Genomic DNA, 144179 nt, shown 5'->3' with positions numbered 1-144179 from the left:
GGGGCCTGGTTTTTAAAACTGCCATCCTGCAGTGCCACTCCTAGATGGTCCAGGTGTTTGTGCCACCCAATTGTGTCGCTTAGATTAGTCATCCAGCGACCTCGGTGCAAACTTTTGGCCTAAAAATAATATTGTGAGGTGTGAGGTGTTCACAATAGACTGTAAATGAGTGGAAATGAATGTTATTGAGGTTAATAATACCGTAGGATTTAAATTACCCCAAAATTCTATGATTTTAGCTGTTTTTATGGGTTTTTTTTTTAAATCATCCAGATCCCAAATCAAAACCAAAACCCAAAGGGGTGGTTTTGGCAAAACCAATCCAGATCCAAAACATGAGTAGAGATCCAGATCCAAAACTAAAACACAAAACACAAAAAGTATCTGCTGCACATCTCTCGTAATTACACATGTTATCAGATAGATCTGTAGCACCGGGTACAGTATAGGGCTGATGAAAGTGCACACTGATGAAAATGACGGCTATGAAACGAACTCTCTATCTGGGCAGACCAGCCACATGGATGTGTACAACCCAGCATACAGGAGAATATACACATTTAGGTTCTTGTATGCAATGCTGGAGATACAGTAGTACAGCCAACTATATTCATGTCAGCATCAGCCCCTCTTGGTCATGTCAGCATCAGCTCCTCTGTTGCAAAAGGGTGAATACAGGAATTACTATGATTACTAAAAAGATGCAGACGGGAGTTAAGCAAATAAATGAATCGACTATTTGACACTATTGTGTTTTTGTTTTTCATCTATTTGTTTTGAAATATATATATATATATATATATATATATCTCTGTATTGATTTGTTTCACAGTGAACCATGGCCCTCATTCCGAGTCGTTCGCTCGGTATTTTTCATCGCATCGCAGTGAAATTCCGCTTAGTGCGCATGCGCAATATTCGCACTGCGACTGCGCCAAGTATCTTTGCTATGAAGATAGTATTTTTACTCACGGCTTTTTCATCGCTCCGGCGAACGTAATGTGATTGACAGGAAATGGGTGTTACTGGGCGGAAACAGGCCGTTTTATGGGCGTGTGGCTGAAAACGCTACCGTTTCCGGAAAAAACGCAGGAGTGGCCGGAGAAACGGGGGAGTGGTTGGGCGAACGCTGGGTGTGTTTGTGACGTCAAACCAGGAACGACAAGCACTGAACTGATCGCACAGGCAGAGTAAGTCTGGAGCTACTCTAAAACTGCTAAGTAGTTTGTGATCGCAATATTGCGAATACATCGGTCGCAATTTTAAGATGCTAAGATACACTCCCAGTAGGCGGCGGCTTAGCGTGTGTAACTCTGCTAAATTCGCCTTGCGACCGATCAACTCGGAATGAGGGCCCATGCTCTGTAGATGATAGCTGAGAGCTTTACCTTTGTAGAGGTGGGATGAAGAAGATATTGGTCTGTTTAGAATAGAACATAAGTTGTTAGGTGAAATTTGGCAGGTGATGGGATGAAAATTTGGTCAATTTAAAAATCAAATGTTCACTTTGTTATAGATAAAGGACAGTAGTCTTATGTAAATAAAGGTAATTTGTTGAGTTGCAAAAAAGAGAGCGTACATTGCATTTCACAGTGTAGTTATACATATACCGTATGCGCTCATTCCGCTGTTGGTGAGTGCCTTTGCAGTTTCATGGGTTAAAATGGAAATCTAAATGACAGCAAAAGTAAAAACAATACAGGTTGAGTATCCCTTATCCAAAATTCAAAATCACACATTTTTTGTTCCCCTACTGAGATAATGACATATATATATATATATATATGTATATTATGTTATATATCTATATAATATATCTATATATACACATAATATATAATATATATGTCATTATCTCAGTAGGGGACCCAAAAATGTGGGATATTGAATTTTGGATAAGGGATACTCAACCTGTACTTCAAAGTCCTTTCTGTAATCACTTCAGAACAATGGTTCTCAAACTTAGCCCTCAGGACCAGTGGCGAAATTCCCATTAGGCACGTGAGGCACCCGCCTAGCGGTGGCACATCTTAAGGGGAGGCACTTGGGCTCATGTTTCATTACTGTCAGTCTGAAATTACCAGTAACTATGAAATATTTCCACTCTAATGTACTGTACACTATCTTGAGTTAAGATTGAATGGGAAGAACATGGGACTGTCCCGTAAGTTGTCCCATTTAGTAAATATGTATATGTATATATATTTTCTAAGTAAATATGTACATAATAAAAAATAAAGGAAATGTCATAGCCCATGGCTTGTTTTATTATTAGGTTATATAATACTTAATTACGAGTCGTCAAAATGTGGGTTTATATTCAAACAATGACAAAAATAAAATTGAATGGCAGGGGTAGCCAATACTGTTGCGCCAAGGGGCGCACTAACCCCTAAGTCTGCCCATGCTCAAGACCCCAAACAGCTCATGTCTTGCAGGTCATCCAGCAGGTTCACAGGTGTACTCATTACTCGCTGACATCATTTTTAAAAGCTCCACAGGTACAGCTACTTATTTCACTTGTGATTCTGTGAGGAGACCTGGACAAGTCTTTGTGGTCCTGAGGACCTAATTTGAGAATCTGTGCTTTAGAATATCAGCTTGGCGACTTTTTATTGGTCTTGTTAACCACTGCTTAGTCATAAATGTAGTGAGAGAGTGTGACTATTGCTATTTTATGTAAGGCTTGTGAGTATAAAACCTTGTTTGCTGTGTTGAGTATAACTGTATGTGAAAAAGCGCCCCAATTGAAAGTGTAGGCTCTTGCATGTTCTGTGCCACCTAAGACAACATATGAAATTCTGGGGGGGGGGGGGGGTTCGCAGGAAATCGTATGAAATGTGCTTTCTTTTATATGTAAGTGCTCAGTGAAGTATTTTCTTATACCTACCATGCATTCCATAAAAAATACGTAGTAACATACATACAGTAGTAACATAGTTTCTGAGGTTGAGAAAAGACAATTGTTCCATCAAGTTCAACCTGTTAGTCATCTCCTACACTGTAATATTTTTAATACTAATTTTAACTGTTGTGAATGTTTAGCCATTATGTCTATTCCTTTTTTATTTATTTATTTATTTTATTTCATTTATGTTTTTTTACTATTGTGCATGATTTTTTTTCATACTATTGTGCATGATTTACCCACCATAACCCTGTACTGTATATACTTATCCAGTAGGAATTTATCTAGCCCATTCTTAACCGCCATTACTACTCTCTCAGGCAGGGAATTCCATATACGTATTGTCCTTACTGTGAAGAAACTTTTCCGTCTCTGTGTGTGAATTCTCCTTTCCGCTAACCTAGGCGGGTGTCCACGTGTCCTTTGTATTGATCTTACCACAAACAAATCCCTCTCAAGCTCTGTGTATTGTCCCCTATATATTTGTAAATGTTAATCATGTCCCCTCTTAATCTCCTTTTTTCCCGTATAAACATGCCTAGCCTAGCAAATAATGCCATGATCCACCCAGCTCCTCTCATTAGAAGAGATACAACTTTGCACTCCCATAATTAACACTATCCTGGTAAGTTCTGCCATGCCCATTATCCATATAAATGTAAAAAGATGTTTATATCCCAAAACATTGTATATTTTATTCTATATACTGTATTTACAATCCCCAGCTTTGCACATTACTGTTTGATGAACTGGATGTAATAGTGATTTTTGTGATAGGACATCTTACCACTAACTCTAGACTGTGGGATGTGTTTTAACTGTATCTGGTGTATAGATCTACACTAAAAAGGTCTACAGTCAATAGTAGACCACTAATAGTAGACATGCGTTAGGTCAACAGTGTCACCAAGGTCAACATGTAAAAGGTAGACAGTTCAAAAGTTCGACAAGGTCAAAAGGTCAACGTGACAATGGTCGACACACATATGATCAACACCCGTTTTTGTGTATTTTTACTTTTTCATACTTTACCACGTGGTCTACGATTGGGAGTGCAGCAGTAGCAGAGCGAGGTACTTTGCCCAAAGCATAGCAAGTGTAGCGAGCCATTTGAGGGGATGTGGTACACTAATGGGGCTTGTTTGTGGCAGAAAAGTAACAACCCCCCCCAAAAAAAAATTTGAATCTACCTTTTTCATGTCGACCATTTTCATGTCGACCTTTTGACCTTTTCTACTTTTTACCTATTCTATGTCGACTGTTTGACTCTGTTGACCTTTTGACCCTGTCGACCTTATGCATGTCTACCATTAGTGGTAGACCTATTGACTGTAGACCTTTTTAGTGTAGATCTAATAATCCACACCCGTTTTAAGTGTTCATAGTGGAATATGAGTTTATTACTTATCACCTTAACTTAGGTATTATCCCTAACTGTAAAGGTTTATATTTTAAAGTGTGTTTTAGTGTGGCTGCGTAATGTGATCACAGGTACAGTATAAGTAACAGCTACGTTATTTGATAATGTTGTCCTTCATAGAATAGATTTTAAATGCCATAATTCTGTTGCCAAAAGTAATCACAAATTGCACAATGACTGAGAATAGCTGAGACGTTAAGGTTTTGAGTAGATGGATAGGCCTTGCAGGCTGCAGCAGGATAATCTGCTGTGATTGATGAGCTCAGCTAGTCACATGACAGAAACATTCGTCAGGCAATGGGTCATTTGACCAGAAAAGCACAAACTTGTGACATCATTGCTCATCACAAAGTCTGGCAATACATTATAAGAGAAAAAAAAAACATGGGGGTTTCCCGCACCTTGGGTACACTGTCACCAAGGTCACTTAGGTTACAGCTTTCCTTCAAAATGTAATGTATTACAACAGCATAAACACAGAGGGGAAAAATAGCATGTCCCCTATCATATGAAAGACCGATATGTTATCAGATGTTCTTTCCTTTTGCAATTTGTTTTAACGGTCAAACATGGCACCAACATATGAAATATAATTCTGTGATATATTTTCTTTATAAAACCCTTACTATTTCTTGGGTGATCTATCACACTGCTATATGACACTTCATAAACTGCAGTGATTGATAGCTCTAATTATAACAGTAAAACTATTTGCTTAACCCACATGTCACTGTAATTTCCAGTAAGGAAAAGGTTCTGGTGTATTGATTATAGCTCTGTGTAAAAGTGTGATTATCTACTTATAAGCCATTGGGGATTTATCAATCATTCGATAACATAAAATTATCTATGCAACAATTTATTTTATTTTCCTACAAAAACTGACAATTTCCCAATCCAATCAGAGTATTTTAGTACTTGTATCGTTATGTGTTCTATGATCAGTGATTATCAAAGTGTATCTAGAGGTGTGCGGCGGGCACTTTTCGTGTTTTGGTTCTGGTTGCATGCTCGTGTTTTGGATCTGGATTGGTTTTGCCAAAACCACCCTTTTCGTGCTTTGGTTTTGGATCTGGATGATTTAAAAAAAAAAAAAAACATGAAAACAGCTAAAATCACATAATTTGGGGGTGATTTTGATCCTACGGTAATATTAACCACAATAACATTAATTTCCACTCATTTCCAGTCTATTCTGAACACCTCACACCTCACAATATTGTTTTTAGGCCAAAAGGTTGCACCAAGGTGGCTGGATTACTAATGGCAGACAGGATGGCAGATTTTTTAAAAAAAAAGGCTCAAACAGCACATGATGCAAAGAAGAAAAAGAGGTGCAATTAGGTAGCTGGATGGCTAAGCTAAGTGACACAAGAGTGCGGCACAAACAACTGGCCCATCTCTGAGTAGCACTGCAATGGCAGACAGAATGGCACTTAAAAATATAGGCCCCAAACAGCACATCATGCAAAGAAGAAAAAGAGGTGCAATGAGGTAGCTGTATGACTAAGCTAAGCGACACAAGTGAGCGGCACAAACAACATGGGACGTGCTGGAATTTGCCCAGATGTAATACACGCACAATATTGGTGGCACAGGAGAGCGTACCCCTAAACCAAACACCATAGGCGTGCGCAGGGGGGTGCCTGGTGCGCACAGGTACCCCCTAATGTCCGGCAATCTGATCTCACATGCCTGATGCAGCGATCGCCAAGTAGGCTGATTACTGTCCCCTCTGCATTGCACCCTGTCAGGACTGCATTACTGACTGGACGCCTGGGTTAATCAAGGGTGCCACTGCCACCAGCTTTCAAACTCCCGGCTCCACCTCAATGGACAAAAACAGCGTTATGTGACGTGATGACATCATGCTGCTCGCACGCCCACCCGTTACACGCCCACCTCTCTCCTTCTATTCTATGCCAATGCCAGCCACCGATGAGGAGCAGAATGCAGCCAGCATTCCTCTCAGGAAGACAAATTCAATACTGGCAGGCTGTCGGCAGCAGCATTAACACGTAACGCGTTTTTCCATCAGCAGCAGTAACTAGTCTGCGACTGTCAGTGTCAGTGAGTGACTGCAGCTTGCAGGGAAAAGAGAGGGGAAGCCAGACCAGTCTGAGGAGGAGCAGTGTAATTGCAGTGAGTGCCATCAGGGGTGTTTGTTTGGTGCACACCACAACATCTGACAATACATCTGCATTATTAGGATTGGTACAAGGGTGGATATTTTATATTACGTTGACCGTCAATAGATGGTGCTAGACACACCCAAAAGGCGGTGCTATACACACCCCTCCAACAGTGCCCCCCCTAATAAAATGTGCTGTGCACGCCTATGCCAAACACACACACGGCAAAGCCTGTAAAATTAATTTGGATAATAATAACCCTTTCATTTGGAGCTATTATAATAATATGCAGCACAGAAGAGCGTACCCCTACACCACACAGGGCAAACCCTGTCAAAATTATTTGGATAATAATATAGGTAATGTATATAATCCTTTTATTTGGAGTTAATAATATACTGCACGGGACACCACCACTGGACTTATGGCAGCACAAGACACCACCACTGGACTGATGCAACTGGACTTATACGGCAGTACCCCATGACTTATACGGCAGTACCCCTGGACTTATACGGCAGTATCCCTGGAGTTGTACGGCAGTGTCAGATAGGATGGCAATTTAAAAAAATAGTCCCCAAACAGCACATGATGCAAAGAAGAAAAAGAGGTGCAAGATGCAATTGTCCTTGGGCTCTCACACCCACCCTTATATAACAGGACATGCACACTTTAACAAACCAATCATTTCAGCGACAGGGTCTGCCACACGACTGTGACTGAAATGACTGGTTTGTTTGGGCCCCCACTAAAAAAGAAGCAATGAATCTCTTCTTGCATAAACTGGATCTACAGAAGCAAGATGTCAACGTCATCCTCATCCTCCGATTCCTCACCCCTTTCAGTGTGTACATCCTCCTCCTCACAGAGTATGAATTTGTCCCCACTGGAATCCACCATCACAGGTCCTTGTGTACTTTCTGAAGGCAATTGCTGGTTAAGGTCTTCCCGGAATAATTTATAATTAATTTTGATGAACATCATCTTCTCCACATTTTGTGGAAGTAACATCTTACGCCGAGCGCTGACAAGGTCACCGACTGCACTAAACACTCTTTCAGAGTACACACTGGAGGGAGGGGGGAGGGGGGGGAACTTAGGTAAAATAAAGCAGTTTGTACAAGGGCATCCAAATTGCCTCTTTTTCCTGCCTGTATACATATGGACTGTCTTACATGCCTACTTGGATGCTGTCACTCATATAATCCTCCACCATTCTTTCAATGGTGACAGAATCATATGCAGTGACAGTAGACATGTCCGTAATCGTTGGTAGATCCTTCAGTCCGGACCAGATGTCAGCACTTGTTCCTGACTGCCTTGCATCACCACCAGCGGGTGGGCTAGGAAATCTTATCCTTTTCCTCGCAGCCCCAGTTGCGGGAGAAAATAAAGGAGGATCTGTTGACGAGTCACGTTCCACTTGAGTTGACAATTTTCTCACCAGCAGGTCTTTGAACCTTTGCAGACTCGTGTCTGCTGGAAAGAGAGATACAACGAAGGCTTTAAACCTAGGATCGAACACGGTGGCCAAAATGTAGTGCTCTGATTTCAACAGATTGACCACTCTTGAATCCTGGCAAAGCGAATGAACGGCTCCATCCACAAGTCCCACATGCCTAGCGGAATCGCTCTGTCTTAGCTCCTCCTTCAATTTCTCCAGCTGCTTCTGCAAAAGCCTGATGAGGGGAATGACCTGACTCAAGCTGGCAGTGTCTGAACTGACTTCACGTGTGGCAAGTTCGAAGGGTTGGAGAGCCTTGCACAACATGGAAATCATTCTCCACTGCGCTCGAGTCAGGTGCATTCCCCCTCCTTTGCCTATATCGTAGGTAGATGTATAGGCTTTAATGGCCTTTTGCTGCTCCTCCATCCTCTGAAGCATATAGAGTGTTGAATTGCACCTCGTTACCAACCCTTGCTTCAGTTGATGGCAGGACCAGTTCAGGAGTGTTTGATGGTGCTCCAGTCTTCGGCACGCGGTGGCTGAATGTCGAAAGTGGCCCATAATTTTTCGGGCCACCGACAGCATCTCCTGCACGTCCCTGTCATTTTTAACAAAATTCTGCATCACCAAATTAATTGTATGTGCAAAACATGGGATGTGCTGGAATTTGCCCAGATGTAATGCATGCACAGTATTGGTGGCGTTTTCCGATATCACAAATCCCCAGGAGAGTCTAATTGGGGTAAGCCATTGTGCGATGATGTCCCTCAGTTTCCATAAGAGGTTGTCAGTGGTGTGCCTCTTATGGAAAGCGGTGATACATAGCATTGCCTGCCTAGGAATGAGTTGGCGTTTGCGAGATACTGCTACTGGTGCCGCTGCTGTTGTTGCTGTGGGAGGCAATACTTCTACCCAGTAGGCTGTCACAGTCATATAGACCTTAGTCTGCCCTGTTCCACTTGTCCACATATCTGTGGTTAAGTGAACAGTGGGTACAACTGCATTTTTTAGGACACTGAGGACACTTTTTCTGATGTCTCTGTACATTCTCGGTATCTCCTGCCTAGTGAAGTGTAACGTAGATGGGATGGGTGTGGATATTTAGATCGACAGTGTCTAGGTTGACAATGTTTAGGTCGACCACTATAGGTTGACAGTCACTAGGTCGACAGGGTTGGAAGGTCGACGGGGTTTCTAGGTCGACGTGTGCTAGGTAGACAGGTCAAAAGGTCAAAATGAGGGGTGTTTTGTGTCGTTTTCTTCGTATTGTGACCGGGAACCCCAATTAGTGCACCGTGTCCCCTCGCATTGCTCTTTACGCTCACCATGCTTCGGGCAAGGTGCCTTGCTTCGCTCGGCAGAGATTACCGGTCCAATCATAGTCCACGTGAATCGTTAAGTATAAAAAAGTTCAAAAAAAGAAAAAACCTAGAAACCCTGTCGACCTTCCAACTCTGTCGACCTAGTGACTGTCGACCTATAGTGGTCGACCTAAACATTGTCAATCTAGACAGTGTCGATCTTCAGACCGGATCCTGATGGGATTTGGTACCGGGGGACACTACCTCCATCAATTCTCTAAGTCCCACTGAACTAATGGCGGATACCGGATGTACGTCTAACACCAACATAGCTGTCAAGGCCTCAGATATCTGCTTTCCAACAGGATGACTGCTGTCATATTTCATCTTCCTCACACTGTTGGACAGTCAATTGCTTACTGGAAGTAGTACAAGTGGTCTTCCAACTTCTCCTCTGGGATGATGATCGGCTCCCAGCGGCAGCAATAGCAGCAGTAGGCGTACCATTCAAGGATCATCCGGAGGAATCCCGGTTAGGAGAGGACTCCTCAGTCTTGCCAGTGACATGGCTTGCAGGACTACTGACGTTCCTGACTGAGGAGGACGTTGACGCTGAGGGAGTTGGTGCTGTGGCTTGCAGGAGCGTGGGTACAAGAGGAAGAAGGGATTTAGGTGTCAGTGGACTGCTTACACTCTTACCCAAAATTTTACAACTTGACAGTGACTTCTGATGCAGCAGGTGACATATAAGGGAGGATGTTCCTAGGTGGTTAACGTCCTTACCCCTACTTATTACAGATTGACAGAGGCAACAGATGGCTTGACACCTGTTGTACAGATTTGTGGAGAAATAATTCCACACCGAAGAGGTGGCTTTTTTGGTATTTTGCCCAGGCATCGCAATGGGCTTATTCATCCCACGGACAACAGGTGTCTCCCCCGGTGCCTGACTTAAACAAACCACACCACCATCAGAATCCTCATCGTCAACTTCCTCCTCAGTGACAGCAACACCCATATCCTCATCCAGGTGTACTTCAACAGTGACATCTTCAATTTGAATATCAGACACTGGACTGTGGGTGCTACTTCCAGCACTTTCAAAGCGTGCAAATGGTGGAAGGAGCCACCTCTTCCCATCCTGTGTTGGGAACAGAGGCAGAACTACCGCCAGTGCAAGCAGTGCCTTGCACTGGGGCCCGCCTCTGTCCAGGGGCCCAAGCATGTAATGAGTCAAATTGACTCATTACATGCCGCTGTGCGCTGCGGGCAACCGCTGCCCGCAGCGCACAGCCGCCCACAGAGGAGAGGAGCAGCGGCACGGACGGGGGAAGGAGGAGGAGGGAGGTGGAGGAGGGAGCCGCAGCAGTGCTTTGTTACTGGTGGAGGCGCTGCTGCTGCTGCCCCTCTGCTTCACTATAGGCTGTCTTCCGAGAACAGCCTATAGTGAAGCAGAGGGGCAGCAGCAGCAGCGCCTCCACCAATGACACAGCGCTGCTGCGGCTCCCTCCTCCACCTCCCTCCTCCTCCTCCTTCTCTACTGCCCGGGAATCGTCTGACGCTGCACCGAGGAGCCTGAGCCAGCGGAGAGGGTAAGCATAATTCTTCTTTCTGTCTTTCCTCTTTCTCTTTTTCTTTCTTTCCTACAAAAAAGGGGGACTGTGTGCCGCAATGTGTAAAAACGGGGAATCTGCCTGCCGCAATGTGTAAAAACGGGGAATCTGCCTGCCGCAATGTGTAAAAACGGGGAATCTGCCTGCCGCAATGTGTAAAAATGGTGAATCTGCCTGCCGCTATGTGTAAAAATGGGGAATCTGCTTGCCGCAATGTGTAAAAATGGGGAATCTGCCTGCCGCAATGTGTAAAAATGTGGAATCTGCCTGCCGCTATGTGTAAAAATGGGGAATCTGCCTGCCACAATGTGTAAAAAGGGGGAATCTGCCTGCCGCAATGTGTAAAAATGGGGAATCTGCCTGTCGCTATGTGTAAAAATGGGGAATCTGCCTGCCGCAATGTGTAAAAATGGGGAATCTGCCTGCCGCAATGTGTAAAAATGGGGAATCTGCCTGCCGCTATGTGTAAAAATGGGGAATCTGCCTGCCGAAATGTGTAAAAGCGGGGAATCTGCCTGCCGCTATGTGTAAAAAGGGGGAATCTGCCTGCCGTAATGTGTAAAAAGGGGGACGCTGTCTGCCGTAATGTGTAACAAGGGCACGCTGTCTGCCGTAATGTGTAAAAAGGGCACGCTGTCTGCCGTTATGTGTAAAAAGTGCACGCTGTCTGCCGCTATGTTTAACAAGGGCACGCTATCTGCCATTATGTGTAAAAAGTGTATGCTGTCTGCCACTATGTGTAACAAGGGCACGCTGTCTGCCGCTATGTGTAACAAGGGCACGCTGTCTGCCGTTATGTGTAACAAGGGCACGCTATCTGCCGTTATGTGTAAAAAGGGGACGCTGTCTGCCGTTATGTGTAAAAAGTGCACGCTGTCTGCCGTAATGTGTAAAAAGGGGTACGTTGTCTGCCGTAATGTGTAAAAAGGGGACGCTGTCTGCCGTAATGTGTAAAAAGAGGAATCTGTCCGCCGTAAGGTGTAAAAGGGTCTCTACCTGGTGTAGTGGTGCTACTGTGCGGCGTAATTTGAATAATGGAGACTACTGTGCACCGTTTTATGAATTGGTATTATTTTGTGGCCACACCCCTTCCCCACGAAGCCGCGCCACTATGTATTTTTGCGCGCGCCTACGGTGCGCACTGCCCCTGTTTTGCATGCAGGGGTGGGGCTCCAATGCCGTTTCTTGCACACAGTGCTAAAATGTCTAGTTACGGCACTGTTGCTAGGTATCCACTTCCCTGAGCAGGTTCCCCTCACCAGATCCTCTCCAGGGGTGAGGGGGTGGACTTGGATGGGATGGGGGGGGGGGGGGCAAGCCATTTTGTCGCACATGGGCCCACCGCTCGCTGGTTCCGCCACTGGTTGGGAAGGTCAGGCATCGCATCCGCCGACACACTTGGACTCTCCTTGGGGATTTGTGGCACGATCTTAGAACACACAGTTCTTTGCTGTGCTCTTGCCAACTTAACTCTTATCATTTTTCTAGTTGGAGGATGAGGGCTTCCATCGTCATGTGAAGCTGAACCACTAGTCCTAAACATAGGCAAGGGCCCTAGCCATTCCTTGCCACTCCGTGTCGTAAATGGCATATTGGCAAATTTACTCCTCAGACCATTTCAGTTTATTTCTTTGGGTCTTTTTACTGAACTTTTATCTTTTTGGATTTTACATGCCCTCTACTGTCACATAAAGCATCGACCTTGGCAGACGACGTTGATGGCATTTCATCGTCTATGTCATGACTAGTGGCAGCAGCTTCAGCAAAAAGGAGGAAGTGGGGCTTTGCCTCAGACTGCCAGCACTCCCTAACTCAGCGCTATTTTCTCCTGCGGATGCAAGGCTGAAGTAACGCTGGTCCTCCTCTCAACAACTGAACAAGTATCAGGGTGTTATAGAAGGGGGGGGGAGTATAGTTTTAGGTCTGTAGACCCATTATTGACAATATATAGCGCTGAAAGGTTTTTTGTGTACATTTCATATTTATACAGAAATCTTTAATAAGGCGCTGAGCTGTGAGCTGGCGACTCCTTCTGTGTTCCTTTGACAGATTTCACTGTGTGACTGTCTCCAGTAGCCCCCTGAGTGTCTGTGGTGTGATATTACACGTGTGGGACATGTCTGAGAACGGTGAGAGCTCTTCCCCTGAGGAAGCCATTTTAGGTGCACAAGAATGTAGTGTGGTGGCGCTGCTGTCGCAGCAAGAGCCTGACTGGGTGAGAGAGTTACGCCAAAGCGTATCTAAAATTAATAAAAGATTAGATAAATCTGACCAGCATTAAGAGAACTGGAGAAAGTCAGTGGAAGATGTGATTTTTGCTAGTCCTCCCTCCTCATCCCTCCGGGTCACTAAAACGGTCATTTGCACAAGTAGTCCAGAATGATACTGACACGGACTCAGATTCCAGTGTCGACATTAGTGATTCCAGGTGGATTGAACCAAAACTGGCAAAAAGCATTCAATGTATGATTGTTGCAGTTAGGGAAGTGTTAGAGGTTACAGAGACGCCTCCTTTGCCTCAGGAAAAGGCTTATTTTAATAAAAATATAAAGCCTGATGTAACGTTTCCTCCATCTAATGAACTAAATAAACTCTTTGAAGAGGTCTGGTCTAACCCAGAAAAGAAATTTCAGATTCCCAAAAGAATTCAGGCGGCTTACCCCTTTCCTGAAGAGGACAGAAAAAAGTGGGAATCACCCCCCCATTTTAGACAGTGCTCTGTCAAGGTTAACAAAAAAGGTGATTCTGCCTGCGCCTGGGACGGCTTCATTAAAGGAGCCGGCAGACCGCAAGTTAGAGACAACGTTAAAATCTCTTTATGTGACAAATGGTACATTACTCAGACCTACCATTGCCTGTGCATGGGTGAGTAATGCTATAGGAAGGTGGTCAGAAAACTTGTCAGCAAGTATTGGCACTATAGATAAAGATGATATGCTCCTAACATTAGATCATATTAAGGATGCTGCAGGTTACATGGTGGAAGCTATGAAAGACATTGGTCTCTTGGCATCAAGAGCCGCTACCATGGCGATTTCAGCATGTAGAGCGCTGTGGATTCGGCAATGGAATGCAGTCGCGGAGTCCAAAAGGAATATGGAGACCCTTCCATACAAAGGGGTGGCATTATTTGGGGATCATCTGGATGCCTTAGCTTCTGCGGCTACCGCAGGTAAGCAAATTTTCTGCCTTACGCACCGGCTCCAACAAAGAAGACACATCACTCAAATCAGATGCAGTCCTTTTGGCCCAACAAATACAAAAAGGGAAAAAGTACCCCTTTCTTCGCAGGAAGAGGAAAGGGAAAAGGTAAGAAGTCCTCAACGACTTCAGTATCACAGGAGCAGAAATCATCCTCTGCTTCTGCAAAAACCACAGCATGATGCTGGGGCTCCTCTGCGGGAGTCCACGCAGGTGGGGGCAAGTCTGAAACTCTTCAGTCAGATCTGGGTACAATCAGATCTGGACCCTTGGATTTTACAAATAGTGTCCCAAGGGTACAAGCTGGAGTTTCAAGACCTTCCCCCATGCCGATTTTTCAAATTAGCCTTACCAGCTTCTGCTCAAGACAAAACAAATGTGACAGAAGCAATACAGAAATTACGATGAAGGATGAAGTAATTGTCCTAGTTCCCTTGTCACAACAAGGAAGAGGTTTTTATTCAAGCCTCTTTGTAGTCCCGAAGCCGGATGGCTCGGTCAGACCGATTCTAAATCTGAAACACTGAATCTTTACCTCAAGAGGTTCAAATTCGAAATGGAGTCTGACAATGCTAAATTCTTTTGCCGTATAAACAACCCTTAATGAAGTCTAAGAACACTGTACGCTGTTTACTTAAGAAGTACCGTAAGGGTACGCTAGGTGCGTAACGATCGCTCAGCCGAAGGCGAGGCGCTCAAGCGTCACGTTTGCTCACGGCCCAGTGATCACAGGACAACACGTTATTGGTGATGACTAGAGTAACGATTCGCTATGGCGTAGCGGACGCTCGAGACCACGAGGAGATCACCAGCGGCGCAGACGCTCACAACGCTATACCTTTATGTCTAAACCTATTATCAATGAAATACACAGAATACCTTAATGTGAATACAGGGTGTAAGTGCAACCTTGTGTAACCTGACTAACTACAAAGCTGCTTGAGCGTCACCGACGCTCAAGTGAACACTTAAAACTATAGGAAATACACGGATACTGGTTTAGGGTCCAAAGCCTATTATCTGTATTATAACTATTATACTCGCAAAAAGGATCACAGTACAAATGATACACTACAATATAACAGAGACTTCCTAACCAAATAACTATACAAGAAATACAATACAATACTATGCTGATCTAATACAATACAATACTAGTCAATGGGAGATACGAGAGAAAGAGAAGGGAGAGAGAGAGAGATGGAGAGAGAGAGAGAGATTGGCTCACAGTAAGACAATATGATTACGGAGAGAAACTTACGCACAAAGGGTATGATCGCATGCGCCTCGATATCCAGCTCCCGATTATCAGCAAGAAAACCGTTGATGAGAGTGAAGTTGGATATGGTCGGCCTGCCTATTTATGCCCCACACACAATGCAATCTCATAGTCCCTACAATCCCATTGTCCATTGGACGAAGGAATTCGGCCCCGCATCATAACAAAAGGTCCTAGGGTGATTCATACAGGTGGGCTGTGACGATTTCAAACAGCTCAGGTGGGTGGGAAACTAGGTTTCCCGCCGCATACCTGAGTAAGAGTAAATAATAGTAATGGACATAAACTTCTTATGTCCATAACTATTCGCACGAGCGATTAATACGCTCCAAACCAACACCGGAATATTGCTAATTAAATACTCTTCCGATGGGTACCAAACACTGCTGTATGATTCCTGTTAGACCCTTCGCACAATACAAAGAGGGATTCCTCCATTCAGGGACATTCTATATTAACCAAACTTTCAGAATCTATCAAAGGGACCATGATCTACAAACTACCTTAATTGTGGAAATATGTAACGATTGGGTCGCACGCTACGACTACATACTCCTTACCGTAAATACGCATACCGATGCGAGCGGGTGCACGCATCAGCGGGTATGCGCTATCACGGGAAAGCGCACGCATGCGCAGTGCGGACCAGCGTGAGGTGCAAATATGGCAGCGTGTATAGGGATATTTTTCTGACTTTGACAGTCCACCCTTTGGCAGTCAATAATAACTGCCACCTTCTAAAACATTTCAAAAGGAGAAAAATATAAGTCAGGGGTTAATTCATTTCCATGGTTGGGTAAGGAAGAAGAGAGGAGTAGGTGTGAAAAGGGTATGACCTAGTGAGATAGCAGAAGCATGTGTGTATGAGTCCATGTTTGGGGGGGGTCATGTATCATCGTGCCGTACGTGTTGTAAATCAAGCTTCGAGGTATTGCGAAGTATACATTTGAATTCCTTCTTATCCCGTGGTACAGGTCTGTGGATGGGCTGTCAAACTTTACCGAGCTCTTTTCGGCTTTTGAACAAAATGGGGAGCACATTTTAGTTGATGATACATGAATGGGGGAATATGTGATTGCTGATATCTGTGCCTGTATTCCCTATACTATGTGTGTTATTACCTGAGGGTTGTAGAGATGAAGATAAAGAACACTTATGGGAAATGCAATGATATTCTATGTCAGGGAAATGTACATCTGTTGTTGAAGTTTTGTTCGGTATCTGTTGAGAGTCGTCTTCTTTGCGCTGTATTGCTCCTTGGGCATGAGCAAATAGCTTTGTCAGTGCCATCAGATTTACAAAAATGTTGGGCTAGCGTGAGTTTAAGAATACTAGGGAAACTGGGGATCCATGGCAAAGTTCATCAAATGTCCATTTCTCAAGTGGTCAAAACTTCATCTTTGGTGCTTGTCTGTTGTCTGTATAGCGTCTCGTCAACTTCCTCGTCCAAGGGGGCCTTTGTATCTTGGAGAAAAGCAGAAAAACAGGTGAAAGAAACGGACCGTATAATCGCATTTTTCATCACATCCTGGTTTCTATCATTGGGTCATAAATCAAATCCAGGTTAATTACAGTTTCCTCACTCCTCAAGCTCATCACTTTTGTACTTTGTTTGCACCTCATTAAAGCCTGCCCGCATCTAAATATCAATCCAATAGATATAACAACACCTAAGATACATAGGAGAAACTTTCCAACATCCATTATGACTCCTTGAGCCCAGTCTCCTAAACCGGAGAACCAATTTCGCGGGTTCAACCATGACACCCAACCAGTCAGCTCATTACCTACAGCGGCAAGGGTGAGATTGTGTTTTAGGCGAAATTCCCATTTTAATTGGAGAATATCGTCCATCTTTTGGTCTATGACCTCTACCGGATCCTCGGTGCTATTTGTGATATACGTGCAACACTTTATGCCGTACTGTGTTGCCAATGTAACACAATATCCGCCTGTTACTGCTGTAAGATAATTAAGAACCATCCTATGCTGAACTAGTTCTGTTTTATAAGCTTGAAGTTCTCTTCCAGTGTATCTGAACGTGTCATCATACATTTCAGTGATATTATCTAACAAATTGGCGAGTGCGGAAATGTATCTATAATTCATCACTCCTCGAGCGGTGCGAGTGAAATCTAACGCTACCAGAACCTGAATCCCGGTGGATTCATGGATAAGATCAGAGGCCGGATGCTCTAACCTTTCTGACAGTTGTCTTTTAACTCGGTGCTCGTAATGAGTGTGAGTATAAGGAGCTTGGGCACCACGGTGTATGTCCTTCATTTTGTCATGTGTAACAGTCATCACTTCAGGCAATACTTTTCCAATATAACACAATCCTTCAGAGTTTGGGGCAAGCCACTTGTACGCCTTTCTCCCGCATATGAAATATGCATCATCGGGGAGAACATATGGGACAGAGAAGGACATTACCATATTACACACCTTCCAGGTGAACTCTCCTGACCCTAATTCTTCCATCTGCTTAATGCACGTATCGGTTTGTACGATATGTGCACAGTATCCTGGTGATACTTCTCCAACTCTAGTAATCCTATTTCCTAAGGTATATCGATACCGGAAAGATTTTCCTCTACTGGCTATGTGGCGTACAAGCTCTGTATCTGTAGGCATTCTATCTGCTCTGTGTGAAAAGGTCATGGTAAGGTTGCTCCATGACACTTCCCAATTTCCCGGCTTACGGGGATTGGAGATATTAAAACATAAGAGGGACCTATCCACATGGTATTGGTGGAGTTTCAAACTAGGAGGGCTGGAGATATTAAACCTCCGGTCCACCGGTCTCCCACCACTTAGCTCAAGTACCTCCCCTAACGTTAAAGGAAATGGTACTAGCCCTGATTTGCTATGACCCTGAGGTACTTGAGAGCATACCCAACAATCTGTTTGGTTTAATACGTTACCCACTAAGGAGTGATAGTCACTCAATGGATGCCGGTCCATATGGATATTAAAACTGGATTGGCATTTCTTTATGCACCCATCCTCAATCAAATTGTCACAGAGCCTACAGATACAGTTTTCTTCAGCTAATAATCCATCACAATTTCTTCTATCAGATCGTTTTCTGATACTCGCCTTTGCTTGTTGGTTTGGTTGATCTTGGAAAACTACGCCTCCATCATCATAATCGGAACCCATTCCAGAACCTCTCTCGACCTCTATGGTACTCTCGCCGGAACAGACTGCTCTGGTCAACATCATGGTTAACATCAAAATCCGGATCACAGTCTCTTGGGGCAAGTCCATCTTTGAGGAGGAAATAGAGAAGAATGAGAAGGGGGAAAAAGAAATTTTTTTTTTAAGGGAGAGGGGATGGGAAGTGGAGAAAAACAATAAAAGGGAGAAGGGAGTCAACAACTGCTTTCGGTCTTCAAGGCTCAGGTGCCGCCTCAGTCCTCCTTGAACAGACACTCCAGTGATACAACCTCTACCGTCTGTTCCTTATCACGGGACTTCTCTGGATCAGCAACCTTTTTGCAGTGGGATGAATGGACCCAAGTCTCTCTCTCAGCAACCTTCAATGCTGTGGTGCTAGTCAATAAGACCTGGTATGGTCCTTCCCATCTATCAATAAGACAACCTGAGCGTAGAAAATTTCGTATCATTACATAATCCCCAGGTTCAATGTCATGACAATTACTATCTGGTAAATCAGGAATCACCAACTTCAGATTATCATTTTGATTCCTCAACTGATTACTCATGTTAATCAAGTATTTTACAGTCACTTCATTGTTACATTTCAAATCATCCTGAGGGTTAATCATGACATGCGGTTGTCGACCAAACAGAATTTCAAAAGGGGACAGGTTAAGAGGGGACCTGGGAGTGGTTCTGATGCTATACAAAACAATGGGTAAAGCTTCTGGCCACGTCAATCCTGTCTCTGCCATTACTTTACTCAATTTATTTTTAATAGTGCTGTTCACTCTTTCGACCTTCGCACTCGCCTGTGGACGGTACGGAGTGTGCAGCTTGCTATCAATACCCATTAGTTTACACATTCCTTGAAAGACATCACCGGTAAAATGGGTACCCCTATCACTTTCAATGATTCTAGGGATACCATATCTACATACAAATTCCTGCACAATTTTCTTAGCTGTAAACATAGCGGTATTTGTAGCTGCTGGAAATGCTTCGACCCAATTCGAGAAAACATCTATACAAACAAGTACATATTTCAAATTTCGGCATGGGGGTAATTGAATGAAGTCAATTTGTATTACCTGGAAAGGGCCGCCGGCAGGTGGGACATGGGATGGTTCTGTAGGTATTGCTTTTCCAATATTCTTTCTCAGACAGGTAAGGCATGACATTGCTCTTTTACCCGCATGAGAGGAGAATCCTGGGGCGCACCAGTATGCTCTTACCAATTTGCACATCCCCTCCTTGCCTAGATGAGTCAGCCCGTGAGCTGCTTCAGCCAGACATGGAAGGTATGTCCTGGGGGCCACTGGTTTACCATGTCCATCCGTCCAGAGCCCTGAGGACTCCTGGCCATATCCCTTTGCCTTCCAGACTGCCTTTTCCTGTGTGGAACACAAATTCTGCATCTCACACAACTTCTGTGTGTTGATGGTATTAAATACCATCAGTTGTGTGGTGTCTGTCTGTATGGGGGTAGCAGCTGCAAGCTTTGCGGCTTCGTCTGCTCGGCTGTTACCAAGGGATACTGGGTCTTGGCTATATGTATGTGCTTTACATTTGATAACAGCCACTCTGTCGGGTTCCTGTATCGCTGTTAGAAGCCTTTTTATATAAGCTGCATGCGCTATCGGTGTACCAGCTGCAGTCATGAAATTTCTGAGGCGCCATAGGGCTCCGAAATCATGTACTACCCCGAAGGCGTATCTAGAATCGGTGTAGATATTGGCTGACTTACCCTTAGCCAATTCACATGCTCTGGTAAGGGCGACCAGTTCAGCAACTTGGGCTGAGTGAGGTGGACCTAGCGGTTCCGCTTCTATGATGTCTTGGTCATCTACGACTGCGTATCCAGTACACAAGTCTCCCGAGTCTGACTGTCTGTGACAACTACCGTCCGTGTAGAACGTGAGTTCTGCATCTTCCAGTGGATTGTCACTGATGTCAGGCCTTGCGGTAAAATTTTGGGTCAAATATTCCATACAATCATGTGTATCTTCCTTTGTATTAAATCCTCCTTCCCCATCACTCTCACCTTCCACCCTTTGTGTCTGACCAGGCACACCCGGGAGAAATGTTGCAGGATTTAATGCGCTGCATCTCCTTATGGTGATGTTTACTGGGGCCATTAGTGCCAATTCCCATCTTGTAAACCTCGCTGATGAGACGTGTCTGGTTTGGGCAGAATTTAATAAGGCAGATACCGCATGTGGTGTATGGATTGTGAGGTTGTGGCCTAGCACGACATCTTCGCTTTTTGTCACTAGTAATGCTATCGCCGCAACGCTACGCAAGCATGTGGGGAGGGATCGTGCTACCGTGTCTAGCTGAGCGCTGTAGTATGCAACTGGCCTGCTGGCATCACCGTGTTTTTGGGTTAGTACACCTGCTGCGCAACCAGCACTTTCTGTTCCGTATAGTTCAAAGGGTTTCCCATAGTCTGGCATACCTAGTGCTGGCGCCTGCGTTAGGCACTGTTTGAGTCTCTCAAATGCTGTTTCGGATTCGTCTGTATGCGAGATCCTATCAGGTTTGTTTGAGGAGACCATTTCCTGCAAAGGTAACGCCAATATGGAAAACCCTGGGATCCAATTACGGCAATACCCACACATTCCTAAAAACGTCCTGATCTGTTGCTGGGTTTGTGGCAGTGTCATGTCTCTAATGGCTTGGATTCTATCAGCGGTCAGGTGTCTCAGTCCTTGTGTTAGACAGTGTCCCAAATATTTTACCTTAGCTTGGCATAATTGCAACTTGTCTTTGGAAACCTTATGTCCTGTGTCTGAAAGATGAAACAGGAGCTGTTTCGTATCCTTCAGGGAAGCTTCCAGCGAATCTGAACACAGTAGTAAATCATCTACATACTGTATCAATACTGATCCACTCTCCGGTTGGAAAGACTGTAAACAATCATGCAAAGCCTGAGAAAATATACTTGGACTATCTATGAAACCTTGGGGTAACCGAGTCCACGTGTATTGGACTCCTCTGTATGTGAATGCAAACAAATATTGGCTGTCAGGGTGCAGAGGTACCGAAAAGAATGCGGAGCAGAGGTCAATAACAGTGAAAAATTTGGCAGTGGGAGGAATTTGCATTAGGATGACAGCTGGATTAGGCACTACGGGGAACTGACTCTCAACTATTTTGTTAATCCCCCTTAGATCCTGCACTAGCCTGTAACCCCTCCCCCCACTCTTTTTAACAGGGAAGATGGGACTATTTGCTGTGCTGGACGTTCTTACTAGAATGCCCTGTTGTAGCAAGCGCTCTATTACTGGGAAAACTCCTAACTCCACCTCTGGCTTCAGAGGATACTGTGGGATTTTTGGAGCTATCCTACCATCTTTTACTTGTACAACTACTGGAGCTACGTTTGCCATTAATCCAGTGTCCTGTCCATCTTTTGTCCAAAGTGACTCTGGTATCTGAGATGTCATTTCTTCTATTTGGGATGGATTCCTATTTGTCATAATGGGATGTGACATTAATTTTGATGGGGAGTCTAACATGTCTCGTACTTCCTGAGCGTGATTCTCAGGAATGTCCAAGAATACACCTTCAGGAGTACAATAAATGACGCAACCCATTTTACATAGTAAGTCTCTTCCCAGGAGATTGGTTGGTGCCGATGCAGCTAGCAAAAACGAATGCTTGGTATGCAAAGGCCCTATTGTAATCTCGGCTGGTTTGCTAACAGGGTAGTGCTGGACTACTCCTGTTACTCCCATGGCTGGAACTGTCCTACCAGTGGTTCTCATGCCCACTGTCGAATTTATCACTGACTTGGCCGCCCCTGTGTCTACAAGAAAGTTTAAGGTTTTACCAGCTACATTGATTGCAATCTCTGGTTCACTTCCAAGACTGGCAATCAATTTAACTGGCTGCAGATTACAGGTATGGCCACACCCCTATTGGGTATGCTGACCTCCCTGAATCCCGCTGGCAGCGACAACTTGTGAGGGAGTTAGCTGGGAACTACCAGAGGCATGCCAATCTCTGTTCGGGGGGTATCTTTTTGTTTCCCCTGTATGTGGCTCAAAACTCCGCCTCTGTGGACCCTGCTCCCAATGTCGTGTGTCGTGGCGTTGTCTAGGGGGTTGAAAAGATCTTTGTACACTCTTTGTTCTACAGTCTCGTGCATAGTGTCCCTGTTTGTTACAAGAAAAACATGTTATTACACTTGACTTACCCACAGGATTCGGTGGTACATACGCAGGCTGCCTTGTGGTCAGCGCCTGTATACTTACTGACATCAACTTATCACTTTGCGACTCCCTGTGTCTAGTGATGTTTCTGTCGTGATCAATAGCAGCCTCTCTCAATGTGGACACCGACAGACCTCGCCAACATGGTTGCGTGGTCTGAACCCTAGTCTTTAATGTTTCCTTTAAACCATCCATCAGTACAGATACTGCTACTTCTTGGTGGTTTGGGTTGGTCCTAATGTCTTCTATTCCAGTGTACTTTGCCATTTCTAATAGTGCCCGGTGGAAATATTCTGCTGCCGTTTCGGACTCTTTTTGTCTAATGGAGAATATTTTGTTCCATTTAACAACGGCTGGGAAATACTCCTTTAGCTGTAAATTTATCCTTTTTACATTATCTTTGTTGTACACATCTGAAAGTGGTACATCTTTATCTAGTCCACAATCAGCTAAGAATTGAACTGAGTCGACATTTGAAGGTAAACAAGCTCTTAGCAGTATCTGCCAATCCTTGTTGTTTGGTTCTACAGTGTTACCTAGATCCCTGATGTATTTTTGGCTAGCAACTAAGTCTTTCCTGGGGTCAGGAAATTCGGACACTATTGTTCTTAATTCCATTCGGGAAAATGGTGTGTACATGGCAATGTTCCTTATGGGAGTGGCTCCTGATACATCTGTTTTCCCATTGGGAACTGCTATTACTCTAACAGGGTTAACTCTAACAACCTCATTCTGTGTAGATTCTACAACTTGTGGTGAAATTGTTTCAGTATAATGCATGGTGCCGTACTTACCAGTTGACACGACCTCACCTATCCCTCCGCTAGGGGCTTTCGCTAATCTCGTGGGTGTTGCTGTGCCTACTGTGGTCTCTGCTATGGTGGCTGCGAGAGAGAGAGCTGAAATTGTTGCCGGATCGTCTTCTTGATCACACTCCTGAGGAAAGTTCAAAACAGGGTACAACTTGCACGGGTTAATAATTGTATGGGTTACTTGGTTAACATCATTAACATTTACAGGGTTACTAAGTGTTTGTGTTTTACAACCCAGTGCGTTTCTCTCCGTAATCAACTTCTCTCCTGCTATGTATGGTGGTGGCGGGGCTGTGGCTATCAGTTTCCTGACTGCCCCAGATCCCGCCGCCAGAGCCAAACCTCTCTGTATCTCACCTTCCTGGTGCCATAACTGTAAATAATCATGATGCTGAATTCGTCTCTTTGTTGATTTTATGAGACATATCCTCCTCCTTAAATTTTGTAACACTTCTGGACTGAAGCTACCTATTCTTGGGAATTTCTCCCTGTCTTGTACAGTCATTCTCTCCCATTCATCACATAAAACCTCTGTGTGACTTCCGTATTTTTCACACATGATGTACCTTGCCGACCCGACTGGTCGGTTCTCTGAATCAACCCGAACCGAGGTTGATCGCCCCCTACCTGAACAATTGGCCCCCATAATCTGCAGGTGTTGCTTACTACTCCTTTGATCTTTATATCACGGTCTTCAGCGAACCCTTACAGCAAACCAAATTATTCAAAATAGGCCGGCGGTGGCGGTTTACCGAGTACCCCACTCACTCGCCCACCTCGACCAATACGACCTGATCACACCGATATGGTGCTGGCGTACTCGATACAGGGCCCTACCAGAAACCTTCTGTTTACAGGAACATACGAGGGTTACCCGCAGGACACTTACTCTTTCCAGTAAAGGTGGGGTTGTTAGATAGTTCCTGAGTGACCAGCGAACTTCCCTTTAAAAATAAAAAATTACACAAATCACGTCAGAATGTACAAATAGCGTTTGTGACCACTTTACTCTAATGGTATTAGGTCAGATTACTAACTACTGCACACTATTACGTGCGGTACAATCGTTCAGTACATAAGCACTACCTGTTATGTACTGAGAGATCAATGGAATCGAAAATTGCGGCTGCGAATTCCTTCAGCCAGAGCTTCCAATGGCCTATATGGGTTTTAGCACTAACCCCCGGGGTTGTGCTTCTTGTACCTTTATAGCGGACCTTCTTTGTCTCCTTATGACCTCCTGGTCTTGTTCTGTACGACCTCCTGGTCTGACCTCCTGGTCTTGTATACTGGTCCGCTATACTCTAATGCTCATATTTTATTTAACCAAGAATGCCTCCTTAGCCACCGTATATGTCACTTACACGTATGTCCTACCCGATTTCTTTTTGGTTCAACCTCTAAGTTATATAAACTTATGTAATAAAAACACACTCACTCAACACATGTACACTTTCGTTTCTATATCTATTTCTGCGCAGAAATTTTCTTTAGCCCAGCTGTGTTACCAATTAGGAGCAGGATCTGTTAAACTAAATTTCAAATTTTTCAAAAATAGATTTGCGTTATTTACCGCGTCGCGTTATCTACCGCTGTGCGTTACTTATCGCCTTATCACAACTTGAGCTACGTGGGCGTAACCGGACGCTACGTTGCGTAATGTACGCTGCGTGCGTCTGCCTTTGGATTGCGTACGCTAGTCTTTGTTAGAGACACGTGTACGCAAAACAAGAGATCCACCGTAACACAATTTCTACTTTTATCAATGTAGATGATCCCTGATCATCTACCGCACACCACACTGACTGCCTTATCTCCCAGACAAGCCGTGTGTTGGTCTATACTTTAACTATTACCTCTACTATGAAATAACAGCAAATCTTTTTTTAGCACTTTCTATCAACTATAAAAATTGGCAAACAGGAATAGTGATATACGAAATTGAAAAAGAAATGCAGATATATATGTATGCGTGCGTGTATACGCAAGACAGAAGAGAAATAAACAGTTTTAAAGGACACAAGCATTTTGTTCTTACTTCCGGTTCCCGGATTCCTTCAGCACTCTTTATCTAAGCGAAGCAGACGCTTATCCCGTCAGCACTGCGAGACAACCTCCCACCCTTTGCTGGGGGATAATGTCTGCTGATCTACCTAGTGCAGATATGAGAAGGACAGGACGAGTCCCCAATTGACAATGCTAAATTCTTTTGCCGTATAAACAACCCTTAATGAAGTCTAAGAACACTGTACGCTGTTTACTTAAGAAGTACCGTAAGGGTACGCTAGGTGCGTAACGATCGCTCAGCCGAAGGCGAGGCGCTCAAGCGTCACGTTCGCTCACGGCCCAGTGATCACAGGACAACACGTTATTGGTGATGACTAGAGTAACGATTCGCTATGGCGTAGCGGACGCTCGAGACCACGAGGAGATCACCAGCGGCGCAGACGCTCACAACGCTATACCTTTATGTCTAAACCTATTATCAATGAAATACACAGAATACCTTAATGTGAATACAGGGTGTAAGTGCAACCTTGTGTAACCTGACTAACTACAAAGCTGCTTGAGCGTCACCGACGCTCAAGTGAACACTTAAAACTATAGGAAATACACGGATACTGGTTTAGGGTCCAAAGCCTATTATCTGTATTATAACTATTATACTCGCAAAAAGGATCACAGTACAAATGATACACTACAATATAACAGAGACTTCCTAACCAAATAACTATACAAGAAATACAATACAATACTATGCTGATCTAATACAATACAATACTAGTCAATGGGAGATACGAGAGAAAGAGAAGGGAGAGAGAGAGAGATGGAGAGAGAGAGAGAGATTGGCTCACAGTAAGACAATATGATTACGGAGAGAAACTTACGCACAAAGGGTATGATCGCATGCGCCTCGATATCCAGCTCCCGATTATCAGCAAGAAAACCGTTGATGAGAGTGAAGTTGGATATGGTCGGCCTGCCTATTTATGCCCCACACACAATGCAATCTCATAGTCCCTACAATCCCATTGTCCATTGGACGAAGGAATTCGGCCCCGCATCATAACAAAAGGTCCTAGGGTGATTCATACAGGTGGGCTGTGACGATTTCAAACAGCTCAGGTGGGTGGGAAACTAGGTTTCCCGCCGCATACCTGAGTAAGAGTAAATAATAGTAATGGACATAAACTTCTTATGTCCATAACTATTCGCACGAGCGATTAATACGCTCCAAACCAACACCGGAATATTGCTAATTAAATACTCTTCCGATGGGTACCAAACACTGCTGTATGATTCCTGTTAGACCCTTCGCACAATACAAAGAGGGATTCCTCCATTCAGGGACATTCTATATTAACCAAACTTTCAGAATCTATCAAAGGGACCATGATCTACAAACTACCTTAATTGTGGAAATATGTAACGATTGGGTCGCACGCTACGACTACATACTCCTTACCGTAAATACGCATACCGATGCGAGCGGGTGCACGCATCAGCGGGTATGCGCTATCACGGGAAAGCGCACGCATGCGCAGCGCGGACCAGCGTGAGGTGCAAATATGGCAGCGTGTATAGGGATATTTTTCTGACTTTGACAAGTCTCTGAGGACAGTGATCTCCAGTCTGGAGGAGAAGGAATTCATGGTGTCTGTGGACATCAAGGATGCTTACTTGCATGTTCCAATTTATCCTGCGCATCAAGCTTACCTGAGGTTCGCAGTACAGGATCGTCAATACCAATTCCAGACATTACCATTCGGGCTATCCACAGCACCAAGGGTGTTTACCAAGGTGATGGTGGAGATAATGGTTCTCCTTCGCAAGCAAGGAATCAACATTATACCTTATGTGGACGATCTCCTGATAAAGGCGAGGTCCAGGGAGAAGTTGGTGCAGAGTATTGCTCTATCCCTGACAGTGCTTCAACAGCATGGTTGGTTAATACATTTTCTAAAGTCACAGTTGGAATCAACGAGAAGATTATAATTTCTGGGAATGATACTGGACACCGAAGTACAGAAAGTATTTCTTCCAGTGGAAAAGGCTCTGGAAATTCAGAAGATGGTCAAACAAATTCTGAAACCAACGCGGTTGTCGATTCATCAATGCATACGTTTGTTGGGAAAGATGGTAGCAGCCTACGAAGCACTGCAGTTCGGCCGATTCCATGCCAGAGTATTCCAGTGGGATTTGTTGGACAAATGGTCAGGATCACATCTACACATGCATCAGAAGATAATCCTGTCGACAAAAGCCAGAATTTCGCTCCTGTGGTGGCTACACAGTTCTCACCTCTTAGAGGGACGCAGGTTCGGGATTCAGGACTGGATCCTGGTGACCACGGATGCAAGTCTCCGATGCTGGGGAGCAGTCACACAAGGGGAAAACTTCCAAAGAAGATGGTCAAGTCAGGAAACACTTCTTCACATAAACATTCTGGAGTTGAGGGCCATTTACAATGGCCTTCTACATGCGGTGCATCTTCTTCAAGATCAACCCATAAAGATCCAGTCAGACATTGTAACAGCGGTAGCTTAGATAAATCGTCAGGGAGGGACGAAAAGCAGAGCAGCAATAGCAGAGGTGAAAAAGATTCTTCTCTGGGCAGAAAGACACGCAAAAGCTCTGTCTGCAATTTTCATTCCGGGAGTGGACAACTGGGAAGCAGACTTCCTCAGCAGACACGATCTCCATACAGGAGAGTAGGGCCTCCACCAAGAAGCCTTTGCAGAGGTGACAAGTCATTGGGGCATTCCTCAAGTAGACATGATGGCATCTCGTCTAAACAAGAAGCTTCAGAGATATTGTTCCAGGTCGAGAGACCCACAAGCAATAGCAGTGGATGCACTGGTTACCCAGTGGCTGTTTCTGTCGGTGTATGTGTTCCCTCCACTTCCACTAATACCAAAAATTCTCAAGATCATAAGAACAAGGGTTCGAGCAATACTCATTGTCCCGGACTGGCCAAGGAGGGCTTGGTATCCAGATCTTCAGGAGTTAATTATAGAAGATCCTCTGTCTCTTCCTCTGCGTAAGGACCTGCTCCGGCAGGGGCCGTTTGTTTATCAAAACTTACCGCGCTTCGTTTGATGGCATGGCTGTTGAGCGCCGGATCCTAGCCCGAAAGGATATTCCCCAAGAAGTAATTCCCACACTTATTCAGGCCAGGAAAGGAGTAACGTCTAGACATTACCACCGTATTTGGAGAAAATATGTATCTTGGGGGGTCATTCCGAGTTGTTCGCTCGTTGCCGATTTTCGCAACGGAGCGATTAAGGCAAAAATGAGCATGGTACGCAGTGCGCATGCGGTAAGTATTTTAGCACAAAACTTAGTAGATTTACACACGTCCGAATGAAGAATTTTCATTGTTGAAGTGATCGGAGTGTGATTGACAGGAAGTGGGTGTTTCTGGGCAGAAACTGGACGTTTTCTGGGAGAATGCGGAAAAACGCAGGCGTGTCAGGCTAAAACGCGGGAGTGTCTGGAGAAACGGGGGAGTGGCTGGCCGAACGCAGGGCGTGTTTGTGACGTCAAACCAGGAACGAAACGGCCTGAGCTGATCGCAATCTATGAGTAAGTCTGGAGCTATTTAGAAACTGCTAAGAAATTTCTATTCGCAAATCTGCGAATCTTTCGTTCGCTATTTTGCTAAGCTAAGATACACTCCCAGAGGGTGGCGGCCTAGCGTGCGCAATGCTGCTAAAATCTGCTAACGAGCGAACAACTCGGAATGACCCCCTTGGTGTGAAACCAAGAAGGCTCAAATGGAGGAATTTCAATTAGGACGACTTCTCCTATTTTTAAAGGCAGGTGTGGATGCAGGCTTGAGATTGGGGTCAATCAAGGTTCAAATTTTGGCTGTGTCCAATTTCTTTCAGAAACAGTTGGCTTCCCTTCCTGAAGTTCAGACATTCGTGAAGGGGGTCCTGCACATCCAACCTCCTTTTGTGCCCCCTACGGCACCATGGGATCTTAACGTGATGTTGCAGTTCCTTCAATCAGATTGGTTTAAACCTCTACAAGAGGTGGAGTTGAAGTTTCTCACTTGGAAAGTGGTCATGCTATTGGCCTTGGCATCTGGCCAAGGCAGGTTTCTGAGTTAGGGGCCTTGTCTCACAAGAGCCCTTATTTGATCTTTCACGAAGATAGGGCTGAACTAAGAACACGTCAGCAATTTCTTCCAACGGTGGTTTCTTCTTTTCATATGAACCAACCTATTGTAGTGCCAGTGGCTACTGATACATCAGCTGTGTCAAAGTCTCTAGATGTAGTCAGAGCTTTGAAAATTTATGTCACGAGAACATCTCGGTTAAGGAAAACAGAGGCTCCGTTTGTCCTGTACGATCCAAACAAGATTGAGTGTCCTGCTTCTAAGCAAACTATTGCATGCTGGATCAGAGGCACAATTCGGCAGGCTCATTCCACAGCAGGATTGCCAGTACCGAATTCGGTAACGGCCCATTCTACAAGAAAGGTGGGCTCGTCCTGGGCGGCTGCCCGGGGTGTCTCGGCTTTACAGCTTTGTAAAACAGCTTTTTACAACTACTTGGTCAGGGGCAAACACGTTTGCAAAGTTTTACAAGTTTGACACCTTGGCTGCTGCTGAACTAAAATTTGGTCACTCAGTTCTGCAGGAACATCCGCACTCTCCTGCCCATACTGGGAGCTTTGGTATAACCCCATGGTACAGAATTGTACCCCAGCATCCTCTAGGACGTAAGAGAAAACAGGATTTTAATACCTACCGGTTTATCCTTTTCTCCTAGTCCGTAGAGGATGCTGGGCACCAGCCCAGTGCTTCTTTACCTGCAGTAGTTCTATTTTTATAGTATTACACAAGTTGTTGTGTTTAAATTGTTCTTCAGCATGTTGCTGAACTTGTTCATGCGTGTTGGTATGTTTTATGTTGAATGCCATGTTGTGCGGCATGGTTGAAGTTAGAGATGAGCGGGTTCGGTTTCTCTGAATCCGAACCCGCCAGAACTTCATGTTTTTTTTCACGGGTCCGAGCGACTCGGATCTTCCCGCCTTGCTCGGTTAACCCGAGCGCGCCCGAACATCATCATGACGCTGTCGGATTCTCGCGAGGCTCGGATTCTATCGCGAGACTCGGATTCTATATAAGGAGCCGCGCGTCGCCGCCATTTTCACACGTGCATTGAGATTGATAGGGAGAGGACGTGGCTGGCGTCCTCTCCGTTTAGAATAGATTAGAGAGACACTTGATTTACTAATTTTGGGGAGCATTAGGAGTACTCAGTACAGTGCAGAGTTTTGCTGATAGTGACAAGTGACCACCAGTTTTATTTATAATCCGTTCTCTGCCTGAAAAAAGCGATACACAGCACACAGTGACTCAGTCACATACCATATCTGTGTGCACTGCTCAGGCTCAGGCCAGTGTGCTGCATCATCTATTATCTATATATAATATTATATATATCTGTCTGACTGCTCAGCTCACACAGCTTATAATTGTGGGGGAGACTGGGGAGCACTACTGCAGTGCCAGTTATAGGTTATAGCAGGAGCCAGGAGTACATAATATATTATATAGTGAGTGACCACCAGACACACAGTGCAGTTTATTTAATATATCCGTTCTCTGCCTGAAAAAAGCGATACACACAGTGACTCAGTCAGTCACATACCATATCTGTGTGCACTGCTCAGGCTCAGGCCAGTGTGCTGCATCATCTATATATATTATATATCTGTCTGACTGCTCAGCTCACACAGCTTATAATTGTGGGGGAGACTGGGGAGCACTACTGCAGTGCCAGTTATAGGTTATAGCAGGAGCCAGGAGTACATAATATTATATTAAAATTAAACAGTGGACACTTTTGCTGCAGGAGTGCCACTGCCAGTGTGACTAGTGACCAGTGACCTGACCACCAGTATATATAATATTAGTAGTATACTATCTCTTTATCAACCAGTCTATATTAGCAGCAGACACAGTACAGTGCGGTAGTTCACGGCTGTGGCTACCTCTGTGTCGGCACTCGGCAGCCCGTCCATAATTGTATATACCACCTAACCGTGGTTTTTTTTTCTTTCTTTATACATACATACTAGTTACGAGTATACTATCTCTTTATCAACCAGTCTATATATTAGCAGCAGACACAGTACAGTGCGGTAGTTCACGGCTGTGGCTACCTCTGTGTCGGCACTCGGCAGCCCGTCCATAATTGTATATACCACCTAACCGTGGTTTTTTTTTCTTTCTTTATACATACATACTAGTTACGAGTATACTATCTCTTTATCAACCAGTCTATATATTAGCAGCAGACACAGTACAGTGCGGTAGTTCACGGCTGTGGCTACCTCTGTGTCGGCACTCGGCAGCCCGTCCATAATTGTATATACCACCTAACCGTGGTTTTTTTTTCTTTCTTTATACATACATACTAGTTACGAGTATACTATCTCTTTATCAACCAGTCTATATATTAGCAGCAGACACAGTACAGTGCGGTAGTTCACGGCTGTGGCTACCTCTGTGTCGGCACTCGGCAGCCCGTCCATAATTGTATATACCACCTAACCGTGGTTTTTTTTTCTTTCTTTATACATACATACTAGTTACGAGTATACTATCTCTTTATCAACCAGTCTATATATTAGCAGCAGACACAGTACAGTGCGGTAGTTCACGGCTGTGGCTACCTCTGTGTCGGCACTCGGCAGCCCGTCCATAATTGTATATACCACCTAACCGTGGTTTTTTTTTCTTTCTTTATACATACATACTAGTTACGAGTATACTATCTCTTTATCAACCAGTCTATATTAGCAGCAGACACAGTACAGTGCGGTAGTTCACGGCTGTGGCTACCTCTGTGTCGGCACTCGGCAGCCCGTCCATAATTGTATATACCACCTAACCGTGGTTTTTTTTTCTTTCTTTATACATACATACTAGTTACGAGTATACTATCTCTATCAACCATTCTATATATTAGCAGCAGACACAGTACAGTGCGGTAGTTCACGGCTGTGGCTACCTCTGTGTCGGCACTCGGCAGCCCGTCCATAATTGTATATACCACCTAACCGTGGTTTTTTTTTCTTTCTTTATACATACATACTAGTTACGAGTATACTATCTCTTTATCAACCAGTCTATATATTAGCAGCAGACACAGTACAGTGCGGTAGTTCACGGCTGTGGCTACCTCTGTGTCGGCACTCGGCAGCCCGTCCATAATTGTATATATCACCTAACCGTGGTTTTTTTTTCTTTCTTTATACATACATACTAGTTACGAGTATACTATCTCTTTATCAACCAGTCTATATATTAGCAGCAGACACAGTACAGTGCGGTAGTTCACGGCTGTGGCTACCTCTGTGTCGGCACTCGGCAGCCCGTCCATAATTGTATATACCACCTAACCGTGGTTTTTTTTTCTTTCTTTATACATACATACTAGTTACGAGTATACTATCTCTTTATCAACCAGTCTATATATTAGCAGCAGACACAGTACAGTGCGGTAGTTCACGGCTGTGGCTACCTCTGTGTCGGCACTCGGCAGTCCGTCCATAATTGTATATACCACCTAACCGTGGTTTTTTTTTCTTTCTTTATACATACATACTAGTTACGAGTATACTATCTCTTTATCAACCAGTCTATATATTAGCAGCAGACACAGTACAGTGCGGTAGTTCACGGCTGTGGCTACCTCTGTGTCGGCACTCGGCAGCCCGTCCATAATTGTATATACCACCTAACCGTGGTTTTTTTTTCTTTCTTTATACATACATACTAGTTACGAGTATACTATCTCTTTATCAACCAGTCTATATATTAGCAGCAGACACAGTACAGTGCGGTAGTTCACGGCTGTGGCTACCTCTGTGTCGGCACTCGGCAGCCCGTCCATAATTGTATATACCACCTAACCGTGGTTTTTTTTTCTTTCTTTATACATACATACTAGTTACGAGTATACTATCTCTTTATCAACCAGTCTATATATTAGCAGCAGACACAGTACAGTGCGGTAGTTCACGGCTGTGGCTACCTCTGTGTCGGCACTCGGCAGCCCGTCCATAATTGTATATACCACCTAACCGTGTTTTTTTTTTCTTTCTTTATACATACATACTAGTAACGAGTATACTATCTCTTTATCAACCAGTCTATATATTAGCAGCAGACACAGTACAGTGCGGTAGTTCACGGCTGTGGCTACCTCTGTGTCGGCACTCGGCAGCCCGTCCATAATTGTATATACCACCTAACCGTGGTTTTTTTTTCTTTCTTTATACATACATACTAGTTACGAGTATACTATCTCTTTATCAACCAGTCTATATATTAGCAGCAGACACAGTACAGTGCGGTAGTTCACGGCTGTGGCTACCTCTGTGTCGGCACTCGGCAGCCCATCCATAATTGTATATACCACCTAACCGTGGTTTTTTTTTCTTTCTTTATACATACATACTAGTTACGAGTATACTATCTCTTTATCAACCAGTCTATATATTAGCAGCAGACACAGTACAGTGCGGTAGTTCACGGCTGTGGCTACCTCTGTGTCGGCACTCGGCAGCCCGTCCATAATTGTATATACCACCTAACCGTGGTTTTTTTTTCTTTCTTTATACATACATACTAGTTACGAGTATACTATCTCTTTATCAACCAGTCTATATATTAGCAGCAGACACAGTACAGTGCGGTAGTTCACGGCTGTGGCTACCTCTGTGTCGGCACTCGGCAGCCCGTCCATAATTGTATACTAGTATCCAATCCATCCATCTCCATTGTTTACCTGAGGTGCCTTTTAGTTGTGCCTATTAAAATATGGAGAACAAAAATGTTGAGGTTCCAAAATTAGGGAAAGATCAAGATCCACTTCCACCTCGTGCTGAAGCTGCTGCCACTAGTCATGGCCGAGACGATGAAATGCCAGCAACGTCGTCTGCCAAGGCCGATGCCCAATGTCATAGTACAGAGCATGTCAAATCCAAAACACCAAATATCAGTAAAAAAAGGACTCCAAAACCTAAAATAAAATTGTCGGAGGAGAAGCGTAAACTTGCCAATATGCCATTTACCACACGGAGTGGCAAGGAACGGCTGAGGCCCTGGCCTATGTTCATGGCTAGTGGTTCAGCTTCACATGAGGATGGAAGCACTCAGCCTCTCGCTAGAAAAATGAAAAGACTCAAGCTGGCAAAAGCAGCACAGCAAAGAACTGTGCATTCTTCGAAATCCCAAATCCACAAGGAGAGTCCAATTGTGTCGGTTGCGATGCCTGACCTTCCCAACACTGGACGTGAAGAGCATGCGCCTTCCACCATTTGCACGCCCCCTGCAAGTGCTGGAAGGAGCACCCGCAGTCCAGTTCCTGATAGTCAGATTGAAGATGTCAGTGTTGAAGTACACCAGGATGAGGAGGATATGGGTGTTGCTGGCGCTGGGGAGGAAATTGACCAGGAGGATTCTGATGGTGAGGTGGTTTGTTTAAGTCAGGCACCCGGGGAGACACCTGTTGTCCGTGGGAGGAATATGGCCGTTGACATGCCAGGTGAAAATACCAAAAAAATCAGCTCTTCGGTGTGGAGGTATTTCACCAGAAATGCGGACAACAGGTGTCAAGCCGTGTGTTCCCTTTGTCAAGCTGTAATAAGTAGGGGTAAGGACGTTAACCACCTCGGAACATCCTCCCTTATACGTCACCTGCAGCGCATTCATAATAAGTCAGTGACAAGTTCAAAAACTTTGGGTGACAGCGGAAGCAGTCCACTGACCAGTAAATCCCTTCCTCTTGTAACCAAGCTCACGCAAACCACCCCACCAACTCCCTCAGTGTCAATTTCCTCCTTCCCCAGGAATGCCAATAGTCCTGCAGGCCATGTCACTGGCAATTCTGACGAGTCCTCTCCTGCCTGGGATTCCTCCGATGCATCCTTGCGTGTAACGCCTACTGCTGCTGGCGCTGCTGTTGTTGCCGCTGGGAGTCGATGGTCATCCCAGAGGGGAAGTCGTAAGCCCACTTGTACTACTTCCAGTAAGCAATTGACTGTTCAGCAGTCCTTTGCGAGGAAGATGAAATATCACAGCAGTCATCCTACTGCAAAGCGGATAACTGAGTCCTTGACAACTATGTTGGTGTTAGACGTGCGTCCGGTATCCGCCGTTAGTTCACAGGGAACTAGACAATTTATTGAGGCAGTGTGCCCCCGTTACCAAATACCATCTAGGTTCCACTTCTCTAGGCAGGCGATACCGAGAATGTACACGGACGTCAGAAAAAGACTCACCAGTGTCCTAAAAAATGCAGTTGTACCCAATGTCCACTTAACCACGGACATGTGGACAAGTGGAGCAGGGCAGGGTCAGGACTATATGACTGTGACAGCCCACTGGGTAGATGTATGGACTCCCGCCGCAAGAACAGCAGCGGCGGCACCAGTAGCAGCATCTCGCAAACGCCAACTCTTTCCTAGGCAGGCTACGCTTTGTATCACCGCTTTCCAGAATACGCACACAGCTGAAAACCTCTTACGGCAACTGAGGAAGATCATCGCGGAATGGCTTACCCCAATTGGACTCTCCTGTGGATTTGTGGCATCGGACAACGCCAGCAATATTGTGTGTGCATTAAATATGGGCAAATTCCAGCACGTCCCATGTTTTGCACATACCTTGAATTTGGTGGTGCAGAATTTTTTAAAAAATGACAGGGGCGTGCAAGAGATGCTGTCGGTGGCCAGAAAAAGTGCGGGACACTTTCGGCGTACAGGCACCACGTACAGAAGACTGGAGCACCACCAAAAACTACTGAACCTGCCCTGCCATCATCTGAAGCAAGAAGTGGTAACGAGGTGGAATTCAACCCTCTATATGCTTCAGAGGTTGGAGGAGCAGCAAAAGGCCATTCAAGCCTATACAATTGAGCACGATATAGTAGGTGGAATGCACCTGTCTCAAGTGCAGTGGAGAATGATTTCAACGTTGTGCAAGGTTCTGATGCCCTTTGAACTTGCCACACGTGAAGTCAGTTCAGACACTGCCAGCCTGAGTCAGGTCATTCCCCTCATCAGGCTTTTGCAGAAGAAGCTGGAGGCATTGAAGAAGGAGCTAAAAGGGAGCGATTCCGCTAGGCATGTGGGACTTGTGGATGCAGCCCTTAATTCGCTTAACAAGGATTCACGGGTGGTCAATCTGTTGAAATCAGAGCACTACATTTTGGCCACCGTGCTCGATCCTAGATTTAAAGCCTACCTTGGATCTCTCTTTCCGGCAGACACAGGTCTGCTGGGGTTGAAAGACCTGCTGGTGACAAAATTGTCAAGTCAAGCGGAACGCGACCTGTCAACATCTCCTCCTTCACATTCTCCCGCAACTGGGGGTGCGAGGAAAAGGCTCAGAATTCCGAGCCCACCCGCTGGCGGTGATGCAGGGCAGTCTGGAGCGACTGCTGATGCTGACATCTGGTCCGGACTGAAGGACCTGACAACGATTACGGACATGTCGTCTACTGTCACTGCATATGATTCTCTCAACATTGATAGAATGGTGGAGGATTATATGAGTGACCGCATCCAAGTAGGCACGTCACACAGTCCGTACTTATACTGGCAGGAGAAAGAGGCAATTTGGAGGCCCTTGCACAAACTGGCTTTATTCTACCTAAGTTGCCCTCCCACAAGTGTGTACTCCGAAAGAGTGTTTAGTGCCGCCGCTCACCTTGTCAGCAATCGGCGTACGAGGTTACATCCAGAAAATGTGGAGAAGATGATGTTCATTAAAATGAATTATAATCAATTCCTCCGCGGAGACATTGACCAGCAGCAATTGCCTCCACAAAGTACACAGGGAGCTGAGATGGTGGATTCCAGTGGGGACGAATTGATAATCTGTGAGGAGGGGGATGTACACGGTGATATATCGGAGGGTGAAGATGAGGTGGACATCTTGCCTCTGTAGAGCCAGTTTGTGCAAGGAGAGATTAATTGCTTCTTTTTTGGGGGGGGTCCAAACCAACCCGTCATATCAGTCACAGTCGTGTGGCAGACCCTGTCACTGAAATGATGGGTTGGTTAAAGTGTGCATGTCCTGTTTTGTTTATACAACATAAGGGTGGGTGGGAGGGCCCAAGGACAATTCCATCTTGCACCTCTTTTTTCTTTTCTTTTTCTTTGCATCATGTGCTGATTGGGGAGGGTTTTTTGGAAGGGACATCCTGCGTGACACTGCAGTGCCACTCCTAGATGGGCCCGGTGTTTGTGTCGGCCACTAGGGTCGCTAATCTTACTCACACAGTCAGCTACCTCATTGCGCCTCTTTTTTTCTTTGCGTCATGTGCTGTTTGGGGAGGGTTTTTTGGAAGGGACATCCTGCGTGACACTGCAGTGCCACTCCTAGATGGGCCCGGTGTTTGTGTCGGCCACTAGGGTCGCTAATCTTACTCACACAGCTACCTCATTGCGCCTCTTTTTTTCTTTGCGTCATGTGCTGTTTGGGGAGGGTTTTTTGGAAGGGACATCCTGCGTGACACTGCAGTGCCACTCCTAGATGGGCCCGGTGTTTGTGTCGGCCACTAGGGTCGCTAATCTTACTCACACAGCTACCTCATTGCGCCTCTTTTTTTCTTTGCGTCATGTGCTGTTTGGGGAGGGTTTTTTGGAAGGGCCATCCTGCGTGACACTGCAGTGCCACTCCTAGATGGGCCCGGTGTTTGTGTCGGCCACTAGGGTCGCTAATCTTACTCACACAGCTACCTCATTGCGCCTCTTTTTTTCTTTGCGGCATGTGCTGTTTGGGGAGGGTTTTTTGGAAGGGACATCCTGCGTGACACTGCAGTGCCACTCCTAGATGGGCCCGGTGTTTGTGTCGGCCACTAGGGTCGCTTATCTTACTCACACAGCGACCTCGGTGCAAATTTTAGGACTAAAAATAATATTGTGAGGTGTGAGGTATTCAGAATAGACTGAAAATGAGTGTAAATTATGGTTTTTGAGGTTAATAATACTTTGGGATCAAAATGACCCCCAAATTCTATGATTTAAGCTGTTTTTTAGTGTTTTTTGAAAAAAACACCCGAATCCAAAACACACCCGAATCCGACAAAAAAAATTCGGTGAGGTTTTGCCAAAACGCGTTCGAAACCAAAACACGGCCGCGGAACCGAACCCAAAACCAAAACACAAAACCCGAAAAATTTCAGGCGCTCATCTCTAGTTGAAGTGTGAGCTGGTATGAATCTCGCCACTAGCTTAAAAGTAAATCCTTCTCTCGAAGATGTCCGTCTCCTGGGCACAGTTTCTATACTGAGGTCTGGAGGAGGGGCATGGAGGGAGGAGCCAGTTCACACTCTGAAAAAGTCTTAAAGTGCCCATGGCTCCTGCGGACCCGTCTATACCCCATGTTACTGAATTGGACCCCAGCATCCTCTATGGACTAGGAGAAAAGGATTTACCGGTAGGTATTAAAATCCATTTTTTTCTGGAGTTATATAACAATGGGGGTCATTCCGAGTTGTTCGCTCTGTAAATTTCTTTGCATCGCAGCGATTTTCCGCTTAGTGCGCATGCGCAATGTTCGCACTGCGATTGCGCCAAGTAAATTTGCTATGCAGTTAGGAATTTTACTCACGGCTTTTTCTTCGTTCTGGTGATCGTAATGTGATTGACAGGAAGTGGGTGTTTCTGGGCGGAAACAGGCCGTTTTATGAGCGTGTGGGAAAAAACGCTACAGTTTCTGGGAAAAACGCGGGAGTGGCTGGAGAAACGGGGGAGTGTCTGGACGAACGCTGGGTGTGTTTGTGACGTCAAACCAGGAACGACAAGCACTGAACTGATCGCACTGGCAGAGTAAGTCTCGAGCTACTCAGAAACTGCACAGAGATGTCTTTTCGCAATATTGCGAATCTTTCGTTCGCAATTTTAAGAAGCTAAGATTCACTCCCAGTAGGCGGCGTCTTAGCGTGTGTAAAGCTGCTAAAAGCAGCTTGCGAGCGAACAACTCGGAATGAGGGCCAATATGCGGTACAGAAGAGCGTACCTCTACACCACACAGGGAAAACCCTGTGAAAATAATTTTTGATTAAATATTAATAACCCCTTTATTTGGAGTAAATAATATACAGTACAGGACAGCACCACTGAACTTATGTGGCAGCACCACTGGACTGGACTTATACAGCAATACCACTGGAATTATACGGCAGTATCACTGGAAATATACGGCAGTATCACTGGAATTACACGGCAGTGTCACTGATAATATACGGCAGTATCACTGGAATTATACTGCGGTATCACTGGAATTATACGGCAGTGCCACTGGACTTATACGGCAGTACCACTGGATTTATACGACAGTACCACTGGACTGGACTTATATGGCAGTATCACTGGACTTATACGCCAGTACCACTGGAATTATACGGCAGTATCATTGGAATTATACGGCAGTATCACTGCAATTATACGGCAGTACCACTGGACTTATATGGCAGTACCACTGGACTGGATTTATACGGCAGTATCACTGGACTTATACGCCAGTACCACTGGATTTATACGTCAGTATCACTGGAATTATACGGCAGAATCACTGGACTTATACTCCAGTACCACTGGAATTATACTGCAATATCACTGGAATTGTACGTCAGTATCCCTGCAATTATACGGCAGTATCACTGGACTTATATGGCAGGACCATTGGACTGGATTTATACGCCAGTATCACTGGAATTATACGGCAGTATCACTGGACTTATACGCCAGTACCACTGGAATTATACTGCAGTATTACTGGAATTATACGGTAGTACCACTGGACATATACAGCAGTATTACTGGACTGGATTTATACACAAGTACCACTGGATTTATATAGCGGTACCACTGGACATATACGGCAGTATCACTGGACTGGATTTATATGGCAGTATCACTGTATTTATACGGCAGTAACACTTGCCATATATGGCAGTATCACTGGATTTATATGGCAGTACCACTGGACATATATGGCAATATCACTGGACTGGATATATGGCAGTATCCCTGCCATATATGGCAGTATCCCTGGATTTATTTGGCAGTACCACTGGACATATACGGCAGTATCACTGGACTGGATTTATATGTCAGTAATACTTGCCATATATGGCAGTATCACTGGACTGGATTTATACACCGGTATGAATAGATTTACACAGCAGTACCACTGGACATATACGGCAGTATCACTGGACACATACGGCAGTATCGCAGTATTTATACGGCAGTACCGCTGGACATATATGGCAGTATCACTGGACTGGATTTATACGCCAGTACCACTGGAAATATACGGCAGTACCACTGGACATATACGGCAGTATCACTGGACTGGATTTATATGCAAGTACTGCTGGAATTATACGCCAGTACCACTGGAATTATACGGCAATATCACTGGAATTATATGGCAGTATCACTGGACTTATACGCCAGTGCCACTGGAATTATATGGCAGTATCACTGGAATTATACGGCAGTATCACTGCAATTATACGGCAGTACCACTGGACTTATATGGCAGTACCACTGGACTAGATTTATACGGCAGTATCAGTGGACTTATACGCCAGTACCTCTGGAATTATACTGCAGTATTTATTACTGAAATTATACGGCAGTACCACTAGACATATACATCAGTATCACTGGACTGGATTTATACACCAGTACCACTGGATTTATATAGCGGTACCACTGGACATATACGACAGTATCACTGGACTGGATTTATATGGCAGTATCACTGGATTTATACGGCAGTAACACTGGAAATATGCAGCAGTATCACTGGACTGGATTTATACAGCAGTAACACTTGCCATATATGGCAGTATCACTGGATTTATATGGCAGTACCACTGGACATATACGGCAGTATCACTGGACATATATGGCAGTATCACTGGACACATAAGGCAGTATCGCAGTATTTATATGGCAGTACCGCTTAACATATATGGCAGTATCACTGGACATATACGGCAGTATCACTGGACTGGATTTATACGCCAGTACCACTGGAAATATATGGCAGTACCACTGGACATATACGGCAGTATCACTGGACTGAATTTATACGCGAGTACCGCTGGAATTATACACCAGTACCACTGGAATTATACGGCAGTATCACTGGAATTATACGGCAGTACCACTGGAATTATATGGCAGTACCACTGAATGTATACGGCAGTATCACTGGACTGGATTTATACGCCAGTACCGCTGCAATTATACGCCAGTACCACTATAATTATACAGCAGTACCACTGGACATATATGGCAGTATCACTGGTCATATACAGCAGTATTACTGGACTGGATTTATACGCCAGTACCACTGGAATTATATGGCAGTACCACTGGACATATACAGCAATATCACTGGATTTATATGGCAGTACCGCTGGACATATACGGCAGTATCACTGGACATATACGGCAGTATCACTGGACTGGACTTATACGGCAGTACCACTGGACATATACAGCAGTATCACTAGAATTACATGGCAGTACCACTGGACATATATGGCAGTATTACTGGAATTATATGGCAGTATCACTGGACATATACAGCAGCACAGGGACACCACCACCAATGGACTGACGCAGGATAACACAGCACCACTGAAATGGACTGGACTTAAACAGCAGCACTGGACATATGGCAGCAGAGGACACCACCACTGTGACTGGACTGATGCAGCACAATACATCACCACTGAACTGATGCAGCACAACACAGCACCACTGGACTGGACTTATACAGCAGCACTGGACATATGGTAGCAGTGGACACCACCACTGTGACTGGACTGATGCCTCACAAGACACTACCACTGGACTGATGCAGCACAACACAGCACCACTGGACTGGACTTATACAGCAGCACTGGACATATGGCAGCAGAGGACACCACCACTGTGACTGGACTGATGCAGCACAAGACACTACCACTGGACTGATACAGCACAACACAGCACCACTGGACTGGACTTATACAGCAGCACTGGACATATGGCAGCAGAGGACACCACCACTGTGACTGGACTGATGCAGCACAAGACACTACCACTGAGGACACTGAGGACGGAGACACGTCCTCTCTCTACAGTCTCCAATTTTGGAGTGAAAATGGCGGTTTTGCCTCGTTCTGGTTTCCGAGTCAGGCGGGAAAACCTGAGCCTGACTCGGATCCAGGCTCGGGTAGTGAAGTTTGGGGGGGTTTGGTTCTCAGGGAACTGAACCCGCTCATCTCTAGGTGTATCTACTACATATACTTAAAATGCATAAGACTGAATATCAGCATACTGTATATGTATTTAACATAGACAATGGTTTTTCATGCTAATTCTCATGGCTACACTAGTTTAAATGTCATGGAAATGTACATAAATGCTACAAACACTTCTCTGGTGAAGAAACCATTTTTCAAATAAAGGTTTTTTTTTACATGCAGCAGGCAAAAAAAAATCCTAACTAAAGATATCAGTAATATATTGTGCACTTATGCACTTTATTCATAAAGTTTCAAAAAGATATCAGAAACCTATGATATACCTATCATTTCAACAGCATTGTGGGTATACTACCAAAGTATACTCCATTCATCCAGGGCTGTCTTAACAGCATTGTACACCCTGGGCAAACAATGCACTGAGGCCTCTACCCTTCCAATTCAAGGGAATAACTTACCCTTTCTGAGGCCCCGCACTGTCTCTCAACATGCTCTAGGTCACTCCACATGCTTCCATACAGTAAATGGCTGTCAGCACTCTGATTGCTGGATAACATCAGCCATCTACCAGTCAGCATTCACTGCCTGGCTGCAGGCTGGGAGGCAGGTAGAGGGGCCCAGCCCAACCTTATTCAAAGGCCCCTAGAATTGTGAGGCTTAAGATGGCCCTGCATTCAGCCCATCCCTCATAAGGAAAGGGAGATTTTTTATCTATGCATATTTATTTATATAGAAAGATGTAAAAACATGTGTAATGGCTGCAAATATACTGTAGTGTTGTGATGGCACAGCTCTCTTCTCCACCTCTGACTTATTGCACAGGTATATTTTACATTATTACCAAGCTCTGCCCTGTATATGGAACAGGAATCAGGAATATGACATTGAGTAAGAGCATGTTTCTATTATTTTTTACAGTTCAATTTCATTTGTGAGATAGTGTCTCAGATTTGAGATAACCAAATAAAATTGAAAAAATCCTTGTATGCTACCCTATGACCTGTGTGTTGTCATGTTACTTTCTGAACGACGCAGGGGCAGCTCCGTTGAATTACAGACCCTGAGAAAAAAAAGTCCTCTTCACCAAAGGATCATGAAGCCTCTTCCAATCAAACAGCACCTTTATCTGTTCTATTTTTTCTTTATCTTCTTGTCGATCAGCTTGTCTGCTTCGTTGGCTCTCACACTTTTGTGCCGTCTTATATAATATCTTGTTTACAGTACTACTTTTCAGATTGTGTTTTCCTGTGTAAGAAGGTAGTTATGGTTAAAAACAGTTATCTTCCTCAATAATGCACATGGCTTTTATGCTTTATATAGCAATAATTACCTGCATTTTAGTCTAGTTCAAAAGAGGGTGACTGCATGTTGTCTAGAATGAGCATGCTGGCAATTCCTTCAAAAAGACGAAGAAGAAAGGGTTATGCTGCCTATGTGTGAATAATTATTATGACATATAGTTGCTGAAAAAACCTGTGCAGAAATGCTAACAAACACCATTGAATGGCCTGAATTATTGCTACCATTTTCACAGCGTGAGTCTAACTTTTCTATAGTTTTAGTGGATGAGATTTTGTGCTCACTTACAGTGGCATTTTAATTGCCTGCAATTTATTGCATATTAAGCAAAATGGAAGGGCCGTTAGCAAAGAGCCAACTTTCTTTCCACTTCAAAAATGTATTAAATTATTTGCTTACTTTTTTGGTGTTTTCATAAATATTTTGATTAAAAAAAGACACCAACATGTGTGGAAAGTCTGTAATTACTGGTAACGTGCATGGTATTACAGGTACAGTCAATCCCTGTTCCATAGAGCTGCAAAAATAATACTTTATGTTGCCATGCACCAGTTTGCTTTTGTTAACATAGTTACTGCTCCTGGCCAAGTCTAAATAGGGAGCAAGACTGTTTCATGAATAAATACTTCATAACTTAAGTAGTAATTATTTTGGTTCTGGTTCCATGCTCGTGTTTTGGATCTGGATTGGTTTTGCCAAAACCACCCTTTCAGGTTCTGGTTTTGGATCTGGATGATTTTTGAAAAAAACATAAAAACAGCTAAAATCACAGAATTTGGGGGTCATTTTGTGTCAGACAGGATGGCAGATTAAAAAGCTGTATGACTAAGCTAAGCAACACAAGTGTGCGGCACAAACACCTGGCCCATCTAGGAGTGGCACTGCAGTGGCAGACAGGGTGGCACTAAAATAAAAATAAGCACCAAACAGCACATCATGCAAAGAAGTAAAAGAGGTGCAATGAGGTAGCTGTATGCAGAGGTGTAGCGTGTAGCTACGGCGCCCTGGGCATGTGTGTGCTATGGCACCCCCCCAAGTGTGCACGTAGGGCTAAATTGAAGGGGTATCTCCCGATGACTGCCTCCCCCTTTGTGTCTCCCCATGGCTGCCTCCCCCTGGTGTCTCCCCATGGCTGCCTTCCCCCCCTTTAGCTACCCAAGACTGTGTGCCCCCCTCTGTATTCCCATGGCTGCCTTCCCCCTGTATCTTTCCTTGGCTCCCCCCATGTCTTGTCTCCGCATGGCTGCCCCCCTGTGTCTCTGCATGGCTGCCCCCCCCATGTCTCTGCATGGCTGCCCCCCCGTGTCTCAACATGGCTTCCCCCCTGTGACTCAGCATGGCTGCCCCCCCCGTGTCTCTGCATGGCTGCACCCCTGTGTCTCAGCATGGCTGCCCCCACGTGTCTCAGCATGCCCCCCCCCCCGTGTCTCTGCATGACTGCCCCCCCATGTCTCTGCATGGCTGCCCCCCCCGTGTCTCTGCATGGCTGGCCACCTCCCCTTACCCCATGTCTCTCTGCATGGCTGCCCCCCCGTGTCTCTGCATGGCTGCCCTCATGTGTCTCATCCCCCCACGTATCTTTCCAGTAGCTCCACTTAGCCATCCTGCCTTCATATCGGATCACTGCTGAGATCCTCGGCGCTGCAGCAGTGGCTCCTCCTGATCTTCAGTCACAGCGCACGGACGTCATGACGTCGCGCGCTGTGCCATAAAAACAGAAAAGTTTATTGAGCTTGGGTCGCCGGGGGGAGGAGCATCCATCCCTCTCCTCCTGCAGAGAAGCCGCCGAGCTGCTACTGGCAGGACTGCAGATGCGGCGCCCTTGCCAGAGACAGGTGTCTGGAGCATGAGCTCCACTTGCGCCACCCTCGCTACGCCCCTGGCTGTGTGACTAAGCTAAGCGACACAAGTGTGCGGCACAAACACCTGGTCCATGTAGGGTTGGCACTGCAGTTCCACTGCACTAATGGCGGATTCCGGATGCACGTCTAACACCAACATACCTGTCAAGGCCTCAGTTATCCACTTTGCAACATTATGACTGCTGTCATATTTCATATTCCTCAAAAAGGACTCTTGGACAGTCATTTGCTTAGTTTAAGCAGTACAAGTTGTCTTCCGACTTCCCCTCTGGGATGAAGAACGACTCCCAGCAGCAACAACAACAGCAGCAGCAGCAGCAGCAGGAGGAAGTGGTTCTTGATCTTTCCCTATTTCATCCTCCAAAGTTTTGTACTCCATTATTTTTCTGGAGTTATGTAACAAAATGCAGCAAAGGAGAGCGTACCTCTAACCCACACAGGGCAAACCCTGTAAAAAAAAATTTGGATTAAATATTAATAACCCCTTTATTTGGAACAAATAATATACAGCACAGTACAGCACCACTGAACCTATATGGCAGCACCACTGGACTGTACTTATACGGCATATCACTGGACTGGATTTATACGCCAGTACCACTGGATTTATACGGCAGTACCACTGGACTTATACGGCAGTACCACTGGACATATACGGCAGTATCACTGGACTGGACTTATACGGCAGTACCACTGGACATATACAGCAGTATCACTAGAATTATATGGCAGTACCACTGGACATATATGGCAGTATCACTGGAATTATATGGCAGTACCACTGGACATATATGACAGTATCACTAGACATATCCGACAGTACCACTGGATTTATACAGCAGCACAGGGACACCACCACTGGACTGATGCAGGACAACACAACACCACTGCAATGGACTGGACTTATGCAGCAGCACTGGACATATGGCAGCAGAGGACACCACCACTGTGACTGGACTGATGCAGCACAAGACACCACCACTAGACTGATGCAGCACAACACAGCACCCAGGGCCGTCTTTTCGTATGGGCTCAATGGGCTCTTGCCCAAGGGCCCCAGGAGTTTAATGGCCCTAGGCTGATAGCTGAGGGTCCCCTCTTTCCAGGGGTACCAGATTTTTGAAAATCGGCCCTGGGGAACCGGAGATATCCAACTTGAAACTAGTGGTCCCCATCCAAACCTGTTAATTGCTGTTCCCAGCCAGATATCTCAGGAGTTTTTCTGAGGGTATAATCCAAAAGCTGTGACTGTCCCCTTTCAGTGAACACTGGCAGCTTATCTCTGCTATGACCAGAACCAGAGATATCAGCCTTCAAGCAGATGGTCCCTGCTCCAGCTCCACACGCCTAATATGCAGTTTTGGGTGTGGTATAGCTCATAGACAGTTAAAAGATAGACAGTCATTAGTTAGACACTATATGGTCGACAGTCAAAAGTCAGACAGGGTCAAAAGTCAGATAGTCAAAAGTCAGACAGGGTCAAAAGTCAGACAGGGTCAAAAGTCAGACAGTCAAATGTCAGACAGTCAAAAGTCAGACAGGGTTAAAAGTCAGACAGTCAAAAGTCAGACAGGGTCAAAAGTCAGACAGGGTCAAAAGTCAGACAATCAAAAGTCAGACAGTCAAAAGTCAGACAGGGTCAAAAGTCAGACAGGGTCATAAGTCAGATACACAATTTTTTTTTTGGTGTGTGTTTTTAAACATTTTTAACCCGAAATTTGTGAAATTTGTCCGCTCGCCACGCTTCGGGCTCGGTGTCTCATTCCGCTCCGCTTCGCTCACCACAACTTTACTAAAAGGTAATAGTTTGTGTGACATGGATAGTAAATGAGGCAAAAGTTGTAAAAAAAACAGAAAAATCAAACATTTTTTTTGTGTCTGACTTTTGACCCTGTCTGACTTTTGACTGTCTGACTTTTGACCCTGTCTGACTTTTGACTGTCTGACTTTTGACTGTCTGACTTTTGACCCTGTCTGACTTTTGACTGTCTGACTTTTGACCCTGTCTGACTTTTGACTGTCTGACTTTTGACCCTGTCTGACTTTTGACTGTCTGACTTTTGACCTTGTCTGACTTTTGACCCTGTCTGACTTTTGACTGTCGACCATATAGTGTCTAACTAATGACTGTCTATCTTTTAACTATCTGTCTATAGACAGGAACCCGTCCTACATGCTGAGCAGAAGATAGAACACCCCCTACCGTCCGCGGGACATCAAATCTGCCGCTGATAGCACCCCCCACCCCTACCTCTGATGGATGGGTAGGGGGCCCAGCACATTCCTGTGCCCAGGGGCCTACACTACTGTTAAGACGGCACTGACAGCACCACTGGACTGGACTTATACAGCAGCACTGGACATATGGCAGCAGAGGACACCACCACTGTGACTGGACTGATGCAGCACAAGACACTACCACTATACTGATGCAGCACACAGCACTACTGCACTGGATTTATACAGCTACACTGGACATATGGCAGCAGAGGACACCACCACTTTGACTGGACTGATGCAGCATAAGACACTACTTTGGACTGAGCAGCACAAGACAGCACTGGAATCGCCACCCCACTTTCCCTCCCTCACAGATACTGAGGACGGAGACACGTCCTCTTGCTACACTCTCCAATGCCGGAGTGAAAATGGCGGCGATGCGCGGCTCCTTATATGAAATCCAAAACCCACAAGAATCCGACAGTGGGATGATGACGGTTTGCCTCGTTCTGGTTTCTGAGTCAAGCAGGAACACCTGAGCCAGGCTCGGATAGTGAAGTTCGGGGGGGTTCGGTTCTCAGGGAACCAAACCCGCTCATCTCTAGTAATTACACACCTGCATCACAACGCACTGTCCAACATTACTGGGTTTGTCTTTTTTTTTTTTAATAGAACAATGGATTGCTGGCACACACCAAATAAGTAATAAAAAGAAAATTAACAAAACCCTTGTGTTTTCTGTACACACAATGGGGGTCATTCCGAGTTGTTCGCTCGCTAGCTGATTTTAGCAGCATTGCTAGGCCGCCGCCCCCTGGGAGTGAATCTTAGCATAGCAGAATTGCGAACGAAAGATTAGCAGAATTGCGAATAGAAAATTCTTAGCAGTTTCTGAGTAGCTCGAGACTTACTCCTACATTGCAATCAGCTCAGGCCGTTTCGTTCTTGGTTTGACGTCACAAACACGCTCTGTGTTCGCCCAGCCACTCCCCCGTTTCTCCAGACACTCCTGCATTTTTCCCTGACACGCCTGCGTTTTTTAGCCAACGCCGGGAAAACGCTGAGTTACCACCCAGAAACGCCCCTTTCCTGTCAATCATTTACCGAACACCAGTGCGACTGAAAAGCACAGCAGAAGCCACAGCAAGACAGCTAAGTTTTTAGTAAAACAACTAAGCAATGAGCGAACAACTCGGAATGACCCCCAATGTTTTTTTGCTGAGTGTCTTTAAGGTTAAAAGCCAGTTTATACCTACAAAAATCTAATCAATAGCCTTCATGTTACATTAAATGTAACAAATAAACAATCTATGTATTTTTTTAACCAACATATATCAACATCATAATATTACTGTATATAGGACTTATTTAATAATTCTTTCCAACAGGCAAAACCTTACTGACCAGCCTCAAGATGTTTTACATGTACATGGAATCATCTGGGGGTAAAGCAACGGGTTTGCTGTTGCTTTGAAACCAGTATGCACTGTCAGCATTTTTGAGGTGTTTTAAGCAAACCAACACAATCCCTCTGGAAGGGGTGCTTTAAGAGAGGAGGAGGCCCGTGTGCTGCCTCCTCTTTTCGGGCCCGCTCCTCTCTGCCGGCAGCACTGGAGAGTCTGAGCACTAGAGGGCTTATGTTGGATATTAAAAAGAACAAACACAGTTTAACAAACTAAGCACTTCAGCGACAAGGACTGCCACTTTTGTGGCTGTGTTATGCACACCAGTGCCTGCAGGAATGTACTGGTGTCAGAACTGTTATGCACTCCAGTGCCTGCAGGAATGTACTGGTGTTTGAACTGTTATGCACACCAGTGCCTGCAGGAATGTACTGGTGTCAGAACGGATAGGTATGCAAAACAAATGAACTCACAGACAGACTGGGGAATATGACATTACGTACACAGAAGGTGATAGGGTAACAAAATACACACAAAGTGAACAGAGAAGCCCAGAGGCTAAGGAACTGGGTGTCTCCCTAGTATTAGTAATGCTCAGATGGGAAAAGCAAGATGTTGTGTTTTAATACGTAGAGAACCCGAAATGCTGTTGCTAAGGGCAACAGCAAAACCCTAAAGGGTTACCAACGGGTGTGGCAGTAAACTCCTTGGTCAGAGATGGAATGATAGACACAAGGAGAGTCTCCACAATCCTAATTCTCACTTGCAGTGCACAGGTTCAGCTTACTGCCACTAAACTGACACCTGACACCTTGCACAGTGAGACAGGATTTAGGCAGGCAAGTCTTAGAATACAGCCGCAAACTTGCTAAGTTCACAGAGTAGTAAAAGAACCCCAGCAAGCTAAACGACTGACTCCAGTCTTACTGCTAGGTCTGGATTGGCAGAGTGTAGTACCAAATCCCCAGGCCTATTTGCAGTAAGCAACAACAAATACAAAGCTGCACAGTACTGGCTAACTTTCAGGAACTGACTAACCAACAAAGATTCAGCAGCATCTGCTTAACCTGAGAAGAGGCCTTATAAAGCAGGTGCTGTCCACGCCCCACTCAGACCTCACAGACTGTGAGCACAAAAACCAGCACCGGATCCCCTGCTGTGCACAGAGCCTGTAACCACTGCACAGCAAAAGACCCGAACCGGAGTATCAGCTGCGCTCAGGTTACTCCGCTAGCACTTGTCTCCCGGTTGCCATGACGACGTGGCAGCACAGGGCAGGAGACCCTAACAGGCTGAAGTGCTTGGTTTGTTTGGGCCCCCACAAAACAAGCTACTAATAAGCTTATGCAGATATTATATCAGCTCTGCAGTGCCAAGATGTCATCATAACTACCATCCTCACCCTTATCAATGTGTACATCGTCCTCACACAATATCAATTCATCCCCCATGGATTCCACCATTACAAAAGTCTTTGTACTTAGATGTAATTGCCGGTAAAGGTCTTCCTTGTTGCATTTGTAGTTCATTTTGATGAACGTCATCTTTTCCACATTGTGAAAAAGTAGCCTGGTACAGTCAAGGAATGGCATTTCAGGTAAAATTGAACCATGATGGAATTTGGTAGCGGGGACACAGGACCTCAAGTAACTGTATAAAACCCACTGCATTAATGGAGGATATTGGATGCAGATCTGATACTAGCATAGCGGTGATGGCCTCAGTGAGCTGCTGTGCAACTGAGTGAGAGCTGTCATACTTGCGTCCCCTTGCAAAGGATTGTTTGTTTCACAGTCAATTGTTTTTTTTTTTTAATTTGCAGTACAAGTAGTAGTTTTCTTGGTCCCATTCTGGGATGAAGAGACACCCCCAGCAACAACAGCAGCAGCAGGCCTAGTGCTGAAGGATTCTTCAGAGGGAGGAGTCACCTAGCCTGAATAAATAGGATGCTGGACTACCCCCGATCATTACTTAGGATATTGAGATGAAGGTGTTGGTGGTGGAGACTGTAGGTGCTGGAATCTAGTTGAGAGAAGGGAACTATCTGATGCCGGACTGCTTGTTATTTTTTTAGCACCTGTTCTGATGTTGTCAAAAACTTTTCATGAGCTCGCTAAAAATGACATAACAGGGAGTAGGTTTCTAGATGGTTAATGTCCCTACCCCTGCTTACTGTGGTTTTACAAATGCTACAGATGGCGTTACAATTGTTGTCAGAATTTGGGTAAAAATAATTCCACACGTAAGAGGTGGATTATTCTTCTTATCATGGCCAAGGACTACTTCTACTGATGCCTAACTTAAAAAAACAACATCCTCATACTCAAAATCCACATTAGCACTGGCATCAACTACTCCTATTGCACTTGCTTGTTGGCATCCTTAATTTCTATGTCATCAGCTATGCTTCTGCTGCTCATCCCCACATGTGCAGAGGGAACAGAAATGGTGGAAGGTGGCTTCTCTTCAAGTACATTATCAGAAAGGTCAGGCTCACACATAGCACTCAAGGACACACTTAGACTCTCCTCATGGATTTGTGACATTTGTTTCTGAATGCACCTTTCTACTGCCTTGGTTTTAATATTTTTAATACCTTTTCTAGACTCTAAGTGAAAAGGTCTCAGATCGTTTTGAGAGGCAGAAGAAGATGCCTCACTGACAGTTGCAGAACTACCACTCATAAATAAAGCCAAGACCTGAATCTTTCCTTGCCTTTGCATGTGGTGTATAACATGTTGGCAATTTTATGTTTTCTGCACCAAACTTTTCCTTTATTATAGGTGTTTTTTTCTTTACTACTGTATATTGTTTTTTTTTTATTTTAGATGCCCTAAAGTAAACCCTTCATGCCCTCGAAAAGCAGCTTTTGATGACGTTGGAGGACTAATATTGTCATCATGACTGGTTGCAGCAGCTGCAGTGGTAGTATTTTCTAGCTGCTCCTGCTCTTCTCTCGACTGATTGTTGGGATCCATATTGATGAACACACTCAAGTTGCACAAAATCAACTACAGTTTAATAGTATTATTTATTTACTTGAACTTATTTTTTCTTAAAATAAGCACTCACTGCTGAGTCACAGTACTTATATGCTATGGCTACACATTGGGAAATGGCCTGCGGAGTCAAAGTACTTGTACACGATGGATACACAGTGGGGTAAGGCCTGCAGAGTCACAGTACTTATATGTAATGGATACACAGTGGGGTACGGCCTGCATTGTCACAGTACTTGAATGTTATGGATACACAGTGAGGTACAGCACAAATGAAAAAAAAATTATCACAGTTTTTTAAACTTGCCACTTATACGACGTCTGGAGTCTCTGGACACAGCACAGCCACTTAAACCAGCAGAGTACAACACAGCACATAGCAGCGTGCCTGATAGAGTGAATAGAATCCAAAACTCACGAGTATCCAACACTGGGAGTATGAAGTTTTGCCTTAATCTGGAATCCGAGTCTGGTGGGAACACTGGAGCTGTGGCTTAGGTAGACTCAAAAAATAGCGTGCGATCAGGTCGGAATAACCCCCTATATACTGCAAGTTAGACCAATTTTTGCTTGACAGTGGGACAAAAAATGATTAAGTAATAGAATAAATATATTTTTTTATGGTCATCACAGGTCCCTGTTATGCCCAATATTAATGTCTATAAGACCATGCTAGCACTTTGAGAACCATTAATGCCACCATGCCCTGGAAATTAGGTTCCCCAGGAACCTGTAAAAATTATTAAAAGACAGGATACACACACACCATACTTATGGACTTTCTGGCTGCCTCCTCCGGGTAGGCTCAACAGGGGGTGGGGCATCAGCGTGGGCAGTGTGGGGGAATGAAGGTGAGACCGAGTCATCAAGGCCTCGCCACATGCTTTACAATGCAAAAATTATATATATATATATATATATATATATATATATAGATATAGCATGGGGTAGGGCTACGATGATGTAAGTTAACACATATTACTTCATCACCCCGACCCCTTTCTGTCAGCAAGCGGCTGATAAGTGGGAAAGTGGAGAGGGTGGATGTGGGGGTTTGTGGGCGGCTGACTCCTTGCCTTCTTTTCCAGGGAGCTGGGAATGGCACCAAATTTTCTGTAGTAGTATGCAAGTAAGACACACACACACACACACACACACACACACACACACACACACACACACACACACACACACACACACACACCAAATATTGTAATATTTTATTGAAATAAAACACCCCCACACAGCCCTGTTTTACTCATTTCTTATTCGTATAATTCCAATGGGAAGCATTGACTTGTCACTGTGGGAGCCGGCCACAAATTACAGGCATAGAACTTATCATTCTCACTGCAATGAATCGCTCCATTCTTACCAATCTGCACCTGTAATCTGTAACGCATGCTTGTAAAAGATAACAAAAGTTACAAAACCAATAAAATACATGAAAACCTGCATATATCATTTTTGCCAATTACACATGTTGAACTTTGTTTTTCACTGCTGCACTTCACTTTAAGGTCCATGCCTGCTCTAGTTATGACTGTCCAACGTCCTGTTTAGCTTTTCACATAGAATACAGTTTTCTTTAATTTCATTTCTGGTTTTTTTTAATCATGAGAGTGGAACACCAGGGAGATAATTTACAAAGAATCTTTTTTCGGTGGGATCCATGATCGCCCCATTTTGCCAGAACATTTTGCTCTACAAATCACACATTTACTAAGAATTGTGTTAGTTAGCATTTTTTCTTTCGATGGTGTACTGAGTTGCAATATGGCATGTGTGAGATCTGTCGATTTGGGTGTTTTCGCAACTAAATTTGCAGTTCATGAGGTTGCAGGTGAATGCGTCAGAAATCACAGGCCAGATCCCACATTAATGCACCAGAGGTCACAGGACAGCTCCCATATGAATGTGCTAAGAATCGCAGGATAGCTCCCACATGAATGCGCCAGAAGTTGCAGGACAGATCCCACATGAATGCCCATGAGTCGCAGGACAGATCCCACATGAATGCAACAGAAGTCACAGAACATAACCCACATGAATGCCATGCTTACTATTCTCCCTCCAGGGGAGCAAGATCTGTCCCTGCAATGACAATCCGCAACAGTATCAGGGTATTTTTCGGGAAAAATACCCAGATGTCCTGCTACACATCCACCGCCATCGCCACTACAACTGCCAGGTCGACCCCCCCCTGTCACGACTACCCTCCACGTGCCGTGCCCCCCCCCCATGGCAAGGGAGCCGGTGATCGCTGCTCCTGCAGGGCTACAGGGCGCCGGATGCTGTGCGCTGCTGTGACTCCCGGTGCTGTACAGTGAGCTGCCACTTTGAAGCATCACTTTACCGCTTCGAGGGTCACAGCGCAGAACATGGGGGACCCGGTGTCTAGCAGCCAGCACCAATCACCAGCTCCTTGGGCTGGTAAGTATGTACCACAGAGCTGATTACCGGAGCCTGGTCTCTGCACAGCTTTCTCTGTCAGGGGTGCCCTGTGATTTTGCCAACCTGAGCCAGTGTTATTATCACAGGGCCTACTGCAGTGTTTTTTTTACTCGGCCACATTGTAGTGTTTCTTTATTCGGCCACATCGCATTTCCCATTATAAGTATGGGAAATGCGATGTTGGTTACTAAAAACACGACAATTAAAGGATCTGGAGCAGTTTTTCATGAAAAATGCTCTAAATGCCCTTTAATACATTGGAGTGATACTAAAATAATGTGAAAAAGGTGTGAATGTTTAGTAAAAATAATGTTAATAAATAGGCCTCTAAGTGTTCTGTGTATTGGGCCCTACACAATGGCAGATAATTGTCAGACGCGGCGGCTCGCGCCAGCGCCCGACCATTGCTAAGCAACGGTCCTGGCGCGTCACGTCCGCCGCGTCTTCCCCTGCTCCCCGCACGGCGCCTGGCAACGCCAGGACGCTGTGCACACTGACCCGCCGGCTCCTTGGAAACGGGGAGGCCACAGGCAGACCGCGTTCCCCGTTGCCAGGTAATTAAATTAGCACCTGTCAGCATGTGGTCGTGCAGCAGGGCAGCTGCACGACATTTTCAAATTAGGTTCTCTGCAGCTATTGGTACAGGGACCTGTTATATTCTACTTCAGTGCCTTACACAGACGCCGGTGATAGCTTCCTGTGAGCTGTTCCTGCTCTGGAGAATTCCCTGTCTGGTGTTCAGTTATCCGGTCAACCTCGTTCCAGTGGTCCTGTGTCCAGGTGTTCAGAGGCTTGTCATTGGAGTCCTTCCAGCCCTCCAGTCAGTGGAAACCGGTGTCTGTGATCTCGGGATTCTCGTTCACCTGCGGTTGTTTCCCCCGGTGTTGTAAGTAGCGGCGGTTGCCGCGTCTCGCGGCCTAGGCCTTATTATTTGTGTTATATTTGTTGCTGGTGTTTTTGCGGAAGTCTCTGCCCCAGCTGTCCTCCCTGGTACACAACGGTGCCATGTAGGGTGTGGACAGTGTACCTTTCTTGCCTTTTTCCACTGGCGGCCGTGCCGCACATACGTTTAGTTTTTAGTTCAGTAGTAACCCCTAGCTCTGTGTTTGTTTAGTTAGAGGTCCCCTTGTTCCCATCCAGTCTCAGTTTACGCCTTGTCTCATATTAAGACCTGGGGGCATCGGAGTTGGGCAGACCTAATCCGCCCTTCAAACGCAGCTGCCGTGGGCCCAAGAACACATAGTCTCGCAGGCGTAGACTGACCATGTGGGTGGAACAACGTAGTTAGGGTCCTAGGGGTACTGCTTTACTTTGTCCTTATTTCAGCGTCACGTTCCTGTGCTCGGGACTTACCCACTCAGTATTTTACGTTCGGAGCACAGAGAACGTAACATTATCACCGGCCCAAAAAAAATAAAAAAATCTGTTATTTTTACCAGGGTGCTACGCTACAGAAAAAGGAAAAGGGTAGCATTATGGTGCATCAAGTCGATAAGATTCAACAATAAGACTTAAAAAATAACTTTTATTAGGTATATCTAAATGAAAATAATTCCCCACCTATTAAGATTAAAAAGCGAAATATTAAAAGATAGATGATAAGTAAGAAAATAGAAGAATAATAAAATAATAAAGCGCCGGGATACCGATGGACACTCCTGTTGTGTATTAAATGATTCAAATATCAATAAATTTACTGTGGATCACAATAATAATATATCTTATGTTAGATTAAGTGTACTGTCAACCTCAATACGCAAATATATGATCAATTAGAATACACCCAAATCACTTCTCTTATGATCTAGGAAATTAAAGAGTGAGTATTAAGTCCTTAGCATCAATCTTGCCCTCTCAATGTAGGTATAACTGCTAATAAATAAGAGCCTAGTCTGTGATTGCTGTTCACTCTTTAACCGGGGTAAGCTACTATATTCAGGATTGTACCATAAACTATCATGATTAAGCCACGGGCGAAATGCGCATTGGAGTGATGCGCCGGGAGCCTAATGCACACTCCAAGAAATACTGTTAAACACATGTTATGTTTATGCTAATTTTAGTGTCAACAGCATACCCATGTTTATTAGATTGCTAGAAGCAGCATTAGATTATACACTGATGATCCAGGCTGTAGCGTGACAATTCAAAGATAGCTGAAGCCGGGTCATAGAGTAAGATTAAGAGCACGTCTTGTGTAGCGGTGTAACAATCAGTGACATGCCTGTCGTGTAACATATAGATAGCGTACCTATACTGAAGCAGTTAGTTTAAAGTGAGATTTGTGTGTTCATATCTAAGCAGCCAACGGCCATTTTAGTGATATCCGTGGTGAGGGATCACCTGTGAGCGAGCAGTATCCACGTACTCTGAAGAAAACTAACGCTGAATTAACCTATGTATACCTGGCATTATATTATTATTCAACCAAATATATCAGGAGATTAGTGTCAAAACAAACTGACTATACTCACAAAGTTTTTTTACCTTATATGTAACATTCTGTGACTCAGAATAACATGGATACATTGCTGTTACTTTGCTGTCAATAAATACAATATAGATACATTCGTACAACTGCGAATTGTGTTAAAAAGTACACTGTGGAATATAAAGACCACTACAGTGTATAGTTTGATAAATGAACTGCAGCCGCACGGTGACTCCCACCTTAATATTGGCCATTCCGGAGAACTATTATAGATATCCTTTGATAGTTTATGGTACAATCCTGAATATAGTAGCTTACCCCGGTTAAAGAGTGAACAGCAATCACAGACTAGGCTCTTATTTATTGGCAGTTATACCTACATTGAGAGGGCAAGATTGATGCTAAGGACTTAATACTCACTCTTTAATTTCCTAGATCATAAGAGAAGTGATTTGGGTGTATTCTAATTGATCATATATTTGCGTATTGAGGTTGACAGTACACTTAATCTAACATAAGATATATTATTATTGTGATCCACAGTAAATTTATTGATATTTGAATCATTTAATACACAACAGGAGTGTCCATCGGTATCCCGGCGCTTTATTATTTTATTCTTCTTCTATTTTCTTACTTATCATCTATCTTTTAATATTTCGCTTTTTAATCTTAATAGGTGGGGAATTATTTTTATTTAGATATACCTAATAAAAGTTATTTATTAAGTCTTATTGTTGAATCTTATCGACTTGATGCACCATAATGCTACCCTTTTCCTTTTTCTGTAGCGTAGTAGTCTGACAGGTAGCAGGTAGCACCCTCCCTTCTATACTTAGATTCCTATTTTGATTAAGAACCTGAATGGGAGGTATTTGTCGATTTGAACCTGTGCGGGGACATTTGTGTTTTTGTCTCATTTTTACCAGGGTGGCCTTGAAATTCGGTCCTCATGAATCCGGTAGTGCTAGGACAGAATCCCAGCCAGCTTTTGGCCAATCAGATTCAGGAACTCACTCAGATGGTTCAGGATCTTACCCTTCGGGTGAGATCGCAGGAAGATCTTTTACGAGCCTCCCCCGGTATGATTCCTGAACCAAAGATGCACCTTACTGACCGCTTTTCGGGTAACCAAAAATATTTCTTTAATTTTAAGGAAGCCTGTAAACTTTATTTTCGTTTAAGGCCCCGGTCCTCAGGTACTGAGTCTCAGCGGGTGGGCATAGTGATGTCTTTGCTTCAAGGCGATCCACAGACCTGGGCTTTTGGGTTGAAATCCGACGATGCAGCCTTGCAAACAGTAGATGCCTTCTTTAAGTCATTAGGCCTTTTGTATGATGACCCAGATAGGGAAGCGTCGGCTGAGAGCTACCTGCGTGCACTTAAACAGGGTAAAAATCCCGCAGAGGCATATTCTACAGAGTTTCGCCGTTGGTCGAACGACTGTGGCTGGAATGATCCCGCCCTGCGCAGTCAGTTTTGCCTCGGTCTGTCTGAAGTGATCAAGGATAGTCTCCTTCGGTATCCAGCTTCGGAGACTTTAGATAAGCTCATGGAGCTTGCTATTAAGATTGATCATCGTCTCCGAGAGCGGAGGGCTGAAAGGGGGGCTAATTTCAGGTCTAGTCCATGTGTTTATGCTCTCCCTGAGGACGTCGAGGAGCCCATGCAAGTGGGTCTCTCCCGGATGTCCCCAGAAGAAAGAGCCAGAAGGCAAAATTCAGGGCTCTGCTTATATTGTGGTGGCAAGGGACATGTTGCGCGTAACTGCCCAAATAAACAGGGAAACGCTCTGAGCAAGTGAATTGTGAGGGGGTTCACTTGGGTCTGCAGTTAATCTCCTCAAATGATTCCTTGTTAGTTCCTGTAAAAATTTCTTTTGGAAGTCTCAGTTCATTTGTTTCAGTCTTCATTGACAGCGGAGCTGCCGGGAACTTTATGGATCTTGCTTGGGCTCAGGCTTTGGGAGTTCCGCAGCTTCAATTAGATAGACCTATCACTATGCACGGACTAGACGGTGGTCCACTCTCTAATGGGGTAATTACTCATCGGACCCTTGGCCTTACATTCCAAAAAAGTTGAGTTTTGAGAATTTCCCGGTGGGGTTCCTTCTGTGTAAAAGAATGTATTTCTCGTCCAGTCCGGGTCGCGGCTGTTACTTCGGAACTCATACCTTCGGTATATCAGGATTTTGCTGATGTTTTCTCTAAGGGTAACGCTGATATCCTGCCACCCCATCGGTCATATGACTGCGCCATTGATCTTGTCCCTGATGCCACTCTGCCTAAAGGGAGACTTTATGCTTTGTCTGGCCCCGAGACAAAGGCCATGGATGACTGTGTACAGGAAAGCCTGAAGAAGGGGTTTATTAGGCCCTCGAAATCTCCGTTAAGTACAGGGTTATTTTTTGTTGAGAAAAAAGACGGATCTCTAAGACCGTGCATAGACTATCGGGCCTTGAATAAGATTTCTATTAAAAACACCTATCCCTTACCGTTGATTTCGGTGTTGTTTGATCAGCTCCTCACTGCGGTTATTTTCTCCAAAATCGATCTCAGAGGAGCCTACAACCTCATCTGAATAAGATCTGGGGATGAGTGGAAGACAGCTTTCAGTACTCAGTCCGGACATTACGAATATCTTGTGATGCCGTTCGGGCTGTCTAACGCTCCTGCGGTATTTCAGGATCTTATTAACGACGTCCTCCGCGACTTTTTAGGGAAGTTCATGGTCGTTTATTTGGACGACATTTTAATTTACTCTGAGTCTCCTGAACAGCATGTTGTCCATGTGCGGCAAGTGCTTCAAAGGTTGCGGGAGAACCATTTGTACGCTAAGTTGGAGAAGTGTGATTTCCACATCACTGAGGTGTCCTTTTTAGGGTATATTATTTCTCCAAGAGGGGTTTTTATGGAACCTAAGAAACTCCTAAGCTGGACACAACCCACTAACTTGAAGGCAATCCAGCGGTTTTTGGGTTTTGCAAATTATTATAGGCGTTTTATTCATGCCTTTTCATATTTAGTTGCTCCTATTGTGGCGTTAACAAGAAAAGGAGCTAATCCTTCCAACTGGATGCCTCAAGCCTTTGTCTTAGCTACAGTTCTCAGACACCCCAACCCTGATCTTCCCTTTATTGTCGAGGTGGACACCTCAGAGGTTGGAGTGGGGGCCATTCTCTCTCATTAAGACCCCAAGTCTCTGGTGTTACACCCTTGTGCCTTCATGTCCAGGAAATTCTCCTCTGCTGAATCCAACTATGATGTTGGTAATCGAGAGTTGCTGGCAGTCAAATGGGCTTTTGAGGAATGGTGGCACTGGCTTGAAGGACCACAAGAATCTACAGTATATTGAATCAGCAAAACGGCTTAATGCTCGGCAGGCGCGTTGGGCGCTGTTTTTTACACGATTCAAGTTCATCATCACCTACAGGCCCGGTTCTAACAATACTAAGGTCGATGCCCTGTCACAATAACCACTCTTCCCATTGTCTCAATGTCCGTCATCCGGGCCGGCCTCACACAGGATTTATTCACACAACTTGTCCAGGTTCAGCAGCAGGCTCCCAGTGATACTCCTGTTGGTCGTCTCTTCGTTCCTGAGTGCTTGAGAGGCAGTGTCCTCACAGAGTTTCGTGATAGTAAGGTTGCTGGTCATCCTGGTATTGCTAAAACCTTGGAGTTAATCTCTTGCTCGGTGTGGTGGCCTAATCTTTCTAAGGATGTTAGGGAATTTGTCCTTTCCTGTCAGGATTGTGCTAAGCACAAAGTGTCCCGATCCTTGCCGGTTGGGCAACTCATGCCTCTTGCAATTCCACTCAGGCCATGGTCACACATTTCCATGGATTTCGTTGTGGATCTTCCTCTTTCATCCGGGTTCCGGGTAATTTGGGTAGTTGTGGACCGTTTTAGCAAAATGGCCCACTTCATTGCTTTACCCCGTTTGCCCTCCGCTCAAGTTCTGGCAGTTCTGTTTCTCTGCCATGTCTTCAGGCTTCATGGTTTACACGTGGATATAGTCTCAGACCGGGGACCACAGTTTATTGCCTGTTTTTGGAAACGTTTTTGGGCCTCATTAAACATGAAACTCTGTTTAACATCTGGATACCATCCACAGTCTAATGGACAGACGTAACGTGTGAATCAGTCACTAAAACAATATTTACGTCTTTATACTGCCAAACTTCAGAACGATTGGTCAGATTTTCTTCCTCTGGCCGAATTTGCATACAATAACTCTTGCCATTCTTCCACCAAGGAATCTCCATTCTTTTCGGTCCTGGGCTTTCACCCTAGAGCCAATTCCTTTACTCCCCATTATCCAGCTTCTGCGTTGACCTTAACCTCCCGTCTCAGAGTCATTTGGAGGAAGGTACACCTTGCTCTTAAGAAGGCTGCTTTCCGAGAGAAAAAATTTTTCTGATAGGTTCCGACGCCCATGCACATTTAAGGTAGGGGATAAGGAGTGGTTGTCAACCCGCAACATCAAGCTCCAACAACCCTCGGCTAGATTGGAACCCAGATTTATTGGACCATTCCTTATTGTCAAAAAAGTCAATCCTGTAGCTTTTCGGCAGCAGTTGCCAAAGTCGCTTAAAATCGGCAACACTTTCCATTGTTCTCTATTGAAGCCATATGTTTTTTCCAGAAGATTTCCTCGGAAGATTTTCCAGGGTAGACCTCTGGTGTATGTTCAGGGTCAACAAGAATTCCTAGTGGAGAAGGTCTTAGATTCTAAATTTTCTCATGGTCGGCTCTATTTTTTGGTTTATTGGAAAGGGTACGGTCCAGAGGAAAGGTCTTGGGTCCTGGACAAGGATTTGCATGCCCCTAGGCTTAGGAGGTTGTTCTTTCAGGAATTTCCTCATAAACCCGGATATGGGGGTTCTTTAACCCTTCCTAAAGGGGGGGGTACTGTTAGACGCTGCGGCTCGCGCTAGTGCCCGATCGTTGCTAAGCAACGGTCCCGGTGCGTCACGTCCGCAGCATCTTCCCCTGCTCCCCGCATGGCGCCTGGCAATGCCAGGACGCTGTGCGCACTGACCCGCCGGCTCCTTGGCAACGGGGACGCCACAGGCGGACCGCGTTCCTCATTGCCAGGTAATTAAATTAGCACCTGTCAGCATGTGGTCGTGCAGCAGGGCAGCTGCACGATATTTTCAAATTAGGTTCTCTGCAGCTATTGGTACAGGGACCTGTTATATTCTCCTTCGGTGCCTTACACAGACGCCAGTGATAGCTTCCTGTGAGCTGTTCCTGCTCTGGAGAATTCCCTGTCTGGTGTTCAGTTATCTAGTCAACCTCGTTCTAGTGGTCCTGTGTCCAGGTGTTCAGAGGCTTGTCATTGGAGTCCTTCCAGCCCTCCAGTCAGTGGAAACCGGTGTCTGTGATCCCGGGATTCTCGTTTACCTGCGGTTGTTTCCCCCGGTGTTGTGAGTAGCGGCGGTTGCCGCGTCTCGCGGCCTAGGCCGTAGTATTTGTGTTATATTTGTTGCTGGTGTTTTTGCGGAGGTCTCTGCCCCAGCTGTCCTCCCCGGTACATGACGGTGCCGTGTAGGGTGTGGACAGTGTACCTTTCTTGCCTTTTTCCATTGGCGGCTGTGCCGCACATACATTTAGTTTTTAGTTCAGTAGTAACCCCTAGCTCTGTGTTTGTTTAGTTAGAGGTCCCCTTGTTCCCATCCAGTCTCAGTTTACGCCTTGTCTCATATTAAGACCGGGGGGCATCGGAGTTGAGCAGACCTAATCCGCCCTTCAAACACGGCTGCCGTGGGCCCAAGAACACATACTCTCGCAGGCGTAGACTGACCACGTGGGTGGAACAACGGAGTTAGGGTCCTAGGGGTACTGCTTTACTTTGTCCTTATTTCAGCATCACGTTCCTGTGCTCGGGACTTACCCACTCAGTATTTTACGTTCGGAGCACAGAGAACGTAACAATAATACATTAATGAACGAGAACTCGTTCATATCTTTCAGTGTGTAGGCACCAACGATGAACGATGCGCGTCCCTGCGCACGTTCTTCCTTGGTGCCCCGTCGCTTATGCATGCAAGCCAATATGGACAATCTTGTCCATATTAGCATGCACTGCTATGGAGCCGGGTGACGGGGGGAGTGAAGAAACTTCACTCCCCCATTACCTCCCCCCGCCGCCGGGTCACCTGCCGGCCGTATGGGCCGTCGAGCAGCTCGGCGGCGGGTTGACAAGTGTGTGGGGCCCATAAGTGTGGGAATTGTAGAGGAAAGTGGTAGCAGTAGGGCTGGGAATATGAAGTATAAAGTGAAGATTTCTGTTCAGTAACCTGTAGCTGTCAAGATCCGTCACCGCAGCTCGTGCCTTCCGTTGGTCCTGGTTGTTGCAAGGCAATCAGGGCATCTTCCCCTTCCGGCATCCGGACGATGGCTCCCTGGTAACCCAGGCACTGGGGCCAGATGTCGCCCCTGGTTGCTTGGATATGGGGACGCTGGGAAGCCTCGGAGGTTGATGGGATTCTCCCCGGCTGACATCCAGGACATACAGCTATACAGCTGCTGTTTATTTTTCTAAATTAGTCCTTCCTGCATTGAATGCCCTGCTTGGTGGACTCTCATTTAAAGGTCTGTCTGACCAATTCCTCCCTGCTGTTTATACTTACACATACTGTTACAGTAGTTGCTGGTTCGTGCCCTCTCTGGAGAATCTTGCTGTTATCCTGTGGACTCGTACTGAGGTTTTGTTATTGTGCCTCTTCCGCCAGAACTTTAATATTGGACACTATTTCATTTAGACATGGTATTATCATTCCACCGTTGCCCTCCTGCAGGCACCTTTCCATCATGCAGAAGCAGTGAGGAGGATTTTTCCTGTGAATTACAGTACTTCACCACGACTAGTCATCTTGCTGTGAATTACCTCACCATGACTTGTTATTTTGCCATGAATTACCTCACCATGACTTGTCATTTTGCTGTGAATTTCCTCACCATGACTGGTCACATTTCTTCATGCTGATTACAAAAATGTTATAACGTCATCACGAACAGTGAATTACCTTACTACCATCAAGATTCTTCTAACCAATTGGATATTAAACTAGAGTGAATTATCTCACTTCAAGCAAGTCTCACCTTCCTTAACTCAAATATTAAACTATGATCGTCTGCCCCATTGTCTTCTGGCCTTATCTTCATAGTACTCCACAATATATTTATAGTGATTCCTGGACTCATCTCTAGACTGAGAATCCCTTTAGGATGCCCAAGATTTACATTACAACATTACAACCAACCCAAAAAACTTTGCGGAGAGAGTACATTTTCTTTTGAGATGGATCCATTATTAGAGTCCAGCTCAACTTCTTGCTGGTAAAATCCAGGGGCTCACCCAGAAGCTCCAAGAACTCTCCATTCAACTGTCTTCACAGGGAGAACAACTTAAGTCTTCTGTTGCATCAACTAAGGAGCCCAAGGTTAGTCTTCCAGATCGATTCTCCAGGGATAGGAGACATTTTTTACATTTCTGTGAGAACTGTAAACTATATTTTAAGTTGAGACCATTATCCTTTAGTTTGGAAACCCAGAGAGTGGGTATTATAATTTCATTATTACATGTACAAGGAGATCCTCAATCCTGGGCATTTGGACTATGTTCTGACAGCAAAGCTCTCCAGTCAGTGGATGCCTTTTTCTCAGCTCTGGGTCTTCTCCACGATGTCCCAGATAGAGCTATGTGTTCAGAGGCTCAGCATTGTTCCCTCAAGCAAGATCGGAACACTGCCAAAGCTTACAGTACAGAATTCCGCAGATGGGCAGACTAATGCGTCTGGAATGATTCTGTTTTGAGAAGCCAGTTCAGGATGGGATTATCTGAACAGATAGTCTGGTTCAGTATCCTTCCCAAGAGTCTCTGGATAATCTAATACATCTTATAGTCCCTATTAGGGGGACCCTGTCCATTGCTAAATTTTGCAGATAATTTTGTTCCAATCTAGGTATTCAAGTCAGTCTCTTGTCTGGGTATCACCTGTAGTCTAATGGACAAGTGGAACGGGTGAACCAGTCCTTGGAACAATTCCTGCACTGCTTTGTTTCCAAATGTCACAATGATTGGTCCAGATTCTTTCCTATGGCAGAGTTCATTAATAAATCATGCCATTCAACTTCAAAGATTTCTCTTTTTTTCTGTGTATACAGATTTCATCCCAAAGCCAATGCCTTCAAATCTCAGCAAAACCAAGTTGTGTCTTCCAATTCAGTAATACATCAGAAGCGGATTTGGAGAAATGTACATCTGGCACTCAAGAACTCTTCTTTCCACTCAAAATTCTTCTTTGACAGACACAATAGACCTTGTTCATTTAAGACTGAAGATATGGTTTGGCTATCAACCCATAATATCAAACTTCTACAAACTTCTCAGAATCTGGGTCCTAAATTAATTGGGCCTCTGAATTCCTGAACTCATCATGTCTAGACTGGGAATCCCTTTAGGACGTCCAAGATTCAGAACAGTTGCTGAGTCTGAATGGGAGAAGGATGATTTTGATGATGATGGTGGCTCTGTGGCCAGGGGCAAGATGAAAAGTGGCCGCAATGTGTGATTCAGCTATGAGGAGAATGTGGCTCTTGTGATGCGCTATTATAACCAGCTACTTCTCCAGGATGTCCATGCATGTTTTGGCAAGGTGGTGGGGTTTTTTATTTGGTAAAACATAATTTTTATTTGTTTTGTCTTTCTCTCAATATGACAACACAGGCAAAAGTGTTGTTGGGATGAAAAAGTGTCCTGGCCACCCCAAAGCAGGATGATGAGCAGCCAAGTAAGTACATTTGGAGGATTGTGCTGTGGTAAGCGACAAAAAAACATGGTTGGCTGCTGCTGCGGCCTTCTTTGGTGAGAAGTTGGGAGAAGCATCAAGTGGAAGTCCATCACGCACCTCCATGTGCAGAGGCATTTGGTGAATATCTGCATGTTATCTTTCTGCCAAATGTGTTACATGCAGTGGTGGCTTCAGAGGAGGGGCTGCAGGTCAGTTCAAATTTCAAATAGGGAAGCCACACCAACTGTCACCAACTGCCATTTCAAACTGACTAACTGCCAGTTGGTGTGGCTCCACTATTTGAATTTTGAACTGAGCTACAGCCCCACCTCTCGAGCCACCCCTGGTTTCATGTTTGAAGTGAATTTAAAGTAGAAAAGCAGCACAGTGGAGGACTTTAGCTTTGTCAAGGATCTGCATCTAAATTGCATTTCTAATAGTCTTGAGAAATGAGTTAACTAATCTATATGTTTGCTATGCTGAACTCAACAAATGTCTGACTTAAGATTCTTTTTTAAAACATCCTGGTTACATTTGATGCACAAAACCAACCATCTGCATATTGGAGTGCCAAACTGTTATTGTTTTTTGTGGAGTGTTGGGGGTTTGTTGCTGCCTTGATAAGTTAGTATTTTTGCTCCAGACTCCATAATTGGTCATTGTGCTCTGTTTACCCTTGTATTTCCTTTATTCATTTCATACTAATCAAATGTTTTCCTTTAGTCCCACAGAGCTAAGATCCTTGGTCCCCAGCAATCAAGTCAAATGAGCTTCCTGAGAAAACAGAAGAAACATTCACTTTACTAATTTCCTGTCACACCTTCACAGCTGCAAACACTAATGCCTACCAGCCCAGACTTAAAGGAGCCACCAAGACAAACAGGTGCTGATGCTGCCTTCATCTCTTCCATGTCAGCATTCCATGAGTGTCATGTGGTACTATTTGACACACAAATGAGGCACGTGGGTCAAATTTTTAGGAATATCCATAAATGTGACAGCAGTCTATCAGCAATTAATGCAAATTTAAAGCTACTAAATGAAAATTGTTAGTCTGCTCCCTATGGACTCAAGTGCTAGCAGTAGTGCCCTTACCTGCATCAACACCATCCAGGTGGGGGCTCTGCAGTAGAAATGGCAGTGCTCATCCTTGCGACGCTTCACTCTCCCCTAGCCAGCCACCTAAAAGGAAATTATCCCAATAAAATGACATATTTATGTTTAAAACATTATTTTTGACTATTAATTGTTATGCTAAACAAAAAGCACTTTACATTATATTGTTTAGATTAGAAACAACAAAAAATACTCTTATTTCAAAATTGTTATGGTGGAAAAAAAGTTGAATTTCAAAAAGCATTTACTTTTGTTAAGGTGAAAACAAGCATTTCTGCTTATTTTTGTATTCTTTAAAAAATGGTTATATTTCTTATTTATACAAGGCATTTATATTTGTTAACTGAAAAAAGCATTATTATTTGTTGTTTTGTATGCAGAAAATACATTTATATGATTTATTAAATTTACTATGCTGATATAAAAGCACTGTTATTGATATTTGACATTGTGGCCTATTTCAGGGTTTTCCATAAACATTAAACACCACTTTAAGGATCAGTCGGTAACATATGCTGGTGTTGACAAAATAAAACATGTTTATACATCCTGTTTTTTGTTTAATTGTTTTTCAGTTACAGTGAAAATCCTGCATTTTCATGCAATTATTTTAATTACCCACTTAAAACACCCCTTAAAAGAAGGGAAAACTGATTTTGTGCACTTTTTATGGGGTACAATGTAGTAATACACTGACATTTAGGAGACATTTTTCTGTGAAGGTTGAAATAACAATGTTGTGTAATATACTGTGAAGTAGCTGACTATCCCCAATGCCTCCCACTCTCTGTGAAACCAACAGCTCTGTATGCTGTGTGCTGCATAATCCAGCAGCGGTGTTTGATTAAGGCACATATTATGCAACACACAGCAACAGAGCACAATGTCACTGATCTTTTCAATGGTATACAAAAAAGTTCCTCCAGATCTATCAAGACAGCAGAATCTAGATTTTAATAGCCCAAATATATGTTATATCACAGATCAAGTGGACTTATGTGCATCATTATATTGGCATGCAGCAGAACTATCAGAAAGTGACAATGGAGTCAGAAGCCAGGAGAAACATCTATACACTGAGTCCCTTGTAAAGCAAATTAAGAAATGTTTTGATGGTCAATGTGACCACATTTCTAGGTGTTTATTGTGAAAGTAACCAGATGAATATGTACTTACCGATGAGCCATCTCTCTGGCATTTGTCCTGCCTCAAACTTCACACACAGGGATGACTTACTAAAGATGAAAGAATCATGGCATGAGCCAGATTAGCTGACCACAATGCTCATGATTCTGCACATTAGTGGAATAGCTGTGATGGCGATTTAGGAACAGATGTGTTAATGTCCTATGTACTCTCAGTACAATGTACATGGAGTCTATAGTATGCCTGTGAGCCTATAAAAAGCTAACCTGTTATTATGCTACTGTGACTCCTGGCTAGAGAAGTATATATATAGTATATCCAGGAGAGGGTCTTGAGTGTGGCAAGGACTTGGCCCAGGTAGCTTGAGAAGGTGACTTGGGGCATCCCTTCCACCCTCTCTGTCACTGACTGAAAGCTCCCAGTAGAAAAGAAGTACAGAACCACCAATGGCTTGTGTAGGTCTGATAAGGCTTATAACTGTGCAGTGCCTGGCTCAAGCTGAGTTTTGAGAAAGTCATACAGGTATAGTAAGTTGTTACAATTGATGTGGAACATTTGTATAACTTCATCATTAGAGAGTACATTGAGGTTCAACCGCCCATGGAAGAACCTATGCCTATGTAGGCTCTGCAGCACTCCTACCTGCTGGAACTCTATTCTGTTTCTTACTCATGAGTCCGCTCAGTCAGCTGGTGTAGAGCCATGAGATAATACAGGCCTGTCCAACCTGTGCCTCTCCAGCTGTTGCCCTGACACAGTTTTAGCATTCCCTAGTAGCAAAACTGTGGCAGGGTATTCTGGGACTTGTAGTTTTACAACAGCTGGAGAGCCACAGGTTGGCCAGGCCTGATATAATAGCTTAAGAGCAAAACAGCCAAAATACAGTGTCAGACATTCTTGAATGCAGAAACAGAGTGCTGCAGCTGACTTGGTGGGCGTTTATAAGCATCCTGATTGGTTGGGTGGAATGCAAATGCTTTTGCAAATGTGAAGTTACTTGTAAAAAGCAAGTGCATTGATTTGGTGCATTGAGGTGCCACTTTAGTGCGGCTTTGTTGCGACTTTTGTGCAAATTCAAATGATTTTGGTTAAAAAAAATGATCTACCCGTATTAACACGCTTGTAAAAATTGCATTGCTTTGATTCCACAAAAGCGATTGTTATTATATTAATGTTTGTTCCGATGGTGATTTTCCGAGGTTTGGAGTGCGAAGTCTCATTTGACATGTGACTGCCATGCGAATTGGACCTTAGTTAATATTCAGTTCACAAAATCATGGCTTTTAGCAGTGAAATGCCAAATAGATCTAGAGATGTGTGGCGGGCACTTTTTGTGTTTTGTGTTTTGGTTTTGGTTCTGGTTCCATGCCCGTATTTTGAATATGGATTGGTTTTGCCAAAACCACCCTTTCGTGTTTTGGTTTTGGTTTTGGATCTGGATGATTTTTTGAAAAAAACATAAAAACAGCTAAAATCACATAATTTGGGGGTAATTTTGATCCTATGGTATCATTAACCTCAATAACATTCATAATATTGTTTTTAGGCCAAAAGGTTGCACCGAGGTGGCTGGATGACTAAGCTAAGTGACACAAGTGTGCGGCACAAACGCCTGGCCCATCTAGGAGTGGCACTGCAGTGGCAGACAGGATGGCACTTAAAAAAGTTAGGCCCCAAACAGCACATCATGCAAAGAAGAAAAAGAGGTGCAATGAGGTAGCTGTATGACTAAGCTAAGCGACACAAGTGTGCCGCACAAACACCTTGCCTATCTAGAAGTGGCACTGCAGTTGCAGACAGGATGGCACTTAAAAAAACTAGGTCCCAAATAGCACATCATGAAAAGAACAAAAAGAGGTGCAATAAGGTAGCTGTATGACTAAGCTAAGCGACACAAGTGTGTGGCACAAACAACATGGGACATGCTGGAATTTGCCCAGATGTAATACACGCACAATATTGGTGGAACAGGAGAGCGTACCCCTAAACCACACACACATGGCAAAGCCTGTAAAATTAATTTGGATAATAATAACGCTTTTATTTGGAGCTATTATAATAATATGCAGCACAGGCGCGCATACCCTTACATCACACAGGGCAAACCCTGTAAAAATTATTTGGATAATAATCTAAGTAATGTATATAACCCTTTTATTTGGAGCAAATAATATACAGCACAGGACACCACCACTGGACTTATGGCAGCACAAGACACCACCATTGGACTTATGCAGCACAAGAAAGCACCACTGGACTGGACTTATACGGCAGTACCCCTGGACTTATACGGCAGTATCCCTGGACTTATACGGCAGTACCCCTGGAGTTGTACAGCAGTGTCAGATAGGATGGCACTTTAAAAAACTAGTCTCCAAACAGCACATGATGCAAAGAAGAAAAAGAGGTGCAAGATGCAATTGTTCTTGGGCCCTCCCACCCACCCTTATGTTGTATAAACAGGACATGCACACTTTAACAAACCAATCATTTCAGCGACAGGGTTTGCCACACGACTGTGGCTGAAATAATTGGTTTGTTTGGGCCCCCACCAAAAAAGAAGCAATCAGTCTCTCCTTGCACAAACTGGCTCTACAGAGGAAAGATGTCTACCTCATCCTCATCCTCCAATTCCTTACCCCTTTCACTGTGTACATCCTCCTCCTCACAGAGTATTAATTCGTCCCCACTGGAATCCACCATCACAGGTCCCTGTGTACTTTCTGGAGGCAATTGCTGGTAAAGGTCCTCCCGGAGGAATTTATAATTAATTTTAATGAACATCATCTTCTCCACATTTTGTGGAATTAACGTCCTACGCCGATCCGCTGACAAGGTTACTGGCTGCACTAAACACTCTTTCGGAGTATACACTGGGGGGGGTCAACTTAGGTAAAATAAAGCCAGTTTGTGCAAGGTCATCCAAATTGCCTCATTTTACTGCCAGTATACATACGGACTGTCTGACATGCCTACTTGGATGCTGTCACTCATATAATCCTCCACCATTCTTTCAATGGTGACAGAATCATATGCAATGACAGCAGACATGTCAGTAATCGATGGCAGGTCTTTCAGTCCGGACCAGATGTCAGCACTTGTTCCTGACTGCCCTGCATCACTGCCAGCGGGTGGGCTAGGAAATCTTGTCCTTTTCCTCGCAGCCCCAGTTGCGGGAGAAAATGAAGGAGGAGCTGTTGACGGCTCATGTTGCGCTTGAGTTGATAATTTTCTCACCAGCAGGTCTCTGAACCTCTGCAGACTTGTATCTGCCAGAAAGAGAGATACAACGTAGGCTTTAAACCTAGGTTCGAACACGGTTGCCAAAATGTAGTGCTCTGATTTCAACAGATTGACCACCCTTGAATCCTGGCAAAGCGAATGAAGGGCTCCATCCACAAGTCCCACATACTTTGCGGAATTGCTCCATCTTAGCTCCTCCTTCAATTTCTACAGCTGCTTCTGCAAAAGCCTGATGAGGGGAATGACCTGACTTAAGCTGGCAGTGTCTGAACTGACTTCATGTGTGGCAAGTTCAAAGGGTTGGAGAACCTTGCACAAGACGGAAATCATTCTCCACTGCGCTCGAGTCAGGTGCACCCCCCCTCCTTTGCCTATATCGTAGTGGTTGTATAGGCTTGAATGACCTTTTGCTGCTCCTCCATCCTCTGAAGCATATAGTGTTGAATTCCACCTCGGTACCACGTCTTGCTTCAGGTGGTTGCAGGGCAGGTTCAGGAGTGTTTGATGGCGCTCTAGCCTTCGGCATGCGGTGGATGAATGCCGAAAGTGGCCTGCAATTTTTTGGGCCACCGACAGCATCTCCTGCACTCCCCTGTCATTTTACAAAAAAATCTGCACCACCAAACTAATTGTATGTGCAAAGCATGGGACGTGCTGGAATTTGCCCAGATATAATGCACGCACAGTATTGGTGGCGTTGTCAGATATCACAAATTTCCAGGAGAGTCTAATTGGGGTAAGCCATTGTGCGATGATGTCCCTCAGTTTCCGTAAAAGGTTGTCAGCTGTGTGCCTCTTACGGAAAGCGGTGATACATATTGTAGCCTGCCTAGGAACGAGTTGGCGTTTGCGAGATGCTGCTACTGGTGCCGCTGCTGTTGTTGCTGCGGGAGGCAATACATCTACCCAGTGGGCTGTCACAGTCATATAGTCCTTAGTCTGCCCTGTTCCACTTGTCCACATGTCCGTGGTTAAGTGGACAGTGGGAACAACTGCATTTTGTAGGACACTGAGGACACATTTTCTGACGTCTCTGTACATTCTCGGTATCGCCTGCCTAGTGAAGTGGACCCTAGATGGGATTTGGTACTGGGGGAACACTACCTCCATCAATTCTCTAAGTCCCACTGAACTAATGGTGGATACTGGATGCACGTTTAACACCAACATAGCTGTCAATGCCTCAGTTATCTGCTTTGCAACAGGATGACTGCTGTCATATTTCATCTTCCTCACAAAGGACTATTAGACAGTCAATTGCTGACTGGAAGTAGTACAAGTGGTCTTCTGACTTCCCCTGTGGGATGATGATCGACTCCCAGCAACAACAACAGCAGCAACAGCAGCAGTAGTCATATCACTCAAGTATCCTCCAGAGGAATCCTGGTTAGGAGATTACTCCTCAGCCTTGCCAGTGACATGGCCTGCAGGACTACTTACGTTCCTGACTGAGGAGGAAGTTGATGTTGAGGGAGTTGGTGGTGTGGCTTGCAGGAGCTTGGGTAGAAGAGGAAGAAGGGATTTAGGTGTCAGTGGACTGCTTATGCTCTTACCCAAAGTTTCACAACTTGACACTAACTTCTGATGATTGCACAGCAGGTGATGTATAATGGAGGATCTTCCTAGGTGGTTAACGTCCTTACCCCTACTTATTACAGATTGACAGAGGCAACACACGGCTTGACACCTGTTGTCCGGATTTGTGGCGAAATAATTCCACACCGAAAAGGTGGCTTTTTTGGTATTTTGTCCAGGCATCACAATGGGCTTATTTATCCCACAGACAACAGGTGTCTCCTCCGGAGGCCTGATTTAAACAAACCACATCACCATCAGAATCCTCATCGTCAACTTCCTCCTCAGCACCATCAACACCCATATCCTCATCCTGGTGTACTTCAACAGTGACATCTTCATTTTGAATATGAGAAACTGGACTGTGAGTGCATCTTCCAGCACTTACAGAGGGCGTGCAAATGGTGGAAGGAGCTACCTCTTCCCGTCCAGTGTTTGGAAGGTCAGGCATCTCAACCGCCGACACACTTGGACTCTCTTTGGGGATTTGTGATACCATCTTAGAACGCACAGTTCTTGCTGTGCTTTTGCCAGCTTAAGTCTTTTCATTTTTCTAGCGAGAGGATGAGTGCTTCCATCCTCATGTGAATCTGAACCACTAGTCATGAACATAGGCCAGGGCCTTAGCCATTCCTTGCCACTCTGTGTCGTAAATGGCATATTGGCAAGTTTACGTTTCTCCTCAGACCATTTAATTATTTTTTTGGGGGGGCTTTTTACTGAACTTTGGCTTTTTGGATTTTACATGCCCTCTACTATCACATTGGGCATCTGCCTTCGCAGTCAACGTTGATGGCATTTCATCATCAATTTCATGACTAGTGGCAGCAGCTTCAGCACTAGGAGAAAGTGGTTCTTGATCTTTCCCTATTATCCTCCAAATTTTTGTTCTCCATTATTTTTCTGGAGTTATATAACAACGTGCGGTACAGGAGAGCGTACCTCTACACCACACAGGGCAAACCCCGTGAAAATTATTTGGATTAAATATTAATAACCCCTTTATTTGGAGTAAATGATATACAGCACAGGACAGCACCACTGAACTTATATGGCAGCACCACTGGACTGGACTTATATGTCAGTACCACTGGAATGATACAGCAGTATCACTGGAATAATACAGCAGTATCACTGGAATTATGCATCAGTACCACTGGACTTATACGCCAGTACCACTGGACTTATACGCCAGTACCACTGGACTTATATGGCAGTACCACTGGACTGGATTTATACAGCAGTATCACTTGAATTACTCTGTACTTGACAAGGAGCATTGTTATCCTTCCCAATTTCTTCCATCCTCTAGTGCAAACTATGGGCCTTATTCGGTATGGATAGCATCAGCTATTTTATGCCCACTGTGCACATGCAGGAGCCATAATGCGCATGTGCATGCAGTGAGATGCCATCACATCTCACTAATGTGAACGTCTCTGCCTGAGTAACAGACAGAGGCATTTACGGGGCGGTAGCATGGCATTGTGGGAGTGGTGGGGTGAAAACAGGGGCGGTGCGGGGCAATTTTTGGGCGACTGCATGACATCACACAACATTAGCATGCTGGGTGGCCTTGCCCTGTGCTGGGTGGCCTCCAGCATGCGATTCTAGTCAGTTGCAGTTTTGCTAATTTAGCAAAACTGCAACTGATGCTGAATCAGGTCCTATGGCCCTCATTCCGAGTTGTTCGCTCGCTAACTGCTTTTAGTAGCAGTGCACACGCTAGGCCGCCGCCCTCTGGGAGTGTATCTTAGTTTAGCAGAATAGCGAACGAAAGATTAGCAGAACTGCTTCTAAATATTTTCTTGCAGTTTCTGAGTAGCTCCAGACCTACTCCTAGATTGCGATCAGCTCAGTCCGTTTAGTTCCTGGTTTGACGTCACAAACACGCCCTGCGTTTGGCCAGCCACTCCCTCGTTTCTCCAGACACTCCCCGCGTTTTTCCCTGACACGCCTGCGTTTTTTAGCACACTCCCGGAAAACGCTCAGTTACCACCTAGAAACGCCCCTTTCCTGTCAATCACTCACCGATCAGCAGTGCGACTAAAAAGCAATGCACAAACACAAGCAAATCTACTAAGTTTTGTGTTAAATAATTTAGCACATGCGCTCTGCGTACCATGCGCATGCGCATTTAGCAACAAATCGCAGCATAGCGACAATCGGCAACGAGCGAGCAACTCGGAATGACCACCAATATCTGCTAATCTATCCCATCTACTTCTATAGAAGAAAATTGCTGATTTATCTTAATGTTATATTGGAAGATATAGGTAATAAAAAAAAAACAGAATAAGATGATAAAATAAGGGTTGAGTACCTTAGTGCAGGCTTACGTCGCCCTTTATAGAAAACTGCTCCATGCTTGTTATTTGAAAACATTCCTACAACTGTAGGCTATGCCTCGTCTATGGAAATAACAGTGTTTTCTGCTGATCAAGAAATGCCAGTTTTGATGTGGCACAGTCTGTAAAACATAAAAGAAAAAACAAGCTTATTCTTCAAAAACAAACTAAGAGAGAATGTCTAATACTTTGCAGCCTGCGGAGAACGTACATGTGGGTTATACTGATAGAGATGGGGCTAAGACTGCTCATAGAGGGTTATGGGTAGGGATGGGATAAGGGAAAAGAGATGAGTATTAAGAGAACATTTAATCTGCAGCTAAAATTCCATCCTGAACAATGTGTCCCTGAGAGAGAGCATCAGATAGTATATTCACTGTGATATTTAATAAATTATAGGCTGTCAGATCAATTCACATTCCAGAGACAGAGTATCAGAACTCCAAAGAGGAAAAATGATCACAGTAACAGAGCTCCTTCCACTCTCTAAATCTCTGGCATGATTTGCAGGACGGCTCGTGTAGCGACTGCAACAGCATCAGCACCTGTATAATATGAATGAAAGTAACTTTCAGCAAATGATATAAATTTCTTCTTTTAATACTGTAAAGTCTAATATGAAGGCCACCATTATGTTCAACTAAACTCCATAATTATCCAGTATTAAAATGACATCTGCTGACAGAAACAGTACAGACTGATAGTTACATATTGTGCTTCAGTTTATAAGCATGTGGCATATTTATAGATTCATAATCTACCTGGTCAAAATGGGATTAAGCGGAACCACAGGTACCAAAACAGTTGTGATGTCACAAAGTCTGTGCTACTATATATGATGATGTTCTTCAATTAGCTTACTATCGATAATGCTTTAGGTGTACAGTATAATACATTTGTGTTGGTAATATATAAATACTGTACACTGACAGCAAATAATATCAGTATAAACAGTGACTTCTGATTTAATTATCTATTATTGGTGAGGAAAATGCAAGTGCTATAACCAATAATATTGTCTTTACTGTAATTTAATATGGATATTAGCAGTCACATCAGATATACTGTATACAGTATGAACATATAATTGTAAAAGCGCACAGTCTAGAAGAGACTCTTACTTTTATGTTGTCAAAAAAGTCCTCTTTGATTGATAATATCCATAAAACTAAAAGACAGGTGCATTTTACCATATGAACAAACAACAAATGAGGAGCACAAAATAGTCAACACAGAAATATACACAGAGATATATAAATTGAAATAATAAAAACGTATTGGCCACCACTCCCAGCAATGTGGATAGCTACTCTACCCTAGGAGTTAACCCAAACTGCACAAATTATTCTATGAATTAATGTTAGAGGGTTTAATCTGTTATTATATGTTGTTTATACCTCAACTCACTTTAGGGCATATTCATTAAACAATATTTGTGGGATAGCCCCCCCAAAACACCCGTTTTCAGGGGGTACTAACAAATATTAGGGATCCAAATATCTGGTGTGGCCCCTCCATTTCCGACGGCAAAGCAGCGCCCATATGAGGGCTGCTATGCAGTTAGATTTACCAAGGAAATGGTGTTAGCCTATAGGCTATGAAGCTGGAGGCACTTAACACAGGATAAACTTGTGGCACATTCGCCACTAATTTAAACGGACAAATCGGCGTTAGGCACCATGCACTGTAAATGACTAAATGTATGTTTAATAATGTGTTTTACCATATTATATTTTGGGCTCCATATACAGTTGTAGAATTGTATGTTAAAATGTATTTATATCTAAGATGTGTTTAAATGTATTTGAAAGGTAAAAATTCACTTACTGTAGGTATTGAAATTTAGAAACAGGTTATGGGATACTCTCCTAGCAAATAATATGGTAATTGACCTAGCCCCAGCAAGGGGACAGGTGTTGATTAGCCAAGCACTTACTTTGAAACGCCCTCCAGTGGGCTGATGCATGTCTCTATGTAAAGTGTCAAGTAGAACTGGAAACAAATGTTTTCCTGTACCGATATACTGTATGAGGGGAGGAAGGAAATGTGGTTGCCCATTTTGGAGTGTAATCTGTATTTATTTATATAGCTGGTCTTATTGCTATACAAATCCTAAAAGGTATATGCAGGGAAGGATGAGTACCATTTGTTTATTTAAGTAGTCAAATTCAAACCTTTTTTGAATCTATGTGATAAATATATCAAAGGAGAATTGTAAATGACCAGTTCTTGGTAATGTGAGCTGTATTTTGTCTTCTGTGAGCCCAGAGAGATTTATTCTCTGACCGAGAGATCTGCTGTAACCATCTTTTATGCTACCTTCTGAGCAATGCTAGCAAGGAGGAAGGGTCTTCTTTTAGACTATGAGCAAATAAACATGTTTGCCTTCAAGACGATGATTGCCTTCATCTTGCGACTAATAGGAATACGTAGGAATAGTTATAGCCCAGCGTCTCCAAACTCTGCCCTCTGTAAGCTTCCATGCCGAACCTGGTCCAGGTGAGCGACCAGGGGGGTCAATCGGCAACAGTCAGGGTGGTGTGTAAGCAGTGAATAGAAGCATACACAGCAGAAGCAGTATTCAGGTGCCGGTGGTAAGAGCATGAGTAATAATGTGGTTCCAGGTGCCATGTAGTAGGAACCTGGTGGTGGCATCAACATACCAGCCCACTGCGAAGTGGATGGAGTGAGTAACAGGCAGTTACTGATGGTAAAAAGAATGATAGTGTAAGCTGCAGTATTACTCAGTTTCCAGCTCTTTATCTAAACGGGCTCTTATTGAGCCCATCTTCCAGCAAGATCTTATTAGTAAATTTATGTAAAAGTATTAATTTTCACATTGCAAATTTAGGCGAAAAATATTTATCACATCCGCGTTAAAAATGTGGATTGTGCTAAATATTACACTGTAATTTATGTGAAGTGCTTTCTGTTTCTTCTTCCTACATTCTTGTCTCTGGAGACATATTGCATAGGTTCACCATTCAATATAATCCAGTCATTCAGTGCCAGGATACTCATTGTGTGCATCCAAGTTTATAAACTGTAATATATTTTATACCTCATCTTTGTTAATTTACTTTTAATTTATTTTTTATATACTACTAATATCAGTATTATTATGCTAATATCAGTGATGGCTTCGCTTATTCCTAATTGGATATGGAAAACAACGTAAACACGTAATTCTGCTGTACAGCAACATGACAGCTAAATTCATAACCATCATGTAGAGATTGCTGAATTTACTAGGAATTATGGAATTAAGAGATTGCATTTTAGATGTGCTGCAGAGACATGCCGGATCTGAATCTGGTTATCTGATCTATATTTGTATACAGAGGTTATGAATGACCTAAAGCTTGCAGAAAAGATGAGAAAAGTGTAATACAGTATGTGGGGTATTCCGCAGGATTACTTTGAGTAACTGAGTAACTGTCTATTTGATTTTTTTCTAGTTCTCTCTAGGCACATGCTATCTTGGAGACATTGTGAAAGTGAATGATAGAACTCACAGAGCCAGAAAATACAGCAACCCTAAAGCAACTTAAAGACGTGATCCTGCGGTTTTACTATTTTGAAAATAAAGACACCGACAAACAAAATCCAGTAGGAAGGGTAGCAGTCATGAGCCTCCAGTTCACATCAATGTTTTCCTTACATTTTAAGTTTGTTCTGTTGTTGTAGGTTACATTTTTGGATTGCTAATTGGTATAATCAGTTCCCAACTTGATCAAACGCAAGGGTGTCCAGAGCCCTGTAAGGTCAGAGAAAAAGAGGCCAAGGCCCGGGAAGGTGAACTCTCTAGTAGGCTGAAGGGTGTAGCTCCAGGTACACTACCCGGCAAGCCAGAAATGTGTCACCAGGGCAGCGACTGTGCTGTCCCCTTAGACTTGCCCCCTGGGTGACCACATTGGACAGACCTGAACATTTTAGGGCTTATGCAGAATTATTAGTAAAGCAAAAAGGAGTAATTTGCTCTTGGACAAAACATGTTGCAATAAAAGTGGTACAAATGCACTTTTTGTTTTTTGCATACAGGTTAAATATTGGCTATCTTTGCATGCTGTACACAAATACTGGGCAGCTGTGTTTTTAAAGTAAAATGTTCTAGGACACACCACATCCCAGCTCTAAATCTGCTCATTTTCCATTTGCACCCCCAGGGGCTGGCTGTGGTTGTGGGTAGATGTGAAAGTCTGATTTATTACCTTATACTATTGTAAGAATCCATTCAGCTTTTGTTTTTATGCTGGCCACCGCGATTGTCATCCTTAGTGTCAGCACTTGCATTAGCCCCATGTTTGTTGCAAGAGATCCAACAGCAACAGGCTTCCCTTCCCTGCACACACGATACAGAAGCTTTAGATATATTCCTATGACACTCCCACAAGTCAGGTGGTAACATGTGATCTAATTACCACAGCCTAGATCTTGCAAAATTCCATATTTCATGGGAAGACAAATCTGGTCAAGTTCTGTATTACTCAGAATAGGTTTGACATATGCAGGAATCCGTAAACTCACTTTTGCACATGCTGTTTCCGCCTGTTATAAGAGATCAGTTTGACTCAGAATCAAGCCCCAGGACCAGCAACATGGTTTTACCAAGGTGAAAGTGTGCACATTTTTGTTTCTTTTTTGTTTGCTCCTAACACTGACTAGGCACCTTAGAGCAAAGGGCATATGATGCTTTATGTTCCTTGCAAGCATTTTATTTCATAAAACCTTCTTTTGATTGATTGGATGAATATTGTAAAACAAAACCATGCAAATGGAACCATGGGTGTAGTTATAGTGGTTGCAAGGGATACCATTGCTATGGGGCCCAGCTCCTGAAATTGCCTGCTAAGAAATTGGGTCCAAACCATAGCCTGGGCCTGAAAGGGGGAACACATCAGTGCTAATTTCTGTTTCTCCTTCTCAGTAAAGCACAACACTGGTATGATCCATCTCCCACACTCTTGTTTCACACTCACAGACACAGCTTGGCTAATCAGTAAGTCCAGCACTGTCTGCGAGTAGGTTTCCCCTTGTTTATATCCTTTGTTAAGCTTGGGGACAAGAATTGGGCTCCAAGAGTAGGACGGTCCCTGAAAAGAATAGTGTGTGTAAATTAAGAAGATCTCCCCTGAAACTGGAATTTCCTGCATCAGGAAGTATTCCCCTCAGGTATGAGCTAGTTGGTCCTCGCCCACTGCGTAACATAATGTGAACTGGAGGCACTGTCTGGCATAATGTGTACTGGCAGCACTGCATTGTGGTATACTGTGAATGGGGGGATACAAAGGGGAATAAAATGAGCTGGTGGCACTGTGTGGTTTAATATGAACTAGGGCACTTTTATGGGACATAACATGAACTAGAGAACTAGTATAGGGCATAAAATTAACTAGGGCACTTTTATTGTATGGTGCATAAAAGGAACTAGGGCAATATTATGGGGCATAAAATGAACAACCACTGTGGAGAGAAGAGTCTCTCTAGAAGCACTGAGGAGGGGCCCCTGAAAAACATTGCTATGGGGCACACAAAGCTCTGGCTACGCCCCTGATTGGAACTAGGATAAATATATCTCAAATATTTGGTTTTATGGTTTTCCCATTAGAACACATGAAACCTATTTCACAGCATATCTTTGTACCTTTTAAATATGCTGAAGCTAGTCAAGAATTCATCATGAATTTAAATTATATCAGTCTACAGACTGACAGTGGCCAAGTAATTGCTGCTCTTAGGAATCAGGATTAAGATTTAGATTCTGTACTGTGAAAAGACTGCTCCTACAGTAAGACTAAATTTTCAGACCCAAGTATTTATGCGCACACCCTGCTAGAGCATAAACTTAAATCTAAGAATGCCTCAAGTAACCCATATATAATAAAGCAGCAGATTGTTCTTTCATTTATGCCCAGTGAAGATTGTTAATTTATTTCCATATAAATAAAAGAGTCTTTACAGGACTCCCTCAGGTTTCTCAGATTAGCACACAAATACAACACAAACATCCATCATTTTTTTTTGTCAAGTGAGTTGCCCAGGTTATGTATTTCACTGTACCTAATGCAGAGATGGTGAGGAATAGAGATCACACCACTATTATATTTTGCAATTATAACTGCTATCACAAATGGAACTATTTTATACCCTTTCTAAAAGGAATTACCTGTCCTGATTGAAGCTCTTACAATCTTGGCGAGGCCGGCAGTAACGAGTCCTCTGTATGCCTCCATTGCATCACAGGCATGACATCACCTTTTTGAACTGAATAGCGTGCATGGATTTTCTCACAATTTAAATACGATGAGGGCAAGAAAACACTGTAGTTGAGAAGACAGGTAAATTCTGCAGTATGTACACCCTAAATAGAAAATGTATATAGAGTAGACCCTATTTTGCACACATAATTTAACTTAAAAGTAAATATTGTTAAGTCTACAGCAGCTAATGTTGTAATAATGCTTATTGCCTCTTAACGTGGTTTTGCCATAATAGATATATGTGGTTTATCCAATTGCTCTTTTCCAAAATATATTTGTATATTCAGAATGCCAGCAAATGATCGATCTCAGGCAGACAGCTATAAGGAAAAATTAGTACTTGATAGACAGCTAGATGATAAAATGGACTTTATTGCATGAAGGTTAGTATTCTTGAAAATGATGGGGTAAATGTATTATAGCAGCATGGATCGTTCCACTATAACACTTCCTGCTTCGCCTCATTACCGAGGCGAAGCAGGAAGGGACATTGACAACATGTATTAACAACTTGTCTGCCGAAGTGGGGGAGTGAAATCTCCCCCCTCCATCGATGTCCCCCTGAGCACACAGCGCATTAGCTTAGTGCTGATGCACTGTGTCTCCCTGCCTGGCCTGCTCCAGTCCACATACATACCCTTTAATAAAATTATATTATTACTTTTATTATTATTATGAATCTGGACTGTTCTTCATAGCCATACTAGGAGGGTGCGCAGTGGATACTTTTCCCCGGACCCTCCTCTGTCAGTGTCCCCATCCCCCCGGGCTGAAGCACACTGACATCACTAGCTCTCCCTCTTGTGCAGCAGCAGAACCAAGCAGCCAGAATGGTGTGGTAATGAAGGTTGACCACACTTAGGTCGACAGTGTCTATGTTGAACACTATTGGTCTACAGTAAGTAGGTTGACAGAGATTATAGGTTAACAGGGTCTCTAGGTCGACATGGTTTAGGTCGTCAAGTCAAAAGGTCGACAATAGTTTTTTATTTTTTTGTGCGTAGTTTTCTCTGTACAGTGACCAGGAACCCCAATTAGTGCTCTATGTCCCCTCACATGGCTCACTTTGCTCGATTACCATTCCCAATCGTAGTCCACGGGGATCGTAAAGTATAAAAAAGTTTTTAAAAATGTGAAAACCTCATGTCGACCTTTTGACCTGTCGACCTAGAGACCCTGTCGACCTAGAAACCCTGTCAAACTAGTTACTGTTGACCAATAGTGGTGGACCTAGACACTGTCAACCTAAGTCTTGTCGACCTAGAGTCCAAATACCTATAAGACAAGTTCTCATGATCAGTAAAGACATAGATGACAAATTTCAATCCTTCCAGCCAGTGACGGTATTCCTCAAAAGCACATCTGATAGCCAGGAGTTCCTTGTTACCTATGTCATAATTCCATTTTGCAGAAGAAAACTTTTTTGAAAAACCCCCACACATGTGGACTATATTATCACATGGATCCCTTTGTGAAAGGGCAGCTCCAGCTCCAATTTTAGAAGCATCTACTTCCAGTAGAAATGGCAAGTTCAGGTCTGGATGTTGTAGAACAGGTGCAGAAGTGAACACTTTCTTTAGGTCTTTGAATTTTTGAACCACCTGAGGTGACCAATTAAGAATGTCTGCATCTTTTTTGATGAGCTCAATGAAAGGTGTTGCAATCTTGGCAAATCCACAAATAAATCGTTTGTAATAATTAGTGTAACCTAAAAAACGTTGGATGGCCTTTAAATTTGAAGGTTGAACCCAATCCAAAATTGCTTGCAATTTGCCTCGATCCGTTGAGAACCCCTTAAGAGAAATTATGTATCCAAGCAGAGACACCTGATTAATCTCAAATTCACACTTTTCTGGTTTGGACAAAAATTGATGTCCCCTCAATTTCTGCAAGACCATCCTGACATGACCGTGATGCTCTTCTAAAGAACAAAAATAGATCAGGGTGTTGTCTAGGTAAACAACAAAAGTCTTCCCAAGAAAATAATGAAGAACGTCATGAATGAAGTCCTGGAAGTTTGCTGGAGCATTGGACAACCCAATGGCATAACCAGGTATTCGTAGGGTCCAGTATGAGTGCTGACCACAATCTTCCATTCATCCCTTTTTTAATTCTGACAATATTATAAACTCCTCTCAGATTGATCTTAAAAAAATAGTGGCATCTTGAAGTTGATCGAATAATACTGAAATCAGAGTTAAAGGATATGAGTTCTTTATAGTGAGTTCATTCAAGGCCCAACAGTCAATACAAGGATGTAGGGAACCATCTTTCTTTGCTGCAAAGAAGAATCCAGCTCTCACCATAGATTTTGAAGGCCTGATGAATCCCTTGGAAGACTCTCTTGTATTGTTTCATGGCCTTAGTGTCCAGAATAGAGAGAGCATATAATCTCCCTTTGGGGAGTTTGGCACCAGGTAAAAGATCGTAAATTATCAGCTTCTTGTTTAGAAAAGACATCCGCAAAATCATAATATGTAACTGCCAGAGATTCTGGTACAGGAGTTGAAAGAACTAATTGGACTCTGAAACAGATAACACTGTTCTGATAGGTAATGAAAGACAGCAGTAATGACTTGATCCCCTATGAATTATTTCCATGGATACCCAATCGATTACTGGGTTATGGAATCTGAGCCAGGGTAATCCTAGGACCACTGAAGCGAGTGGACAGTTGTTTAGCAGGAACTGCAAAGTCTCTGAATGGAGAGCTCCAATAGAGACCTGCAGAGGAGGAGACTGAAGAGTGACTGGGCTGTTCCACAAGGAGTCTTCATCCAGACTGTAGATGGAGAATGCAATGTCTAAGAACTCTGGAGAGGCATGATAGGATGAGGCAAACGCAGAATCTAAAATTTCCACCTGCACCACTATCCAGGAAAGCAGAGATGTTTATTTCCATTTCAAAGATAACAATGCAAGGTAGTACTAATATAGAGTTGGAAGTAGACAAAGTGGACAGACTTAAGTGAATCTCCCTAACTTCACCTAGCCTTTGTCTTATACCAGCTTCTGAGGGCAGGTGTTGGTTTGATGACCTGAACCTTCACAATATAGACAAAGGCCATGGGAGCATCTTCTATTCTTCTCCTCAGCAAATAAACGAAAAGCCCCCCAACTGCATAAGTTCTCCAACATTCTCTGGAGTCTCAGATTCCAAAGATTGATGAGAGAACAGACTGGACTCCTTCTCTCTCTCTGCCGTTCCCAAATGAGTCTGTCAATTCTGACAAGATGTATTAGATTATCCAGAGACTCTGGGGAAGGATACTGAACCAGACTATCTGTTCAGATAATCCCATCCTTAACTGGCTTCTCAAAGCAGAATCATTACAGACGCAATATTCTGCCCATCTGTGGAAATCTGTACTGTAAGCTTCGGCAGTGTTCCGATCTTGCGTGAGGGAATGAAGCTGAGCCTCTGAACACATAGCTCTATCTGGGTCATCATGGAGAAGACCCATAGCTGAGAAAAAGGCATCCACTGACTGGAGAGCTTTGCTGTCAGAACATAGTCCAAATGCCCAGGATTGAGGATCTCCTTGTACATGTAATAATTAAATCATAATACCCACTCTCTGGGCTTCCAAACCGAATGACAATGGTCTCAACTTGAAATATAGTTTACAGCTCTCACAGAAATGTAAAAAATGTATCCGATCCCTGGAGAATTGATCTGGAAGACTAACTTTGGGCTCCTTAGTTGATGCAACAGAAGACTTAAGTTGGTTCTCTCTGTGAAGACACTTCAATGAAGAGTTCTTGGAGCTTCTGGGTGAGCCCCTGGATTTGACCAGCAAGAACTTGAGCTGGACTCTAATAAAGAATCTATCTCAAAAGAAAATGTACTCTCTCATCAAAGTATTTTGGGCTGGTTATAATGTTATAAATCTTGGGCATTTCTAAAGGGATTCTCAGCCTAGTGATGAGTCCAGGAATCACTAGAAATATATTGTGGCGTACTATGAAGCAGGGGTATCAGAATGGGGGGCAGCATGCCCCCCCCAAAACTTGACAGAGGTGCAGGCGCTGCAGAGGGGAAGTGCTTACTGGCGGAGAGCCGGAGACTCCAGTCCCACTTTGGAAAGTCTGTCGCTGCTGCGTACTGCCCCATGGGGGTCATTCCAACCTGAATGCTTTAATTCGCACAGCTGCGACCAGGTCACTACTGTTCACGCGTGGGGGCCGTAATGCACATGCACGTCGTTACCCGGCGGCAATGATGCTGACAGCGGAAAAAGTGGTCGCAGCAGCAATCGCAAGAAGATTGACTGCAAGAAGCTGTTCCGGGGCGTCAACTGACCATTGGAGACCATTTTCTGGGAGTGGTAAGAAAAACGCAGGCATGTGCAGGTGAATGGAGGGCGGATGTCTGACGTCAAAGCCGAGCCCATCATCGCTGGACCCATCACACAGGGTAAGTATGTCCAGGGCTGGTCTTGTTTTGTGTGAAGAGAAGAACAATTCCAGACATGCTGTCACAGCTGCCAGCAAGGGATTGTCAGTCCCAATACAAAGTTTTTACAACAAAAGGCAATTAAGCCGGCGCTGGCTGTTTTTCCAATAATTAAAACAACTATGGATGATTAAAAAACACTTGTATTTATTAACTGACACTAATTAGTGAAAGCTAGGTGACCGTGCCTAGGGAAACGCGTTAAGTGTGAAAAAAAGCTGCCATCACCACCATCACCAGTGCTCCACTTCATTATAGGATCCAGATATGGACTTTTGACAATCCATTGACAATCCATTTTGGAACACCTGCCTTGGAATTGTTCTCTGTGGGACATATCAATTACAGCATTCATCGGAGAGACCCAGCTTGAATACAAGTGATACAGCTTGCCTGCTGTTTTTCAAAAGCAATTGGAAGCCTCCGCTCATACGGGTAAAACCAGCTGTATTCCATTCCTCTTCCCCAGGGAACTTTTGTCCAGTGTTCTAGTCCGGGATCCTCATTAGCAGCACATTTGAATTTTCTCTCAGCTCCATATATGCCCTATAATTTTATATGATTGTGTGAATTTTATATTTTATTCATGTTTTTATTTCACTAATTAGTGTCAGTTAATAAATACAAGTGTTTTTTAATCATCCATAGTTGTTTTAATTATTGGAAAAACAGCCAGCGCCGGCTTAATTGCCTTTTGTTGTAAAAACTTTGTTTTGTGTGAAACTCTTTTGGCATAGCAGGACTGCACAAGCGATCGCAGCCCTGCTATGCTAAAATACTTTCCCCCATAGGTGGAGATTAGTTGATCACACAAGCATCGAAAAGTTGCTTGGTTCGATCAACTCGGAATTAGAGATGAGCGGGTTCGGTTTCTCTGAATCCGAACCCGCACGAACTTCATGTTTTTTTTCACGGGTCCGAGCGACTCGGATCTTCCCGCCTTGCTCGGTTAACCCGAGCGCGCCCGAACGTCATCATGACGCTGTCGGATTCTCGCGAGACTCGGATTCTATATAAGGAGCCGCGCGTCGCCGCCATTTTCACACGTGCATTGAGATTGATAGGGAGAGGACGTGGCTGGCGTCCTCTCCATTTAGATTAGAAGAGAGAGAGAGAGAGATTGACCTGATTTACTGGACCTTAGGAGTACTGTAGATTAGAACTGTAGAGAGTGCAGAGTTTACTAGTGACTGACCACAGTGACCACCAGACAGTGCAGTTTTATTTAATATATCCGTTCTCTGCCTGAAAAAAACGATACACAGTGACTCAGTCACATACCATATCTGTGTGCACTGCTCAGCCCAGTGTGCTGCATCATCTATGTATATATCTGACTGTGCTCAGCTCACACATCTTATAATTGTGGGGGAGACTGGGGAGCACTGCAGTGCCAGTTATAGGTTATAGCAGGAGCCAGGAGTACATATTATTATTAAAATTAAACAGTGCACACTTTTGCTGCAGGAGTGCCACTGCCAGTGTGACTGACCAGTGACCTGACCACACTGACCACCAGTATAGTTAGTAGTATAGTATACTATATTGTGATTGCCTGAAAAAGTTAAACACTCGTATCTGACTGTGCTCAGCTCACACATCTTATAATTGTGGGGGAGACTGGGGAGCACTGCAGTGCCAGTTATAGGTTATAGCAGGAGCCAGGAGTACATATTATTATTAAAATTAAACAGTGCACACTTTTGCTGCAGGAGTGCCACTGCCAGTGTGACTGACCAGTGACCACCTGACCACACTGACCACCAGTATAGTTAGTAGTATAGTATACTATATTGTGATTGCCTGAAAAAGTTAAATACTCGTCGTGTGACTTCACTTGTGTGGTGTTTTTTTTTTATTCTATAAAAAACTCATTCTGCTGACAGACAGTGTCCAGCAGGTCCGTCATTATATAATATATACCTGTCCGGCTGCAGTAGTGATATATATATATATTTTTTATATCATTATTTATCATCCAGTCGCAGCAGACACAGTACGGTAGTTCACGGCTGTAGCTACCTCTGTGTCGGCACTCGGCAGTCCGTCCATAATTGTATACCACCTACCCGTGGTTTTTTTTTCCTTTCTTCTTTATACATACATACTACTACTACATCTCTTTATCAACCAGTCTATATTAGCAGCAGACACAGTACAGTACGGTAGTCCACGGCTGTAGCTACCTCTGTGTCGGCACTCGGCAGTCCGTCCATAATTGTATACCACCTACCCGTGGTTTTTTTTTCTTTCTTCTTTATACATACATACTACTACTACTACATCTCTTTATCAACCAGTCTATATTAGCAGCAGACACAGTACAGTACGGTAGTCCATGGCTGTAGCTACCTCTGTGTCGGCACTGGGCAGTCCGTCCATAATTGTATACCACCTACCAGTGTTTTTTTTTTCTTTCTTCTTTATACATACATACTACTACTACATCTCTTTATCAACCAGTCTATATTAGCAGCAGACACAGTACAGTACGGTAGTCCACGGCTGTAGCTACCTCTGTGTCGGCACTGGGCAGTCCGTCCATAATTGTATACCACCTACCCGTGGTTTTTTTTTCTTTCTTCTTTATACATACATACTACTACTACTACATCTCTTTATCAACCAGTCTATATTAGCAGCAGACACAGTACAGTACGGTAGTCCACGGCTGTAGCTACCTCTGTGTCGGCACTGGGCAGTCCGTCCATAATTGTATACCACCTACCCGTGTTTTTTTTTTCTTTCTTCTTTATACATACATACTACTACTACATCTCTTTATCAACCAGTCTATATTAGCAGCGGACACAGTACAGTACGGTAGTCCACGGCTGTAGCTACCTCTGTGTCGGCACTGGGCAGTCCGTCCATAATTGTATACCACCTACCCGTGGTTTTTTTTTCTTTCTTCTTTATACATACATACTACTACTACATCTCTTTATCAACCAGTCTATATTAGCAGCAGACACAGTACAGTATGGTAGTCCACGGCTGTAGCTACCTCTGTGTCGGCACTCGGCAGTCCGTCCATAATTGTATACCACCTACCCGTGGTTTTTTTTTCTTTCTTCTTTATACATACATACTACTACTACATCTCTTTATCAACCAGTCTATATTAGCAGCAGACACAGTACAGTACGGTAGTCCACGGCTGTAGCTACCTCTGTGTCGGCACTGGGCAGTCCGTCCATAATTGTATACCACCTACCCGTGGTTTTTTTTTCTTTCTTCTTTATACATACATACTACTACTACATCTCTTTATCAACCAGTCTATATTAGCAGCAGACACAGTACAGTACGGTAGTCCACGGCTGTAGCTACCTCTGTGTCGGCACTCGGCAGTCCGTCCATAATTGTATACCACCTACCCGTGGTTTTTTTTTCTTTCTTCTTTATACATACATACTACTACTACATCTCTTTATCAACCAGTCTATATTAGCAGCAGACACAGTACAGTACGGTAGTCCACGGCTGTAGCTACCTCTGTGTCGGCACTCGGCAGTCCATCCATAATTGTATACTAGTATCCATCCATCTCCATTGTTTACCTGAGGTGCCTTTTAGTTGTGCCTATTAAAATATGGAGAACAAAAATGTTGAGGTTCCAAAATTAGGGAAAGATCAAGATCCACTTCCACCTCGTGCTGAAGCTGCTGCCACTAGTCATGGCCGAGACGATGAAATGCCAGCAACGTCGTCTGCCAAGGCCGATGCCCAATGTCATAGTACAGAGCATGTAAAATCCAAAACACCAAATATCAGTAAAAAAAGGACTCCAAAACCTAAAATAAAATTGTCGGAGGAGAAGCGTAAACTTGCCAATATGCCATTTACCACACGGAGTGGCAAGGAACGGCTGAGGCCCTGGCCTATGTTCATGGCTAGTGGTTCAGCTTCACATGAGGATGGAGGCACTCAGCCTCTCGCTAGAAAAATGAAAAGACTCAAGCTGGCAAAAGCAGTAGCACCGCAAAGAACTGTGCGTTCTTCGAAATCCCAAATCCACAAGGAGAGTCCAATTGTGTCGGTTGCAATGCCTGACCTTCCCAACCCTGGACGTGAAGAGCATGCGCCTTCCACCATTTGCACGCCCCCTGCAAGTGCTGGAAGGAGCACCCGCAGTCCAGTTCCTGATAGTCAGATTGAAGATGTCAGTGTTGAAGTACACCAGGATGAGGAGGATATGGGTGTTGCTGGCGCTGGGGAGGAAATTGACCAGGAGGATTCTGATGGTGAGGTGGTTTGTTTAAGTCAGGCACCCGGGGAGACACCTGTTGTCCGTGGGAGGAATAGGGCCGTTGACATGCCTGGTGAAAATACCAAAAAAATCAGCTCTTCGGTGTGGAAGTATTTCACCAGAAATGCGGACAACAGGTGTCAAGCCGTGTGTTCCCTTTGTCAAGCTGTAATAAGTAGGGGTAAGGACGTTAACCACCTCGGAACATCCTCCCTTATACATCACCTGCAGCGCATTCATAATAAGTCAGTGACAAGTTCAAAAACTTGGGCCGACAGCGGAAGCAGTCCACTGACCAGTAAATCCCTTCCTCTTGTAACCAAGCTCACGCAAACCACCCCACCAACTCCCTCAGTGTCAATTTCCTCCTTCCCCAGGAATGCCAATAGTCCTGCAGGCCATGTCACTGGCAATTCTGACGAGTCCTCTCCTGCCTGGGATTCCTCCGATGCATCCTTGCGTGTAACGCCTACTGCTGCTGGCGCTGCTGTTGTTGCTGCTGGGAGTCGATGGTCATCCCAGAGGGGAAGTCGTAAGCCCACTTGTACTACTTCCAGTAAGCAATTGACTGTCCAACAGTCCTTTGCGAGGAAGATGAAATATCACAGCAGTCATCCTGTTGCAAAGCGGATAACTGAGTCCTTGACAACTATGTTGGTGTTAGACGTGCGTCCGGTATCCGCCGTTAGTTCACAGGGAACTAGACAATTTATTGAGGCAGTGTGCCCCCGTTACCAAATACCATCTAGGTTCCACTTCTCTAGGCAGGCGATACCGAGAATGTACACGGACGTCAGAAAAAGACTCACCAGTGTCCTAAAAAATGCAGTTGTACCCAATGTCCACTTAACCACGGACATGTGGACAAGTGGAGCAGGGCAGGGTCAGGACTATATGACTGTGACAGCCCACTGGGTAGATGTATGGACTCCCGCCGCAAGAACAGCAGCGGCGGCACCAGTAGCAGCATCTCGCAAACGCCAACTCTTTCCTAGGCAGGCTACGCTTTGTATCACCGCTTTCCAGAATACGCACACAGCTGAAAACCTCTTACGGCAACTGAGGAAGATCATCGCAGAATGGCTTACCCCAATTGGACTCTCCTGTGGATTTGTGGCATCGGACAACGCCAGCAATATTGTGTGTGCATTAAATATGGGCAAATTCCAGCACGTCCCATGTTTTGCACATACCTTGAATTTGATGGTGCAGAATTTTTTAAAAAACGACAGGGGCGTGCAAGAGATGCTGTCGGTGGCTAGAAGAATTGCGGGACACTTTCGGCGTACAGGCACCACGTACAGAAGACTGGAGCACCACCAAAAACTACTGAACCTGCCCTGCCATCATCTGAAGCAAGAAGTGGTAACGAGGTGGAATTCAACCCTCTATATGCTTCAGAGGTTGGAGGAGCAGCAAAAGGCCATTCAAGCCTATACAATTGAGCACGATATAGGAGGTGGAATGCACCTGTCTCAAGTGCAGTGGAGAATGATTTCAACGTTGTGCAAGGTTCTGATGCCCTTTGAACTTGCCACACGTGAAGTCAGTTCAGACACTGCCAGCCTGAGTCAGGTCATTCCCCTCATCAGGCTTTTGCAGAAGAAGCTGGAGGCATTGAAGAAGGAGCTAAAAGGGAGCGATTCCGCTAGGCATGTGGGACTTGTGGATGCAGCCCTTAATTCGCTTAACAAGGATTCACGGGTGGTCAATCTGTTGAAATCAGAGCACTACATTTTGGCCACCGTGCTCGATCCTAGATTTAAAACCTACCTTGGATCTCTCTTTCCGGCAGACACAAGTCTGCTGGGGTGCAAAGACCTGCTGGTGACAAAATTGTCAAGTCAAGCGGAACGCGACCTGTCAACATCTCCTCCTTCACATTCTCCCGCAACTGGGGGTGCGAGGAAAAGGCTCAGAATTCCGAGCCCACCCGCTGGCGGTGATGCAGGGCAGCCTGGAGCGACTGCTGATGCTGACATCTGGTCCGGACTGAAGGACCTGACAACGATTACGGACATGTCGTCTACTGTCACTGCATATGATTCTCTCAACATTGAAAGAATGGTGGAGGATTATATGAGTGACCGCATCCAAGTAGGCACGTCACACAGTCCGTACTTATACTGGCAGGAAAAAGAGGCAATTTGGAGGCCCTTGCACAAACTGGCTTTATTCTACCTAAGTTGCCCTCCCACAAGTGTGTACTCCGAAAGAGTGTTTAGTGCCGCCGCTCACCTTGTCAGCAATCGGCGTACGAGGTTACATCCAGAAAATGTGGAGAAGATGATGTTCATTAAAATGAATTATAATCAATTCCTCCGCGGAGACATTGACCAGCAGCAATTGCCTCCACAAAGTACACAGGGAGCTGAGATGGTGGATTCCAGTGGGGACGAATTGATAATCTGTGAGGAGGGGGATGTACACGGTGATATATCGGAGGATGATGATGAGGTGGACATCTTGCCTCTGTAGAGCCAGTTTGTGCAAGGAGAGATTAATTGCTTCTTTTTTGGTGGGGGTCCAAACCAACCCGTCATATCAGTCACAGTCATGTGGCAGACCCTGTCACTGAAATGATGGGTTGGTTAAAGTGTGCATGTCCTGTTTATACAACATAAGGGTGGGTGGGAGGGCCCAAGGACAATTCCATCTTGCACCTCTTTTTTCTTTTATTTTTCTTTGCGTCATGTGCTGTTTGGGGAGGGTTTTTTGGAAGGGACATCCTGCGTGACACTGCAGTGCCACTCCTAGATGGGCCCGGTGTTTGTGTCGGCCACTAGGGTCGCTAATCTTACTCACACAGCTACCTCATTGCGCCTCTTTTTTTCTTTGCGTCATGTGCTGTTTGGGGAGGGTTTTTTGGAAGGGACATCCTGCGTGACACTGCAGTGCCACTCCTAGATGGGCCAGGTGTTTGTGTCGGGCACTTGGGTCGCTTAGCTTAGTCATCCAGCGACCTCGGTGCAAATTTTAGGACTAAAAATAATATTGTGAGGTGTGAGGTATTCAGAATAGACTGAAAATGAGTGGAAATTATGGTTTTTGAGGTTAATAATAATATGGGATCAAAATGACCCCCAAATTCTATGATTTAAGCTGTTTTTTAGGGTTTTTTGAAAAAAACACCCGAATCCAAAACACACCCGAATCCGACAAAAAAAATTCGGTGAGGTTTTGCCAAAACGCGGTTGAACCCAAAACACGGCCGCGGAACCGAACCCAAAACCAAAACACAAAACCCGAAAAATTTCAGGCGCTCATCTCTACTCGGAATGAGGGCCCATGTCCTGTGTCCTGGCCAGCTCTTCACACAGATGCATTACTGGGAGAAGGCGTGTCTATGATGAGCCTGCTGGGACATCCCCACTTCCTCCCAGTAATGCCTCTGTGTAAAGAGCCAGCCAGGACACAGGACATGGGGCAGTACGCAGCTGCGCAGACTTTCCAAAGTCGGACTGGAGTCTCCGGCTCTCCGCAGTGATCTGCCGGTAAGCGCTCCCCGCATGTGGGGAGGGGGATCGCCAAATGTTTTTTTCCACCCACCCCCCACACCATATATCTTTGTGGCACCACTTCTATGAAGATAAGGCCAGAAGACAATGGGGCAGACCATCGTAGTTTAATATCTGAGTTAAGGTAGATGAGACTTGCTTGAAGTGACATATTCACTGTAGTTTAATATCCAATTGGTCAGAAGAAACTTGATGGTAGTGAGATAATGCACTATTCATGATGACGGTATAACAGTTTTGTAATCAGCATGGAGAAATGTGACCAGTCGTGGTGAGGTAATTCACAGCATAATGGCCCTCATTGCGAGTTGTTCGCTCGTTGCCGAGTTTCGCTATATTGTGATTAGTCGCTTACTGCGCATGCGCAAGGTTGGCAGAGCGCATGCGCTTAGTTATTTTACACAAAAGTTAGGTATTTTACTCACGGCATAACAAGGATTTTTCATCGTTCTGGTGATCGTAGTGTGATTGACAGATAGTGGGTGTTTCTGGGCGGAAACTGGCCGTTTTATGGGTGTGTGCGGAAAAACGCTGCCGTTTCTGGGAAAAACGCGGGAGTGGCTGGAGAAATGGGGGAGTGTCTGGGCGAACGCTGGGTGTGTTTGTGACATCAAACCAGGAACGAAACTGACTGAACTGATCGCAGTGGCTGAGTAAGTGTCGAGCTACTCAGAAACTGCTAAGAAATTTCTATTCGCAATTATGCGAATCTTTAGTTCGCAATTCTGCAAAGCTAAAATACACTCCCAGAGGGCGGCGGCTTAGCGTGTGCAATGCTGCTAAAAGCAGCTAGCGAGCGAACAACTCGGAATGAGGGCCTATGACAAGTCATGGTGAGGTAATTCATGGCAAAATGACAAGTCATGGTGAGGTAATTCACAGCAAAATGACTAGTTGTGGTGAGGTAATACACAGCAAAAATCCCCCTCATTGCTTCTTCATGATGGAATGGCACCTGCAGGAGGGCAACGGTGGAATAATATTACCATGTCTAAATTAAATAGTGTCCAATAATAAAGTTCTGGCGGGAATATGCACAATGACAAAACTTCAGTACGAGTCCACAGGATAACAGCAAGATTCTCCAGACGGCACGAACCAGCAACTACTGTAACACTACGTGTAAGCGGTGTGTTATTGAAGATCAACCTCACTTAGGTCGACACTGTCTAGGTCGACCACTGTTGGTTGACAGTTAGTAGGTCGACAGGTATTCTAGGTCAACAGGGTTTCTAGGTCGACATGGTCTAGGTCGACAGGTCAAAAGGTCGACATGAGGTTTTTTTTTAAATGTAGGTGTCGTTTTCACTGTACAGTGACCGGGAACCCCAATTAGTGCACCGTGTCCCCTCGCATGGCTCACTTCACTCGCCATGCTTCGGGCACGGTGCCTCGCTCTGCTACCGCTGCGCTCAGCACAGGTTACCGTTCCCAATCATAGTCCACGTGGATCGTAAAGTATGAAAAGTTTCAAAAAAAGAAAATATTTAGAAAAACTCATGTCAACCTTTTAACCTGTTGACCTAGAAACCCTGTCGACATAGTTACTGTTGACCAATAGTGGTCGACCTAGAGACCGGATACTGAACAGTACAGTATATAGTGCAGGTAGAGATACCGGAGTATCACACACACACACACACACACACACACACACACACACACACACACACACACACACACACACACACTCCTTCTGAGTCCTGTCCGAGTAATATACACTATTTGTTTAAATTCAATATACACAATCCATACCTTCAGACATGACTTCCCTCTTTATTTATGATTGCAATCTCTTACATTGAAATACCTTTTTTTATCAAGATGGAAGTCCAGGAGCAGAGCATTTGGTCCCTACTGGAATGTTGGGAGGTATCCACAATCTAATATACACCACCCTGTCCCCTGGGACCCCTGTCTTCAGTTGTGGTGAACGGATTTGCTTGGCCGAATTAGTGTGACACCCGCGATACTTTATGACTGGATCTTGCTCAACAGTGTTTTCTATCCCATAGTGTAGAAAGCACATTTGAGTGAAAGAGGTCCAAATTGGGTCGGACGAAGGGTGCGAATTCGGCGGCCATTGCCGGCATTTAAATGCCATGGCAATAGCAATTGGGCCCTCTTCGTCCACAATTGAATTTCCCCCCTGTATGTTTACTGAACATTTTGTTTAGCTGTGCCAATAAGTAAGTATTTTTTTTGTTTTTCTGCACTTTCATTTTACAATAAATGTTCACTGGTTGTATGAAAGTATTTCCCTGAAAGTAAATGTTAAATGTTGGGTTGAATTACAGTAGCTTTCATTTCACATGCAGGTACATTTCTGTGATGCAAAGACAGGGAGTGAGAGAAAAGCTTTAGTTTTCTGTATTTCCAGAGATTCCTAGTGCATTGTTCTTCCAAAGGCCTGAGTGTGCTCAGTCTGTGTACAACGCTCTCTAGCTGCCCCTGATTGCTACCATGTAAACCAGGGCACTTACATCAGAGCCGTGTAAAGTCAATGTTTGGGGTATTTCCTGATTGATTTTCCAGAAACCTAATCTATGGTCTGACTCTGACCTTGTTGATTTCTGAAACCTATAATCATGAATTAACACCCACTATGGAACATAATACTATATTATTAATGCTATGGGTTTGTTTTTTTATTAAGCTGCTTGTAAAAGCTGCCACTTGCCGCCGTGTTTGAGCCCGTAATTTAAAATAACAAAGCTTTTAATAGCAAAATATGTTGTGTAGTGCTATTAAAAGCACTGCCCTTTTAAATTACAGGCTTAAACACACAACCAAACTGTGTCGGACTGGGGCATGAAGGGCCCACCGGGGGGATGCCGTTATAGGGGCCCATACTTAGGGGTGTGGTCAGCCTACAAAGGGGGTGTGGCCAGCCTCCACAGAGGCTTGAAATACACAATAGTTTAGTGCAGTGTAATGCAACATATCTACCATGTATAATACAAGTGCACAGTCTGGAACCTGATCCCTAGAGGAAGGAGTGGGCCCCCAGGCATTGGGGCCTACCCGTGGTTTCCCTGGTACCCCTGTGGGCCAGTCTGACCCTGCAACCAAATGAACCCCTATGTGTCAGTCTAACTAGGACTATAACATTATCATAAATGATATGTTACTAATCTATCTATACAGTATTATACAGTATGCAGGTGTGCAGTAAAATGGATACTTTAGGTAACTTTGCATCTCATTCATACTATGAATACCCAGTTAGTGATAAGAGCTGCATCCACCAGACCACCTTAGTTGGTTTTCATGGGGCCAAATGGTTTTTCTGCCAGACAGGGTGGAAATGCCAAATGGAACTTCTTGGCAATTGGACCCCAGGCCCCCCTCAAGTGCACGCCTGCATCTTACCTGCCAGCTGTTACCAACTATCTACAACTACTGTACCTTCTTTTAATAATCATGCAGCTCAGCTTTTCCTCCCAAGATTGCTGTTGCTAGGTATTAAAACGCATTACTGCTATATTTTATAGGGAAAACAGCATTAAAAATGTTTATGAAATGACTAGAACAGCGAACTATGGATCTTATAGTAGTGATATGAAATTAAAATCAATTGAAGTTGTCGATGTTTCCCCTTTGCATTGTTAAAGCATAAAATAGGAGAGATATAATGAACTGCCATTGACCATAAAACAATATGAACGGGATCATTAACTGGTAGAACCAACCCAAGCTGCTTGTGGAAAGTACATAGACCCTTAATTCCCAATGCAAACACTGAGGCCTGAAAAATCAGTTTCTCATCTTGGCTGTGCTTATTGGCATAAGATCTTATTTCATTCTCTGCATACCAATAAAATCCTTTATAGGACAAATATCCCACAACACAGACAGAGACTTCAGAAATACCTATTTTTCTCAGACAGGAAAATCTATAAAACTCAATGAAGTCAGAAGAAAAGTTTAAACAATGCAGCCCTGGAAGCATAAACTTGGCAAGGGAAGCTAATGCACAGAGACAATTGCATAAAGGAATCAGCAAAAACTGTCAGAATATTTATAAGCTGGAGATGGCAAATGTAATCATGTTTCAGGGAGACTGGTATTTAAAGGACTATAGTCACACCTAAACAGGTGTTTCCAGCAATATCCCTCACCCCATAGGGTACATTATGTAAACCAGGGTTCACATTAGTAATATTGCTTCAGACCTTGCAACTGGCAATCACAGCCATATACTGAGGCTAATGCTGACATGAACACAAGTCCATTTTTCAGATATATCTTGTGTATTTTCACAATGTTCATTCTCCTGAGCCAAGTGTATGCATATACGATTAACCTGTAGCTGAAGAGGCATAAAAAATAGTTGTAATGGGGTGTTTCTTGTTGGATAATTTAGCAAAAGGTATGTCTGGGTAAGTGTAAAAAGATTATGCAGAGTTGTATATATGAATAAATAAATATACATGATTTCACATCCATCTCTTGCACAAATGCACTCCGATGATGATAATAGCTAGTTAGGCACACAGATAGGGGCAGTGCAGTCACATAGATGCATATACACTGTACATATGTGTCCTAATCCTAATACACCTATCCTTTTGCATTGTGCAGTTTTTCCTCAATTTTGTATCTTAGTCCGCATATTGGGCCTGATTCAGGTTCAACATGCCACAAAGTACCGATGCTCAGTACTTTGTGCGTGCGTCGGACCAGTAATGGTCATGTGCAGTATGGGTCTGTGACGTCAGAAGCAGATTGGCTGCAGACTGTCAGTGATTGACAGCCTGCTGTCATTTGGGGGCGGGGAGGGAGTAATGATGTTTCTTTGTAGGATCTGTAACAGCCATCTTGCACAACCCTATGGGTCCCACAGCCGGCCGATGGTTTCGTATGGGATCCTACTTATATCAGATGCCTCTGCTACATTAGCATATTAGCGCTATCATTGCTGCTTCAATATAAGCAGCAGTGTCAGCACCTCCAAACATATTTAAATCAGGCCCATATCATCATTATTTATGAAGTGTGGCAGAACTGTAGCTCTGGACAGTTCTCAGTCATAGAATATGCAAATAACACATAAAAACAGGAAAAAAAACACTGTACATTTCAAATTAGCAAATAAGGTGAAGAGAATATAGTGTAGTCAGGGCCCTGATGACAGAATTTGAGAAACTTACATTTAGCTGTGTAGGGCAATGATGGATCAATAGAACCCAGTAGGACACAGAGTGGACATCGAGACAATTAGTGGTTCCACTTAGCTGTATCTTGTGATGTCCACAGTTAGCAGGGTGTGTGGTTGCTTCTTGTTGACTCTTGGTCCAGTAAACGTCTTCTAAATTTTCTATTTCTGTTAAACTGTTCCATCTATTTTGTTCCTGTTTTGTTTTTTTCATTATATTGTAATTTGTTGTATGGTAGAAACAATTAAACGGCTGCAAAACACAAGATTGTAAATTTTGTGAGTCATGTCCATGAATATATTGATATAATATAGAAGATATGTCAGATACAGGTTAGTCTCTCTATCCTGAAAAGTGCTAGGAAGTTAGGACAGAGGAGTGTGCAGTCTTGTATTTACTAGAGATGAGCGCCGGAAATTTTTCGGGTTTTGTGTTTTGGTTTTGGGTTCGGTTCCGCGGCCGTGTTTTGGGTTCGACCGCGTTTTGGCAAAACCTCACCGAATTTTTTTTGTCGGATTCGGGTGTGTTTTGGATTCGGGTGTTTTTTTCAAAAAACCCTAAAAAACAGCTTAAATCATAGAATTTGGGGGTAATTTTGATCCCAAAGTATTATTAACCTCAAAAAACATAATTTACACTCATTTTCAGCCTATTCTGAACACATCACACCTCACAATATTATTTTTAGTCCTAAAATTTGCACCGAGGTCGCTGTGTGAGTAAGATAAGCTACCCTAGTGGCCGACACAAACACCGGGCCCATCTAGGAGTGGCACTGCAGTGTCACGCAGGATGGCCCTTCCAAAAAACCCTCCCCAAACAGCACATGACGCAAAGAAAAAAAGAGGCGCAATGAGGTAGCTGACTGTGTGAGTAAGATTAGCGACCCTAGTGGCCGACACAAACACCGGGCACATCTAGGAGTGGCACTGCAGTGTCACGCAGGATGTCCCTTCCAAAAAACCCTCCCCAAACAGCACATGACGCAAAGAAAAAAAGAGGCGCAATGAGGTAGCTGACTGTGTGAGTAAGATTAGCGACCCTAGTGGCCGACACAAACACCGGGCCCATCTAGGAGTGGCACTGCAGTGTCACGCAGGATGTCCCTTCCAAAAAACCCTCCCCAATCAGCACATGATGCAAAGAAAAAGAAAAGAAAAAAGAGGTGCAAGATGGAATTATCCTTGGGCCCTCCCACCCACCCTTATGTTGTATAAACAAAACAGGACATGCACACTTTAACCAACCCATCATTTCAGTGACAGGGTCTGCCACACGACTGTGACTGATATGACGGGTTGGTTTGGACCCCCCCCAAAAAAGAAGCAATTAATCTCTCCTTGCACAAACTGGCTCTACAGAGGCAAGATGTCCACCTCATCTTCACCCTCCGATATATCACCGTGTACATCCCCCTCCTCACAGATTATCAATTCGTCCCCACTGGAATCCACCATCTCAGCTCCCTGTGTACTTTGTGGAGGCAATTGCTGCTGGTCAATGTCTCCGCGGAGGAATTGATTATAATTCATTTTAATGAACATCATCTTCTCCACATTTTCTGGATGTAACCTCGTACGCCGATTGCTGACAAGGTGAGCGGCGGCACTAAACACTCTTTCGGAGTACACACTTGTGGGAGGGCAACTTAGGTAGAATAAAGCCAGTTTGTGCAAGGGCCTCCAAATTGCCTCTTTTTCCTGCCAGTATAAGTACGGACTGTGTGACGTGCCTACTTGGATGCGGTCACTCATATAATCCTCCACCATTCTATCAATGTTGAGAGAATCATATGCAGTGACAGTAGACGACATGTCCGTAATCGTTGTCAGGTCCTTCAGTCCGGACCAGATGTCAGCATCAGCAGTCGCTCCAGACTGCCCTGCATCACCGCCAGCGGGTGGGCTCGGAATTCTGAGCCTTTTCCTCGCACCCCCAGTTGCGGGAGAATGTGAAGGAGGAGATGTTGACAGGTCGCGTTCCGCTTGACTTGACAATTTTGTCACCAGCAGGTCTTTCAACCCCAGCAGACCTGTGTCTGCCGGAAAGAGAGATCCAAGGTAGGCTTTAAATCTAGGATCGAGCACGGTGGCCAAAATGTAGTGCTCTGATTTCAACAGATTGACCACCCGTGAATCCTTGTTAAGCGAATTAAGGGCTGCATCCACAAGTCCCACATGCCTAGCGGAATCGCTCCGTGTTAGCTCCTTCTTCAATGCCTCCAGCTTCTTCTGCAAAAGCCTGATGAGGGGAATGACCTGACTCAGGCTGGCAGTGTCTGAACTGACTTCACGTGTGGCAAGTTCAAAGGGCATCAGAACCTTGCACAACGTTGAAATCATTCTCCACTGCACTTGAGACAGGTGCATTCCATCTCCTATATCGTGCTCAATTGTATAGGCTTGAATGGCCTTTTGCTGCTCCTCCAACCTCTGAAGCATATAGAGGGTTGAATTCCACCTCGTTACCACTTCTTGCTTCAGATGATGGCAGGGCAGGTTCAGTAGTTTTTGGTGGTGCTCCAGTCTTCTGTACGTGGTGCCTGTACGCCGAAAGTGTCCCGCAATTTTTCTGGCCACCGACAGCATCTCTTGCACGCCCCTGTCGTTTTTTAAAAAATTCTGCACCACCAAATTCAAGGTATGTGCAAAACATGGGACGTGCTGGAATTTGCCCATATTTAATGCACACACAATATTGCTGGCGTTGTCCGATGCCACAAATCCACAGGAGAGTCCAATTGGGGTAAGCCATTCCGCGATGATCTTCCTCAGTTGCCGTAAGAGGTTTTCAGCTGTGTGCGTATTCTGGAAAGCGGTGATACAAAGCGTAGCCTGCCTAGGAAAGAGTTGGCGTTTGCGAGATGCTGCTACTGGTGCCGCCGCTGCTGTTCTTGCGGCGGGAGTCCATACATCTACCCAGTGGGCTGTCACAGTCATATAGTCCTGACCCTGCCCTGCTCCACTTGTCCACATGTCCGTGGTTAAGTGGACATTGGGTACAACTGCATTTTTTAGGACACTGGTGAGTCTTTTTCTGACGTCCGTGTACATTCTCGGTATCGCCTGCCTAGAGAAGTGGAACCTAGATGGTATTTGGTAACGGGGGCACACTGCCTCAATAAATTGTCTAGTTCCCTGTGAACTAACGGCGGATACCGGACGCACGTCTAACACCAACATAGTTGTCAAGGACTCAGTTATCCGCTTTGCAGTAGGATGACTGCTGTGATATTTCATCTTCCTCGCAAAGGACTGTTGAACAGTCAATTGCTTACTGGAAGTAGTACAAGTGGGCTTACGACTTCCCCTCTGGGATGACCATCGACTCCCAGCGGCAACAACAGCAGCGCCAGCAGCAGTAGGCGTTACACGCAAGGATGCATCGGAGGAATCCCAGGCAGGAAAGGACTCGTCAGACTTGCCAGTGACATGGCCTGCAGGACTATTGGCATTCCTGGGGAAGGAGGAAATTGACACTGAGGGAGTTGGTGGGGTGGTTTGCGTGAGCTTGGTTACAAGAGGAAGGGATTTACTGGTCAGTGGACTGCTTCCGCTGTCACCCAAAGTTTTTGAACTTGTCACTGACTTATTATGAATGCGCTGCAGGTGACGTATAAGGGAGGATGTTCCGAGGTGGTTAACGTCCTTACCCCTACTTATTACAGCTTGACAAAGGGAACACACGGCTTGACACCTGTTGTCCGCATTTCTGGTGAAATACCTCCACACCGAAGAGCTGATTTTTTTGGTATTTTCACCTGGCATGTCAACGGCCATATTCCTCCCACGGACAACAGGTGTCTCCCCGGGTGCCTGACTTAAACAAACCACCTCACCATCAGAATCCTCCTGGTCAATTTCCTCCCCAGCGCCAGCAACACCCATATCCTCCTCATCCTGGTGTACTTCAACACTGACATCTTCAATCTGACTATCAGGAACTGGACTGCGGGTGCTCCTTCCAGCACTTGCAGGGGGCATGCAAATAGTGGAAGGCGCATGCTCTTCACGTCCAGTGTTGGGAAGGTCAGGCATCGCAAACGACACAATTGGACTCTCCTTGTGGATTTGGGATTTCAAAGAACGCACAGTTCTTTGCGGTGCTTTTGCCAGCTTGAGTCTTTTCAGTTTTCTAGCGAGAGGCTGAGTGCTTCCATCCTCATGTGAAGCTGAACCACTAGCCATGAACATAGGCCAGGGCCTCAGCCGTTCCTTGCCACTCCGTGTGGTAAATGGCATATTGGCAAGTTTACGCTTCTCCTCCGACAATTTTATTTTAGGTTTTGGAGTCCTTTTTTTTCTGATATTTGGTGTTTTGGATTTGACATGCTCTGTACTATGACATTGGGCATCGGCCTTGGCAGACGACGTTGCTGGCATTTCATCGTCTCGGCCATGACTAGTGGCAGCAGCTTCAGCACGAGGTGGAAGTGGATCTTGATCTTTCCCTAATTTTGGAACCTCAACTTTTTTGTTCTCCATATTTTATAGGCAGAACTAAAAGGCACCTCAGGTAAACAATGGAGATGGATGGATTGGATACTAGTATACAATTATGGACGGACTGCCACGGTTAGGTGGTATAAAAAAACCACGGTTAGGTGGTATATATTATAATAATAATACAATTATGGATGGACGGACTGCCTGCCGACTGCCGACACAGAGGTAGCCACAGCCGTGAACTACCGCACTGTACACTGGTTGATAAAGAGATAGTAGTATACTCGTAACAACTAGTATGACACTATGACGACGGTATAAAGAATGAAAAAAAAACCACGGTTAGGTGGTATATATTATAATAATAATACAATTATGGATGGACGGACTGCCTGCCGACTGCCGACACAGAGGTAGCCACAGCCGTGAACTACCGCACTGTACACTGGTTGATAAAGAGATAGTAGTATACTCGTAACAATTAGGATGACACTATGACGGTATAAAGAATGAAAAAAAAACCACGGTTAGGTGGTAGGTATATAATAATAAATAATACAATTCTGGTCGGACTGCCTGCCGTGTGCCGACACAGAGGTAGCCACAGCCGTGAACTACCGCACTGTACACTGGTTGATAAAGAGATAGTAGTATACTCGTAACAATTAGGATGACACTATGACGGTATAAAGAATGAAAAAAAAAACCACGGTTAGGTGGTAGGTATATAATAATAAATAATACAATTCTGGTCGGACGGACTGCCTGCCGTGTGCCGACACAGAGGTAGCCACAGCCGTGAACTACCGCACTGTACACTGGTTGATAAAGAGATAGTAGTATACTCGTAACAATTAGGATGACACTATGACGGTATAAAGAATGAAAAAAAAAACCACGGTTAGGTGGTAGGTATATAATAATAAATAATACAATTCTGGTCGGACGGACTGCCTGCCGTGTGCCGACACAGAGGTAGCCACAGCCGTGAACTACCGCACTGTACACTGGTTGATAAAGAGATAGTAGTATACTCGTAACAATTAGGATGACACTATGACGGTATAAAGAATGAAAAAAAAAACCACGGTTAGGTGGTAGGTATATAATAATAAATAATACAATTCTGGTCGGACGGACTGCCTGCCGTGTGCCGACACAGAGGTAGCCACAGCCGTGAACTACCGCACTGTACACTGGTTGATAAAGAGATAGTAGTATACTCGTAACAATTAGGATGACACTATGACGGTATAAAGAATGAAAAAAAAACCACGGTTAGGTGGTAGGTATATAATAATAAATAATACAATTCTGGTCGGACGGACTGCCTGCCGTGTGCCGACACAGAGGTAGCCACAGCCGTGAACTACCGCACTGTACACTGGTTGATAAAGAGATAGTAGTATACTCGTAACAATTAGGATGACACTATGACGGTATAAAGAATGAAAAAAAAACCACGGTTAGGTGGTAGGTATATAATAATAAATAATACAATTCTGGTCGGACGGACTGCCTGCCGTGTGCCGACACAGAGGTAGCCACAGCCGTGAACTACCGCACTGTACACTGGTTGATAAAGAGATAGTAGTATACTCGTAACAATTAGGATGACACTATGACGGTATAAAGAATGAAAAAAAAAACCACGGTTAGGTGGTAGGTATATAATAATAAATAATACAATTCTGGTCGGACGGACTGCCTGCCGTGTGCCGACACAGAGGTAGCCACAGCCGTGAACTACCGCACTGTACACTGGTTGATAAAGAGATAGTAGTATACTCGTAACAATTAGGATGACACTATGACGGTATAAAGAATGGAAAAAAAAACCACGGTTAGGTGGTAGGTATATAATAATAAATAATACAATTCTGGTCGGACGGACTGCCTGCCGTGTGCCGACACAGAGGTAGCCACAGCCGTGAACTACCGCACTGTACACTGGTTGATAAAGAGATAGTAGTATACTCGTAACAATTAGGATGACACTATGACGGTATAAAGAATGAAAAAAAAACCACGGTTAGGTGGTAGGTATATAATAATAAATAATACAATTCTGGTCGGACGGACTGCCTGCCGTGTGCCGACACAGAGGTAGCCACAGCCGTGAACTACCGCACTGTACTGTGTCTGCTGCTAATATAGACTGGTTGATATTTAAAGAGATATTAGTAGTATACAACAATACTATACTGGTGGTCAGGCACTGGTCACCACTCCTGCAGCAAAAGTGTGCACTGTTAATTAATATAATTGTACTCCTGGCTCCTGCTAACAACCTGCAGTGCTCCCCAGTCTCCCCCACAATTAATTATAAGCTTTTAATTTATACATTGATGACTGTGCAGCACACTGGGCTGAGCTGAGTGCACACAGACTGAGTCACACTGTGTGACTGACTGTGCTGTGTATCGTTTTTTTTTTCAGGCAGAGAACGGATATAGCAGAGAGAAGTGAACGGATATATTATATTAAATAAAAGTTAACTAGCAACTGCACTGGTCACTGACTGTGGTAAACTAACTCTGTCTGCGACTCTGCACAATCTCTCTCTCTCTATCTAATCTATCTCTATTCTAATGGAGAGGACGCCAGACACGTCCTCTCCCTATCAATCTCAATGCACGAGTGAAAATGGCGGCGACGCGCGGCTCCTTATATAGAATCCGAGTCTCGCGATAGAATCCGAGCCTCGCGAGAATCCGACAGCGTCATGATGACGTTCGGGCGCGCTCGGGTTAACCGAGCAAGGCGGGAAGATCCGAGTCGCTCGGACCCGTGAAAAAAAACATGAAGTTCGGGCGGGTTCGGATTCCGAGGAACCGAACCCGCTCATCTCTAGTATTTACCACAAATTGTTAGAAACATATGGGGCATGTTATCAAAATGTTATGCATACTGTATGCCTTACACTATTTCATGCACTATCCCTGCTAAATAGCCCATACTAGACATTAAAAGCATATTTTTGAGGGTACATAATGCATTACATAAAAAATTATTATATTATATGAATTCATAGCATTTGTGAAAATAACAACATTTAATATATTGTTGCAATTGTGTCTGTTTGTAGATAGATAGAAATAAATGAAATAGAAACGTTAGCCTGTTTATATTTTCATTTTAATATTATTCTGTCCATTGCTAGATTTTATAGAAAGTGAAAAAAAATATATATATTTATGTACCCGGTAGTTATTACGTAAATTGTCCATTAAAGCATTTTTCTTGCCTTATGTCCATTTAAAAGTGAAAATCATTGGTCCACCATTAGATACTTCAAAAAGCTAGGAGAGTTCTGTAGGAGTAATTGTATCTTAATCCGACCACACTAGGGTCATTACAAGATCAAGGGTTTGACTTAAATATAAGCTTAATGTACCATTCACAGTCGGTAACTAGCAATGGGCTTTTAGTGAGAAGTTGCCAAGGGAGCTGGCCATGGTCCTGAACTATAACAGTTTGCAACATAAGTGAATTAAGGGTTACACAAAACACATTACAATAAATTGAATCATAAAAATAAAGGATTTCTGAACATATGTGTAGCAAATATTTGTATGGGTATGGTATGGAAGGTATATAGTAACTAGGTCGACAGTGTCTAGGTTGACCACTATTGGTCGACAGTAACTAGGTCAACAGGGTCTCTAGGTCGACATGGTCTAGGTCGACAGTCAAAAGGTCGACATGAGTTTTTATGTTTTTTTGTGTCATTTTCTTCATAGAGTGACCGGGAACCCCAATTAGTGCACCGTGTCCCCTTGCATGGCTCGCTTCACTCTCCCAAATTGTAGTCCATTAAGTATGAAAAGGTTAAAAATACATAAATAAAAATCGGGAAAAACTCATGTCAACCTTTTATCCTGTTGACCTAGATAGTGTTGACCTAGAGACCCTGTCGACCTAGAAACCCTGTCGACCTAGTTACTGTTGACCAATAGTGGTCGACCTTGATAGTGTCAATCTAGTTACTGTTGACCTAGAGACCGGATCCCATTTGTATATACCGCAAACTTTACTAAATGCAATAGATTCAAATACAACATATCTGCAACCAATTAAAATTTAGCTAGCTCAAATGACAGAAGCCAATTTCATGCATACAGTATATACTGGGTACTGTAAGTACAATTCAATATGGTGGCTAGAAATGCATGTAGTGACAGCCTGTTGAAAAATAACCAAGGGAGATTTTGTCTTATGTATAAAGGGTGGTTGTTTTAACAATGACAGTTAATCAACATGCTTTTGCAAATTGCCATATATTCAGCACTTCGGGCTTGCTTTTAAATCCGCCAACAGTTTATGAAGACTCCACTGACAAAGTTCTTTTTTTAAAGAGCTGATATCAACTGAAATATAAATGAACTACTGACACAAGGTTTATCATCCTGTTTAAAGTGAAGACAGTGGGAAAACAAACAGTAATAGCTGGGCCATGTTTTGCCTCATAGCAAGAATTAGAACAAAACAATGGCACACCACACTGAATGTTTTGTCTACAGGATAACATTATTTAGCAGTTGCTGTGAGTTGTATAAAAGCACTTACTTTACAGTTTTACTTTTTATATGTGGTCATAGAACTCCAGTGTAACACACATTTTTCAAATCAACACTAATGTGATGACATCAAAATTTACCATAATTACTCATTGGGGCACATTCAATTAAGCATAGGGTTTACCCCTATTCATTTAGTTAGTATTTTACCTGCAACATAGATTTTGCATAAAATTTGGGAAACTGTGTCTCCCCATGTGTTAAATCCCAAAGGGTGCAATTTAATGTGTACTTTTCTCACAGCTTCTAAGGAAAAGTGCACCTTTGAGGCTTAACGTGCAGGGGATATAGGACCTCAATAGGTTTGAGCTGGCATTTACCACAGGTTATAGCCCAAAGCTAATTGGATATACCCCAGTGTGTTTATACATATTGTTTAAAGGGGAGTATACATGCAGGATATTAATATCACAAGTGCATTCTACAGTGAATGGAATAATGATAGTAAATTACACATTATAAATTGAATGGATACAAAAAGGCACCTTTGCCATTACTGCTGTACATTTTATGAATAATAGTACTTACATTATCCTTAATAAGTAGGAGGTGCATAATTCCTTATGATGCACAAGTTTTTCTAATGAACTGCAAGACGTGTCATTTTGATATTGAAACCACTGTTATCAATTGTGATTATTATACATGCAGATGTTATGTGCTCAGGTACTGATGAAGTTAGATAACAAAAGAAGGTAGGTAGGGGGTGTGTTTATCCAGACTGTTATAGAAGAAGGTGTTCCTTATTTAATTTCCTCCATGATGAAAGCAGCATGTTAAAGTTAGCAGCATGTGTTTTATCCTATTTACACAGGGCCGGCCAGAGGTCTACTCGCACCCTGGGCAAGAAAGTTTGGAGCGAGCCTACCCCCACTCACAACTACATCCCTTCCACAGTATAAAAAAACACACATTGGCCCCCACAGGAAAAAAAAAACACTGCTCCTCTCTTTTTAGGGCCGGATTAAGCCATTAAGCAATCAACCAACAGATATACAGTAGAGCTCAAATAACAATACCAAAAGCTCCCACTGTATACCACAGTGTATAATACCAATTCATACAACAGATGTACCACAAACATAGACTTGAAGGACTAAGTCACGTGATGCAGTTTCCTTGGCCTCACAAGCCGCACTGCAACAGCAAGGCTGAATAAGCTCAGGCTTACTCAGCCTGCTGTCGCAGATGAACATCACAACCGATGGTCGTGATGTTCATCTAAGATGGGATTGCATTGCAAATGCAGGGAGGAGGGGGTATGCACATACTCCTGCATTTTCATTGCTATGGAGCAGCTTTGCAATTGCAATCTTTACTTAATTTGGCCCATAGAGTGTAAAATTGCAAGCAGCACCTTCCTGCCTCTATGACTGTTATTATCCAGTTTTGTTTTATCACTGTTTCCAATTGTAAAGTGCAACTGAATTTGCTGCGCTATATAAGTAACTGTTAATAATAATAATTATAATAATAATAATAATAATAATAATAATAATAATAGCATAGGGCTGGTAAAAGTTTCAATATTGTGACCGATGCTCAGTCCTTGCAAATTCGGATGCATGTAGGTACAACAGGGAGGTGCACTGTAGCAGCATTACCATAAAGTCGCAAAAACAACTGCAGCAAAAGTCGCAAGGAATGCGAAGGTTCGTCCATTTCTCAGGCTGGTTTCCAATCCCAATCTGCCCGTGTGTGTGTGTGTGTGTGTGTATATATATATATATATACATATATATACATACACATATATATATACATACAGTGGGGCAAAAAAGTATTTTGGACAGCCACCGATTGTGCAAGTTGACCCACTTAAAAAGATGAGAGAGGTCTGTAATTTCCATCATAGGTACACGTCAACTGTGAGAGACAGAATCTGGAAGAAGAAAAAATTAGGAACTCACATTGTATGATTTTTAAACAATTTATTTGTATATTCTTGAAGAAAATAAATATTTGGACAATCAAAAAGTTTAACTCAATACTTTATAATATAACCTTGGTTGGCAATTACAGAGGTCAAACATTTCCTATAGTTCTTGACCAAGTTTGCACACACTGTAGCAGGTATTTTGGACCACTCTTCCATGCAGATCTTCTCTAGATCTGTCATGACCTAACAATAAACCCAGTCATCTGGTCAGACCACTACTCCCTTTGGTTCTCAGTTGCAATCCCTCAAATAAGATCTCTGCCCGTCGAGTTGACCAGGTATCGTCCAAGGAGGGGTATGACTCCCCAGGCTCTTGCTGCAAATCTGGATCTCTCTGCTATACTGGGTGCCTGTGAATATTCCTGTTCCCTAGTCCTTTATTATAATAGGGATGTTATGGCTGCAATTGATATTATCGCCCCTGTGCGTATAAGACCTCGTAAACCACAACATCAAGCTCCATGGTTCGACAACAGTGTTAGTGAGCTCAAGAAAGGGGGGCGTAGACTGGAAAGACGATGGAGGAAGACTTATCTAGTGGATGACAAAACAAAACTGATAAAGCATAACGAAGAATATCAAACGACAATCACTCATTAGAAATCACAGTTCCTGTCAAATGAGATCACAGCAGCAAACAATAGGCCAGCTCAACTTTTCCGCACAGTAGAGATGTTTTGCAAGCCAGCATGCCTGCAGACTGATGAAACCCTCTCCCAGGCAAGATGCAACGAGTTTGCAAACTTCTATGCAGTTAAAATATCCACCATCCGGGCTGGATCTCCACAGTGCCATCAAAGGAGTGCCAAACTACAAAGCCTGCCAATATAAGCTACCTGCCTTCATGGACCAGCTTTGACCCAGTGGATGTAAAGGACACTGCTGAAATTGCATGGATTTTGCGTCCCACCACCTGTGATCTGGACCCGGCCTCAACCAAGCTTCTAATAGGTTGTATGGATATAATTGGTCCTGTCTTTGCAAAAATTGTTCAATGCTCTTTGCAGACAGGCATTTTTCCTGGACCCCTAAAGGAAGCAATTGTTGGACCGCTTCTTAAAAAACCTAATTTAGATCCCGACTGCATGACCAACTACAGACCGGTATCAAACCTTCCTTTCCTAGGAAAGGTTATTGAGAAAGTGGTTGCAAATCAACTGGAAACCCGCATGACAACCCATGATATTTATGATCCATTCAATCAGGATTCAGGAGAAGACATAGCACTGAAACAGCCCTGGTGTGTGTGTTAAATGATCTTCTGATGGCAAGAGACAGAGGTGATTGTTCAATATTAATCCTTCTGGATCTCTTGGCAGCATTTGATACCATGGACCATGGGCTTCTGATTGAGCAACTGATACATTTCTGTGGTCTGGATGGCACAGTCCTAAGCTGGTTCAAATCATTTCTCACAGGCAGGTCACAGAGAGTATCGTCTGGATTATACTCATCACCACCAGTGCCATTGCCATGTGGAGTCCCAAAAGGTTCTATACTATCCCCTATGCTTTTTGCAGTATACATGCTCCCATTGGGTGAAATAATCAGGCGCCATGGCCTGGTCTACCACTGCTATGCAGATGATACACAACTGTACTTGTCCTTTGCTCCGGGCACTAATAACCCAAAAGCAACCCTAAATGGCTGTCTAGCTGAGCTACAGGAGTGGATGAGCGCCAGTTGGCTGCGACTGAACCCAGATAAAACAGAGGTCCTTATGATACGACCGCAACATCAAAGGACAAGACTGCAGCATAGCCAACCCACTGGTCTTACACTCGGGGATTCAGAATTACAGACCAGTGATCGTGTGCAGAATCTTGGCATTGTCCTGGATGGTGGCTTGACACTTAAACATCAGATATCAGCCACAATCAAATCCTCATTCTTTCACCTGAGGAACATAGCCAGAATCAAGCACTTAATTCTCTACGATGATATGCCAAAAGTCATACATGCATTTGTATAATCTCGATTAGACTACTGTAATGCACTTTACCTTGGTCCCCCAGCAAAAGAATAGCAACGCTTACAGCTGGTGCAAAACACAGCTGCCAGGCTGTTAACCAACCAGCCCCGTTCTAGCCACATAACACCCATACTTTACTCTCGTCCCTGGCTGCCTGTAAGATGGCGAATCATCTTCAAGATTGGCTTTCTGAGTTTGAAAGCATTACATGACCAGGGCCCAAGGTACCTGAAGTAGCTTCTGACCCCATACTGCCCCACTCGATGACTGCGATCTGTAGATGAAAGACTTTTAGCAGTACCTAGAATCTCCCGTAACTCATCTGGGGTCGAGCTCTCAGTCATGTGGCTCCGACTCTATGGAACTCACTTCCCCGCACAGTGCAAGAGGCCCCAACTATAGAATCCTTCAAAAGTAGACTCAAGACTTTCCAGTTTACTCAAGCATTTCCATAATGTCCCTTTAGTATCTTCATGCTTCTGTATTTTATGAAAATGTACTTCATTATTTTCTGTACTATATTATGCTATGTACTGTATCTGTTAAGCGCCTTAAGTCCTATTGGAGAAAGAGCGCTATATAAATAAAATTATTATTATTATTATTATTATTATTATGTTTTGGGGCAACACAGACTTTCAACTCCCTCCACAGATTTTCTATTGGGTTGAGGTCTGGAGACTGGCTAGGCCACTCCAGGACCTTGAAATGCTTCTTATGGAGCCACTCCTTAGTTGCCGGGGCGGTCTGTTTTTGGGGTCATTGTCATGCTGGAAGACCCAGCCACATTCCATCTTACTGAGGGAAGAAGGTTTTTGCCCAAAATCTCACGAAACATGGCCCCATTTATCCTCTCCTTAATACAGATCAGTCGTCCTGTCCCCTATGCAGAAAAGAAGCCCCAAAGAATGATGTTTCTACTCCCATGCTTCACAGTGGGTATGGTGTTCTTGGGATGCCATTCATTATTCTTCTCCCTCCAAACACGGCGAGTGGAGTTTATACCAAAAAGTTAATTTTTGCTCTCATCTGACCACATTTCATTCTCCCAATCCTCCTCTGGATCATCCAGATGGTCACTGGTAAACTTTAGGGGGACCTTTCGGGCCCTGCAGGATTTCAAGCAATGACAATGTAGTGTGTTACTAATGGTAATCTTTGGGACTGTGGTCCCAGCTCTCTTGAGGTCATTGACCAGGTCCCCTTGTGTAGTTCTGGGCTGATTCCTCACCGTTCTCAAGATCATTGATACCCCATGAGGTGAGATCTTGCATGGAGCCCCAGGGAGATCCCCAGTGATCTTGTATTTCTTCCATTTTTTTATAATTGCGCCAACAGTTGATCTCTTCTCCCCAAGCTGCTGGCCTATAGTCGAGTAGCTCATCCCAGCCTTGTGCAGCTCTACAATTTTGTCCCTGGTGTCCTTAGACAACTCTCTGGTCTTGGCCATGGTGGAGAGGTAGCAATCAGACTGTTTGAGGGTGTGGACAGGTGTCTTTTATACAGATAACCAGTTCAAACGGGTGTAGTATGGTTGACCGGCGGTCAGGAGACCGCCGGTCAGCTTACCGATGCCGGGATCCCGGCAGCATACCGATGCTGGGATCCCGGTGGGGAGTGGCGAGTGCAGCAAGCCCCTTGCGGGCTCGCTGCGCTCGCCACGCTGCAGGCTCGCTGCGCTCGCCACGCTGCAGGCTCGGTGGCGACCTGCGGTCGCCACGGGTTCTGTTCCCACTCTATGGGTGTTATCGCCACGGGTTCTGTTCCCACTCTATGGGTGTTGTGGACACCCACGAGTGGAAATAGTCCCTGTTGGTCAGCATGCCGACCATCGGGATAGTGAGAGGTCGGGATGGTGGAGGAGGTCATGACTGTCGGTCTCCCAACTGCCGGTCACATCAATACCACCCGTTCAAACAGGTGCCATTAATACAGGTAACGAGTGGAGGATAGAAGAGCTACTTAAAGAAGAAGTAACAGGTCTGTGAGACCCAGAAATCTTGCTGCTTAGTAGGTGTCCAAATATTTATTTTCCACAAAAATATAAAAGTAAATTGTTTCAAAATCATACAATGTGATTTCCTGTTTTTTTTTTTCAGATTATGTTTCTCACAGTTGAAGTGTACCTATAATGGAAATTACAGACCTCTCTCATCTTTTTAAGTGGGTCAACTTGCACAATCGGTGGCTGTCCAAATACTTTTTTGCCTCACTGTGAGTATGTATATGTATATATATATATATATATATATATATATATATATATATATATATATATCTATCGTAGAGATGTGCACTGGAAATTTTTCGGATTTTTTGTTTTGGTTTTGGATTCGGTTTCGCGGCCGTGTTTTGGATTCGTACGTGTTTTGGCAAAACCTCCCTGAAATTTTTTTGTCGGATTCGGGTGTGTTTTGGATTCGGGTGTTCTTTTTCAAAAACCCCTCAAAAACAGCTTAAATCATAGAATTTTGGGGGTAATTTTGATCCTATAGTATTATTAACATCACTAACCACAATTTCCACTAATTTCCAGTCTATTCTGAACACCTCACTCCTCACAATACTATTTTTAGTCCTAAAATTTGCACCGAGGTCGCTGGATGACTAAGCTAAGCGACCCAAGAGGGTGGCACAAACACCTGGCCCATCTAGGAGTGGCACTGCAGTGTCAGACAGGATGGTACTTAAAAAAATTGGCCCCAAATAGCACATGATGCAAAGAAAAGAGAATAAGAGGTGCACTGTGGTTGCTGGACGGCTAAGCTAAGCAAACACCTCAATATCACAGCAATTATTCATTCTAATCAATGGTATTATTGGTCCAAATCACTGGAAGAAAATGACAAAATCGTTCTAATCAATGGTATTATTGGTCCAAATCACTGGAACAAAATGACAAAATCACTGGAATTATTTGTTCTAATCAATGGTATTATTGGTCCAAATCACTGGAAGAAAATGACAAAATCACTGGAATTATTTGGCAAGATCACTGTAATTAATAATTATAAATCACTGATATTAATTAGTAAAATCTCGCTATCGCCTGCCTAGTGAAGAGGAATCTAGATGGGATTTTGTACCAGGGACACAATAACTTCATCAATTGTCTAAATCCCACTGCACTAATGGCGGAAAACGGGCACACGTCTAACAGCGCACTGATTATACTGAGAACTGATTATACTGATCACTGATGATACTACGGAGAACTGACACTGAGCAGCGAGAACAGCACTGGACAATTGTACTGTAGTATACTGGTCACCACAATACAGCACTGACACTGAGCACAGATATTAAGCACTGATCAGGATACTAGAAGTGACACAGAGCTGCAAGATACAGCAATGGGCTACTGTACTGTACTACTATATACTGGTAGTCTCCACAATGCTGCACTGTACTACTATATACTAGTCACAACAATGCAGCAGATATTGAGCACTGATCAGGATACTAGAACTGAGTCTGACACGGAGCTGAAAGATACAGCAATGGCCTACTGTACTGTACTATATGTATACTGCTGGTCACCAAAATGCTGCACTGTACTACTATATACTGCTCACAACAATGCAGCACAGATATGAAATTGATACTTGCAGTGACACAGATACAGCAATGGCCTACTGTACTGTACTACTATAATTATATACTGGTGGTCCCCACAATGCAGCACACTGAGCACAGATATTACCAGGTGTATCTCACACATCGCTCGGTACAGATTACAGGATGTATAATCACCAGGTGTATAACACACGTTGCACAGTACAGTATACAGTATGCAGCTCTGGAGGTATCAGTATTTGGCAGGAAGGCGAGGTCTGGTCTTGGCAGCAAAGTGACAGGCGGCCGTATAGTAGCAGCCAGCTCCAAATCTGGCAGTGTGTGGAGAGGGAGCTGGAGTGTCTGACACACATCGTTCAGTACAGTATACAGGGTGTATAATCACCAGGTATATCACAAACGTTGCACAGTACAGTATACAGGGTGTATAATCCCCAGGTGTATCTCACACATCGCTCAGTACAGATTACAGGATGTATAAAATCACCAGGTGTATAACACACGTCGCACAGTACAGTATACATACTGGTCACAACAATGCAGCAGATATTGAGCACTGATCAGGATACTAGAAGTGACACAGAGCAGCAAGATACAGCAATGGCCTACTGTACTGTACTATATGTATACTGCTGGTCACCAAAATGCTGCACTGTCCTACTTTATACTGCTCACAATAATGCAGCACAGATATGGATAGTATACTTGACACAGAGCTGCAAGATACAGCAATGGCCTACTGTACTGTACTATATGTATACTGCTGGTCACCAAAATGCTGCACTGTCCTGCTATATACTGCTCACAATAATGCAGCACAGATATGGATAGTATACTTGACACAGAGCTGCAAGATACAGCAATGGCCTACTGTACGGTACTACTATAATCTCACACATCGCTCAGTACAGATTACAGGATGTATAAAATCACCAGGTGTATAACACACGTCGCACAGTACAGTATACATACTGGTCACAACAATGCAGCAGATATTGAGCACTGATTAGGATACTAGAAGTGACACAGAGCTGCAAGATACAGCAATGGCCTACTGTACTGTACTATATGTATACTGCTGGTCACCAAAATGCTGCACTGTCCTACTATATACTGCTCACAATAATGCAGCACAGATATGGATAGTATACTTGACACAGAGCTGCAAGATACAGCAATGGCCTACTGTACTGTACTATATGTATACTGCTGGTCACCAAAATGCTGCACTGTCCTACTATATACTGCTCACAATAATGCAGCACAGATATGGATAGTATACTTGACAGTGCTGCAAGATACAGCAATGGCCTACTGTACTATACTACTATAATCTCACACATCGCTCAGTACAGATTACAGGATGTATAAAATCACCAGGTGTATAACACACATCGCACAGTACAGTATACATACTGGTCACAACAATGCAGCAGATATTGAGCACTGATCAGGATACTAGAAGTGACACAGAGCTGCAAGATACAGCAACGGCCTACTGTACTGTACTATATGTATACTGCTGGTCACCAAAATGCTGCACTGTCCTACTATATACTGCTCACAATAATGCAGCACAGATATGGATAGTATACTTGACATAGAGCTGCAAGATACAGCAATGGCCTACTGTACTGTACTATATGTATACTGTTGGTCACCAAAATGCTGCACTGTCCTACTATATACTGCTCAAAATAATGCAGCACAGATATGGATAGTATACTTGACACAGAGCTGCAAGATACAGCAATGGCCTACTGTACTGTACTACTATAATTATATACTGGTGGTCCCCACAATGCAGCACATTGAGCACAGATATTTGCAGCACACTGAGCATAGATATTTGCAGCACACTGAGCACAGATATGGAGCTTTTCAGCGAGAGAATGCAGCCACGTCCTCTCTGTTCAATCTCCAATGCACGAGTGAAAATGGCTGCGACGCGCGGCTCTTTATATAGAATACAAATCTCGCGAGAATCCGACAGCGGGATGAAGACGTTCGGGCGCGTTCGGGTTAACCGAGCAAGGCGGGAAGATCCGAGGCTGCCTCGGAACCGTGTAAAATAGGTGAAGTTCGGGGGGGGGGGGGGGGGTTCGGATCTCGGAGAACCGAACCCGCTCATCTTTAATATATATATATATATATATATATATATATATATATATCCTATTTAATTGCCCAGATCTGTCACTCTGTGACTGTGTGGATAATGCTAGGAGTGGCTAGGAGCTCTCATTGGGTTAGCAGCAGGTCTATCACACCCAGTCCATAGCTGATTGGATGAGAAATGCCAGCGCAGCGATCAGGTCAGAAGTGCGCATGCCCCGGCACCGCAGTGCGCCGGCGCATGGCTGACAGCCGACGGCTGTCGTTGCCTAGCGATCGCCTTTGCCTCAGGCACAGGAGGATGCTGGGCGGGAGGGGGCGGCACGGCGCCATTTGGCCGCCGTTTTGTGGGCACGGTCTGGCCAACGCAGGCATGGCCGGACCGTGAGGGGGCGGCCCACAGCAGCTGCGTGATATCACAAGCAGCCGCTGCGACCAGGGCAGCGACAAATAACTTCCGGCCAGCCGCAGGAGCTGCACTGGCTGAGAGTTACTCTTCAAGTACAAAAGCATCGCTGCTGTGCGATGCTTTTGTACTTGTGCGGGTGGGGGGGGGGGCTGACATCCCCCCGCATGTTAGTGTAAGTGATCGTAGCTGTACTAAATTTAGTACAGCTACGGTCAGATCGGAATGACCCCCTATGTCCTGCTGCCAGTCCACCTTCCTCTTCCGGCATCAACAATCCCCACTACCTAGCCGCAGCACAGGTGGAACAAAAGCTACTGCGGCCACCGGCATAGGGGTGTATGAAAGTGGCGCAACGGAAGGCTTTCATAGCCCTCCCTGCGCTGCATACTCTGAGTCCCGGAGCCTCCTCTGCATGTGATGTCACAGAAGTGCCTCCCCGCTACAGCCGTGCACAGATCCCCAGAGGCCCTGAGTCCGCAACACAGCACTTGGGCTGCCGGCCTGGAAGCCCCCGGATGGCTAATGTAACGGATAGAGTGGGTCATATCGTGGCGGGTAATGTCTGGACGCTGAATCGATGTAAAAGGTGACAGTGCTGTGCAGTGCAGTGAGTGTGCAGTGTCACTGCACAGCACTCTCAACTTTTACATTGATTCAGCGAGTCGGTCAGTTCTGCCAGCCAGTCATAATTGTTAGCGCCAGTGTCCCAACGCACCACATTACAGGGAAGTAGATGCACTAAATAAACTACAGCTCCCAGTAGCCCTTAGCGCCGAAGCATTCTGGCGCTTAGGCCTGCTTGGAGCTGTCATTTAAGAGCATCTTCTTCCCTGTAATGCGGTGCGTTGGGACACTGGTGCTAACAATAGTGATTGGCTGCTGTGCGAGTCTCCGGGAAAGCCACTGCCAAAGGGAGGACAGCAGCCTAGCTGCTTCCAGGAGGAGAAGCAGGAGAAGCATTACCCGCCCCTCCCCAACTCGCAGTACCTCCGGGCCCCATCCGCGGCACCCGCACACTCCCCTCCAACACCCATGGTGGCTTCGGACCCCTCCCCCACCCGCAGGATCTGCCCCTCCCCCAACCACTGCACCACCGCACCTGCCCCTCTCCACCTTGCCGCACCCCCACACCCGTGGTGGCTCCGGACCCCCACCCACGGCACCCGCACCTCCCCCTCCACCACACTAGCCCCTCCCCCACCCTCAACCACCCATTGCCCACCCGCAACCACCCCCTCCCCCATCTGTCTCCCCCACACCCGCCACTCCCCCAACCACAGCACCTAGGTGATTCATCAGACCCTGCTGTTCACGTCGTTGAAAGGGGCTATGACCCCTTAACCATCGCACGCCCTTTGTCCGTGCAATATTTAACCACTCACACAATTATGATTGGAGGTGATACTCCATATAATACAAATATTGCACACCACACCCTTACGACGGTGTGAAGAGCGCCTGTAGGGCGTGATGAATCACCTAGTATATATATATCTATATATATATATATAGATCCAGCAGCAGCCGGCACTCCAGTTAAGCAGATAATGCTGCTCCGGTGCCAGAACCAAAGATACACAACTGTCCAACAATGAACGGCACTCAGAGACGAAATAATGCAAAAAGATTGACCTTGGAATACAAATCTTTTTGCATTATTTCGTCTCTGAGTGCCGTTCATTGTTGGACAGTTATATATATATATATATATATATATATATATAGTCATTTTTGAAAGAGGGCACACACCAATTTTTTAAAAGGTCAAAGGTTATTTATTACCACATCATGAAGACAGTCAACGTTTCGATCACATCACAGTGATCTTTGTCAAGACAACAGCAAAGTATTGTAGACAGCAGGACACCAAAGGCAGCATGTCCAGCCAGTTCACCTCATGTGGTATTTATACCCCCGTCAATCAGAGAACACCAGGCACGCCCACAACCACTTCCTGTATAGCGAAAACCTTTCAATAATGCTTGCTCTGGTGACTACACACACCTAACAATATCCAGGGCACAAAGTGGTGGCTATACTAATCATAACCAATAGAGCCAGTCAATCACAAGCAGCGCAAAATGGGCCAAATCATGTAAACCGCCAAACAGGAAGTGTTCGTGCGTTCCAGCACCTGGAACACACGCCGGGGACGGAAGTGACGCGACTAGGAACGGACGTGACATCACGTAGTCATAGCGACCACCGGAGGCCACTGTACAGGCTAAGGGCAGCTTAATGGACATTACTCATGCGTTCCACCGCATTGGAACGCACGCCAGGGACGGAAGCGGCACACCAGAGATCAGACGTGACATCACGTCGTCATGGTGACCGGCAAAAATAAATATACAGATAACATCAATTAGAAAACAGAGCGACAAACGCTCATAATTATATAGAATCTATGATAGGCAAAACGCTCCAAAGCCACTGAAAGTCAAAGTCTAAAATATATATTTAGCCAAAGGCTTCACTGGGCCGATGGCCTAAAGTGGGCATGTCTGATGTCTCTAATAATGGCTACACATATTCCAATATTCTATAACATGAGACCAAATAAAACATAACTTTTACTATTCACATTAAAAAACAGTGATCATCCGAAGCGCTACATGGGTAGTTTGCATAAGTGATCACCATAGATACGGTGTCAATCATGCAAGTGTGTCCATGAGCACCCAGGATGTGAATATCAAATACACATAAACAAAAATACATAAATGACTCTGCTGCAGGTGCACAAAACACAACAATAAAGGATTATACGAGTTATTTAGCCACATCTACATCTACATAAAAAACTCATCACTGTCAAGACAAAAAGACGCCATAGGGATTAGCTTCATTAAGACCATGTGGGGTAATCGTACCGAGCTCAAAAATCCATATGGATTCACGTTGTTTTAATTTGAGTTCTCTATCACCGCCACAAATAGACGGCGGGATCTGATCAAGCAAAATACACTTGAGACTCGATATCGAGTGTTTTTGTTGAAGCCAGTGCCTTGCTACAGGCTTGTCTGTTTTGTTCGTCTCTAGTGCCTGACGGATGGAGTAATGGTGATTGGCCATCCGTTCACGAAAGCAATGAGTCGTGAGTCCAACATAATAGAGCCCACATGGGCAGATGATAATATATATGACAAACTCAGACAGGCATGTTAGCTTGTGCTTTATTGGTATCCGTTTCCCACTATGTGGATGTGCAAATGAGGATCCACTTGTCATTGATCGACAGGTCGTACAATCAGGGCATCGGAAACAGCCTTCTTTTTCGTTTTCAACCACATTGGGTTGGTCTTTTGTGGTAGTAAAGCTGGTCGCATCAATAACTGGCGAAGATTTAGTCCTCTCCGGTATGAGTGCATAGGAGGTTTTTGGCTTATCCCTTCCAATTTAGCATCAGTTGCAACTATGGACCAATGTTTTCTAATAGCTTTCTCAGCAACTCGTGCATTGGTGTCAAAGGTTGATGTGAAAATCAGTCGGCTAGAATCAAAAGAAGAGAACGGCTTTTGTGTCAAATCTCTAAATCTGCCCTTTGCTTTCTTGAGGCATCTGGAAATGACCTTAGGTGAGTACCCTCGTGCCAGAAATCTTTCAGACATATCGTGCAATTGCTGCTCAGCGGATACTGGAGAAGAATTATTGCGTAATACACGCAAAAATTGAGAAATCAGCATACTTTCTTTAAGATTCTCTGGATGGTGGCTGGTAGCAAACAGCAATGTGTTGCGATCAGTCTGTTTACGATATAACATGGACCCTAGATGATTCTGTTCACGGAAAATTGTCACATCAAGAAAGTTCATAGATTCATAGTCAATCTGATGCGTAAAATGGATGGGACTATCAATAGAATTAAGGAATTGGACCATGTCACAGAACTCACTCTTAGTACCCCTCCACAAAATAAAAATGTCATCTATATAACGCCCATAGTAGGCAAGCTTGTCAGCAAAGTTAGGGAGGATATGGGTGTTCTCGTATTGATACATGAATAGGTTGGCATACGACGGCGCCAGGTTAGAGCCCATGGCGGTCCCCGTGTTCTGGATGTAAAACTCATTCCCATAGCAGAAGTGGTTCTTACCAAGAACCAGCCCAGCCAGGGCCAATAGGAATTCAACAGGGGGACCGGCATGCGCACCACCCCCAAGCGCCATCCGTAATGCTTCCAGACCAGCAGAATGCGGAATCACTGTGTATAAAGAGTTCACATCTAATGAGGCCAACCAGATATCATCAGAGATATAAGAGAACTGGGACATTTTTTCTAAAAAATCACCAGTATCCCTGATGTAACTCAACATACCACTTACTGAGGGTTGTAAGAAACTATCCACAAATTTAGCAATCGGTTGTAAAATAGAATCTCTAGCAGAGATAATTGGATGACCAGGAGGGGTGTTCAATGACTTGTGGATTTTAGGTAGCGTGTAGAGAATTGGACACACAGGGTGGTCAACAGACAAATAAGAAGTAATTTTCTCATCAATCCACCCATTTTGTAGACCCATGGAAATCGTGGTATCAACCAACTTCTTAATTGTAGGCATAGGGTTAGAACCAACCTTACAATAGGTCAAAGGGTCAGATAATTGTCGGCGTATCTCAGCATCATACATGGCCCAGTCCTGCACGACTATGGCCCCACCTTCCTACTTGGCGTTTAAATGGCTGAAGGTATTGAAGAGGTGGAAGGCAGGATTGCCCAGTTCCAGTACCCAGTTAGGGATACCCATACCTTCTCTGAGTCAGAAGTGGAGGCCATATTATATGGCACTGGTATGAGAGATGAAGCGGAGGCTACTGCACCTAAGATTATCTACAGGGACATTTTAAGACTGAAGAAAAAAGAGACAGATTTTTATCTTCATGGCTTTTCACTTAGTGACTATTATAAATCCAAAAAGATCCCTCGGGGGTTCAGGGTTCGGAACTGCCCCACGATCGGGAGATTTGATCCACAGTTTTGTAGACGCTGGATTGGGATTCTTAATCGCTGCTTGTTTGACCTGATTATTCTGGTCATTGAGCAGTCGACTAAGGAGCTCCATATTATCAAAGAGAAGGTTGCCCAGTTTGAACAAGTTAATCTTTCTACCCTTGTAGCTGACGAAAGTACCGACTGGTTGGGCCGTATGAAACAGCAATTGGCCATTTATAAGAAAGAACTGCTTCAGTTTAAAAAGGAAAAACTGATGAAGGTAGAAGGAGACTATGAAAAGCATACTGTCTATAGGTGGTTGTCGGGTAACCCTTCCACAGAAAGAAAACAACCATTTTTTCGAAGAAATAGATGGCAGTTTAGTCGCCCAGCTTCTCAGTTTGATACAGAGTCATCACATGATAACACCAGTTCCAATAGTGAAGTTGAAAGAATTAGCTCTTCAAGGGTCCCTTTAGGCAGACGTGCCAAAATGGCAGTGCCCTTGGCAACCGACGGAAACAAAGGAGATTTACGAGAAGGGGAAAACAAGCAGAGAGGCAGGGGAAGGGTAGGACGTCCCCCTCTGTACAAAAAGACTTAATCTTTAATCTGTCATCTCATGAATTATCTGCTGGGAGTTTAGTTTGCTGTCAAAGGGCTTGTCCTTTGTCCCCACTGTTCGTTTTGACGAATTAGAATGGGGCGTGGAAATATATGAACTGGCACGTTCTTTGCTTTTAAGAGAATGGTTTGGAATTTCAAATGAAGATCGTATTGAACAAATCCCAAGGTCTCTAAATAAATTTGCTCCATGTTCTAATTTTAATCCCCCTTCAAGTAACCCCACTATTAAGACTGTTATGAGACTTTTGGATCAGGACATTCATGCTGAGATTTTGAATAAAGATAAAAAGGCTCATCACCCGAATCTTACCCCCATAGAACGTCAGGCCTTGAGAAATTTGGCTGGTAATCGTAATTTAATAATACGGCAGGAAGATAAGGGTGGCGCGATTGTCCTGCAGGACTTTGTGGACTATGACCGAGAGGTCATGTGCCAGCTATCGGATCCTTCGGTGTACCGGCTCCTTCCTGGAGACCCTACTCAAGTGTGTAGTAGGGAATTGTCTCAAGTGTTGCTACAGGCAATAGATATGGGTCTAATTACGGAGAAAGTTAAGGAGGTGTTATTACCTCAATCCCCAATAACCCCAATTTTTTACACCATACCAAAGATCCATAAGGGGTTAGACCCTCCCCCTGGTCGCCCTGTTGTGTCAGCACGGGGATCCCTCTTTCAGCCTGTGGCGGCATATTTAGATTCCCTCCTGCAACCTTTGATTCAGGTTGAACCCACCTTTCTGCTGGATACTTCTACACTATTACGAAAACTGCATGATTTAACCTCTGTACCATCTAATTGTTGGCTGATTACTATCGATGTGATTAATCTTTATACCTTTATCCCCCATAGTTTGGGGTTACAGTCGTTAAGATTATTTTTGGAAAATAAAAGTGATTTTTCTTTGGATAAAATTGGCATTTTGCTCCATTTATGTGATTTGATTTTACATAACAATTTCTTTTGATATAAAAGCAAGTTTTATTTACAAGTAAAAGGCTGTGCCATGGGCAGTTCAATGGCCCCGGCATATGCCAATATTGTTATGTTTTTTATGGAGCATTTGCTATTTTTTTCCGAGGAAATTATCTCTTCAAAAATTCTGTTATTTTTACAGTATATAGATGATTTACTGTTACTCTGGCGTGGTGATATTGAGGTTCTCATAAAATTGATTGATGATCATAATACCGAGCATCCTATTAAATTTACGTATACAGTGAGTTAAGAGGTAATACATTTTCTTGATGTAGAAATTTCTATTGTGGACCAACAGATACATACTAGCCTTTTTACGAAACCTACGGATAGGAATATGCTATTGAAGGCTCAAAGTTGCCATCCGAAGCCGTTGGTTAACGGCCTTCCCTACTCAAAATGCTTTGCATTTATCGTATTAATAGTGATAAAGGATTGGCGGAGGTCCAGATTAATTTATTAATAAAAAAATTCTTGTAACGCGGTTATAGCAAGGTTCTTTTGGAATCTTGTAAACGCAAGGTGTTATCTCTTGATAGAACCTCTTTACTTAAAACATCTACTGCATCAGCAGTCCCTAGTAATAGATTGAGATGGGTTAATAATTATAACGTGGTTTCCCCTTTAATTAACAAAACAGTTAAACAGTTATGGCCCGTTGTTAAAAGTGATCTGAAATTAAATTTAATGGACCATGAGGTAATGTCATGCTATACCAGGAGACGTAATCTGAAAGATATCCTGGTTAAAACGGATATGTCTACGCTGAGCAAATCTAATACCTTTTTGTTAGGGAAGCTCCGTACAGGATGCTTTAAGTGTATGTGCACTACCTGTCAGTTCCTTCTCACGGGTAATACGTTCCAGCACCCTCATTCGGGCAAAACTTTTAGGATACTTCATCATTTCACCTGTAACTCCTCATACGTTGTGTATCAAATAATTTGCCCGTGTGGCATGAGTAATATTGGTAAAACTGAAAGTAAATTTAAGGAACGTATGGGGAATCATAGGAGTGCAATCCGAGCAGCTTTAAAATCAGGTACAAGTGACCAGTCGGTAGCGCGGCACTTTGCGGAGTTCCATCATCCTTTATCCAGCCTTAGGTACAGGATGATAGATACTATTCCTGTGTCTTTTAGAGGGGGTGATCGTTCGTCACGTCTTTTAAAATGTGAGGCACAATGGATTTATAGATTAAATGTAATCTCCCCATATGGATTAAATGAAAGCATATCATTTGCTAATTTACGCTGAACTGGTTATTTATATATTTGATGTTCTTTATCTCTTTTTGATGTCGCTTTGATCAAGATTGATTAAGGCTGTGTTGTTAAGTTAAATTTATGTATTGATCGTATGTTTTTTACAGTACTCTTTTGCCTACTGCTGTTTATATGTCGCCATGGTAATGATATACGCATTAGCACGCGTCTCTTCTATGACGTCAGCACAGTGCAACGACAGGGCGGGTGCTCAGTCCCAGCCCGGGAGCCGTCATTTTCTTGTTTGATGAGCACTATAAAGGTATGTTTTATGTCTATGCATTGTAATCCTGATGACAATATTTTATATATTGAAACGTTGATTGAAAGTATACAGCTTCCGTCTGTCATTTATACTGCCAATACGCCTGAGTGCCGCACCAGCGTTTTCTCTACATTTTCTTTATGTGAGGGCACCGGCTCAAGTTGATCTGCTACGTTGGGAGTGCCGGACCTTGGAAGTAACTATATATATATATATATATATATATATATATACATACATACAGTATATATATATATATATATATCTCAATAGTGAAGCCAGCACTGCACTCTGTACTTCGTAGGAATTTTGCGTCCAGTGCCCTCCGGGTGTATTTGGCCAGGAACGGTCAGTCACCTCACATAGCAAGTAAAGGCGGCACTCACGACGACTTGAAATAATCACACGGACCCCAATAGTAGAGTTCAATGTTTCAATCTTATTCACAGATTTTCCTCAGACGAAAATCTGTGAATAAGATTGAAACGTTGAACTCTAGATTGGGGTCTGTGTGATTATTTCAAGTCGTCGTGAGTGCCGCCTTTCCTTTCTATATATATATATATATATATATATATTTAAATGGTGTGGTCACATACCACTAGCACCAAGTGTTGTGGATTAAATCCAAGTTTACATATTTACAAATGAACATTTGTGCTGTATTGGTGTGGTCCTGAGGATGGGGCGCTATCCTCGAAAGTACTCGACCGTTAATACACTTGAATTTTTGCTACTACTGATGTCTCCTGAGTGCCTCCTTATTTAGATGTATACGTTTGCTGGATGTGGCACCGGAGCAAATTGATTTTTCAGTGGAGTGCCGGCAGTATATGGATATATATATTTATATATATATACACACATATATATACACACACATATATATATATATATATATATATATATATATAAAGTCCAGAATGACCCGGCACTCACATGCCCTTGGTATGAAAGCAATTTGCTCACGGTGCCTTCCCTCCAGGTAGCAGCCCAGAAATATAGCAAAACAGAATGGGCGGCACTCCGAGTCTTAATTCAAATGAGATAAAGTGCAACGACTTTTATTAGTCAAATACGCATGATCTACGTTTCGGAGTCGCAGCCCCGTCGTCAGGATAAGTGTAAATGACATACAGTGCTGAATAAATACCTTAGATTCGGAATGACTCCTCCCGCCGGCGTTACCCACGCTGCCCGGATCCCGGACGCTACACTCCGTCTCACGGAGTGTAGCGGCCGGGATCCGGGCAGCGTGGGTAACGCCGGCGGGAGGAGTCATTCCGAATCTAAGGTATTTATTCAGCACTGTATGTCATTTACACTTATCCTGACGACGGGGCTGCGACCCCGAAACGTAGATCATGCGTATTTGACTAATAAAAGTCGTTGCACTTTATCTCATTTGAATTAAGACTCAGAGTGCCGCCCATTCTGTTTTGCTATATATATATATATATATATATATATATATACACACATACATACACACACATATACATATATATATATATATATATATATATATATATATATATACGTATATATACATATACACTGCTCAAAAAAATAAAGGGAACACTAAAATAACACATCCTAGATCTGAATGAATTAAATATTCTTATTAAATACTTTGTTCTTTACATAGTTGAATGTGCTGACAACAAAATCACACAAAAATTATCAATGAAAATTAAATTTATTAACCCATGGAGGTCTGGATTTGGAGTCACACTCAAAATTAAAGTGGAAAAACACTACAGGCTGACCCAACTTTGATGTAATGTCCTTAAAACAAGTCAAAATGAGGCTCAGTAGTGTGTGTGGCCTCCACGTGCCTGTATGACCTCCCTTCAACGCCTGGGCATGTTCCTGATGAGGTGGCAAATGGTCTCCTGAGGGATCTCCTCCCAGACCTGGACTAAAGCATCCGCCAACTCCTGGACAGTCTGTGGTGCAACGTGGTGTTGGTGGATGGAGCGAGACATGATGTCCCAGATGTGCTCAATTGGATTCAGGTCTGGGGAACGGGCGGGCCAGTCCATAGCATCAATGCCTTCGTCTTGCAGGAACTGCTGACACACTCCAGCCACATGAGGTCTAGCACTGTCTTGCATTAGGAGGAACCCAGGGCCAACGGCACCAGCATATGGTCTCACAAGGGGTCTGAGGATCTCATCTCGGTACCTAATGGCAGTCAGGTTACCTCTGGCAAGCACATGGAGGGCTGTGCGGCCCCCCAAAGAAATGCCACCCCACACCATTACTGACCCACTGCCAAACCGGTCATGCTGGAGGATGTTGCAGGCAGCAGAACATTCTCCTTGGCGTCTCCAGACTCTGCCACGTCTGTCACATGTGCTCAGTGAGAACCTGCTTTAATCTGTGAAGAGCACAGGGCGCCAGTGGCGAATTTGCCAATCTTGGTGTTCTCTGGCAAATGCCAAACGTCCTGCACGGTCTTGGGCTGTAAGCAAAACCCCCACCTGTGGACATCAGGCCCTCATACCACCCTCATGGAGTCTGTTTCTGATCGTTTGAGTAGACGCATGCACATTTGTGGCTTGCTGGAGGTCATTTTGCAGGGCTCTGGCAGTGCTACTCCTGTTCCTCCTTGCACAAAGGCGGAGGTAGCGGTCCTGCTGCTGGGTTGTTGCCCTCCTACGGCCTCCTCCACGTCTCCTGATGTACTGGCCTGTCTCCTGGTAGCGCTTCTATGCTCTGGACACTACGCTGACAGACACAGCAAACCTTCAAGCCACAGCGTGCATTGATGTGCCATCCTGGATGAGCTGCACTACCTGAGCAACTTGTGTGGGTTGTAGACTCCGTCTCATGCTACCACTAAAGTGAAAGTACCACCAGCTTTTAAAAGTGACCAAAACATCAGCCAGAAAGCATAGGAGCTGAGAAGTGGTCTGTGGTCACCACCTGCAGAACAACTCCTTTATTGGGGGTGTCTTGCTAATTGCCTATAATTTCCACCTGTTGTCTATTCCATTTGCACAACAGCATGTGAAATTGATTGTCAATCAGTGTTGCTTCTGTCAAAGTCAAAAAATATTCCAGAACACACAGCACGTATAAAATACACACACATGCCCACTGTGCGTGCACTTGTTTCGCCGTGCGTGCACATATCCGCAATTTGCATATGGTCGCTCCCACAGTCCTGCGCGTGGTATGGGTATTTACGGCGGAGTTTGTGAATGCATGGAGGGCTATCAAAACATTACATATTTAATCCAAATAGTGTACATTGTACACATAGTCCCCCTGCACCACATCAGCAAGTATCAACAGTTTAAATGATTTCAGAACAAAGGGATTAACCTTTGCATGATAGGAGGGGACAGACTAAGGTAATAAGGTGGTATCCAGCTGTAGGGTATTTTAAGGGTAACATTCCGGTATTGGTTTGCGGAAGATCGCATGTTCCTATGGATAGTTATGTGCAGAAGCAGAATATAGATATAAACTGTATTTACTGTATATTATGTATGCGGCGGGAATCCATAGGAGACCACCCACAAGAGCAGTTGAGAAAGACATCGCCCACCTTTTCAAATCAACCTATGACCTCTCCTGTACTGTAAAGATGCATCCCTGTGTCCAATGGACAAACGGATTACAGTATCCATTGTATTGCTTTTTGAAGTAGTGTATAAAAAGCCTGTTGCTGCTTGGCCGGTCAGAAGACTCTTAACGCTATCTACCTGATTAGCGGAGGACTGGACCAGGAAGCGCATGCGAATATTCTCACGTATGTACATTGACTGTAGCCATTTACTCTGCTGTATTGTAGTGTATAAATTGTACTGTTAACCCCCTTTCAGATATATTACTCTGTGGTGTCGGAATCCGGTGATTAACTACAAATCGGTGTTGTGTCCTCTTTTCCCTGCTAGGGTTTAAAGTGTATTACATTACCTAACTGTATAAGGTTCAACAGTGTATTAATAAGGTGTGTACGCGCTGCGGGTACTTTGTACCGTCAGCGCTGCATAAGGTGTAAAGTATAATATCATTGCATTGCATTACTACGAAGGTTTAAGGTGTATCAATTGAGTGTGTACGCGTTGCGTGTATTTTGTACCCTCAGCGCGGCGTTTGTACGCAGAGTCCGTACACGGTACGGGACTCATTACGCAAATAGCGTAAAAGGTATATAGAGTGACTATTAAGTTTAGCGGCGGTAGCGGCTCCATGGTAAAAGTGTGTTTAAAGGTATAGCTTTATGGTTTAAGATAATATCTACATTATCACTTCCTAAGTGGACAGTTTGATTTCACAGAAGTGTGATTGACTTGGAGTTACATTGTGTTGTTTAAGTGTTCCCTTTATTTTTTTGAGCAGTGTATGTAGTATATCCACACTCACTGCTTCAATTTATCCATAAGGCGGTGCTCCATAAAGGGCCAGTACCGTCCATAATACAAATCCAAGGATATAGGCACTCACCAATTAGTTGCAGCATATGTTATTATTATTATACGGCAGCAGCGGACATATAGCAGCAGCGTATATCACTGTGACTGCCTGGTCACTGGAATGACTGATGGCCAGGACACTACCACTGGCCTGATGCAGGACAACACAGCAACACTGTAAGGGACTTATTATACAGCAGCACTTTACATATGGCAGCAGAGTACACCACCACTGTGAATGGTCACTGGACTGACTGATGCACAGGACACTAGCACTGGTCTGATGCATGACAACACAGATAGTTATACAGCAGCACAGGGCATATGGCAGCAGATGACACCACCAATGTGAATGGTCACTGGACTGACTGATGCCCAAGACACTACCACTGGTCTGATGCAGGACAACACAGCAACACTGTAAGGGACGTATTATACAGCAGCACTGGACATATGGCAGCAAAGGACACCACCACTGTGACTGATGCAGCACAACATACCACCACTGAACTGATGTAGCACAACACAGCACCACTAGACAGCACTAGACATATGGCAGCAGAGGACACCACCGCTGTGACTGATGCAGCACAACACACCACCACTGAACTGATGCAGCACAACACAGCACCACTGGACAGCACTGGACATATGGCAGCAGAGGACACAAGCACTGTGCCTGGACAGATTCAGCACAAGCCACGGACACTGAGGACACTGAGAGGACGGAGACACGTCTTCTCTGTACACTCTCCAATGCCGGAGTGAAAATGGCGGGGACGTGCGGCTCCTTATATGGAATCCAAATCCCGCGAGAATCCTACAGCGGGAGGATGATGTTTTGCCTCGTTCTGGTTTCCGAGTCAGGCGGGAAAACCCGAGCCTGGCTCGGAACTGGACTCGAATGGGGAAGTTCAGTACGGTTCGGTTGTCTGAGACCCGAACCTGCTCATCTCTAATATATATATATATATATATATATATATATATATATATATATATATATATATATATATATATATACACACATATATATATATATATATATATATATATATATATATATATAGAACAAACGTAGTAACTGGCACTCACGAAATCCAGTTTTAACTGTCCCGGTGCCCTCACAAGCTGAATGAGCAGCAACACATGTACAGGCAATTGATGAGTCACTCACGGATATGAGCGACAGACACAGTGAGATAGTATCTCACCGTGTCTGTCGTTCATATCCGTGAGTGCCGCACCAATTGCCTGTATATATATATATATATATTACTATTTATTATACAGATTAATCATTGTGACAGGTCGCAGACAGGCTGAAGTGAATAATGGCCCTCATTCCGAGTTGATCGCTCGTTATTTTTCATCGCATCGCAGTGAAATTTCGCTTAGTGCGCATGCGCAATAGTCGCACTGCGACTGCGCCAAGTAACTTTGCTATGAAGATAGGATTTTTACTCACGGCATTTTCTTCGCTCCGGCGATCGTAGTGTGATTGACAGGAAATGGGTGTTACTGGGCGGAAACACTGCGTTTTAGAGGCGTGTGGATGAAAACGCTACCGTTTCCGGAAAAAACGCAGGAGTGGCCGGAGAAACGGGGGAGTGTCTGAGCGAACGCTGGGTGTGTTTCTGACGTCAATCCAGGAACGACAAGCACTGAACTGATCGCACAGGCAGAGTAAGTGTGGAGCTACTCTAAAACTGCTAAGTAGTTTTTGATCGCAATAATGCGAATACATCGGTCGCAATTTTAGGATGCTAAGATACACTCCCAGTAGGCGTAGGCTTAGCGTGTGTAACTCTGCTAAATTCGCCTTGCGACCGATCAACTCGGAATGAGGGCCAATGTTCCAAATATATGTTTAATCCACAGTGCCATTTTAATGAGTGTAAGATTGTTAGTGTAGAAATCCTGATGTAAGATCAAAGTAGACAAACTGCTTAGAAGATGTTAATCGCTTACCTCCAAATGGAAATAATGAGTGATTATATAAAATGAGATAGCTGTATGAACTGTAACTAGTATTTTACTTTGTACTGTAATTTAGTTACCAAGCCAAAAAATAAAAAAAAATGGTAAAAATCTATATAACTATAGTTTTCTATATTACGTGGTCGTGATCTAGCGAAACAGGAAGTAAAACAGGTGTCAGGTGCCAATTTCTCCATTTAGAAACAAATGCTTCCTAAATTATATGTATTTCTTATGATTGCTCTCACCCCCTTTTCTTTTTGAGCTGCAGTAAAGATTTTTACAGTCTTGAAAGGATCTCTCCTATCTGTCTTAGCTTAGATTTTACATAATTTTCTCTACGCACTGGGAGGTTGAATGTTGTTTACTGTATAATAAGTAGAGATGAGCGGGTTCGGTTTCTCTGAATCCGAACCCGCCAGAACTTCATGTTTTTTTTCACGGGTCCGAGCGACTCGGATCTTCCCGCCTTGCTCGGTTAACCCGAGCGCGCCCGAACGTCATCATGACGCTGTCGGATTCTCGCGAGGCTCGGATTCTATCGCGAGACTCGGATTCTATATAAGGAGCCGCGCGTCGCCGCCATTTTCACACGTGCATTGAGATTGATAGGGAGAGGACGTGGCTGGCGTCCTCTCCGTTTAGACACTTGATTTACTAATTTTGGGGAGCATTAGGAGTACTCAGTAGTGTACAGTGCAGAGTTTTGCTGATAGTGACCAGTGACCACCACTTTTATTTATAATCCGTTCTCTGCCTGAAAAAAGCGATACACAGCACACAGTGACTCAGTCACATACCATATCTGTGTGCACTGCTCAGGCTCAGGCCAGTGTGCTGCATCATCTATTATCTATATATAATATTATATATCTGTCTGACTGCACAGCTCACACAGCTTATAATTGTGGGGGAGACTGGGGAGCACTACTGCAGTGCCAGTTATAGGTTATAGCAGGAGCCAGGAGTACATAATATATTATATAGTGAGTGACCACCAGACACACAGTGCAGTTTATTTAATATATCCGTTCTCTGCCTGAAAAAAGCGATACACACAGTGACTCAGTCAGTCACATACCATATCTGTGTGCACTGCTCAGGCTCAGGCCAGTGTGCTGCATCATCTATATATATTATATATCTGTCTGACTGCTCAGCTCACACAGCTTATAATTGTGGGGGAGACTGGGGAGCACTACTGCAGTGCCAGTTATAGGTTATAGCAGGAGCCAGGAGTACATAATATTATATTAAAATTAAACAGTGCACACTTTTGCTGCAGGAGTGCCACTGCCAGTGTGACTAGTGACCAGTGACCTGACCACCAGTATATAATATTAGTAGTATACTATCTCTTTATCAACCAGTCTATATTAGCAGCAGACACAGTACAGTGCGGTAGTTCACGGCTGTGGCTACCTCTGTGTCGGCACTCGGCAGCCCGTCCATAATTGTATATACCACCTAACCGTGGTTTTTTTTTCTTTCTTTATACATACATACTAGTTACGAGTATACTATCTCTTTATCAACCAGTCTATATATTAGCAGCAGACACAGTACAGTGCGGTAGTTCACGGCTGTGGCTACCTCTGTGTCGGCACTCGGCAGCCCGTCCATAATTGTATATACCACCTAACCGTGGTTTTTTTTTCTTTCTTTATACATACATACTAGTTACGAGTATACTATCTCTTTATCAACCAGTCTATATATTAGCAGCAGACACAGTACAGTGCGGTAGTTCACGGCTGTGGCTACCTCTGTGTCGGCACTCGGCAGCCCGTCCATAATTGTATATACCACCTAACCGTGGTTTTTTTTTCTTTCTTTATACATACATACTAGTTACGAGTATACTATCTCTTTATCAACCAGTCTATATATTAGCAGCAGACACAGTACAGTGCGGTAGTTCACGGCTGTGGCTACCTCTGTGTCGGCACTCGGCAGCCCGTCCATAATTGTATGTACCACCTAACCGTGGTTTTTTTTTCTTTCTTTATACATACATACTAGTTACGAGTATACTATCTCTTTATCAACCAGTCTATATATTAGCAGCAGACACAGTACAGTGCGGTAGTTCACGGCTGTGGCTACCTCTGTGTCGGCACTCGGCAGCCCGTCCATAATTGTATATACCACCTAACCGTGGTTTTTTTTTCTTTCTTTATACATACATACTAGTTACGAGTATACTATCTCTTTATCAACCAGTCTATATATTAGCAGCAGACACAGTACAGTGCGGTAGTTCACGGCTGTGGCTACCTCTGTGTCGGCACTCGGCAGCCCGTCCATAATTGTATATACCACCTAACCGTGGTTTTTTTTTCTTTCTTTATACATACATACTAGTTACGAGTATACTATCTCTTTATCAACCAGTCTATATATTAGCAGCAGACACAGTACAGTGCGGTAGTTCACGGCTGTGGCTACCTCTGTGTCGGCACACGGCAGCCCGTCCATAATTGTATACTAGTATCCAATCCATCCATCTCCATTGTTTACCTGAGGTGCCTTTTAGTTGTGCCTATTAAAATATGGAGAACAAAAATGTTGAGGTTCCAAAATTAGGGAAAGATCAAGATCCACTTCCACCTCGTGCTGAAGCTGCTGCCACTAGTCATGGCCGAGACGATGAAATGCCAGCAACGTCGTCTGCCAAGGCCGATGCCCAATGGCATAGTACAGAGCATGTCAAAACCAAAACACCAAATATCAGTAAAAAAAGGACTCCAAAACCTAAAATAAAATTGTCGGAGGAGAAGCGTAAACTTGCCAATATGCCATTTACCACACGGAGTGGCAAGGAACGGCTGAGGCCCTGGCCTATGTTCATGGCTAGTGGTTCAGCTTCACATGAGGATGGAAGCACTCAGCCTCTCGCTAGAAAACTGAAAAGACTCAAGCTGGCAAAAGCACCGCAAAGAACTGTGCGTTCTTTGAAATCCCAAATCCACAAGGAGAGTCCAATTGTGTCGGTTGCGATGCCTGACCTTCCCAACACTGGACGTGAAGAGCATGCGCCTTCCACCATTTGCACGCCCCCTGCAAGTGCTGTAAGGAGCACCCGCAGTCCAGTTCCTGATAGTCAGATTGAAGATGTCAGTGTTGAAGTACACCAGGATGAGGAGGATATGGGTGTTGCTGGCGCTGGGGAGGAAATTGACCAGGAGGATTCTGATGGTGAGGTGGTTTGTTTAAGTCAGGCACCCGGGGAGACACCTGTTGTCCGTGGGAGGAATATGGCCGTTGACATGCCAGGTGAAAATACCAAAAAAATCAGCTCTTCGGTGTGGAGGTATTTCACCAGAAATGCGGACAACAGGTGTCAAGCCGTGTGTTCCCTTTGTCAAGCTGTAATAAGTAGGGGTAAGGACGTTAACCACCTCGGAACATCCTCCCTTATATGTCACCTGCAGCGCATTCATAATAAGTCAGTGACAAGTTCAAAAACTTTGGGTGACAGCGGAAGCAGTTCACTGACCAGTAAATCCCTTCCTCTTGTAACCAAGCTCACGCAAACCACCCCACCAACTCCCTCAGTGTCAATTTCCTCCTTCCCCAGGAATGCCAATAGTCCTGCAGGCCATGTCACTGGCAAGTCTGACGAGTCCTCTCCTGCCTGGGATTCCTCCGATGCATCCTTGCGTGTAACGCCTACTGCTGCTGGCGCTGCTGTTGTTGCCGCTGGGAGTCGATGGTCATCCCAGAGGGGAAGTCGTAAGCCCACTTGTACTACTTCCAGTAAGCAATTGACTGTTCAACAGTCCTTTGCGAGGAAGATGAAATATCACAGCAGTCATCCTACTGCAAAGCGGATAACTGAGTCCTTGACAACTATGTTGGTGTTAGACGTGCGTCCGGTATCCGCCGTTAGTTCACAGGGAACTAGACAATTTATTGAGGCAGTGTGCCCCCGTTACCAAATACCATCTAGGTTCCACTTCTCTAGGCAGGCGATACCGAGAATGTACACGGACGTCAGAAAAAGACTCACCAGTCTCCTAAAAAATGCAGTTGTACCCAATGTCCACTTAACCACGGACATGTGGACAAGTGGAGCAGGGCAGGGTCAGGACTATATGACTGTGACAGCCCACTGGGTAGATGTATGGACTCCCGCCGCAAGAACAGCAGCGGCGGCACCAGTAGCAGCATCTCGCAAACGCCAACTCTTTCCTAGGCAGGCTACGCTTTGTATCACCGCTTTCCAGAATACGCACACAGCTGAAAACCTCTTACGGCAACTGAGGAAGATCATCGCGGAATGGCTTACCCCAATTGGACTCTCCTGTGGATTTGTGGCATCGGACAACGCCAGCAATATTGTGTGTGCATTAAATATGGGCAAATTCCAGCACGTCCCATGTTTTGCACATACCTTGAATTTGGTGGTGCAGAATTTTTTAAAAAACGACAGGGGCGTGCAAGAGATGCTGTCGGTGGCCAGAAAAATTGCGGGACACTTTCAGCGTACAGGCACCACGTACAGAAGACTGGAGCACCACCAAAAACTACTGAACCTGCCCTGCCATCATCTGAAGCAAGAAGTGGTAACGAGGTGGAATTCAACCCTCTATATGCTTCAGAGGTTGGAGGAGCAGCAAAAGGCCATTCAAGCCTATACAATTGAGCACGATATAGGAGATGGAATGCACCTGTCTCAAGTGCAGTGGAGAATGATTTCAACGTTGTGCAAGGTTCTGATGCCCTTTGAACTTGCCACACGTGAAGTCAGTTCAGACACTGCCAGCCTGAGTCAGGTCATTCCCCTCATCAGGCTTTTGCAGAAGAAGCTGGAGGCATTGAAGAAGGAGCTAAAAGGGAGCGATTCCGCTAGGCATGTGGGACTTGTGGATGCAGCCCTTAATTCGCTTAACAAGGATTCACGGGTGGTCAATCTGTTGAAATCAGAGCACTACATTTTGGCCACCGTGCTCGATCCTAGATTTAAAGCCTACCTTGGATCTCTCTTTCCGGCAGACACAGGTCTGCTGGGGTTGAAAGACCTGCTGGTGACAAAATTGTCAAGTCAAGCGGAACGCGACCTGTCAACATCTCCTCCTTCACATTCTCCCACAACTGGGGGTGCGAGGAAAAGGCTCAGAATTCCGAGCCCACCCGCTGGCGGTGATGCAGGGCAGTCTGGAGCGACTGCTGATGCTGACATCTGGTCCGGACTGAAGGACCTGACAACGATTACGGACATGTCGTCTACTGTCACTGCATATGATTCTCTCAACATTGATAGAATGGTGGAGGATTATATGAGTGACCGCATCCAAGTAGGCACGTCACACAGTCCGTACTTATACTGGCAGGAAAAAGAGGCAATTTGGAGGCCCTTGCACAAACTGGCTTTATTCTACCTAAGTTGCCCTCCCACAAGTGTGTACTCCGAAAGAGTGTTTAGTGCCGCCGCTCACCTTGTCAGCAATCGGCGTACGAGGTTATGTCATGACTGAGGTTTTTGTGAACCCGGTGTAGTGAAGTCTGTGCGGGCGACTGGAGGATTATGTGAATACTACCACTGACCTGGTTCTGAAATGCTGTGGACTCAGGGTTTCCTCCGGTGACTGGGAAGAGGAACCGCAGCAGAGATGGCCGAATCTAGGTTCTCCTCATGCAGGATTAGGTCGGCAGACAGGAGGCATGCTGAAGGTCTCCTGAAAGACAGAACTGGAAAGGCACTGATGAATCAGTGAAGAATACCAGGTATAATTGTGCTAACGGGGTGCTTGGAGACACTGAGGTGCTTGCGGACACTGAGGTGCTTGCGGACACTGAGGTGCTTGCGGACACTGAGGTGCTTGGAGACACTGAGGTGCTTGGAGACACTGAGGTGCTTGGAGACACTGAGGTGCTTGGAGACACTGAGGTGCGTGGAGACACTGAGGTGCGTGGAGGCACGGAGGTACGTGGAGGCACTGGGGTGCGTGGAGGCACGGAGGTACTGAAACACGGAGATGCTGGAAGCACGGAGATGCTGAGGCACGAGGTGCTGGAAGCACGGAGGTACTGAGGCACGGAGGTACTGAGGCACGGAGGTGCTGGAAGCACGGAGGTACTGAGGCACGGAAGTGCTGAGGCACGGAGGTGCTGGAAGCACGGAGGTACTGAGGTACTGAGGCACGAGGTGCTGGAAGCACGGAGGTACTGAGGCACGGAGATGCTGGAAGCACGGAGATGCTGAGGCACGAGGTGCTGGAAGCACGGAGGTACTGAGGCACGGAAGTGCTGAGGCACGGAGGTGCTGGAAGCACGGAGGTACTGAGGTACTGAGGCACGAGGTGCTGGAAGCACGGAGGTACTGAGGCACGGAGGTACTGAGGCACGGAGGTGCTGGAAGCACGGAGGTACTGAGGCACGGAGGTACTGAGGCACGGAGGTGCTGAGGCACGGAGGTGCTGAGGCACGGAGGTACTGAGCTCTGGAGATCCCAACTACAACAGTAGTAAAACTGAAACACGACAACTGTGGTATTAGTGGAGAACACGGAATTCTGTACTGTGCCTTTAAGACAAAACACTGCAGCTGTGCCTTTACATTGAGACTCAGGGAAATGGTGAAATCAATGGCAACACAAAGGTAAACCATACGGTAACAAGGGAACAGAGTTTCCACAGGAACTTAGGTACAAAGGTTACCTTTAGGGAGCTCAGCTTTTCAGACTCACACAAGGCTGTATGTGACACAAGGAACTGGCCCAGATTGTAACTCAGCCTCCTGATTTATACTTCCTGGTCCTTGATGATTGGTGGGCAGGATTAGGTGATGTCACTGACATGTGACTACTCTAGCCAAGGCTGTAATGTAGAATGAGGCCTAGCAGGCCAAGAGAACACTGAAGCCTGGACTTCTGCAAAACACAGGATGCTTGCTTTTAGATTACTGAATTCAGCCTCACACAGGAGACCACCACAGGTGGAGCTGATTACCTCTCAGGCAGAGAACTCAGGAATACTCATAGTGCTGACAAGCTGTTTAACTCCGTGAGTGAAAAGACACAGGATCCAGGACAGATGGCAGGGGTAAGTCACCAAATATAAACCTACAGTCAGGATTGTGACAGTATCCCCCTCTTCAAGGGTGGACTCCGGACACCCATCTTGAATCTTAGAGGAACTTGATGAATAACTTGTACACAAAGCTTCTAAAAAGTGGAAACCAGAGGGTCCAGAACAAAACTTAAGCTGGATTCTTTAGAAGTCTTCCTGATCTTCATCTTCAGAACAGGTAGACCATCCATCATAGACAAGACTGGAATTTCCTTCATCCGAAAGGACTGAGGAATAAACTGTAGAAGGTTCCAAAGGTTTAGGACTAAATTCTTTAACTACAGCGTTACTAAAAGTCTGTAAGTCATGGAACACAGGATCATTACTCTCAAAGAGCATGTTGGCCCACTCCAAAGCTCTTCCTCTGAATGCCAGGAACAGATATCGAGTAACGTTGGAAGGAGTTATTGCACCTAAAGGATCAGACTCCATCCGAGAGAGAAATTGTTCAACCAGAGCGGCATATTGCAATAAATCTCCATCAAAGTAAATAGGTGGAAAACCATCAGACGAAAGCTTAGAGGATGAAACTGAAGAAAGCTTTGGCTGGACGAGTAGGACTGGATTGGATCCGAGGATACTTGGATTGGCTGGAGCCAAAGGAGACGGACCAGGCTGGTCCTGGAGTATTGCTGGACCGGCTGGAACCGGGACGGACTGACCAGGCGGAGCCTGGAGTATTGCTGGACCGGCTGGAACCGGGACGGACTGACCAGGCTGGGCCTGGAGTATTGCTGGACCGGCTGGAACCGGGACGGACTGACCAGGCAGGGCCTGGAGTATTGCTGGACCGGCTGGAACCGGGACGGACTGACCAGGCAGGGCCTGGAGTATTGCTGGACCGGCTGGAACCGGGACGGGCTGAGCCCTTTCTTCACAGGGCTGGGCTGAGGCAAGAGCCCCCACTTCACGGGGCTGGGCTGAGGCAAGAGCCCCCTCTTCACGGGGCTGGGCTGAGGCAAGAGCCCCCTCTTCACGGGGCTGGGCTGAGGCAAGAGCCCCCTCTTCACGGGGCTGGGCTGAGGCAAGAGCCCCCTCTTCACGGGGCTGGGCAGCACTCTGTAGAATCTCTGGCTGGGCAGCACTCTGTAGAATCTCTGGCTGGGCAACACTCTGTAGAATCTCTGGCTGGGCAGCACTCTGTAGAATCTCTGGCTGGGCAGCACTCTGTAGAATCTCTGGCTGGGCAGCACTCTGTAGAATCTCTGGCTGGGCAGCACTCTGTAGAATCTCTGGCTGGGCAGCACTCTGTAGACTCACTGGCTGGGCAGCACTCTGTAGACTCACTGGCTGGGCAGCACTCTGTAGACTCACTGGCTGGGCAGCACTCTGTAGACTCACTGGCTGGGCAGCACTCTGAAGACTCTCTGGGGCTGGACGCTCTGAAGACGCCCCTCCTGGGGCTGGACGCTCTGAAGACGCCCCTCCTGGGGCTGTGGACACGGACTCCTCTGTGACTGTAAATGGCTTGAACATTCTTCTCTGGACACCCAACTTGGGATAAGGTCTTTTAACCACCGGACCCCAGTCATAAATTTGAGTCTCTCTCAGAAGAGTAGCCTTCTTGATACCCCCGTCAGCAGCAGAAGAATCGGATACTGTGGATGACTTGTAGACATGAGCACTATGATACTGAGATTTGTCACTATTACCTGGCTTGCGAAGAATGCAGTCTTTAACAAAATGACCAGAATTTCCACAGTAAAGACAGAGATGTAGCTCCTTACGCCGCTGACGTTCAGCTTCAGAGAGCTTGGGCCGTGGATAGCTCTGATGAAAAACTTTCCCTTGCGCAGAGGAAGAGACTCTATTAACTGGATGGGACAAAACAGGATCAACAACGTTGGTAGTATTCCTGAAGAGATCAGGCATCACAGAGAGAATACTAGGCAAAAGTTCTTGTAACTGTAGTAACATCTGGTAGAAAATCTGCAGTTGGTCAGGAGTCTTAGAGCAGAAGGTCATAGAATCACTGGAGGACGAATTCCGCTGCAGACACTGTGCCAATCGATGCTGAGTCGACTCCAGACCTTCCAAGCGTCCTGCAATATTGCTTAGGAGGTCATGCGTCAGACTAACACTTTCGGCCGGGTCCATGTGGCCAGTTCCTACTGTCATGACTGAGGTTTTTGTGAACCCGGTGTAGTGAAGTCTGTGCGGGCGACTGGAGGATTATGTGAATACTACCACTGACCTGGTTCTGAAATGCTGTGGACTCAGGGTTTCCTCCGGTGACTGGGAAGAGGAACCGCAGCAGAGATGGCCGAATCTAGGTTCTCCTCATGCAGGATTAGGTCGGCAGACAGGAGGCATGCTGAAGGTCTCCTGAAAGACAGAACTGGAAAGGCACTGATGAATCAGTGAAGAATACCAGGTATAATTGTGCTAACGGGGTGCTTGGAGACACTGAGGTGCTTGCGGACACTGAGGTGCTTGCGGACACTGAGGTGCTTGCGGACACTGAGGTGCTTGCGGACACTGAGGTGCTTGGAGACACTGAGGTGCTTGGAGACACTGAGGTGCTTGGAGACACTGAGGTGCTTGGAGACACTGAGGTGCTTGGAGACACTGAGGTGCGTGGAGACACTGAGGTGCGTGGAGGCACGGAGGTACGTGGAGGCACTGGGGTGCGTGGAGGCACGGAGGTACTGAAACACGGAGATGCTGGAAGCACGGAGATGCTGAGGCACGAGGTGCTGGAAGCACGGAGGTACTGAGGCACGGAGGTACTGAGGCACGGAGGTGCTGGAAGCACGGAGGTACTGAGGCACGGAAGTGCTGAGGCACGGAGGTGCTGGAAGCACGGAGGTACTGAGGTACTGAGGCACGAGGTGCTGGAAGCACGGAGGTACTGAGGCACGGAGATGCTGGAAGCACGGAGATGCTGAGGCACGAGGTGCTGGAAGCACGGAGGTACTGAGGCACGGAAGTGCTGAGGCACGGAGGTGCTGGAAGCACGGAGGTACTGAGGTACTGAGGCACGAGGTGCTGGAAGCACGGAGGTACTGAGGCACGGAGGTACTGAGGCACGGAGGTGCTGGAAGCACGGAGGTACTGAGGCACGGAGGTACTGAGGCACGGAGGTGCTGAGGCACGGAGGTGCTGAGGCACGGAGGTACTGAGCTCTGGAGATCCCAACTACAACAGTAGTAAAACTGAAACACGACAACTGTGGTATTAGTGGAGAACACGGAATTCTGTACTGTGCCTTTAAGACAAAACACTGCAGCTGTGCCTTTACATTGAGACTCAGGGAAATGGTGAAATCAATGGCAACACAAAGGTAAACCATACGGTAACAAGGGAACAGAGTTTCCACAGGAACTTAGGTACAAAGGTTACCTTTAGGGAGCTCAGCTTTTCAGACTCACACAAGGCTGTATGTGACACAAGGAACTGGCCCAGATTGTAACTCAGCCTCCTGATTTATACTTCCTGGTCCTTGATGATTGGTGGGCAGGATTAGGTGATGTCACTGACATGTGACTACTCTAGCCAAGGCTGTAATGTAGAATGAGGCCTAGCAGGCCAAGAGAACACTGAAGCCTGGACTTCTGCAAAACACAGGATGCTTGCTTTTAGATTACTGAATTCAGCCTCACACAGGAGACCACCACAGGTGGAGCTGATTACCTCTCAGGCAGAGAACTCAGGAATACTCATAGTGCTGACAAGCTGTTTAACTCCGTGAGTGAAAAGACACAGGATCCAGGACAGATGGCAGGGGTAAGTCACCAAATATAAACCTACAGTCAGGATTGTGACAGGTTACATCCAGAAAATGTGGAGAAGATGATGTTCATTAAAATGAATTATAATCAATTCCTCCGCGGAGACATTGACCAGCAGCAATTGCCTCCACAAAGTACACAGGGAGCTGAGATGGTGGATTCCAGTGGGGACGAATTGATAATCTGTGAGGAGGGGGATGTACACGGTGATATATCGGAGGGTGAAGATGAGGTGGACATCTTGCCTCTGTAGAGCCAGTTTGTGCAAGGAGAGATTAATTGCTTCTTTTTTGGGGGGGGTCCAAACCAACCCGTCATATCAGTCACAGTCGTGTGGCAGACCCTGTCACTGAAATGATGGGTTGGTTAAAGTGTGCATGTCCTGTTTTGTTTATACAACATAAGGGTGGGTGGGAGGGCCCAAGGACAATTCCATCTTGCACCTCTTTTTTCTTTTCTTTTTCTTTGCATCATGTGCTGATTGGGGAGGGTTTTTTTGGAAGGGACATCCTGCGTGACACTGCAG

The sequence above is a fragment of the Pseudophryne corroboree genome, chromosome 6 (genome assembly GCF_028390025.1).
Source record: "Pseudophryne corroboree isolate aPseCor3 chromosome 6, aPseCor3.hap2, whole genome shotgun sequence".
In the NCBI taxonomy this organism is placed as follows: Eukaryota; Metazoa; Chordata; class Amphibia; order Anura; family Myobatrachidae; genus Pseudophryne; species Pseudophryne corroboree.
Note: the sequence above shows the minus strand (reverse complement) of the source record.